The sequence below is a fragment of the Salvia splendens genome, chromosome 10 (assembly GCF_004379255.2).
Source record: "Salvia splendens isolate huo1 chromosome 10, SspV2, whole genome shotgun sequence".
Lineage (NCBI taxonomy): Eukaryota > Viridiplantae > Streptophyta > Magnoliopsida > Lamiales > Lamiaceae > Salvia > Salvia splendens.
Window position 1 is genome coordinate 9,580,568 of NC_056041.1, and position 127,550 is coordinate 9,708,117.

The window sequence follows — 127,550 nt, forward strand, 5'->3', positions numbered from 1 at the left end:
GTAGTGATGTTAATTCCTCTGCTATTGTCTCTTTAACATAGTTTAAGATTGATTGATTGTTGGATTGCTATCGAATTAGAATTGTTCAGAGGATAATTTGATAGTGGATTAAGTAGGTGACTATAGTAGATGATCTTTTATTCCCGCGCTTCCGCAGGAATTTAATATCATTGAAAATTAATTCATGGAACAAGTGTTCAGCTGACTGTGAATTATACGTCGCAAACATGTTCAGTGCACGCGATTAGGTTGATGTTTTAATCCCTTCGTATGTTTCATTGTTAAAGGTGTAGAATAATACAAGCCTCGTGAGCAACTTGGAGTGACATCTTTCTCCATTTTCGTACCTTAGTTTGTAAATTTAGTTTATTAATTTTGTCAATTCTTGTTAAATAACCTACGCCTCCCTGTGGTTCGACACTCGAAGTACTACAGTCGACTCTGTACTCTTGCAGATAGATTGTAATATTAGAGCTATTTTATTAAACTTGTGTGTTAATAATCCATTAATATAAAAGCTCGAAAATTACACATCAAGCACAATTAATTTAAAATTCAATTAAACAAAAACATTTCAATAATACTAAAATTCATTAAAAAAACCTAAATATTGTTGATAGTATTCTTGTTCTTCGCGCTCCGCTTCCGCCATAATATGGGTGAAATCCATTTGAGGTTTTGAGTGAGGGATGAATGTGTTGATAGTTTGTATGAGAATTATGAATGAGAGATTAATGAGAGATGATTTGATGTGATAAATGGATGATGAATGTGTGTATTTATAGATGATTTTGGGGGGAAAAATTCAAAAAAATTCAAAAAAAAAACGGGAAAAACGGCCATATTTTTGGGATTTGGAAAATATTTTTTTTTATTTTTTTATCATTTTATATAATTAAAAATTGAATTTTAAAACAAAAAAAACAATTCAAATGCAACGGCTATGCCGTTGCCCAATCGTAAGCCGCCACGTCGCCTGCTCGCTGGCACGGCACGAGCGCAGCGGCGGCGGTATGCGTCCTCGCCGCTGGCACGGACGGACGCAGGGCCGCCGTCCACCGTTGTGGATGCTCTAATAAAACATAGTTATAAATCTTAATCCAGTCAAAATTGATTTAAATTGCGTTGACCGTTACATTTTAACCATTCCGTCAATTTAGGACTAAATGTGGTCCGATTTCAAATATGAGGGACCGAATAATTCAAAAGATAATGTTTTGGACCAAAAAAAAAACGCTAAATGTTAGGGACCATTTTGGGACTTTAGTCTTTTTTTTATAAAAAGGAAAGAATGTATAGACAATTTGCAAACTCGTATAAAGCGCGGTATGAGTTTATTAATTTACAGATACTTAAGTTATTTGTTATCCAAGTGCCAAACATTAGTTTCATTACAATTAGCACCATCGTCAAGTGATTATGTTGTATTGATATCCAAAGACCGATTCGTTTGAAGTATTTCCTTTACATAATAAGTCTGAAATCGAATGAATGTTTCAATTGTCATTTCATATGTATACCGTACACGTTCGTCATTCTTCCCTGCTTCTAATTCCTCTTCTTCGTCATGAGTTTAAGGGCAAAAAATTAGAGTTCAAGATAAGGTCATCTTACTTCAAGGAAAGTCAGGTTAGTATCCCATAGAAAAAAAATGCTATTTCAAAATTTTTTTATTTAAAAATAGGATTTTCTTTGTTTATATTCACAATGACTCAAACTCCAACCTATTGGATGGCGTCTTACCAAATATGCTACATTTAATCATCAAGAATGCTATTTCACTTTAAGAGTGTAAATATTTCATTAGAATAATCAAATTTTGAAATGACAACGTAGAACTTCACAGCCATATCAACTGAGAAAGTATAATAGATGCCGAAGGTGATGCTGACGACGGGGTGGGTAAACTTCCCATATTACTCATTCCATTCTTCATTTTTTTATATCCTCCACAAATAAATAGCCATAATTTTATGATAATTATTTATGCAAAGAATGCACAAAGTCTAGCTCTTGGAAATCAATAACATTCAAATACAATGCTTTCGGCCTCTTTCTCAATCTCAACCAATGTAATTCTATATGATACAAATGGCTTTACAACTTCTCAACTTAAAAACCTTTGGTTTTAAATTCCTAAGGCCAACACAAACTACCAATATATATGTATACGAAAATCTGTAGATACACAAAAAAAGGTAAAAAAAGAAAACAAATGTATTTTGGGAGAACATACATATCTAATAGCATACCGATTAGGCATCTGATTCAGGAGGATGATTGCCATTGGCTAACGAAGGTTGTCCAATTTCTTTCCTAGATGCCTCCCACAGTTGATGTTCAATTCCCAACTTCCTCAGCTCTATTAGACCTCTTTCAACTGCAGTTCCACAAATATTAAATCTGTAAACATATTACATTGATAATGTGACCTTGCACAATTAATTTCAGACTGTTTTACTTCACCAAACTTCATAAAGGAAGAAAGGACATGGATAGCAGTCATTGAAAAAAGCCTTCCATAAAAATGAGCATTTTCCTTTTGCAATAGAGCTTCAGAGAACATGATCGATATATGTAATAACTTGACATTATATAAGTACAATTATGAAGATGCATTGCAAGATTTTAAGGAAAAAAGTTGAGGGAAAAGTGACAATATTTTCAAAATCATATCTGGAAGGTTGTAAATTTACCAGCAAGGTTTAATTGCAGACATACGTACAAGAGGTTTTTTTCAAGATGCAGCAATAAAGGTACAAGGGTGAAGATGTGAATGAGGCCCTTCAGTTAAAAAAAAACTCCTTATACTTAATGAAATACTTAGAATATATTTACCATTTCAGTTAAAAAGGTACTAGTACTTATATACAGAGGAAAAATCATTTTGGGTGAAAGAAATTTTTTAACAGATAAACAACATAGCAACAAAGACAGACATGGAAGCTGCCTGTCACGGTCATCTATATGTAATCTAATTTCATGACATACTACGGCATAAAAATAGGTCGCAAAATGGTTAATTACACTAACACGCAAGGACAAACATGATAAAAGATTAAACTATGATTACCGTCAACAGCATCATGTGATGTTGGGGTTTTCCCACTCCGACTTATCCATAACTGAAGTCTCTCTTCCGCAATATCCTCCTCAACATCATGCACTTTTGCCCTTCTCCAGAAATATGTAAGCCAAGCCTAAACAGACAACAACGTCAGACAAGATCACTAGACACACAAACCGATACCGTGCATCAGTTGATGTTTTTATCACTATTAGTTATCTCTTATTTCCTTAACTATTTAGTTATGCAGGATTAAGTAATTTAGGGTTAAAATAAAGAATAGAGCAGGCTTTTGTGAGGGTTTCAAGTTTTAAGTTTTTAAATATTTATTAGTGAGTTAAGTTTAGGATCATTGTGAGTATTATTCCAAGACAACATCCACTCTAGGCCTCGCTGAGTGGAGTTTGGGACACCATCTTGGTGTAGGGTCTATCAAAAGGAGGTTTTGCTCTGTTTTCCTGTTGATTATTTATAAATCTTTATGTTCTTTGTCCTTTATTTATCTCTATCACCTTTACTCTAATGCACACAAGTACACATTCAAATATAATATATATATATATATATATATATAGAGAGAGAGAGAGAGAGAGATGAGTTAACTAATGTGGCTGCGCATGTATGAATTCAAAATGTGGTTGAACTCAAAAATACATATATGGATCCAAAAGTGCATAAATGCATTAACTCACAAATACATTACTATAAATAAGTATACATCGTATTAATAAAAGATGTATGATTATATGTATAATAATGCATTGTTTTATACAGAAAAATGCATGGGTACTTCGGTACTCCTGGAGGATTGGGATTTAGGATCTACCTGATCCTATCTCTACATATACAGGAAAGAGATCAAGTGAGAATGCTATATGTAGGTGAGAAATGAGAATCATTTTCAGCCCTTTGATGACAAAGGTCTATGGTGCATGCAATGCAGCACCTTGGTTTGAATCCAGGAGGGGTGAAAATTGAAAATTTTATAATTATTTATCTTGTTCATCTCATTGTTCATTGATTTTATGTACTAGTTCGTTATTCTCATTTATCACGAAAAAAACAATTTTCACTAGATCCCTACCCTACACACAGAGCAAACATTGCCACATTACCTCTATGTATAGCATCCATAGAACTATAAAAATCCTCTATCATTGTCATTTTACATATATGTACCCATTATGCATAGCCAAAATAGAACCATTCATTGTTCGACTCTCCCACAACTTATTAATTATATAGTACTAATATATTTACTTTGTAAAATATATCATGAAAGATATTTTAAACAATTTTAATGAATTTGGCACATTGCAATTTTGCAAAGACAGGAATATCTCAGTTAATCAAACAGTCCTTTTCGTGTTCAACAGATCTAAAAGGCCAAAACACCCCAGTGACCAATCTTGTACTTCCCAGGAGTTCCTAACATTGTGATCAACCCCCCACCCCAATAAGTCAACAAACCTTTTCTCTGACAGTCCTCTGCCCAACCAAAAACTACACACTGACCACATAGCATAGTCCCACAAGGCCAAGCAATGTTAGATCAGTACCAGTTACTTGAGATGCTATTTTTAACAGCCAAGGAACAATGAATGAGAATGGGGAACATGGCATATTTGGAGTATTTATAATGATCTAGTAGTGTGTGGCATATCAAATAAAAGGGCAAATTCTATTTAGCAAATTGCAAAACTACTTAAGAAAATATAAGGGATTGTAGAGGAAGTGGGAAAATTGTGCATTAAAGATTGATTGATGAATGATCTACTGGTGTGTCATGTGACATAAACGTACAATTTTGACTCTGGGTTAATAAGATTACTTTTTTATAAAACGACCTGAAAAAGAATATGGTATGATTAATTTGGACAGTTGATCTCTTATAAACAAGAGCAGAATAAGTTACAACTTTCTTATCCGATATTCAACTCTATCCTCATGAAAAAAGTCATTCCTCTACATACAGATTATTCCAGTTTCCTCAACCAGTAACGGTAACAAATAAAATGAGATGGAAAAAAATAACAGACCTCTTTGAAAAGAACATCATCGCATTCCTCTTCACTCAACTCTGGAGAAAAATATGTAGGCATTTAGATTTTGGGTAAATAATAATTTAAACTTTAAGGAAAATAACATGTCAGATGAAATCTATAACATATGCTGGCAAAAAGCAAAAAAAAGAGTATTACTTAATGTCAACTTCACTTTGCATCAAGTATATCTAAACAGTAGTAGAAAGAGAATAACTCTTAAGTGCCAAAAATAATTAGCTGGAATAAGTTACATGTCCAATACTTGGAAACTAAAGGCAGACATCACTTTAGATCAAGACCTTGTCCAAGAATGAAATAAGTTAACAGAAGTACGATAGTCCTACAAATCATAGCAAGGTGGATACAACAAGCAAGTTTCTTACCGAATGCTTCCATGTACTTGGGATCACCAGATGATTTAGGATCTGTAGGCGGAGAAAAGACTGTGTTACAACTTACAAGCAAACTAATAAGTTTCAAAAATATATGTAACTTTCTGCAGACTACATGCATGACAGTTATGGGCTACAGGGAGACTAAAATTCGGGGCAATACCTGAGAGAGATTGGCGAACTAAGGCCGATTGTCTTTTCTGCGCCATAATCAGCACAACAGCATCCTCAACCTTCAAATAAGACGAATGAATGAGAAATGGAAAAAACCAAATAGTGAGATCCTCACCACAGATGGGCAATATTCATTATGCTTAAGTTGGAAAACAAAGCATTTGAGAGAGAATATATACAAAACGATAAAACGAACTGTATAAGAAAGATACTTAAACCAAATTCCTGAGAATAAAAAATCAAAATTAGAGAACCTTTAATGAGGCTAATTCCCTTAGACCCATCTCAACAGAAAGCATGCTCTCTATATTTCCTTCCCCAGTTAGATCATTCAAATCTCGAGCAAGTTTGCTTCGATCTGAATCATCCCCACCTGCTCAAATGTCAACAAATGGAAGCTTGCTTAGTTGCAGATGACAAGACCACATGAAACTCCTGACTAACAATTACTCCCTCCGTCCCCCATTATGTATCCCAGTTTTCCATTTTGGTCCGTCCCATATTAATTGTCCCACTTCATTTTTACCACTTTTGACAGTGGACCCTACATTCCACTAACTCATTCTCACTCACATTTTATTATAAAACTAATATATAAAGGTAGGACCCACATTCCACTAGCTTTTTCAATCCACTTTCTATTGTATTTCTTAAAACCCGTGCCGGGTCAAAGTGGGACACACATTGGGGGACGAAGGGAGTATAACATATTGAGTGTTATCATGTAGAAGTTCAACCATCCCAAGAATCCTCTTTCGCCTTCTGTCCAGCCGATATAACAACCTCAAAGGGCAGAGGAGCTAGAGATGACCAGTGCTCATACTTGGTAACAGCTATATCTGCACATATACCTGTAGTGGAAAGAAGTAAAGAAAGAAACCTAAATCAGCTCTTTTATAATGAAAAGTATGAAACCAATAAAATAATGAAATGCTTTCCAGATGCAATTTTGACCTAGAAAAATATGTGGCTATTATAACCACATAAAAGAGAAATTTGTACTCCCTTGTCCACGGAAAATAGTCATTTGTGGACGGCGCGAGTTTAGGTAAAGTAGGAGAGGGAGAGAGAGAAAAGGTGGATAAAGTAGGAGAAAGAGAGAGGGTGTTGAGAAAGTTTCCATAAATAGAAATGATATTAATTTTGGTGGACAGAAACCAAGTGGAAAAATTAGACTATTTTCTGTAATTGGAGTATCATTATGTAGTTCCTAGGCCGGATCTGGATAATGTAATATGCAACATCTAGCTTGTAGCATTATAATTTGTCATCCCCTCCCCTGCACCCATGGAACAAATGATAATTCAGTAATATTACCATAATTTGAAGCTAAACCCCAATAACGAGCAAGCCAACATCTCTTCAGAACAACTTCTTCCTGGAAACAAACACCCAAAAGCAAAATAATGTAAGTTAAGACTCATTAGACAGATTCTGAGATTGTCATTAATTCAAAGTTAATTGAAAGGACAACCATCTCCTCATGTGTCAAAATCATCCTTTGTGTCATTGTTTTGAGAGCATCTGCTTCAGATTCAGCTTCATGGAGCTGTTCTACAGCAGCTGCAGTCTCGTCTTTCACATTCTGGTCAAGTATTTATAATGAACATTATCAGAATGCAAACTTATGAAAAATAGAAGGCCAAAGAAACACATAACTACATAAATACCTCAAGTTCGGCCCGGAGACCTGCAAGCTCTCCATCTCTTACATCTTTTGTCTGTTTTGCTGCTTTCAAAGCAGCCTGCAGTGAAATCATAATGAGAAAGCCATTTGGTTTACCATATCAGTATAAATATATTGACATATAAATACAGATTTTTGTATGTACGCATACCTCTCTTTTTTGAAGAGCTGCTTCCTTCCTGAAAGTGATTTAAGTCATCAGGAACAACCCTAAATAGCTTGAGATAAAGCTACATAATAGAAACTTACCGGCTCAATAGTTTAGCTTCCAAGGATACACCTTCCCCCAGGGAAGCTACCTAAAAGTTTTTGTTCAGAAAGTCAAAAAAGTACTGAAAAACACGGATTTGAGATGAAGACTAGCTAAAGAACTCGGTATAATGACCAAAAATGGTGCCAGCAGAAATGGGCACATTACTCATCGAGCAAAAACAGTAAATTACAAAAATGACCAAAAATAAAGAGTTGAACTAAACGGCTAAGGATTACTGCACCCCAAATAACAAGGCTGGTTTAATAGTTTCTGTAATTAAAAGCCAGAGTCAATGAAATTGGAACCAGGAGGCATTGAATAAGGGCAAGGAGCAGGGTTATTTTCATTTCTATGTTCTGAAATACCAAACACCAATACTGAGTTTAAAGCTATGTCTTCGGAAAAGGGATTTAGAGTGTAACACTAACCTGTTTCTCTAACTCTCTGGCTCTAGCCTCTGCTTCTTCACGCTTTTCATCCGCGTGACGAAGCTGTTGAAAGAATTAGACATAATGCCAGACAAGAGAAATTGTTAGTAGACCTCCTTTCAATATCTCTCTTTCGCTATTCATGTTTTCTTTTTGCTTTCCTTTTTTCCATTTACTTCCATATATAGGAGCAGCTAGAAAAACTCACCTTATCTAAGATCACTTCATTCTCCTCTTGCAACATATCAAGCTGCACATCAAATTCATGTAAGATAACCATATAGTATACCATATTACCATGGGACTTTTGCAGTTAATATACAGTACAACCACTGACCAGAAAGCTTAACAGTGTGCAGCAGATAGATTTGGGTTTACTTTATAACCAATCAGCAATATTAGTATAACATTAGGCAGATATTATGAAAGACATACTTCATCACGAAGTGCAGAAGCCTCTAGCTGATTTTCAGAACCTTTCAGGTCACGGCCTATATCAGGTACAAATCTGCGTTGTTAGCCACCAAAGAAGAATCATTCAACTATCAGCCATTCAACAAGAACATTACCCCAAAAAACGTGACAATAGACTAAAGTAACTAGCTAAAACATAATGCTGAGAAAGCACGGAGAGAAAGAGAAAAAAAGGTTCGAAATATATAGCATCAGGGAAAAGAACTATCGGAACTATCTGTCCTGGTAACAATGAGACATTGGGCTGCAGCTTGCTCAGCTCTCGCTCTTATAATAGAAACTTAACTTTGTTAGTTGAAAGAGCTACATACAAGAATTCAGGGTGGGCAGGCAACAGTTAAAAGAAATAAAAAAGTATTGGGACACCCTTAGCTATCCATGGATGAAAACATAAATACATGTAATGGTGAATTGATGTATCCAAGGGATCAGTACCAGCACTAACTCCAATTTAGTAGAACCAAACCAAGGATCAAATGCAACAATTGGACTTAAATGAGTAATAAAAGAAAATATATTATGTTATGAAACAATTGAAAAATTGTTTCACCTGCTTTGTCGTTCCACCCATTTAAAATCACACTGACAACAAAAACCAGAACTTCAAACTAAAAATAAGTCAAAAACCGCAGCTGACAAGATTTTTCTCCTAAGTCATTAGATAAAGTTTCATTATTTCTCATCTTAATACAGAAAAACAAAAATACAGCACCAGTTATCATCTAGTTTGGTATTATGATGTGAATTCAACATTCAAAAACTTTGGCAAAATATTCTAATAGGCCTTTAATAAGAGTTAAACTATGATTACAACAAAAAGGGCAAACAGATTAAACGCAATAACCTTTAAACCACCAACTTTTTGTTTTTAGACGAAATAAGGGCAGTGCACAAAAATTTAATGTGGCTTAACTCAGTAATTAGATATACATAACTTCTCACATCATTGTTCTCCATCAGCAGCATTAGTTATCAGCTTAAATTATTGCATTTAGTAACAACATAAAGAGTCTGATGATAAACAGAAATTTCGTAAAAGGAATAGCTTACCTCTTTTCTCTTAACCTGCTACTAGGGGGTTCAATTGGAGGTATGGCAACTGGAGTTTTCAAAGAGGATCTACTTGGTGGTGCCACTGTATTTGTTCCTGTACGGACAGACATTGAAGATCTTCCAGCTGATGTCGAACGAACAGGAGGATTGATGTCCATAAAATTCCGACCTAACTACAGACAAGACAATCCAAATTTTAATATATCCATGAGTGAGAACAAAATAGTGCCCCTTAACCACTCTCAAACCCCACCCCCTTTCATTTAACTGAACATGCTGACCTAAATGTACAAAAACTACAAGTGCTATTACTGGAAATTCAGCCTCCAAAGATATCACAGTATTGCAGATTGTATTTGAGATACATAACAGCAATGTTAGAACAATAAATGAATAAATAACTGTTGCCCAAGTACAATTGTACAAAGAGTGCTGACAGAAGTCCACCCTCACTGTTGGATCAAAACTGCAACAAGATTCATATTGGTCCTAGGTAACAAAGTTCCACAAGTCAAAAGCTATAGCTGAGTAGCATAATTGATTAGCTGCATGCTGCCTGCATGATGTCATCCAATCCAGCTCCACTATGTGCAAAAGTAGTTATTTCATTGTCCCGCTATTTTCCACCAAGAGAGGGAAAGAAGAAAAGGAAATTGTGGGGATGCAAGAAAGTTCTGATTAAATATAGGAAAATGCATTAATAGATCCTTATACTTTCATATTTTTATAATTGGGTCCTAAAACTTTGGTTTTGTTATTTCCAATATGGAGGAATTGAGCCCTCAAACATCATTTACTCAAATTGACTCCCCATGCTTTGACTTCCTCAGATGACCACCCACAAAGATGACCCAATTATACCACCATTACAATATTTAAGAACCGGGTTCAAAAAAACATATTTCAAGGACCAAACTATAACACAATCAAATTTAAGAAGTAAATTGAAGCAAGTGAAAGTCCAAGGGATCAATTATAAAATACATGAAAGTCCAAGGACCTAGTTATATGTTCCTTCTATGATTTTTCCAAGGAAATTCTTTGGGTAACTATGCTCCAACACACTTCTGCAAAAAAAAGGTAAATATAGGAAATATAGCAGTTCAATGAACATGACTGAACTCTAGCCAGGCAAAGGACTGTCAGGAACACATCTTCTAGAACTTTTATGCCTCCAAGATATGTAAACATGATATTTAAATAATTTTATCGGTTTCCATTGCAAATGGTATTCTGAATAGCTTGGCTGGCTTCATTAAATTTACATCCACCATTCCAAGAGAATCAGTTAACATAAATCATGGTAAAATCTGGTCCCTGCTGGTTTCGTGATTAGCTATAAATCACCCTAATCTAAATCTACTATTTCTTCTCCAAATTACAGATAATCCCGTAATCATTAGAAAAGGCAGGTCTTATTTTATCAAGCCATTGTCAGTGAACGACAACTCAACCAATCCCTATGTCATTGCAATGTGTAGCAGAAATTAAACGACTCCAAATTGCTCTAACTAGATGTACATCATAACAAAATTTAAGCCCCGCAGAGGTAGCACGATGTCTCACATTAAAACATGGGAATCAATTTTAATTTTAGATCGAGATGGACAGAGAGTATTACGATTAACAAATCAACCAAGTGCTAAAAATCAATTAAACCCAAATTAACTCAAAGGACTTAACACTGTGAAAGAGAAATCCAATCTCACCGAAGGCGACGGAGATCTATTAGGCCTGGTAAGCGAAATTCCGGAGAAGCCGCCGCCATTACTCCCACTGTCACTCCGATTAACACCAATATTACTGGAAGCCGACATCGGCGCCGGTGGAGCAGCAAAGCGGAAGCCGAGGTCATCGTCTTCGTCATCATCGTCATCATTGGGGGTCTTGGACGCCATGACGAGCGCCAGGCGCTGCGCCGCGGCCTTTGCGGCGACGTTCTGAGTCCGCTTGATGGTGGACATCCCGGCGGCGGAAGGGGGGAGCCTGGAGCGGGGGTGAGCCGGAGAGCCGACAGGCGAGGAGGAACCGGTGCTGCTGGATCCGCCGCTCCACTGGCGGGCGTAGACCGGACTCTCGGTCCTCTTCCGATTCATTACAAATTTGGACTGTATGTATAGGTGCGTGTTTTGTGGGGGCAGCTAGATTTGAGGGAAATGGAATTTATGTTGAAGAATGAAGATGGCAAAGGCGAGGGGAAATAGGAAATAGGAATTGGATTTGGAGAAATTGGGTGGAAATTTGATATACTGTATACCGACTTCAATGATCGCCAGAAATGAAAATTTATTGGCATAAAAATGATTAAATGTTCTGCTAGTCTAATTTCTTAGTTCTGGGCAACACGAGTGTTCGATTCCCGGCAACGGTGATTTTATAATTTTTTTGTTTTCCTTTTGCAAAACACTTTTCTTCACATATGTTTAATCGTTTTTCGATCTTTCAATTTACATTTCCTTTGTTTTTCCAAAATCAAATTGAAAGGGCGATCATATGTAAGTGATAGCAACATCAATAATCCTCCATCAAGATGAGTGATCAATTGTTAACTCACTCTCTAGTTGCTAACTACAACTAATTTAAGACCATCGGATTTTAGAAATTTAGTGGTCTAAAATTTATCACGTTTAATTTTCATTTTTATTAATTAAATCGAAAAAGATAAAAAAAAACTATCAAATTAGGATTTTGGATGAAAATGTCAATATATTGTTTTAAAAATATCAACACAATACTTTGAGAATGTCAACACATTGCTTATGTCAATACATTGCTTTAATAATGACATTCTACATGTATTATATTGACATATTTTATATACTACATTGACATTTTTTGTTGTACGAAAAAATTGAAAATTTTCAATTTTTTTCAAAATTTGACATCGGAACATATGCAAGTGAGATCTCGTTTTATGAAATTATCTTTAATTTAGTATATGTTGTGCGAAAAAATAATTTAAATCGAGAAAGTTATATGCATTTTAAAGTTATGTGATATTTTTCAAAAGTTAGTTACAACTAATTTGTTGTAAAATGACTTTAATATCATTATTGACATTTTTTATTGATTGTATTGACATTTCAGGGCTGATGATCTAGGCCATTGATTTGAATATATAAGGGTCATTATTTAATTGTAGTTAGCAATTAAGTATTGAGTTAGCAATATAACACTCCCCCATCAATATAGTAACTAGTATTAACACCCATGATATGCACGGGCAAAACGATTTTCGAAATAGAAGTTGAATAATAAGGAAAATAAGATAAAACTAAAGAGAATAACAATGATGGTTATTCTCATAGAATAAAATAAACCCGAATGAGTAGTAACACTATCACAATTATAAGACACTGAACGGATACCCCAACTTCAACTACACAAAGAAAAATTATACTCTCTCCGTCTCAACTAAGTTGGTACAAAACTTTTGGGCACATAGATTAATAAATTGTGTTGAATAGATTAAATGAAAGTAATTATAAGTTGGTATAAAACTTTTGGGCACAAAGAAATCACGATTTAGGAAGAAATTAAGAAATTTGCACGACTATTATAAAAATGCGAAAACAATAGAAACTCCTGTCAACTACTACAATTTATAATTATAATGGTAGAGAGTTACGATAATAATGATCCAAAAAAAGTTGAACTTCTGGGCCAAACAATATCATCATATTAAAAACAGCATAATTAAATTCTTCGGGAAAGCCCACACAAAAAACAAATGAAACCCAAATATTTCCATTTATCTGAAACTGGCCCAATACATAAACTGATTTTTTTAAAGGCCCAATTTTGAAAAAAAAGGAAGGAGCTCAAACGATATTCATTAAACTTACTGACTTAACAATAACAAACTACACTTAATCAACATTATGATTTAATAACATAATTTAACGAAAATATAAATAGCAATTTTCATTCTCAGCACCGACATTACAAACCCTAGAAGATCATCCTCCTCGCCAACTTCGCAGCAAACCGCGACAAACGTCACCGACGACGGCGAAAAAACTCCACCTCAACAGCAAATTGGCGACGAACACATCTACTCATTGCCCGTTCGAGGGAAAAATCGTGGGAAATTCCATAACCATCACCAAATCGACAAAACCCTAAATCGCTCTCCACCTTTTACGCCTCAACCATTAAAATCGGAGAAACAAAAGCCGTTTATGGAGTTATTTTCCTCCACTTCCGCGAACTTCAGCGCCTCAAACACAGAATCAGCGACGAAACCTAAATCATCCGAATCTCACTGCTTGACCAGAATCGGAGAAATCGAAGCCGTGGAAGCCGTCTACAGCGTTATTTTCCTCCACTGCTGCTAACCCTGAACCCTAACTTAACAGCCTCAAACACTGATTCAGCGACGTAAGCACAAATCCTAAGTATCTAATCGCCTGCACCGATGAACACGGACAAGCAGAAGACGCAAAGGGAGACGAAATCCTATCCATCACCAGAAAAAGGTAGAAAGTTCTTCCTTTGAGTATCAATATATTTGTTCATAACATGTTTCAAATTTTGACTAATTAAGGTAGAGCAGATCTGTTTCTAACAGAGCTAAACTTTTTACTTTATTTGGGACTGAATAAATTGAATCTCTAGTCTATTCACATCTGAAACACTGACCTATTCATGGTTTGCAGGCGATAAAATGGCAAGTTTGTTGAACAAAATTGTAAGCCTAAATCTATGCCCTAAACTACATTCATATTTATATAAATTCATATATATGTTAAACACCTTTACTAAAATATATCTGATAATGGCAGGAAAACAAAAGGAAGAAGCATTTACAAAAATATAGCAGGTATATTACTTACGTGAACTCAAAAGTATGTATTGACACTTAGTTTAAAACTCTTCAGAATTGCAGATTGTTTTCCACGTGTTAGTTACCGTCTTACATTCTGCTTTGTATGAACTTGGGCTCTGTTATGTTAGCTTAAGTAAGTATACAGCAAGTATACTTATTCTTGAAATGATTAGCTACCCACCAAGTGCCCTCACCGCCTTTAGTGAACCCGTGCGCCCACTAACATTGAGTGATTGTGAACTGGAAAATGCTCTTGCGGGGTTCTCGTGACTGATAGGGATAATCTCTATCACATGCATGTTTAGTAAAAAGATCAGGTTAAGTATACTCAGATTGAACACGCTTTTGTCTAACAAATGAAGCTGACAGTAAAAGTACACTAAAAATTTCTTAATATGTAAAGCATACTCTGTAAACCTAAGAGAAAAGAGATTAAAAATATCCAAACCGTCCTGTAAAAACATTTAATAAAACTGGTATAATGAACCACTATAAAAAAAAACTTAAATAGAATATAAAAAAAAACATAACAATAAATCATAAGTCATAAGCTTAAAAGCTCAATAATAAGCTAAAAATATGATCCCAAATAACAAAACTTAAACATTGTCATAACTTCAAAACACAAGCCAAATATCTTTATGAGGATCTACTCTCCACCATTCACTTTCTGCCTTTTAAGAGCCTCAAAATCAATGTCATCTTCACATGCATCAAACACAATATCCAAGCATCTCTTCACAGTGCCTTCCTCAATCCATTTAGAATTATTGTCATTCTCTATACTGGACAAGTTTGGTGTTTGAAAGCTTTTCTGAGTGACTTGTAACGTAAAAAAATTAATAATAGAATAAAACAAATAGAATAATAATAATAATTGAAATAAATACCTCAGCAAGATCATCTCCAAACAATAGACTAGACAGCTTCACCTGAGAACTAATAGGTTCTGAAACAAAACCTTCAGGGATATATTTTTCAACAATTTCAGGAGTTTTTCAGACTTTATTCACAGTAAATGGATAGCTAACTTGATAATCAAAATGATCATTTAGTTGGACTTTAAACGGAAAATTCTGTCAACAAAGCATGTCCTCTATCCTCCTAGGAATGAAATCAGTTAAATGAATCTGCAACAAAAATAAAAGATACTATAAGATATATACAAATTATAAACACTATAGCTTTGTTTCTTATTATATATACCTCATCTGCATTAACAATGTCTTCAACTTTCAAATCCAATAGCTGAATAGCCTCTCTATCCCAAAGCAGAAGTGAAACATTGCTAGTGTCATCAAAAATATTTAGAACAAATTTGTACCTACAAAAGATTCAATTTTAAAAAATTAAAAAATGCTATAACTCTGATTAATCAAACTAATCAAACCACTATAACAATAATAAAATGAAATACCTCCTTTTGGCATAACCAAAAATCTTCTTACAACGCACATAATAATACTTCCCAAGGGCAACTTGTTCAAGCTTCTTCACACAAATCTTGCGGGACTCATAAAACCATTGACCATAGTGACATTCCACATAAATAACCCTTCCAAACACCCAATATGAACCACTCTGTGAATAATAATAAGACACAAACTAAGTTGAGATTTTAATCAGTTAAGTAACAACAACAAAGGAAAGGTAAAATTATATAAAAAAAATATTCACTACCTCAGGACACAAGACATCCTCCAGACTCTTCAGTTGCAGGTCATCAAACTCACTATTTATATTCTTTCCAACTTCACCTAATGACACCATACTCATGAAAGTTGGATCCCCAAATATCCTAAAACAATAAATTAAATATAAGAATGTTAAAATTAATGACATTATATTATTACAATACGTTTAAAAAATTCAATAACATTGTTATCATACCTGCTTCTAAACTGCTTAACCTCACTTATATCAGCATTGATAAAACTTGGGAGGAATTAAAATGTGTAGACACACGCATCTCACTTAAAAAATACAGTTATTGAAATAATGATTAAAAAAACTTACAGAAATTAAAACAAATTAAAAACTAATAGAAAAAAAACTAAAAACAAACAGAAAAATAAATATTAGTTAAACATATTACCTCTAAACATATTTGGCCGGCAAAATTGAACAATTATTATAGGCAATGTTCCTTTACTTTTCTCCAACTGTTGAAGATAAGAATCAATGTTTGCATCCCAAATTGTGCAAAAGATCATGTTATGACTGCAATAAAAGGGAAAAAAGATTAATAAAATCAGAAACCTTGATTCTTAATTTTCAACATTGTTTTCAAACTTACTTTCTCATCTTCAATTTCAACCTCTATAAGTCTATATTTAGGCTGACATAAAACTCTCCCAGGTGCAACAATCACTCCTATTACATCAACAAAATTGAAAAATGAATATCTACAAAAATATAAAGTAACAAAATACCTAAAAATATGTAAACATAATACTCCCTCCGTCCCATGTTACTTGCACTATTGCTTTTGGGCTCGTCACAAACTTCTTACGCTATTTATAGTTTAAGTTAGAATTAATGCATTTAATTAATATGTTAGTTTAAGTTAAAAGCTCATTTATTAAGTGATGTCTCGTTACTCTTAAAATTCTAATTTAATTAAACTAAAAAATCAATCCCAAATTTACGGCATAAAATGAAAAGTGCGAGGAACATGGGACGGAGGGAGTACCAAAAAATGTTTCTTCAACAGCTCTGTCAAGCCTTGCTATCTCATCAAAATTCTTAAATGCAAACATAAAATACTTGAATTTAGAATCTGTGACTTCAAACATTTCAGTTTTGGCAACCATGGTGAGCCTAAATTGGTGATTGGTAGTCTTGTTCTTGAGATTGTTTGGTCTCACAAGAAAATTCCTAATGCAAAATAACCCTCCTTCCCTTAGTTTAGCAGCAATATTCTGGCATGAATACCCTGGAAATGATGCTTGAATTCTGGTGCCCTATTCACAAAAATGACCATAATTTAGAGAATGAAAATATATATGTTAAAATAAATGAAAGTAATCAATATTCTGTTTTTCTTATATTTTTTTTATCTCCATTATAAGTCTGATATTTATTATAAATTCATTTTCAGATTGTGAAGAAGTCAGAAAACATACCACGCGATCATGGAAGACAGCTTCCAAGGTCTTATCATTCTTATCTCCATAATTGTTCTCATAAAGCCGGACACAACGGACCTTGATGACAGAGGTAGGCACTTTAGGCAGAAGATTATTAACCAAGGTAATTAAATGTGCCATTCTTCGGTAGAACTTTCTGCAGTAAAAAGAGATATTGAAAAATTACAGCTTTACTATTCCAGTCAATGAATTCACCAACATTTTTTTGCAGTAATCATCTTAAAAAATTTCAAAAATAATGGAAGCCAAGGTACACATATTGCATGGAAAACTAGAATAAGAGGTCTGTATATACATTCTACATAGGCTCAAATGCATGAAATATAGAAAAACTAATGAATCTTCATTCTAAATTTTAAATGCAGGGAGAAAAAGAAAAACTCAAACGCAGGAGCAGTGCAAGGTATCAAGAATAACACAAATGCAGATATTCAAGGTAAGAACACTTCGTTAGTTGTTCACAGAGTGTTCATATTCAAAACATGATATAAGAGAAATGAAATGATTAAGAAAAGAGAGAACATTCAGAAAAGAATAGATAAATATGGTATAGGAAAATAAAGATCATGGAGAATATGAATATCAATTAGGGAAGAAGAAGGAAACTGAACTACTTTTGTGTGGATTTTGCTTTCTGATTTCGGTTGAGATGAAGTAACTGAGTGTTTGGAGAGGGGCATTTATTTATAGAGCTCTCTTCTTCAGTATGCTGTTTAGAAACAATGCAAGTTCCCCATTAAAACATCATCATGAGACACCTTTCACATAATACTCAAAAATAAATATTAGAAAACAAAATAAGATAATAAAAAACACTGAAAATACTCATACAATTAGACTACTAGTTAGTACTATTTACTAACTAATATAAACATTAATATAATAAAAAATTTCTAAATTATATATATCATATATATGCACGAATATATAAGTTAATAGTAATAATTTTACTAAACTATTAAAAAAATAGCATGTCCAAAATTCGGCCCACTAAATTTTAAAAGCTTCCATTAATATAGCTTAAGTTAGTGCCCATTAAATTTATGCATTTATTAACTTATTCTTGTGATATTAATATGAGACTAAATAAGTTTAAAAACTAATCTAAACCCTAATTTATAACAGCTGCCTCTCTTACTCTCCAGTCAGCAGATAAAGGAGAGAGAAGAAGATAGACAACCGCCTCTAACTCCTCACTCTACCATCATTACTCAAAAAGCATCAGGGTGATAGTAGGCGTGGCTTCCCTACAACCTACTCTACTGCATCAGCAACATATCAACATGTGGACATAAATAAATCAAGGTACGAAATACTCTATATATGCTCTAATGAGTGCAGATTAATTAATATACCTAGATTTCTATCATCTATTTCCTGATTTTTCAAGCGATAGTTCTCATAAACTTGGTACCAATGCTCTAATTTATATCTATATTTTTCAAAATTTTATTTAATTAGTTAGTATATGATACTTTAAAAATTAGCCATTTTATCAAAGGTTTGAAATTTTATGTAATGGGTACACATTAATTACTACATCTGCTATCATTTTCTATCATATATGTATTTATTTTATATAACCTATTTCAGCAAAGTAAGCATAATATACAAACAATCAAAACTGCTTTGAAGATGTTAATCTTTGGTGGTTAGCATATCATATTTATAATGATTCACACATTCTGCAATTATTTGTACAGAATAAAAATTATATAATTATTTTTTCACATTTCTAAACTTGAAATTCTTTTAAATTTAAAGCAGCTAGATTTCAATTAATTACTACCCTCTTTCTCCATTTTCTTTAGAGAAATGAATTTTTTAAGGTTTAGTATGGTGCCCACTTTCTGCCATTTTCTGGATCTGAATATTATTTTCACACATCTTGACTATATATCGATTTTTTTTTCAGGGACAAAAGGATGTAAATAATGGATCACAAATAGTATTATTTCAAAACTGCATTATTATATTTAATTTTCCTTAAAAACATGAATTTTATAGATATTTTTAAGTTGATAATCATGAAACGTTTTAAATATGCATTTAACATGTGAAATACATATTTCTTTTTCAGAGAATGCATTGGAAACTGAGGAGTGAATCAGACAGCTATGGAAGAATGGAATAATTATATATAATTATATATATATATATATATATATATATATATATATATATATATATATATATGAGAGCGTTATTCTCCTATTCATCCCTTAGATCTTTTATTCTTCTTAATATGGGCAGTTAGATCTCATTCATCAACGGTCCAGGTGATCTACATTATTACACTATAATGATGCATTATTAGTCGATGTGCATTATTCAACTGAAAATCTGTATTATTACACTATAATGGTGCATTATTAGTCGGTGTGTATTATTCAACTGAAAATCTGCATTATTAAATGACACGTGACACCAATGTAACCGTCGGATGACAAAAAAGTGCCCTAAGATTAGATGATCTAATTGGCAATAATTAATCAAAAACACGAAAGGTTATAATTAAGCAATTTTAAGTCATATTATAATATTTGGGTTTAATGTCATGCTAAGATTATTTTCAGTCATGCTTTGTTAGCATGGCCTAAAAATTAACTTACTATGACCTAAAAGTGTCATACGTATGATATTGTTCTGCGTTTCTGTATTTAAATTTAATTTTGCATATATCAAAACCCTATATATATCATTTCCCCATATATATATATATATATATATATAGTAATAGAATAGTAATATTTTTTTATAAAACCTATGCAAATCTAACAGAAATAGGCTGCAACCCTACACAGAATTATCGATGCATACAAAATTAATCACATATAAGATCTAAATTAAACAAACTGACTTTTACCGTAAGATAATAAAAATGAAGTTAAGATACTGGTCAAATTTTATGACGTTTCCCGCCCAAATGTTGGCCCCCACTTCTGTAAATTTTCCAAACAGGTCTCCTTTATATGAGTATAGATTAATGTAGTGCTAGTATTATATAGGTGTACATAACTATAATTTGAAATTGTAGTGCAGTTGGCATTATTGTAGCATTAGAAACAATAGGTGCTTAGTGTGATGGCAACATCATTATATCTAAGTTTCACAGTTTTTATATCTTAATGTACACTTATATGAAGTCTATTATATTTCTTATTATTTCTTTTGAATTTATACCATAATTTTATGTTTATTTCTCCGCTTTATATATCTTTAATTATTGTCACTTACTCCGTATTATATAATTTATTATCTTTTACTATTAATTATCTTATGTCTTTTGAATTTACACCATAATTTATGTATAATTGTCTTTACTCAACAATCATTTTATTTTACAGTCGGTGCTACATTAGAGCATCCACAGTGGGACGGATGTCCTAGCGGACATCCCGACGGACTTCCCAAAAACACCTCCTGCTACGTCATAAGGACATTCCACTGCACTGTCACGTCATAAGGACATCTCACTGCACAATGACGGACATCCCGACGAACATCCCACAATAATAAAAATTCACAAATTCACCAAATTAAACAATTTACGGAATTAAATAAAAATAATAAAAAAGTACATTTCATTAAATAAAAAAATTAAAAAAAAATACATTTCAACAAAAAAAAAGTCTAAACAAATTACATTCTAAATATCAACGACGACCTCTCCGCGTCCATATCTATTCAATAATATCGTTCTGGAGTCGAATATGGGCTTGTCGTTGGCGCATGTCGGCAAATGCACGGACTCGATCGACCTCTTTATGGGGTATCCCCATACGTACATTGGCGGTGGCCACGTCGTGGCTTGGACCGGCAGCATCAACATCATCATTGGCCCAATCAGTCATTGCTGGACCTTCATCTTCGACAATCATGTAGTGCATGATAATACATTCATACATGATATCAGCGATGCTGTCAATATACCACAGCCGTGATGGACCATTCACTGCAGCCCATCAAGCCTGGAGCACACCAAATACCCGCTTCACATCCTTGCGTGTTGCCTCCTGACGACCCGCAAAATAGACTTTCTTTTCTTATGTGGGGCATCTGATCGTCTTCACAAAGACGGGCAACATGGGTATATCCCATCCGCCAAATAATAGCCCATGTTGTGCTGGTTGCCGTTAGCGACAAAACTGACGGTCGGACCAACACCCATATACTGGTCATTGAAAAGGGGCGATGACTGGAGGACATTGATGTCGTTGTTCGACCCGGCTACTCCAAAATACGCATGCCAAATCCACAGCCGGTAGTCAGCTACCGCTTCAAGGATCATCGTGGGATTCTTGCCCTCGAAACCGATAGTGTACAACCCTTTTCAGGCGGCGGGACAGTTCTTCCACTCCCAATGCATATAATCTATACTGCCCAACATTCCCGGAAACCCGTGCTGACTCCCGTGCATAGCCATCAGAGCCTGGCAATCTTCGGGGGTAGGCTTCCGAAGATACCTATCCCCGAATATCTCCTTAACGCCCTCACAAAAATACTTCAGACAATCGCGGGCAGTCGTCTCGCCGATGTGGAGGTACTTATTGAACATGTCGGCCGCACCTTCGAGTTCAAGAATCAAGTGCAAGATCACACAAGTTTAATAAAAATAACTCTAATATTACAACGATACTGCAAGAATACATCGTCGAATGTAGTACTTCGAGTGTCGAACCACATGGAGGCGTTTGATTATTTAACAAGGATTGACAAGATTAATAAACTAAATTTAAGAGCTAAAGTACGAAAATGGAGAAACTCAAGAGATAAAGAACATTGCTCCCAACAACATTCGGATGAATCACTATTGTATTGATTCTATATTCAAGTTCATAAGCAATTGAGAACGATGATCAATTTTACACTCTAAAAGTATTGAACATACTTAAAGAATTATAGTACTAATGCTAGCTGAACACATAGCCAAAAGTACATACTCATTAGACTATTATTCCCGCGAAAGCGCAGTAAATATTAGACTAACTTCTCAAAGCCAACAAATATTATGGTTAGCTGAACACTTAACACATAATCATCTTCTCATCAAACTAAACTCCCACGAATGCGTAGTAAGTAATAATTCAACTTCAAAGACTTTTTTACATCAATATTCACTTATGCATTTATCTCTGAACAAGGTAAAATTCATAAGTTCTTCATCTATGTTATCATCCAATTTCCAAGTTGAAGAGACATTAGAAAGAGGCAAATAATATACTACATTAGATGCATCATAACATAGCATATATAAAATGCAAACCATAGACGAAAACCAAAGCAAATGATTAAATATAGAATCTCTACAATCAATTCATCCTACTAGTGTTATGAGCAATGAAGAAAAACTAGCCACACATGCTAAAGAAGAAAAACCGTAAGACTAATGGTGTTCTCCGATAGCCGGTGGTAGTCCGTCTCCGAGATGATGAAGATTGGATGCCGGATCCTCCCCCTTCTTCTCTCTTCTTTTCTCCAATTTCGTCTCCCAAAATCGTCACCCCTTTCTTCCTCCTCTTCTCCCTTCTTATGCATCCAAACTGCCGAGAAACTGCAAGTTTGCAGTTACAAATGCACTACCCGGCCGGGTGGAATTTTACAACCGAAAAATCACCCGGCCGGGTGCTAGAAATTCGACCCTTGCTGACTCTCGCTGCATCCTGAATCTCACCCGGCCGGGTGGAATTTTAACTCCACAAAATCACCCGGCCGGGTGACTGAAATTCTTCCCCGTCTGGACTCTTTATGTGTTCCGAATTACACCCGGCCGGGTGCTGGAGTGTCTACCCGGGCGGGTCAGCTGCTTTGCCGAGTGCAGCAGCAATTAGTGCCTCATTTCGGAGCATGGCGCGTCATTTCCGGTGGATTTCCGGCGGGTTTCTGTCCTCTACGCTGCTGCACACCAAGTGTTGTTTGAGTGAGCTCCAACCAGCTTTTTACATCCTAAATAATGATGAAAACACGATTTGATGAGTCGTAATTTATATATAAATGCCTAGTCTAAGGGGACAGGGTGATTCAAATTCTTCCCCGTCTGGACTCTTTATGTGTTCCGAATCACACCCGGCCGGGTGCTGGAGTGTCTACCTGGGCGGGTCAGCTGCTTTGCCGAGTGCAGCAGCAATTAGTGCCTCATTTCGGAGCATGGGGCGTCATTTCCGGTGGATTTCCGGCGGGTTTCTATCCTCTACGCTGCTGCACACCAAGTGTTGTTTGAGTGAGCTCCAACCAGCTTTTTACATCCTAAATAATGATGAAAACACGATTTGATGAGTCGTAATTTATATATAAATGCCTAGTCTAAGGGGATAAAATGTAGGACATATGCTTCGCATCACCACGCTTACTATTATTAGGGAGATGTGGTCGTGACACTATCTTCTTCTCAACTTACAATTCTCTCATCTTCCCAAATGGCGATTTGAAATTTCAGCGAAGAGCTTTGTAGAATAAAGGATAGAAAGATGATGGAATGATGTATTTTGTGTGTAAAAATAAAAGCAAGGTGGGCGGGTGCAATTTTTTCCAATAGTATTTTCCTAAAGTTGACGACTCGGCAATACAAAGCCAAAAAACAACAAATGAAATGGATAATGTAATTCGAAAACGATGTGAAGTAACATTAAAGAATGATTTGTATACTTACATATGAAAAATCTCTAAAACAAAATATAATAGATTACTCATGCAAAATTAGCAATTACATTCAAATTGAAAATAATTAAAACTAATACTACTAAAGTGATCACATTAAGTCTATCAAAATTAATTTATAAAATATATTTTAAATTAAATACTAATAGACATTACATCTTCAAATCAATAACCAATAAATTAAATACTAATAGACATTAGATCTTCAAATCAATAACCAGGATCATTCAACTACGAAATACAATGAACAAAAATGTCAATTAGGTATTTATTTTAGTTAACAACAAATTAGTTATGACTAACTTTTAAAAACTATCTCACAACTTTAAATACATATAACTATCTCAATTTAAATTATTTTTCATGCAACATATATCAAATTAAAGATAATTTATATGGATTTTAACGAGATCTTATTTGCATACCGTCCCAATGTCAAAATTTATAAAAATTATTGAATTTTTGTATTTTTCAAAAAGCCGTTTAATAGCAAAACAACTATCATAATATGCCAACATAATACGTATAAAATGTCAATGCGAAATTGTGTTGACATACTCAAGGCATGGTATTGATATGTTTATTATACTATATTGACAGTTAAATCTAAAACCCCAAATTTGATATTTCTTCTTATCTTTTTAAATTTAAATTGTAATAAAATGAAATTACACATGACAAAATAACAAATTTTAGACCACTAGATATCTAAATATCATATGGTCTCTAATTAGTTGCAGTTAGCAATTTAGGGAGAGTTAGCAATTGGTCACACCTCAATGGATACATATTGTATATATAAAATATTATATATTCCATATGGGATATAATCAATTGATAATTATTTGCTACTTGATAACTGATAACTATGTCAATACACCTTTTAGTAGATTTCAACACGAAGATATTCGTGTGCCAACAAACTACAGTTGACATACGCATCTCTTGTGTTGACATCTATATTTACATGCTAACATGAAGACATTGTATGTCAACAAAATTTAGTTGACATGTAAAACTCTTTGTGTTGATGACTATAGCATGCGTGTTGACATAGTCATCAGTTATCAATTTAAGATAGTTATCAACTTAACAGAACCATACTCCATATTATATATAGAAAGTCTAAAAATGTTACTATCATATTTCGGTATTTTAGACACATAGTATGAAACTTTAAAAATAAATTTCCATGAACTTTGAATTTGATATATAATATCACAAGTTTAAATAGTTATTTAATTTTTTCCACTAACGACAAAATCCAACTACATTAAAATGAGATGGATAACCATATCTGGCTTCTAGGGACTTTGTTATCACATCATTATCGTTTTTCTATCATTTTTTATTGGTAACCATATCTTATGCAATGTAATAACAAAAATGTAACCCGATTTTGTCGCGGGTAGAAAAAATTAAATAACTATTTAAGTTCGTGATATTAAATGCCAAGTAAAAAGTTTGTGGAAAAAAAAACAAATTTTCGAAAAATTTTGTGGCAATATCCCATTTCCAAATAAAGTAAATTTCATATTAGGAGAGATTAGTGTGAGTGTTAATCTGTTTCTATTTGTCTAATAAATATTGATTGGATATATTACATTAAATATATTATCACTAGTGATTTTTTTCTCTTCGACATAGAATGATTGTAAAATAAACACGATATTTGGAGTAGTAGTACATTTTATGGGTGCTTCTCAAATATCGATTCTCAAGGTGCCTATTTTATTATTTTCCAATTCCAATTTTTAATTTCAAAAGATTAAGTTAGTTAGAAAAAAATAAAAATCCCTCATTTTGAAGTAGTTTTAGGGAGTAAGTAGAGTAAAAACCAAAATTGGTCATGAACATATAGTCATTTTATGATTTTGGTCATAAACTTTATCTTTTGAATTTTTGCATCCTGAACATTTCAAATCGGATCACAATTGGTCCTCCGTTAACAGTTCTGTTAAAAACTAACGGTCAACGGGTTTAATCCCGATTTTGACCAAATTAAATTTTAAATTTTGATTTTTTAAAGTTTAGGACCAAAATCGTAATATGGTCATATGTTCAGGATCAATTTTGGCATTTACTCGAGAAAGTATAATAATCTTCTTATGAATTTGATCCCTAGCTCGTAAGCGCTGTTTGATTTTGGTATAATAATCTTCTTATGAATTTGAATTTGAATTTGATCCCTAGCTCGTAAGAGCATCCACAACCGTGCTCTTGCCAGCGGCACGATTGTGGGCCCGGGCGGTACTATTCATGCTTGCTCTCTGGCAAGAGCACAACACCCACAACTGTGCTCTTCCGCAAGGACGAGCACAATTAATTTAATATTCAATTAAACATAAACATTTCCATAATACTAAAATTCATTAAAAAACATAAATAATATTACAAATGACAAATAAAATAAAAAAAGACATAATTAAAATCCTAAAAATAAAAAATTACATAATTAAAATACTAAAAATTAAAAAAACCACTACTCGTTACCGAATTTCGCCCACATGTGTTTGATTAGGTCTTCTTGTAGCTGAATGTGGGTTCGGGTATCGCGCATTGTGTGCCTTGTCTCGATCCTCTGGCCAACCGTCGTATGCTCACCTCGGCGTGGGGGAGACCTCGCTGTTGAGCTTCCGGCTTCATCCTCGTCGTAGAAGCTAGCCGCCCTTGGCCCTTCGTCGGCTATAATCATGTTGTGTAAGATAATACACGTGAACATGACGTCGGCGATATTATTCACGTACCACAGCCGAGCCGGGGCCTTCACAATGTTAAATCGGGCTTGAAGGACCCCGAAGGCTCTTTCAACGTCTTTCCGCGCGGACTCTTGACGCTGCGCAAAAAGAACCCGCCTCGGGTCGTGCTGGTTGTGGAGCGTCTTCACAATTTGAGGTTTTGAATGAGGGATGAATGTGTTGATAGTTTGTATGAGAATTTTAAGAATGAGGGATGAATGGGAGATGAATTGATGTGATAAATGGATGATGAATGTGTGTATTTATAGATGATTTTGAGGGAAAAAAATAAAAAAAACTAAAAAAAATTCAGAAAAAACGGGAAAAAAACGGCCATATTTTTGGGATTTGGAATTTTTTTTTATAATCATTTTATATAATTTAAAAATGATTTTTAAAATAAAAAAAAATAATTCAAAGGCAACGGCTATGCCGTTGGCCAATCATAAGCAGCCACGTCACCTGCTCGCTGGCACGGCGCGAGCGCAGCGGCGGCATTCCTCGTCCTCGCCGCTGGCACGGACGGCGGCCTTCACTCCCACCACCGTTGTGGATGCTCTAAGTGCTGTTTGATTTTGTTCCTTTTCCGTTGCAAAATAAGTGCTGCTTTGAGTACTGTTGTCCGTTACAGGAGATTTATAACTTAGTTTATATGCATAATGCTATGAACATATATTCGACTCCATAACCTCAAATGCCGCACTAATCGATGATGTGTGTGAGCCGAGGACTCAACTATTGACTACACAGACTCCAAACTCGATCATATTGCAGAAGATGAAGCGTCTAGTCTCTCTAGCGCCACCGTAACTGCCCTACCCCGCCGCCATATTACGTTGCTGATGGCTCAAACTAGTTCACATGCCGCCACCACCATCGGAAGCCGTGTGTTCCGCCGCTTATTTTGTCCCCTTTTATTTTGCGCTGCTCCTTGAGGTCCATTGCGAATTTATTTCAGGCGAGGCGAGTTTTGTTTAGAGGTATATGGTTTTTAATTAGATGCACCAACATGTAGCAAGCCCTAGTGAAGATTGTCCATTGTTATTGTTGCTATTTAATTTTACGATTGAGAAGATTGCCGTTTATCCTGAGTGTAACCTAGACAATGTTTTCTACAATGCAGACAATTAGCTTCATATACGTCGGGGGAGCAAACAATTGCGTTCAGTCAGTATTAACGAGCAAAAGCATGTAATTGCTCGCAAAATGGCAGCTCTTCTGGACTTGATACATCGATAGTCTGACTGACAATTGATTTAAGTAAGATATCTAACGAAATGTTGCATATGAGTACACATGGAAAATGTATTTAGTCAATTTATTCCAGAGAAAGGCTTTTAGTGTCGGATGGTATGCGAAATTCTCTAGATATGGCATGAAACTCTCAAAGCTGCATTTTTTCTTTTCAATTTCTAATTTAAATACATCAAATCACGAAACTCCAGATGCTGACTCCATAGAAATGAGCAAAATTTTCCATCTCGGGAGTTTTTTAGTTATATATATGTATATTCACATTTCTGCCGTGCTTTGTTGAGAGGCGGCTCTGCTTACAGTTCATACTATTGTTAGATCAATATAGAGCTCGTCTGGTTTAGCCCACTGTTTAATTAAGATTCAATAATCTATATATTTGCTTTCTCACAGATAATCTGCAGCGATCCTATGGATCAGCTGAAGATAGTTGTCCAATGTTGTGATACTGAAAATGAACTCACAAAAAAGAATCAGAAGGGACTTGTGTCACATGCTTGAGAATACTGTTTGGTCATGCATTTTCTCATCTCCTGGCTAAAATGGTATCACTTTACAGAATTTATTTTTCTGATCATGTTGTTAATATGAAACTGAATCTGTTGTCTGTATGGATTTAGGCAAGACGGAATAAGATAGACTGCATTGTAAGATATTGGAATATTGCCAAGTAGAGTTGGACTCTTGATTTTTTTTTTGAAATATACAGTTCGATTTGGTGCCCTCAAATAATATGCTTATCTTAATTTGATGTTCCGCCAAAATATTTGTTAAAGATGCTAGAGAGGGACGGGACCATAATAGGAAATGAAAACTTGACTGGGGGCTGGATTCCTACGAAATTTCCTGTCTAAGCATATGGTACAGCAAGCAGAAGATATACTGGACCAAGAAAATGCTAGAGAATTTTAAATTTTGCTGATTAGTATAACACTATGTTCAGATCTACCCAAGGCAGGATCAGAACACATACATGTAAAATAGAGAGAGACAATAGATCAGCTTGATATGAGTATGAAGTTGTTTAAAATAAAGGGGAAAAGTGAAAAACATGAAGACACAAAATATTCGAATTGTATTAAATACACTATCTATGTTAATTGAATTAATAAGGAAAAAGTTTGAATGTATGGAGTAGTTTGGAAAGTAATCTGAAGAAATTAATGATATGAAGAAAATTTTGTTTTGAATTAGGAAATGAAAATGAGAGCAAGTAAAAACAAACAATGCTGACAAATTATCATGGTAGAAAATTAATGCAATCACAAAGGAGTAACAGCAAGTAATATCTGGTTACTGCAATCACATAAATATTTTTGAGAATACCTTATACTATCAAATTCCAGATGTATACCAATTGGTGAACTTTTCGTTACAGCTAAAAATGTGTTATAGCGCACTCTGCATTATGCAATAAATACTTTGACATTGCTCAATTGTAAAATCTTCTCACTGGATTTTACTCACCAAAGTAAATATATCAATTCAAACAAATGGTTTTGAGTCTCTCTCTTATTTATGGCGTTTTTCCACAATTTTTTTTCAACAACTTTTGTTAATGATGCTGATGTAAATGATTCTTGCTGTGCTGTTGATGCATGCTTTTCATTTTGCACAATTCAACATCTTGATTCACTTCTGTCCCTTATAAAGCACCTTTCCCCACATCATCTGCATTTTGGTCACTTTTCTTGAATTTTCTACTTCTAAGAGATAGGTGCTTCATTCTTTCAGCAAAAACATGAGTGATGCTGGTGCCTCAGATGCATCAATTGTTGAGCAGTTGAAGAAATCCCTCATGGAGTATGGGAGTGAGCTTCTTAAACCCTATGATTGTACAGAAGTGCTTACCGAAAGACTTGATGTAAGCTATAATTTCCCTCTATCAGAGTTTTTTTCTGTTCATATGTTCTTGAATTGAAGCAAATAAAGTAAGTATACATTCATTATAAGATGCTTAATTCTGCATCTAAATCTATTTGTTCATTTTGTTTGTTAAAACTCGATATCATTCTTACATCTAGGCTAACAATCATTTCCTGGATCTGCTATGTTGTAATTTTTTATTTGATTTCCTGTCAGAAATTGGAGCATCTTTTATCAGGTACGCCTCAAAAGTATAAGAAACTGTTGGAGACTTTTCTTCAACCGTGTAAAGAAGCTCTAATTACCAGAGATCTCATAGGACATTCTGAATTGGATGTAAGAGTTTCAGTGGCCTCTTGTATTAGTCAGATCATAAGAATAACAGCACCTGACGAACCTTATGGGGAAGTCGATATGAAGGTAATTTGTTTTTCTCAAGTTCTCATCGTCTTGTTTACTTTTCCCTTCCCCCAGTTTTGATGATTAATTGATAAACCTTTTTAATTAATTGCAGGAGTTTTTCAATATAGCTAACAGTGCTTTTGGGAGGTTTCCTTGCATGTATGGGCGAGCATATTCAAAAGCCGTGTCCATCCTTCATACTATGTCCTTCAGCGAGTCATGTCTCATGATGCTGGACCTCGAGTTGCATGACTCCATTCTTCACATGTTTCACCTATTCCTAGGTGGAATCAGGTAAGAGAGCCAGCCTGTTATGGTGATTGTCATCTGGTTGCTTGATAATCATTTTCTTGGTATTTCTCTACCATGAATGTGACTACTCCTGGATATAAATATTCTGTTGGTAGCAGCACCATTATACCTTTTGTTTACCTTACAAATGTTCTAATTCCTATAGAATATTAATTTTGTTGTGAAATTATAGGTTTGTATTACATTATGGAGTAGAATAGAAAACTTTCCAGAACTTCATGGTGAAACTATCTAGACATTATTCCATGGACAACAGAAGGAGTTTCAAAACTCAATGAAATGACCCTATAAAACAGCTTCTCATTTACTTAGTTCTTCGATAAAAGTTCTTCTTCACTATGAGCTTTTGAATAAAAATCGGAGATTTTACTCTATCTAAATGGTCAGATGAAACAACAGATTTCTAAATTCTGTTTTTTGGGTATTTGACTTGGTAGCCAGTACTGAATAAATATTTGTTTCTTACTTCGAGTGAACTCACTCAACTCGACTTGAACAACCTTAAGCTCTTACAATCTGTACCATTTATTTTAGGTTCTGGTAGTTGTGATTTGTGAACAAATGCATCTTATTTACCTGCAGCAAATGTAGTTTATAATCTGGTGTAAGTCTAGTGTAGTTTTAACTTTGACAAGTTGACACTTCAGGAGCATACATTGGTAAAAGTGGAAAATGTAGCACAATTAAGATGCTATAGACAGTGTCTGGCCAGAGTCCAAACTCTTATCCTTTCTTGTTTTTATACTCTTCTTAATGCATATACCAGATCAGTTATCCTGTCTAAATCCTTTTATTTACATGTACTGGTGGTGACTCTTAAGTATGGCTCTATTTGGTCTTTGGATTTCACCTGACAATGAATCAGAGGACCTCTTAGTACGAAAGATAAATAAACTAAAAGTTGATGCTTATCCAAAGACATCTAGTGGGAGTAATCTATAATTTATGCTTCCCTCAAGGAAAATCTATATTTTATGGTGATTATTTTGTCTTGTATTTGCCTATCATATATGTTAGGTTTAATTTTAGTACCTCATCCAAACTTCATTAGTTCTTATACTTTGCTATATGAATTTCATAATTTTCATTAATACTTCTCCATCTGAGATCCCAAAAGTTGTACATGGCCATCTGATAGTATATTTTAAAAATATTTTTGGAAATTTATTAGTATGTGACAAATCCTCGAGTTGAGAATTCGTTCAATGAGTAATTTCGCCAGAATCCCAGAAGATTGATTAGACAACAGTGAATTAGAGGATATTAGATGAAAGACAGAGATAGAAAAGTAGAGTAAAATGATTCAGTATGTAGATAAAATTCTGACCCTTCATCTTATGGATCTATCTTGCTAAAATATTGACTAATTGCCACCCATTCCTTGTTGTACACCTGGCACGGCTAACTGCTGGCCTTATTTCATGCGACTCTTCTCTATTCATGCTTGTATGTGCGTATAATAATTATGAAGAAGCTCCTGTTCCTGCACTTTCTTAAAAAAATGTTCTTACAATTTACATTTGCAAATGTTCTTGAACATTTTGGAATATAAGATTCCTAGCAAAAATTTCAAATTCACCTGGCTAAGTGTAAAGAAAAAAAAGTAGGGGGTAAAGCGAAAAACCTCTCAAATATTGGATTTTGTATTATAATCACCCATTTCTACCACTGATATCTTTTGTTTGCTTACTTTAGAACCGAACATCCTTATGAAGTCTTCATAAATATGGAGAAAATTATGACGACGGTCATTCATAACAACGTGGACTATGACGAGTTCTCATTGGTGCTTGTTAAGACCCTTCTTAATAATTTGAGGAAGGAGAATCAGGTAATTCTATCTTATTTTGTAAGTTTCTATGATTAGCATGCCATATTACTGTCTCCCGCTCTTATTCTTTTTGGTTCAGATTGTTGCACCAGTTTCTTTCAAGCTGGCGGGGAACACATTGAAGAATTGCTCTGCTGACCTCAAAACATATCTTCCAGAAGCAGTAGAAAGTTTGGATGCTCCTATTGAGGATTATGCTGAAGTAGTTGTATCACTTTTTCAGGATGCAACCCAAAAGCAAATCACGGTTTGTCTCACCAGTTTTACATTTTTTCCATAGTTTGACTTGAAGCAGATTAGTAGACAATGCCAAAGCTTAGCCATTGCTGTCATTTATGTGTGGTAAATAACATTCCATGCTTTCCCTTGCTGACTTACACTGAAGTTTTCTGTGAGCAAAGAAACCAGCTAGATTCTTTATGTAGCCACTCACCTACTTACAGCATGTATCTATGCCTGTTAATCTAGTCTGTGGAAGATATTCTGCCTCGTTTCTTTTATATCATGTACATAACTAACACTAGACACCAGAGACACATTGCTTTGTTGCGTGTAACCTGCCTCAGCCTAGTGTTTAATATCATTATCATGTCCAGCGATGCCTTTTAAAAGCTTGAGACTTGAAAATAGAGAAAGTTTGTTGCTTCTTTTCAATTATCAAATGCTTTCAGTAAACACAAAAGCTTTTTAAAAACATAATAGTTTTTGGACCAATACGCAGATACAATCTTGAGTAAAATATTGATTTTTAAAACGCAAGGCTGTAAGGAATGACGAGCACAACTTGAAAAGATAAGAAAATGGGAATAAGTAGTTGTGGGATGTCTATTCTTGTTGGTAGGATATTCATTTAGTACTATCATGTGCAATAGCTTTATCATGCTAGTGCATTACTTCTATAACTTGACTATAAGTGAAGACTAATATTTTTTCCATGATTCCATTCCCTGACATATCATTGACCAAGGATAGAGTTGATACATTTTTGTCATCTTCATTATCATTCCAATGAAAGGAAGGTTCTTTAACTCAATTTTTGTAGACAATTCCTAGTACGCGGGGCACTCCAATTACGTCATTCATGGTGCAGTATCCTGGTCTTTGGGATCTGTTATACAACATACACGTCTTAAACTAATGCTGTCCATGAAATGCATGGTTTAGTTTTATACCTACCTATCATACTGAGTTTAGCAATTATCAAATGTAGAGACATGACGTTGAGGAACTTTTCTCTATATTCATCAACTGGCCAAAAAACCTATATACATACAAAAGTCCTAACAGAACTTGGAAAGCACTAACTTGCTCTACAAGATATACCATATATAAAAATCTAATCCTATCAATTTCTAACTCCACCTCTTGGAGTTTTAGGGTTTGAGACTATGCACTTTATATATGGTGGGTATTGGTAGAGTTTTCTAATTATATTTTGTAAATTTTGCTATCGTATTCTTTTATGACAGTGAGGCTTGAACTAGTAACTAAATATGATAAATCTCATACTTGAACTGTTTGATTTTCTCAGAGCGAATATGCTGACATGCTTTTGCCAACATTTGTTTACTTTTGTAATTTCTTATGCAGGACTCAACAGATACTGTTGAAAATGTTTTTAGTCCCGGGGAAGCGGGATTAACAGTAGAAGTTGATTTATGTAATCAAATTGAGGGCAATGAAACTCAAAATTCCAAAAATGATGACAATAGCAATGAAAATCAAGGGATGATATCTCATTCTCTTGATGATCCTGATAAATTAGGCAAAGCAATGCACATGCCACAACAGAAACCAGAAGAGTTGCCTATTGGGAGAAAGAGAATTCGTAGACCAAGTTCTCTAAAAAACGCAGATGAAGGCTATGATCCTTTCTGGATGTTGGTTGATTGGAGGTCAATGAAATCAGGTGGTAAAAAAAATAAAAACACAAACTGTCCAGCAAAAACCAAAATGTCAAAGAATTTGTCACCCAAGCTGGCAGGCAAAAATATCAGCGGCTCCATTTCTCCAAAGCCTAGTAAAATGAAGAAAGAGACTAAAAGATATGAAGGAGTTTCACCGAATAAAACGTTAGAGCCTACTAGTGAAGGAGTGGCTGTGGCGTCGGAGGATGAGGATCAGACTAGAGGCAGCATTGTTAAGGTAATTGTTGATGGACCTTGATTTCGTTGCAATTAGTGGCCAAGAAAATTCTATTTTTTGGTCATTATGTTGTAAATATTGTGTCTCTTAATTGGATTCTACGCTTGGATCCTCAAGGGTTTTAATTCAAATTATTCGTTTGGTAGATCTCACACATTGTGATAAAAGAGAGTGCAGTCATCTTTTAGATAACTATCCATTATGTCCAACTTCTTAGCATTTGGTTTGTCAACCCTGCTAATAATTGTCGTGTAAAGGTTATATATAATACTGCTAGGAGACAACAGTGCTTGTATACCCAGGTAACCACAGTTCAATACGATTCAATCCTTTTTATTCATGTGGTAGTTATCTTCTCTCTAATTTCCTTGCTTATGATCCTTTTCTTGTTGGGTGTAATTGGTAACTTTTACCACTGACTTAAAAGCTAAAATCAACCTGCTAACATGATAGCATCCTGATGGAATACAGAGCCACTTTGGGAAAGGGCATGGGTCTTTGATAAAGGTATCTCCTGTGAAGAAAAGAAGAGAGACTATTCTTTCTGAAGACCTAAAAGAAGACATCGTGGTAGTCACTGAGATTTTTTTATATCCTAAGCACTTCACTCCTTGTTTATGACCAACCAGCTAACATGATAGCAGCCTGATGGAATACAGAGCCGTGCAGAGAAAGAGCAAGGGTCTTTGACAAAGGCATCTCCCGCGAAGAAATGTAGGAGAAAGGCTATTGTTTCTGATGACCTAAAAGAAGATATCATTGTAATCTCCGACTTTGTATAAATAAATACTAAGGACTTCACTCTATGATTATGACGTCTTTCTCTGTTTTTTAGTATTTAGCCTCTAACATGATATCATCCTGATGGAATACAGAGTCACTCTGAAAAAGAGCAAGGGTCTTTGATGAAGGTATCTCCTGTGAAGAAGAGTAGGAGAAAGGTTATTGTTTCTAAAGACCTAAAAGAAGATATCATGGTATTCACCAATCTTTTATAATTCTAAGCACTTTACACAATGATTATGGCATCTTTCTCTGTTTTTTTAGTATTTAGCAGCCAACATGATAGCATCCTGATGGAATGCAGGGCCACTCTGTAAAAGGGCAGGGGTCTTTGACGAACGCATCTCATGTGAAGAAAAGTAGGAGAAAGGCCATTGTTCCTGAAGGCCCAAAAGAAGATATTGCGGTAATCACCAACCGTTTATAAATCTAAGCACTTAACACAATGATTATGGCGTCTTTCTCTGTTGTTAGTATTTAACCGCTAAAATTACAGCATTCTGATGGAAAACAGAGCCACTCTGGAAAAGGGCAAGGGTCTTTGACAAAGCTGTCTCCTGTGAAGAAAAGTAGGAGAAAGCCTCATTTTTCTGAAGACCTAAAAGAAGATATTGTGGTAATCACCGACCCTGTGTAAATACTAAGCACTTTACTCAATGATTATGGTGTCTCTCTCTGATTGTTGGTATTTAACCGGTGACATGATAGCATCCTGATGGAATACAGAGCCTCTCTGAAAAAGGGCAAGAGTCTTTGAAGAAGGGATCTCCTGCGAAGAAACGAAGGAGAAAGACTGTTGTTTCTGTAGAGCCAAAAGACAATATCGAGGTAATCACCAACCTTTTATAAATACTAAGCACTTTACACAATGATTGCGACGTCTTTCTCTGTGTTGAAGTATCTAACTGCTAACCTGATGGCATTGTGATGGAATACAGAGCAGTTCTGAAAAAGGGCAATCGTCTTTGACGAAGATGTCTCCTGGGAAGAAAAATAGGAGAAAATCTAGTTTTTCAGTAGACCTAAAAGAAGATATTGCGGTAATCACCGACCTTATATAAATCCTAAGCATTTTACGCAATGATCATGGTGTTTATCTCCATTTTTAGTTTTAATCGCTAACTCTATGGTCTTGGGCAGACATTGCCTTCTCAATGTAGACCAATGTCTTCGCAAGCTAAATCCCGATCTGCTGAAGTGTGTAAAGAAAACCTAAAAGGAAGCATGCCACGTCCAGGGAAGAGGTCTGGCCTTGTTATCTGTTTTTTTATTTGATATTGTGGATCTCAGAAGTGATCTAGATATATCTTTTTTCTGTTATCAGTATGCATAAAAGTATTTTCCACTAGTCCAAAAACATGATTTTGGTTATATGTTTAAGGTGATTGTAGGAGTGAGATTCTGTTGGTTCAGTACAAACTATACCAAACCGTAAAGATTAAAAAATTCAACCCCTCCCCTCGCTCAGCCTATATAAAGAGATGAGTATATAAAATAAAATTAGTTTTTTCAATATGGTTAGGTTTATTGAGATTTGAGACTATAAACAAGAATGGGATTAAGAACCAAAATTTTGGATAAAGAGTCAAGTTTGTTCTGGCTAGTCAATCAAATGTGTTCACCCCTAGTTGGTTGTGGTTTTTCTTTTTATTATATGTAATGTACAGTTGTAGAGACTTTCCAAACACTAAATTGGAGCCATTTTCACTAAAATCGTTGTTGTACTTGTTAAAATTGTTGCTCTGTAGTATAATCTATGTGATCCGCTTTGGAAGTAATACTAGTTCTCTCTGAGTTTTTCTATGCTTCTCAATACCTATGTGGAAGCTATCTTAGGAATCTTGCATTTAATAATGGTTCAGATATCAATTTCTCAAATCTTTGGCTTAGTGTGTCGGGGAGCTAATTATTTCTGGTCAGCGGAAAAGGCGGGGAAGGACCGCTTAACGAATTTAGTTGTTCACACTTCGCATGACTTGAAACTTGACCTAATTAGTGACAGTTAGCTGTTCCCACAACTTGAGCAAGGAATTCCTGACAGTTAGGGTTATAGAATTATTTGAATATTTATTTGTTAGTACTAGGGTTGCTTATATTTAAAACCTTTCATTTTCTCACTAATTGGAGTACAGCTGCTGGTAGATGGCAGTTATTATTATAGTATTAAAAGTCTTTATTAAGTACAACTGGTGTAAGTATTTAGATTTTAATAACTATTAATACCTGCATAACATAATTTTTCAGCAATTAATATAAGCATAATTTCTTTTTATTTGAACTGTTGCGCCTCATATGTGGGGGTGCCCCCCCGCTGCCCAGGGTTTTCATCTAATCCCCTAGGTGCGCCCCACGCTCCTAACAACACCTTGACTCCATCTATTCATTCTTTAATTCATTTACTTTCCATATCCCTTGATCATCTCAATATCTCTCTCCATCATCTCTAACCGTTTAACAACGATCACCTACTAGTGATTCCCGTGAGAGAACACCTTTAGGAGAGTCAACACGTCCTTCTTTCCCCGATTGAGAAAGTCTTTGAAGAAAGAAGCTCGGGTCCTACCGCTACACTTAACACTTGACGCTTCCTACATGAAGGAAAGAAACTAAGGAGCCACATCAACGAAAAAGATGCGTCTAAGATCAATGCTCCTACAGCTCCTTTGTCCCTTGCAAACAAAACTAAAAAAGAAAAATAGTAAGAAAAGGCTTCTTTTCGATAGTAGTTCCATGATAAATTATAGAAAATTTTGTGCGTTACGCATTCCTGTGCCCCTAACAACAGTAATAAGTGCTAACAAGTTGGCAACGATAAATTACTTTGAAGGGAGTTTTGCCCGAGGTTGAATTGATGCTAGGTATTACAACGATTTTCAGCCCCAAAAATCCAATAAATCCATAACCATGGATATTAAAATGTAAAACATCGAAGATAATTTTCCACCCAATTGTCAAGAACTTATTTCACCCAGTGTTATCAATCTCGTGTGGCGGCTTATGGCGGTTCGCCTAAAAACCGCAACAGGGATATGGCGTATTAGTATGGCGGATATGGCGGTCAATAATTAAATAAATAAAATAATACTTATTATTTATACATAATTCAAAAATTGGAAAATAACAAAATATAACATCTAAAACTCTTAAAACAATTAAAAAAGCATAAAATATAGCTCTAACATCCATGTTTCTTGCATAATGCCCCATTCCTAAATGCAGTACACACGCAATGTTGTCAAATGACGGATATGGCGGTGCTATGGCAGCGCCATGTTGCTATGGCATTTCCACCACAGAACGCCATGCCATAGTGCCATGGCGCCGCCATATCCGCTATTTGATAACATTGATTTCACCTTATGTGTTAACCCGATATGCCAAGCTTATTTTCCGCTTGGTACCCATTTGATTCAAATAACAATAACCAAAATATACTATAAAATTTAGGTCACGTTTGGAGGCAGTTGACCTAGGATTCTCATGAAGTCGGAAAATATTGTGAGGAAACAACGCCATCGTACCATGCAATAAATGCATTTTTGAGTATGTTACTTTGTTGACTAATAACACAAGTTTTTGCGATTTCTGTTTTACATTTGATCATACTTGGCTTGTCAGAGTAATAAAGAACTAATCCAAATACTCTATTAATTCTAAAAGAATTATAGCCGAATAGGAATGATAAAGCAATCAGAAAAGATTGTCTCTTTTGCCTAAGTGCAACAAGCGCCGTTCCAAATAAGAGAAATAGTTGCCACAAGCTTAGGATAATCATATTTAAATAGACATAGTAACACAATTATTTAAATATATGATCACATCTTCCAAATGCATTTAGGAATATAGTCGTAACAATAAGTTTGAGCAAGAGTATATTTACTTTTTTAACGAAAAAGATAAGTCTAGAAGAAATCCATTTAATGTTTAATCAAGTAAGCATGTTAGAGTAAAGGAGAACCAAACCGGATACTATTAATCCAAATGGGAATCTCTTCTCCATGGGTGCAACTAATGTCGCTCTAAATAATAGAAATCCTAGATGAGTATTTCCATGTGGATCATGATGCCTATCTATGAGATTGCGGGCTCCTATTATTTCCCATATGTGGTGCACAATATCTTGGAATGTCGCTGGTAGTTATATCAATTTCTAGAAAGTAAGGAATAGTGTGTATATCAATCACTTCACATACGTATTAACATTGAAGACAACTTTCCACACACTATTAATTTCCATTTGACAACATGTCTTTGACGAATATGTTCAGCTCATTTTGGCTCGACTTGAATAACGTCGTTCAAAATATTCTCTCAAAAGGCTAGTTGTGTTTGGAGATAATTGATCTATGATTCTAATGAAGTTGAAACATTTGATAGTAATGAATGCCATCGTACCAAGCAATAAAAGGAGCCAATGAGATGACCGTGTTTAAAAAGGATAGTTTCCTTGACCATTAGATAATCACAATTAAACAAGCATATATGCTCATATTCCGGATGTATTTAGGAATAGAAAATAGTACTAATAAGTTGGAGTATGCATATATTTACTTTGTTAACAGATAAGACAAGTTTCCACAAACTCCACTCTGCATGTAATCATGCTAGGCATATTAGAGCACGAGGGTGTTTGGCTATGCTTATTTTAAATAAGATGTTTCAAGAGCATATACAATAGTCTCAAACAGTTTATATGTTGTCAAAGTAAGCTTATAAGTTAGAGAGAGAATTGTGAGTTAGAGAGAGTCCTGATGAGAGAAAAAAATCAAGGGGATATGAAATTGGAAGGTTATATGTTGGGAATAGCAGACCATAGTAAGGGTATTTTGTAAATTAATTCTTAGTTTGCCATTATAATACCATGAAATAAATAAGGATGGGTTGATGAACCTATTGTTTTTTGAAGCTCATAAGCTGTTGTAGCTTTCACAACTCAGGAGCTTATTTGGCCACACACTCATCAAGAACTTATAAGTTCTAAACAACTTATAAGTTGTTTTAAGGAGCTTAATAACTCAGCCAAACACCCTCGAAACGATAATGGAGCTGATGTTTATTAGTCCATAAAGAATTTTAACTGAATAGGAATGATAACAAGCAATTTGAAAACCCTCTTCTGCCCAAGGGCAACAGGCCCCGTTCTAAATAAGAGAACCTTAGATACGAAAAGACTCCTTTTATTCTATTTACGCATATGAACCCGTGAAAGGAGCCCAAAGCCCACTCGTGCGGTGGCGGTGGCGGTGGCGGTGGCTTTAGTGTTTCTTGTCATCCTTGAAAATAAAATAAAGATTATCTCACTGTGATTTTTCTGTTAATTGATGATCATACCGGAACATTGAAAGAAATCTAAACTCATTTGTTTTCTCCAACTCGAATACAATGATACCTAATTTGCATCAAAGTGAGAAAGTTTAAGAGTAGTTTTTGGCCCCGACCACTTATGAACTGAATCTTTTACGGCTGGTAACTCTTTTTTTTAATCACGGTAATATTTCTGAATATCATGCTTTTTTTTGAGCTTACATGCATGTGTGGACAAAGTTGTTACATATGGAAACTGACCTCCTTTTAGGACCGTCCTTAATTTTTAACATGCATTAGTTCAGAGCTACCTGGCCGTTGCTACTCGTCCCCCCCCCTCTCGGCTTCTGTGCATGCAGTACTTACTGTCTTTTCAATTATAAGTTCCCAGAAAGGTCATGTAAAAACTTTTGTTTGAAATGTTATCGAACATTCTTGTGTCTTTTGATGTAAGGATGTTGAAAGGCTCAACTTTTTTTGGCGTGCAAAAAGAAAGTTCCAGATAAATGAAACCTAACTGGGTGGAATATTGGTCCCAAAAAATGTACTAATCTGGCTTGTTTTCATAAAAGCATCTCATAATGTAGCTGGGTTGTTGGAGCATACACATGATTTAAGTAATCTATTTACTATACTTGATAAGGGCACACAAAAGTAATGTGTGCATTCAATAGATGTTCGCGCACTTGCAATTTTTGTTGTATATCACATTAAATTCAACCTAAATTTTGTTTCATTTCCAAATTAAGAGCTGCAAGCGAAACTGTTGGTGGAGAGGTGATCGGATGCAGGGTAAAAGTTTGGTGGCCGCTTGATCAAAAGTAAGTATTCATAGTTATAGCCATTCAGCACCGGAAGCTAGAAGCTCTAGACTGTGTCCTTACACTGTTAAGATTTTTTTCTGTTTGTAGGTTTTACAAAGGCAAAATCATGGATTTTTATGACTTAAACAAAACCCACAAGGTAAGATTTTTTCTTGTGACATGCACGTGGTCCCCCTTACCATACTTGCAAAAGAACTTATTTCAATTGACTAGCTTCTTGATCCAGATATGCATAAAATTTAATTAGATCTTGAATTGTGATTATTCTCTTCATGTTCTTATTCTGCCCATTTCGTGGTTTTATTTAGGTCACTTATGATGATGGTGAAACTGAAATATTAGACCTAACAAGTGAACGCTGGGAGCTGCTACGAGACATCAATTTGTCTGCTGATGTTAGTTTTGTGTTCATTTTCTTGTGATTTATACATATATATACCCATATAATGATGTGTGTTTGCACATTTAACAGGAGGAGCCAAAGATTGGTGCAGAGTCTGCAGACCCTAGTCCTAAAGCACAATAAGCTTCTCTTTCAATCATATGGCCTTAATGTTTTGGTATGGTTTCTTAGCACTAAACCCATTGGGTCTAAATAGTATTGGAGTGGTCATGTCTGATGCATAAATAGACATTAAAATAGTTTTTAATCTAGTATGTCTTGGATTGAATTCATGTTAATGCGTTATAGCTGAGACCAAAAAAAAAATAGTATGCGGAACAGATCTACTCACATATATATTACGTATATCTATCTAGACACCCGCGTCTAATCCAATCTAAGAAGGACAATATTTATATCCGTGCAACTGGCATAATATTACTTGAGCTATGTGATTTGCTACGAATCATATTTCCTATACTTGAAAATTTATTTGGACCCAGATGTATTAATTATAGTGTGTGAAATATAGGCAAAGGGATACTTAGATAACATATGAAATTATGAACCAGCACCATTTACCAGTAATTTGATCCAATGTTAGATTTGTCATTAGTTAAATAAGCCAGGTACTAATTTTTTGTTTGGGTGAAAGTCAGGATATTTTTGACAATGACCATAAAGGTCGTTTGAGAATACGATATTCGTTTAATATTTTGTAACGTGTAAGATTACAATTCGTTTAATATTTCAACTTATTGTGTTCAGTATGCTACGTATGATCCAAAATGGAAATTTGTGAGTTAGCCGTTGCAAAGTCTATAGATGAGTCCAAATATTGCCATCATAAATATTGAACTAACGATTCCATTATTGTTCACTGTGAAGATTTACCTTAAAAAATTCGCGATATTATTTGATTCTGGCACTGATTTTATATCAACTTTTGCAGGTTATTGCAGTGTCCTGCTATCCGGGCGTTTAATGTGAAGATTTCCTTACAACCAAGGCGTGCTTACGTCGGATTCTGGCTTCGTTTCTGAAATAATTTTGCAAAATTTGCTACAGTCTGTGATATACAGTTTAAGCATTTGCTGTTTGGACGTTCGATATTTCTTCAGCATCTTCAGTGACTTTCCTCTAAGACTTGTGGTTTGGTTTACAGTTCTTGTACCCAATGAACTAACATTGTGAAAGATACCTCTAATGTGCTCTAATTCTTGGCATTTGAAAATTTTAGTTAGCTTATATAATGTTGGTGCTTACTTAGAGATTCAATCAGTTTGAAAATCTAAATCTGTAGAAAATATAACCTATATTATATATATACATCCATCCCTATATATGAGATCAAGTATTGTGGGGATAAGACAAGTAACCAACATTCGAGTAGCCCACCGATGTCATATCTCGAGTTCTTTAACACCATTCCATTGTGTTCTTGTTTGAGTTGTGTACCAATGCCCACATAAAATATCTCCATTGTTTTTTTGTCTGAATGGGTCCTTATACGAGTGATCATCCACACATTGGCTTGATAAAGTGGATGTGATTTAACTTTTTAATTTTATCAGCATGATGGTACGTGCTCGCCACATAAAACTAAATAAATCTTATCAATTTTAAAGAATTATTGATAGTAGATTATGAAATAATCCTTACATAAAACCTACATTTCAAATCGGTAAATTGTTTATAAATATAATCAATTTTTCTTCGAAGACACTTTTACGATGATACTAAAACTAGATAAATAATTAAATAAATATATAACATGATACTATTGTCTTAACTTTAATATATATATGAGAGTATAATAGGCTGAGGCAAATTAAATTTTATAAAAAGCATCTTTTTAATAAGTATAGATACAGATGATGCAACATCTCTTTTCTGTACTTAAACCGCAAGAAAATAAGAAATATAAACAGCGTACGCAATACTAAAAATGGTTAAATCTGCTTAATCGTATTTAAAACATGGGTTAACACACTTTGACTATATTGGGCATTGTTTCCTTAATCTAGTTATTGTTAGAACTTAGAATTGTGATTAAAAAATAGTTAATTCAGTTTTCAGCGTTTGATATCCTCATCCTCATCTTGGTTGAGCTGTAGGAGACTAGGATTCTCCAATCCACGTCAGATAAATGTTGCCCCCATCAAGATATTTTTTGATGGAAACATTAGAGCATCTCCAATAAGTTAGGACGTCAAATAGCCCTCAAATAGCCTTTACACTGCCACATCATCAGCACTACAATTCTCCTGCCACATCAACTTGCCACATCAACTGGACATCAAATAGCCCTCACATAGCCTTCACACTACCTATCCACATCACTAATAACAATTATATAATTTAATTTACACTCGTATCAACATACGGAATTTAATTTACGAGACAAATACGGAAAATTCGAATAATAATATTAAAATTTAAAAAGTACATTAATTTTTTTAAAAAAAAGTACAATAATTAAAAAAATTACATTTAAAAAATTACATAAATTTGCATAAAAACTAACGCCTTGCAATCCTCCGCGCCCACAACTCTTCAACTAAATCCTTTTGCAGTCGAATATGAGCCTCCGTCTGACGCATGTCGGCATGTGCTTGGAGGAGGGCTTCTTCATCGTGCGGTACCCCACCTCGTACGTTGGCGGTGGTGACGCCGTGGCTTGGACCTGCTTCATTATCGTCGGTGGCCCAATCAGTCAGTTGTACACCTTCATCTTCGACGATCATGTTGTGCATGATAATACAGGCGTACATTATATCAACAATGCAGTCGACATGCCACAAACGCGTTGGTCCCTTAACTGCAGCCCATCGAGCTTGAAGCACACCAAATGGGCGCTCCACGTCCTTTCGCGCCGACTCCTGCCGCGTCGCAAAGTAGGCCTTCTTCGGATCTGATGCGCACCGGATCGTCTTCACAAAGACGGGCCACCTAGGGTATATCCCATCCGCCAAGTAGTAGCCCATATCATGCTGGTTGCCGTTGGCGACAAAACTGATGGCCGGACCGACGCCCTGGCACTGCTCGTTGAAAAGGGGCGACGAGTTGAGGACGTTTAGGTCGTTGTTCGAACCGGCTATCCCAAAATACGCATGTCAAATCCACAACCGGTAATCAGCCACGGCCTCGAGGATCATCGTGGGATTTTTTCCCTTGTAGCCGGTCGTGTAAAACCCCTTCCATGCAGCGGGACAGTTCTTCCATTCCCAATGCATACAATCTATGCTGCCTAGCATTCCCGGGAACCCGTGCTGATCCCCGTGCATCCGCAGCAGATTCCGGCAATCTTCGGGGGTAGGCTTTCGGAGATACTGATCACCGAATACTTCGATCACGCCCTGGCAGAAATACTTCATACATTCGATGGCAGTCGTCTCACCGATGTGGAGGTATTCGTCCCACATGTCTGCCGCAGTGCACTTTTGAATAGGGGTGTGGCCGGGTCTGCCAGCCGCATCGTGCCTGAAGCGGAAATACAGATATCTCTGCTCCAATGCGTTAACAATACGCATAAATAAGTCCCGCCTCATCCTAAAACGACGCCTGAAATGGTTGGCGTCAAAACGCGGCTCCTCTGCGAAGTAATCTGTGAACAGGCGCTGATGTGCAGCTTCATGATCACGATGCACCACTTGTCGACGGTGGACAACTGGTCGTGGGCGAGGTGCCGCCGGCTGCATATAACTCTGCATCCATCGATCAACCTCACGGCTCGTATAGGCATCTAGCTCTTCGTTCATCATACGCTCGTACTCATCCGCATCCCCACCACTACCACCGGCATTACTCATTTCTTAAATTGATCTTGAACAGAAAGTAAGGTAGAGAGAATACTCGTTAAAACAAGTGGTGCAAATGAAAATGAGGTTCAACGCGCGTATATATAGTGTTTTCGAAAAAAAAAATTTTTTTTTTTAAATCCGACGCCGGTTTGGCGCCGATCCGGGACGCACAATGGCGCCCGTGAGGATCGGCGTCGGAACTGGCGTCAGCGCGGGAATCGGCATGGCGACGCCGATTTTGACGCCGATTTCGCCGACGCCGGTTCCAATGGTTCGGCGTCAAACCGGCGTCGGCGAAAAATCGGCGTCGCGGTGGTGACGCCGGTTATTGGAGATGCTCTTATTATTCCATTATTATTATTACACGCCCAACCTGACTATACAGTCCACTATCGTCTTCATCATAAACATCCCATTCGAAAGCGACGTAGCCGCGTTTATGCATAAGATAAAACCAACAAAGCCTAACTATATACCGTTTATTTAATTATTACTCGTTTCTTATAATAAAATAATAATATAATATTTCCTCACACGGATCAAACTGAAAATTGCTTACCAATCATTTATTCTTTTTTGCTTTTTTCTATCTTTATATAAACGGATGGAGATGGAATAGCCTATTCAATCCATTTTCATCTCCCCAATTTCACAAAAACAAACCAAATTTCTGGGTAAAAGCTCTTCAATTTCCTCGATTTTTTCCTGAAAAAGAGTTGTTTATTTTTATTCTTTCGATTATGACTCTCCAAATTAAGAAACTGGCGACTTCTCCTTCTCGATCAGGCAGACATCTGCAGCGTTATAATCAGGGATTTCGTCTAGTTGTTGGGTATGTATTTCCTTCCTATTTATAATGAGAAATTTCCTCACAGTTACCCCTGATTTTCAATGTTGATTTCGTTGTAATCCCTTCATCTTCTGACGATTGCGAAATTGGTGCAGATGCATACCTTACAGAATAAAACAGAGCAACAAAATCGAAGGGAGTTTAATTGAGGATTTGGAGGTGCTTTTGATAAGCTCCCAGAAGAGTTCTAGCATGATGTTCCCTAAGGTAACATCATCAAATCAATAATCGCCAAATCTCAATAACTATGAATTGAATTTCACTAATTCCTAACATTTTTTCAATTTGCGAATGATCAGGGCGGTTGGGAACTCGACGAGGAAATCGAATTGGCGGCTTTAAGAGAGACGTTGGAGGAAGCCGGTGTGATCGGATCCCTCGAGGTAGCTACAGCTATTCGCATCAATTATCATTAATTTCACTCAAATTTAGGTTTTTGTGTTAATAATTGTGTGTTTTGGCATTGCAGCATAAATTAGGGGAATGGATTTTCAAAAGCAAACGGCAAGAGAAGTCCCACGAGGCGTCGATGTACTCGTTGCTGGTGACGGAGGAACTCGACGTATGGCCGGAGAAAGATCTCCGCCAACGCGTTTGGGTATGCAACTCGCAACCAAACATGTGTGTTCATCATGATCTTACTTGTATTGAAAATTTGTTGCTGATTATGCAAATGTGTGTGTGTGTTTTTGTAGATGACAGTCGACAAAGCTAGACAAGTGTGCGCGCGGTCATGGATGAAGGAGGCGCTCGACGCCTTTGTATGCCAGAGAGGGCAAAAAGCAGAGGAGGCCCGAGCTCCGTCACCGTGTAGATTATTATAATGGGGAACCCTCATTTTTGAAAATAAGAGGAGCTAGGATGTTGAAGGTGGTGATTAGTAGTTAAGTTGGAATTGAATTTTAGTTAGCAAGGTGTAGGAATTGATTGGGGGCTCAATTCTTTAATTCTTTGATATGTTTAGTTTAGAGAGGTTGGGTTGTTGCATTACATTGCATTTAATTTCGACGTAAGTTGAAGTTGTTCTGAAGCTTCGTTGGAAGCTTGTTTGTTGCACTGCACGCCAATACTGAATGAGTAAACGCTTCTTACCCATTTTCAACGCCGCGTTGTGATTTTATGATCTATCAGGTGGAAGATGTTGCTAAACAAATTTATAAATAAATATATGTATGTATGTCTGAAAATTTGATAATTATATGACACAGAGAATTCTTATTTGTACAAAACTACAAATGCTACTTTGAACTTGGAAATGAAGAATAAATGATTGTCTTTTGGAATTTAAGCTGAAAATTAAATACGTGAAATATAGTCCACTTTTTATAGGCCCATAATATGGAGACAACGGCAGCTCAGACTATCAACTGTTTCTGGGCCTAAAATTTCCTAGGCTGAAAGAATTGGGCTAATTTAAAATATTATATTGGCATTTAAATGAATTTTTAATTGGGCCGAAGACTTAACTTGGCTTTGTATGTTAGAATTGATCTCTAAAGTTTGGTGTGGCTAATAGTATGTTTTTATGGAATGATTAATTTTGATTAGGCTACAATGAAGTGCACCGTAGTTAGTAAGTTGATTTTCCTCTATTCATTAGGTTGAGGGTTTAAATGATTACGGGAGTAAATAAGGATCCATTATATGTTGATACCCTTAAAAAAATTGTGCTAAAAACAAATAATTTGAAATTTAGATATCAATTATATGATTAATAATCTATTCAACGTAGTTGAACATTAAATTGGAAAGTATATATGCTAAAATTAACTTTCAAAATCATACACTATTTTTTCTATATATTAAAGTCGGCCAAAGGGTATTGTTGATGAAGATATTGTGAGAGAGTTTATTGTATAATCGGGTGGGTGATGCTTTTGATCCTAAATAACACAAGTATAGAAAAGTGTGTTCTTAGGGCCTTGATCTTTGAAATTTTCGCATATGCTATCGTAGATCATAGTTTCTTCATGTGTTGAAAAACATATTCTCGCATCCATTAGTAGTAGCTAGTAAGATCACTATACGATATTCGGTCCTCTCAAGCATGTATATAAGAAGCTAGCTCAGCGTTGTCCACGCACTCAGTACTATTCCAATGACCACCATGTCATATATTTATAACCCATCTGCACATAACAAAATACTAGTACAAAATAGTTCAAAACAAACGCAAATTCAAAGGCGAAGCCCGATCGGTCATAGATGAGAACGACAGCGGTTCGTGTGAGATACCATGTATTACAATACCTTGAAATTAATTGTGTCTTTGTGTAAAATGTGTCTTAACCCTGAAATTTTTTATCGTGATAAATGTAATTATACTATTTCAAAAATTATAAATCACAATTATAATATGTTTTGATTAAAAAATAAACTCTATCATAAAAATCATCTACCGTGTCCAACTATCTCCACTCTCCTCAAGAACATACATCAGATTTTCAAAAATTCGCCTAACCACAACATTCGTTCTTCAGAATATACAACGTTTGGTGTGATTTGATTGAGATGTTTCAACTATGTAGGTTAACCAAAGCGCTTGGTAGTATATGATATACTTCTATAATGCTACCTAGTACTCCCTTCGTCCCACTTAAGATAACACGTTTTCCTTTTTAGTTTTTCCCAATTAAGATGACACATTTCTTTTTTTGGGAACTTTCTATCTCTATTAATACACTCAACCACTTTTTATCACTCCAATTAAAATACTATTCATCTTTCTTTCTCTCTTTATTTTAATACCTATGCCCACATTTTCTCTCTCCAATTAAATACTTTAACCAATAACTCATAAAATTCAATGCCGGCCAAGAAATGTGTCATATCAGCCGGGACTGAGGGAGTATAAGGGCACCCGCAATGGGGGGCCCGATGGCACGCCCTATGGCGTCCATCGTCCTTGGGCGCGGACGATGCCCCCATTGTGGGTGCCCGCCATCGTCCGTCCCCTTCGTCCGCGGCCGATCCATAGGGCGCCCTATGTCGCGGACGATGGCCTATCGTCCGCGCCATTGTGGGATCGGCGGACGACGACGCGGACGATAGGCCATCGTCCGCGCCATCGGGCGCCCCATTGCGGGATCGGAGGACGATGGTCGCGGACGATGGCACGCATTTTCAATTTTTTGTATAAATACCCATACCCCACCTTCATTACTAACGTTTCATTTCACGATTTCACTCTCGAAACTCGAATTTTTATTATTACTACGAAATAGATTCAAGTCCCAAGAGTCCGATGTTTGGGGAGGCTCGTTGGCCGGGTACAGAACCGGATGAATATCGACCGTTCGACGACAATACGCAGTACGATCCCGAATTCAGCACGGAATCATACGGTTTGGATGACATTGAGCCGTCTCCAAACCGACCCGTCGCCCCTTCTGCCCCCGCCAAAAAGAAGCGGGCCCGGCACCGCGCGCAGAAGTTGCCACCTCTGAGAAATTGTGAAGAGTACGCCCCCAGCCGTACGAACTACCAGCCGGATGAATCCCTCATATTGGAGAGGTGTTGGGTAGACATATCGGAGGACCCGATATTCGCGAACAATCAGAGGCAGCAGGTGTACTGGGAGCGCATCGCCAAGCGCTACAAATCGGCGAAGCCGCCGAGCGCGTACAAGCGGCAACGGGAGCAGCTACGCAAGCACAGGGACCAGTTGAAGAAGCAAATCAACCTGTTCTTTTCGGAGTACGAGAAGTGCGCGAGGGGAGCGACGTGCGCTCCAAAGCGCTGTTATCGTACCAGTCCCTGTACGGCGAGTTTAGGCACGAGGCCATCTGGGCGCTCTTGAGGGATAAGCAGAAGTTCCAAGGCGGGATTCTGCACACCGGGGCGTCAAAGAGGACGAAGAACACTGAAGTTGGTGGTTATACGAGCGGTGAAAGCGGAACTCGTCCGGTGGACCTCAACCGGCCGTACGAGGACATTGAGAGTTCCGGCACGCCGATGTCCTCCCTGCGTCCCATAGGCGTCAAGGCTGCGAAGGCCAAGGGGAAGGCGGTGGCGACATCATCCTCGACCGCCGCCGACCCATCGCCGATCGAGGTCCCGCTCCCGACCCCCGCACCCGTCGACCGCCACGTACGAGAAGTTGGCAACAGCCTCGATGGCGAGGACGTTGTTGCATACGCACAAAATGCTCAAGAAGTGTACGGACCTCGCCGAAGCCGAATATCTCCGGGGGTTGATCGATGAGCTGCGCCGGAAGTTGGAAATTGCGTAGATTTTAGCCAACTCAAAACGTGTAACTTATGTTTAATGAATGCAATCTTCGCCGGTTTTTAGTTAATCATTGTGTTTTTTAATTTAGTTTGCATTACATTTTTTAAAACATTTACATTAATTAACAAAATAATAATATAACATTTAAATTAATACTAACATATAGGGCGCGCCTTAGGGCGCCCTATTGCAGGTGGGGGTAGGAGGATAAAACTGATGACGTGGCGCGCCATAGGGCGCCCCATTGCTAATGACCTATGACGTGGGGTGTCCATAAATAAAAATATCCTAGAGTACTTTAGAATGATAGGAGTAGATGCATAGGCAGGGACTAATTTGTAATTTTGGAATGAGGTGAAGTGAGATACAGTATATACAGATAGATAGAGAATATGGGGAACTGACCAAAGTTAGACCCTTGACGTGTACGTATATATGCAGTTGTATTTATGCATGCAAAAAAATAAAAAAATTTACTGTATCCATAAAATCATATAATGAGTGTTGTTTTGTTGGCTTGTGGGGATGTTTTTTCTTTCTTCGGTCCATTTGCTGGTTTCAACTTTGAACCCAACCCCAACCCCAATCCCAACCCCAACCCCAATCCCAACCCCAACCCCAACCCCAACCCCAACCCCACCACACCCTTCCCTTCTCTCTCAATTTATTACTAATACTGATTGATTCCTGAGACTCAAAGCTTTTAAAAAGAAAGACAAGGGTTGCAAGAAAAAGCTTAAAGCTGCCGAGAGAGAGAAGGCTGGAAATCTCACCAAAAGAAGTCCCCTTTTTCATCATGTTTCCCTCATATCACCCACGGTTGTAGCTCTCTATATTCTCAATTTGTTCTACCTTCTTTCAACCCTCAATTTTCAATCCATCATCTCCGATGTTGAATAGCCCCACCACCAGCAGACGAAAACGCCGACCCGCCGGCACTCCAGGTATATATTTATATGATAGTAACTAATAACAAGGGCAGTTAGAATTTGAAATAGGAATAAAATTTGATGGAGTAATATTGTTGGATAATTTAGATCCCGATGCGGAAGTGGTTTCCCTATCTCCGAAAACCCTGCTGGAGTCGGATCGGTACGTGTGCGAGATCTGCAACCAGGGGTTCCAGCGAGACCAGAATCTACAGATGCACCGGAGGCGGCACAAGGTGCCGTGGAAGCTGCTGAAGAGGGAGACGCCGGTGGCTCGGAAGCGGGTGTTCGTGTGCCCGGAGTCGAGCTGCCTCCACCACGACCCCTGCCACGCACTCGGCGATCTCGTCGGGATCAAAAAGCACTTCCGCCGCAAGCACAGCAACCAGAAGCAGTGGGTCTGCGACAAATGCAACAAAGGCTACGCAGTTCAGTCCGACTACAAAGCCCACCTCAAGACCTGTGGGACCCGCGGCCATTCCTGTGACTGTGGCCGTGTCTTCTCTAGGTACGACTACGCCCCAATCCCATACATTTATTATACACATACTTTTCTTCCCCTCTTCTTCCTTTGATTATTATTTGTGTACGTCACATAACAATAATAATACTCATTTATTCTGAAACAAAAAACCAAGTGAGTATGTTTGTCCGGTACTTTCATTTAACATTCACATTGTATTCAGTGCAAGAATGTTTTATGTAGTTTTTGTTGCATAATTGTTTTATTGATTTCATTTTATAGAGAGAAGATATTGTGTGTGTGTGTGTGTGTGTCAAATCATTTTCCCAACAAATTTGCAGGATAAAAGCATATTAATAGACTAGGTTTGATTATTCAGTGTTGTCAGTCCTTTGTATTAATAATTTGTAAATGCAGCTAGGGCCCTTTGGGGTTGGCTTCCCAAACTCCAAGGATTTTATATTAGATCTTGAATTATCATTCATATTATAATTCGAAACATTCTATGCATGGGAGTGTAGTTACCTGACTAATAATTAAATGTGACTATACAAACTGCACCATGACTCAAATTTAAAGCTAATTCCATATGAAAACATATCTAATCTAACATAGATCGCACTATATATAGAATTAATTTGTTTTAAATCATTTTCAAGTCAGCCATCTTCATAAAATTATAGTACTCCATTGTTTAATGTGAAAATTGTTTCTTGGTTTTGTCAGGGTAGAGAGTTTCATCGAGCATCAAGACGCTTGCAGCATGGGGCGGCTCCGATCGGATTGCCACCCGCTGCACGCAGCAGCTGCAGCTGCAACTGCAACCGCTGCCTGCTTATCGAGAACGGCGTCAAGCCCTTCCAGCGACACCAATTTAAGCGCCGGGCCATGGGCAGGCGGCTATTCTAACGTTGCAGCACCAACAGATTCAATATTCATGGCTAATGCCGGCCCCACAAGGCACAGATCCCGGCCGCCCAATCTCGAGCTGCAGCTCCTCACAAAAGCCAGCAGCAGCAGCCTGGGCTTCTCCGGAAACTCAACCAACCTCGACTCCACTCAGCTGCAGCTCTCGATCGGGTCGTCGGAGATCGGAGACAAAGCTGAGAACGTCGCCGCGGCCGGCAGCCGGTACTCGCCTATGTGGAGCAGCAGCACGAGCGTGGCGGCGGCGACGGTGAGGGAGGAGGCGGAGGAGCAGCTGCGGGCGGCCATGGCGGAGAGGGCGTACGCGGAGGAGGCGCGGCAGCCGGCGAAGCGGCAGCGGGAGCTGGCGGAGCAGGAATTCGCCAACGCCAAGAGGATCCGGCAGCAGGCGGCGGCGGAGCTCGAGAAGGCGCAGGCGCTCAAAGAGCAGGCCGCGCAGCAACTCAGCGCCACCATTTTGCAGATCACGTGCCACTCCTGCAAGCACAGATTCCACCCTGGGGCCGCCGAAACCTCTGCTTCCGCCGCAAACTCGATTAGGCGCGGTTACATATCGGCTGCGTTGAGGGAATGGGAAGTCAAGAAAAACTGATCATAAAAAAAAATTTAAAAAAAAAAGTTTGACTTGTATTACGAATGTTTGTTTATTTCGAGTTTAATTAGTTTTTAATACTATTAAAATGATGGACTTGGACTCTTTTGACATAACATTTGTGTAGGTATATTTAGTGGAAGAAATATTTCAGTGGAGTGTTGTGATATTAAAAAAAAGAAGGGTAGGTGGGGATGTCAGATGGTTAATGAAGTTGGTATTGTATCAAATTTGGTATTTATTTCATTTATTTCGTAGCTGCTTTTTTCAGGAAGCTTTTTCTGCTATTTTGTATTTTATGAGAGCTTTTTTATTTCTGTTATTAATGTTTTTTTCCAAGAGGCTGAGTTCTCTGTTATCTGACTATTTCCGTATAGAAAAAGGTATAAGGCGCATCAATGGCATTTCATCAGAGCATGTTCCTTTTCCTAACGTGATTAATGTGCTTCCACCTTATGTTTGGCTTTCAAATGAAGAATACTAATTCAAATACTAATTCAAAAAAAAAAAGTTGTGGAAAATAATTAAATGAAGACTAAAGCCCATTTTTGGTCCTTAACATATTGCGATTTTACGATTTTGATCCAAACATTATCTTTTGAATTATTCGGTCTCTCACAAATAAAAACGGGTCACATTTGGTCCGAATTTGACGTAAGTGTTAAAATTTAACAGTCAATGGATTTTAATTACATTTTGATCGGATTAAGAGTTAATATTAGAATTTTAATTTTTTTCAAAAAAATGAGGAAAATGCAGCGGGAAATTGATCTCAAATCGTCGCGGATTTGTTCGCTGAGGGAAAGTTCGAAAGAAATTAACTGGAATAATAGGTTATTGGAGAAGACGATTAGCGCTGCCGGAAATTTCTCAGTTCTTGAAACGGTGTCGTTCCATAGTTTAAGCATTACTGATTTCGTCGTTGTGCTTACGCGTTGAGATCTGTGAGGCATTTTACCAAACAGTTGATCCGCGAAATGGAATCCGCCAGCTGGAATATCGACGCCGCTTCCAACGCGATTCACGATGGTGTTAAATTCAACAGAAAGGACCACAAAGGCTTAGTGTTCGAATCGTTTGTTTGCAGAGAGATTTTCAGCGGCTTCAACGATCCTATCTTTGGAATAGAGAAAATTGATTATTCAGAGAAGCAGCGGCGCCGGATTTTCTTCTTCGAGGAGTTCACGAAATTGAGGTCAGTCTCTGTGAGTAATTTCATCAAACATAACCCGAGCTCTTTATTCAGATTTTTTTTGAAATCGAAGTATCTTAACTTCATACATCCAAAGATGGAATTCTTGTTTTTTTGGCAATTTAAACCAGAGGAAGATGGTGAACGGCGGGGATTTGCCGGAAATGGAGTTCTTCAAGATGTTTGCTGAAATGTCGAGAAGAGTTTGGTTACTTCATTGTTTGGCATGCGAAAGAGAATTGAAAAATTAGGTCTAGGGTGGGGTGGCGCATTTTTAAAAGAAATACAAGATGTTCTTTTAAAAAATATCGAATAAAATCTTCATTTTTTTAAAAAAATTAAAATTTTAATATTAACTCTTAATCCGGTCAAAATGTAACTAAAATCCTTTGACTGTTAAATTTTAACAGTTCCGTCAAATTCAGACCAAATGTAACCCATTTTTATTTGTGAGATACCGAATAATTCAAAAGATAATGTTTTGGATCAAAATCGTAAAATCATAAGTGCATTAGCAATGGGGCGCCCTAAGGCGCGCCACGTCAGCAGTTTTATCCTCCTACCTCCCCACCTGCAGTGGCGCGCCCTAAGGCGCGCCCTAAGGTGCGCCCTATGGCGCGCCACATCATCATTTTATTGTTTTGTTTAATTAATTTAACTGTTTTCAAATAACAAGTAACGAGTAAATAAAAAACGGTCTAAATAACAAACGGCGAAGTTTTAATAAAAAAAATTACATCATTGAACTAATTAAAAAAAAACTAAGTCGGACCAATTCCCAACTTCCGACGCAGCTCATCGAGTAACGCCCAGAGATATTCGGCTTCGTCGGGGTCGGTACACTTCTTGAGGGCCATGTGCGTCTGCAACATCGTCCTTGCCATCGACGTTGTTGCTAACGACTCAAACGCGGTGGCCGTTTGGGTCAAGAGCTCTACCGGGACCGGAGCTTGGGTTGCAGTGGTCGACGATGAGGTCGCGGTCGCCTTCCCCTTGGCCTTCGCAGCCTTGACGCCGGGAGGACACCGGAAGGACACTGGTGTGCCGGAACTCCCTTCATCCACGTACGTCCGGTTGAGGTCAACCGGGTGACTGCCGCTGCTCGTGTAGTCACCAACTTCGGTGACCTTCGTCCTCTTCAGCGCACCAGTGTGCAGAATTCCACCTTGGAACTTCTGCTTCTCCCTCAAGAGCGCCCAGATGGCCCCCTGCTTGAAATCGCCGAACATCGACCGGTACGACAACATCGCTTTAGTGCGCACGTCGCTCGCGCTCTCGCCGCTCACCTGTGACCGCGTGAACTTCTCGAACTCCGCCGCGTACAAGTTCACTTGCTTCTTGACTTGATCCCAGTGCTTGCGGAGTTGCTCACGCTTGTGCTTGTACGCGGTCGGCGGCTTGATCGAATTATAGAGGTCCGCGATGCGTTTCCAGTACGCGATCTGTCGCTGGTTGTTCGCGAATATCAGATCTTCCGATATATCTACCCAACACCGGGCCAAAGTGAGAGTTTCGTCGTCGTTGTAGTTCGTACGGCCGGGGGCGTACTCATCGCAATCACCGGGAGGCGGCAACTTCTGCGCCCACTGCCGGTTCTGCTTCTTTCTGGCTGGAGCGGAAGCGGTCGCGGCGGGGTCGGGATCGGCCGCTGCGGTTGGGCGTTGCGGAGACGGCTCCATGTCAGACAACCCATACGATTCCGTACTGAAATCGGGATCGTAATGGGTGTTGGTGTCGAACGAACGATAATCGCCGGGTTCTGTACCCGGCCAGTGCGCCCCTGCGCTAAACGTAGGACTATTGGGGCTTGAATCCATTTCGTAGTAATTATGTAAATGTAAGTTTCGAAAATGAAATCGCGTGAAATGAAATATTACAAATGAAAGGTATTTATAAAAAAACGAAACCGCGTGCCATCGTCCGCGGTCGATCGTCCGCGACCTCCACAATGGGGCGGACGATGGCGCGGACGATGGCCATCGTCCGCGCTATCCTCCGCGACCGAAGTATAAGGCGTGACTATCGTCCGCGTCCTATGACGCGCACCCAAAATGGGTGCGGACGATGGATGGCGCGGACGATGCGCGCCATCGGGCGTGCCATCGTCCGCCCATTGCGGATGCTCTAATATGTTAAGGACCAAAATGGGTATTTAGTCTTGAATGAAAGGAGTAAATGATAATTTTAGTTGTCAATTACTCCAAGACACAATTCAATTAAAAAAAGAACTAAAACCCAAAATTTGTAATCAATGTTACTAACAGAAAAGAAGAGAGAGAGTGTGTTGCAGGTAGTAGTACTCCATTAGATTTAGTGTTTGGACTATTAGAAGATCTATGTTGGGTGAGGTGGTCAGAGAAATGGAGGTGAGCCCGACCCCGTCGCTATTCCCCCCCGGCCAGACCAAGCATTAAATAAAATAATTGTATGACAAGTGTATAATGTATAGGGAGTAGTAATGAGGGTAAAAAAGGGATGATATATCCAAGCCAAGGGAAGGCAACAATGTTAGGCCATCCACAACGCTGTCTCTATACCGTCTCTTAAACCGTCTCTTAACTACTATTTGAGCACTATTTGAGGGCCCCACTGTCCTTTTTTCCTCCCTCTCTTAACTAAGAGACGGAACCTGCAACGCTCCGTCTCTTAACCGTCTCTATACCGTCTCTTAATTACTATTCATTCAATTTAATTTATAATTTTTTTTAAAACCCAATTCAATTTAAACAAACACACTTTATTAAAATTAAAACAATATTACAACTTAACATTAAAAAAACGAAGACATAATTAAAATTCTAAAAAAATAAAAATGACATAATTTAATCTTCTCCGCCAAAGTTTTCCCAAATGTGCTCAATTAGATCCTCTTGGAGTACATTTCTGCAGCGTCGTGTGGCTGGGACGACCGACCGCGTCGAACCCTTCTCGGAAGAACTCCTCCCTGGCCGCCAAAATATTCGCTATGTGGAGAAATAGCGGTTTCCGCATGCGGAAACGGCGACGGAAATAGGTATCTCCCCAAATCGGGTTATCGCAGAAGTAGTCGCGTACTAACCGTGCGGCGGCTTCCTCCCGGTTCCGATTGATGTACTTCCGGGAGCGTCGTGGGGGTGGTGCGGCTTCCTCCGCCTCTCGTCGTCGATCTTCTTCGAGTGATTGTTCCATTAATTGGCGCATTTGCTCAAAAGGATCCATTTGTTTGAGTTGATTGAAGATGGAAATTGGAGTGATAGAGAGGATTTGAGAGGAATAGATGTGTGTTTGTGTTTGAAATGAGTATGAAATAGAATTATTTATAGAGTAAAAAAATAAAAAATTTAAAAAATGAAAATAAATATTTAACGGTAATATTACCGTTTGAAAAAAAAAAAATTTTTTTATTAAAAATCGATTTTTTTTTTAAAAAATGAATTATTGCGTCATCAGTGACGACGCCCACTCGCGGGCCAGCGAGTGGGCGTCACGCACGCATGGGGGACGTGCCACGTGTCCCTGGCGCGTGGCGAGACATCTCGTCTCGTGTCTCGCCGAGACGAGCTACGCGACGAGACGGTCGCGAGCTGGAGACGAGATGGGCGCTGCAATGCGTCTCGCGGGGGTCTCGTCTCTCCGAGACGAGACGCGAGCCCGGCGCGAGACGCGTTGTGGATGGTCTTAGGATAGAGTGTTATGAATAATTGAAAAAGGGTCAGAAAATAGAGTCCTTTTGAGGTGCAGGGATTCTGAAACCATATAAATGTTAATGAAAGACACCATGTTTTTCAGTGCCACAGTTGTAATGGACTCGTCGCTCTCACCCCATTTCAAATTTTTACTCTCTCTCTTTACCCTCTCTCAGAATCAGTGGCTTTCCATTTATGAAGAGACCATTGCTCCGATATCACCTTCCCTTTTCTCTCTCTACCTCTCTCCTTTGTCTCTGTGTCTTATGTCTCTTTGCTGTTTCTCTACCCTCTAAGAGAGAGATTGGAGAGTTTGTTTTGTTTTGAAGCAGATAAACTCTATTTGGGATATACACTGAGACGCACACAGATGAGAGTCTCTTTGTAATGAATAAATATTTTGTGGTCCATGTACAATAAAAATATTAATGTTCCAAACATATATATGTATCAAGTGTGTCCAATAAATTATAAGAAAAAAAAAAGATAATATGTATGAATCACTAAATTTTTATTTGAATATATAATTAATTTTAAAGACTGATAATACTCAGACGTGACTTATTTATTTGATAAAGATGAAGTAATAACTTTTATTTTAATTATAAGAGTGAATTACGCAAATGGTCCATGAACTTTAAAAATATCGTAGATAGTCCCTGAACTAAGGGATAATAACATTTTTAATATTTTTTCACTTTTCTTCTGGAATAGATAATGAGGTATGTTTATTAATCGTTGTAAATTAATTAGGAAGTGATCTATAACTATTTTACAGCATTATTTTTGAATTTGGATTCTCTATTTTAAGTAGGTAGGTCATGTGTGTCAATAATCATCCAAGTTAAATGTTGAAAGAGAATCTAGAAGATTTACAAGTAAGATTAAATTCATTGACGCCAATCTTTCTATCTGTAATAAAATACAGATTTGTACGAACATTTTATTTAAAAATTAAATATTTTTAAATTTAAAAGGTGGAAAAATTCACATAAGTAGCTGCTTAAATTGAGAATAACAATAATGAATTAATACCTGTCTATTAATTGATGTCAATCTTTTTATATGTAATAAAATTTAGATTCATACTAACAGTTTATTTAAATATTAATAAAATTTTAATGTGGAAGAATTCCTTGCTTGCTTAAAAAATTCTAGATGGAGGTATTAATTCATTATTGTTATTCTCAATCCAAGCAAGGAATTCTTCCAAGTTAAAACTTTAATATTTTATTAATATTAAATTTTTTTTAATGAGCTTGAAGAGTTTTGGTCGCCATTTATGCCCATGACCAAATTTGTGTGGGCCTTGTTTCCACATAATTACTCGTACTGGAGTAGTAGTATTATTTTATTCATAGTGATTGATAACATTGTTAAGCAATTCCAATAAACCAAGTCTCAGAAAATATCATTACAATCAATATCAAATGATATATTACTGGTTAAGAAACAAAAAATTACTCGTATAAATTTGTTGGTTGGCTGCTCCACCATCATCAGAATTGGATTCACATTAACTTTTTAGATTTATGGATAAAAATACCCTCCAAGTTTTTGGGGTATTTTTGATATAAAATTAGAAGAAAAGTGAAAAAATATAAAAAATGTGATTATCCCTTAGTTCAGAGACTATTTACAATATTTTTAAAGTTCAGGGATCATTGGCGTACAAAAGTCATAGTTCAAGGACCATTTGCATAGTTCACTCTAATTATAAATATGATTTAAATAATAAAAAAAAAACTTAATGGGAAATGGGTTGGGAGTTGGGACACAGAAATGTCGACAAGCACTTGAACATAATAAATTTTGATATAATTGATGCTCGATAATAAATTTTGATATAATTGATGCTCGATAAAATGTTATCAATTTGAGTTATGAAACAAAATCTTTCAATAGATACAAGCACAGTAGAAAGGTACATGCAAATAGTATTAGCATATATTTCTGGCACGTAGATGGATGACGCTATAAAAGAATTAATTAATCAAGACAATACTCAAATTGTGCGGGGTTGGCATGAAATATAAGAGCATCATTAACCCGACCCGGTTTCAGGCTTCAAGTCCCCTCTACGTCATCATTTCTTTACAGTTGCGGCTCAGGCCCCAACTGCTCTAACCCTGTAGGCCACAACTCGAGCCGCAACTAATAAATGACACTATTCACAACTTCGACCTATTTTACGTGTAAAAATTGAAAACGTTGAACAATTATAACACGAGAAATTCATTCTTAATTCAAAAATAATAAATTATAAACTAAAAAACTAAAAATTATTATATAAAAAAATGCAAAAAAAATTAAAATTAGAAAATTGATGTCGCCCCTCTCCCTCTCCCTCTTCTTCCTCTCCCCCTCCCTCTTCTTCCTCTTCCGAACTGTAAAAATTCAGAAATTGGTGAACAGTAGCGACCCGAATCCCCTCCAACCGGAAGCTCCATCGCCCGCCAGGCCGGACCCCGGGACCGGCCTGAACCGGAACTCCGTCGCCTCCAACGCGTGTCTCAGGCCGGGACTCGCGATTTGCGGTCCGGCCCCTTGCGTTAACGATGCCCTAAAGATCCATCAAAATGAGGCGTCAAAAATTTATGATACGAAATTAATTCAAGCTTTGGGGTCGAACGATTTTTAAATTGGCCAAGGAGTAAGTAAAATATCTGAAATCGATTGTGTGAATCTAATTAATTGAAAAAATAATTATAGTTTGAATTGGATTTATTTTATTTCAGATTTTTTAACTTGATTTGAATTGGGATTTTTGAAATAAAAAATCCAATATTTCAGTTATATTTATATACTCTTATTATCTATAAATATTTATTATATACTTTTATTCAATTGTTTTTCACTACAAATACAATTATTTTATACTCCCTCTGTCCCACAACAGATTTTACCCTTGTGGGAAGACACGAGATTTTAGGAGGTTTTGTTTAGTGTTAAGTGGAGAGAGAAAATACAATTTTTATATTAATGTGAGAGGGAATTTTTTCCAAAAATGGCAATGTGACATCTTTTATAGGACAAACTAAAAAGGAAAATGTGGCATCTATTATGAGACTGGGAGAAGTATATTCTTGATTCTCACTATATAACGTCTTTAATTAAACTAATTACTCCTACATGTACAATCTCCGACTTCTCTCATTGCGTGTATACTAGCAAGGTGAGGGTAACTTTACGAATACGGAAATGCTATGTGGCCACATTATGGCTGGCCATAATAGGATATTTTGGTCAATATACATAACAAACAATTAATAAATTAATAAGTCTATTTATTGTTCATGTGTCTTTACAAAATAACCCTTTACTAATAAAATTAATGGAGTATTAAATTTTTCAATAGAGTTTGAGTAATGGGAATTGGTGTCTGGGGAATGGATCCGAGGAGGCGAGGAATGGTTGGAGTGGGGATTTGGCGGTATAAGTTTAACCATTAGTTAGCCTAATTTATTTATTTTAAGGCACTTTCACAGTACCGTTTAAAATTGAAATAATTTATAAATTATGTTATAATATTTGTATAAATTAGATTTTTAGTATTATCAATTGTTTTAATATACTCATTTCATTTCAATCTAAGTGAACCATTTTTCCTTTTAAAATGTCTCACTGTAAATGAAACATTTCTAAAAATAGAAATATCACTCTATCTACTTTTTCTCGCTCTTTTACTTTATTCTCACCACTTAATTTACAAACAACATTACATCAAATTTAGTGCCAAAATAGAAATGCTCAACTTAGAATGGGACGAATGGAGTATATGCTTGATCTGTCTCATGCTATTTGCACTTTTCATTTTAGGATTGAATAATTTATGTAACTAAATTAGTATTTTAAGTGTAATAGGAGAACACTAAATAATGAAACAATTAAATACTAGTATAATTATTACTTAAAATTGAAATAATACAAATAGTTTGAGACGAGCTGAAATAGAAAAGTGCGAGTAGAATGGACGGAGGTAATATAATATAGTATCTTATGGATTGATATACTATTTATTTATATAGTGTTTACGTGTGTATACTAGTAATTCGTATGAAAATTATAGTATAATTGAGTGTTATATTATTATTATTATTATTATTTTAATGTATTTAAATTTTTGTTTTTATATGTCAATTAGATATTAATCAAAATTTGCTCTTAAATTTAAGAACAATTGAAATTAACACTAAAATCCACATCTGAATTAGTATTATTTGAGACCCCAAAGAAGTTGAATAATCTAATTACTACTATTATTATAACCGCATAAATGACACGACTTTAAGTTTTCAACATATTACTAGTATCATTATCGTTTTATAAATAATTGAATTCTAAACTATAATCTTCAATATATTACATATATTGGAGATTCAATTGTATATAATATTGTATTAATTGAGTTTGTTTATGACAATAAAGATTTTGTTGTTTTGTAGGAGCTTATTGTATCATTGAATCTTTTGGAGATTCAATTGTATATAATATTGTATTAATTGAGTTTGTTTATGACAATAAAGATTTTGTTGTTTTGTAGGAGCTTATTGTATCATTGAATCTTTAAATGACAATTCATTTGATACAATTGACTACTATCTTGTGTAATGTTAGTCACACCTTTCTTGTTTGGCTCTTCCTAAACTACTAATACTGTTTAGATTTCAAGTAAGAATTATGGTATTTAATTAATATATTAGAGTTAATTAAGTATTTTATTATTAAATATCCTTTTATTATACTTAAAATTAAAATACTAATTTAATTACACTTATTACTCCATCTTTAATTTATGACTCAAAAAGAAAAGTGTAAGTAGTACAAGACGGACTACGGAGGGAGTATTTATTTTCAAATAAATTTTAATTTTTTTAAATAACAATTTATATATTACTATGGTTTTGAACTTAAGAATTTGATTTCCAATTATCTTAAAAGTTGTCCGACATAAATTAAGAGTGTGCACTAGCAATAATTTACGCAAGGTATAATTACTTATGTTTTCTATATATAGAAATTTTGATTGATTTTATTTTAAAGTTTTTAATTAAGTATCTCAAATGATTTTCAACTAAGTGTTCAAATTCAGTATAATTGAACAACTGAGAGTTCTTATTAATTTTTAAATTTAATATAAAAATAAAAATATTCCTAATTGATCTTATATTCAATTAATAATTTAATTAATTTCGATTTGATTGAATTATTGTGGATTTCAATGGATTTTTATTATGAATTGCACAATAGTTTGTGTCTTTTTTATGAACCATTCAAGATTTCAATTAATCTCCAACCATCAATTTTATATTTTATGTAATCAGAATATATTTTCTATATATACTTTTAATATTGGAACAATCTTTTCTCAAAAAGTTTGAATTAGTATGTAAATAATTGTATAGTATAACGTTTACATTTATTTTATTTATAAGTTATTTAAATATTAATGTTAAATATAATATACTTTAAATTATTTCATTTGTATGTGAATCTATATATATAATCAACAATAATAAAATTAATGATATCATAAAGATATACATATATTCTGATTTAAAAGTAGTTATAGATATTAAACAATTAAATTCTAAAATATGAAATAATAAATTAAAGTTTAAAAAAAAACTGAGTGGATATCTGACATAAGAAACGAAAATGAACTGCATATTCAAAGTTCCAAGATGATTTGATGACTTAGTCTTTTATGTCTATTTATTTCAGGACAAAGTGTAAATTAGTCTTAGATAATTGTTACTTTTAAGATGAACTAAATCCAAGTAAATAAACATTAAATGTAACAATATTTTATTTTTATGGCCAGCCACATTATGGCCATTTAACGCTACTTTTATGAATATGTTCCTATTTCTCTACGCCTATGAGTGTGTCCCTCTACTAGCATATGACTTCTGCTATTGGCTGTTTTCATTTCTACGATTGAGTCTTATCGGTTGCCTTGTTGAAATCCTGCTCCTTATCTATCGATACTAATAAATTGGGATATGAACTTTCAATCTCCAAGAAAACAGCCCAATCGCTGCCCAAAAGTGTAACTGCAAATGCAATGTCCTATTTTTGACTTAACACTTTAGGGACCACAATCTTTATATTTTTTTTTATGACTATCACTTTATGAAATGTTATTATTACCAAGCGTCGCGTCTTCTATAATGACTTCAACTTGCCGACGGGTGTGATTTTAAAGCTCCATCAACTAAACAAAAACATGCCATCATAACTCATCAACAATTCACACTATTATTTCTTGAATTGTCCTCTACATATAATTTATATCTTATCAACTCAATTTATGTACATTATCAAAATATAGATATATGTCGCCGTTAAATTCATTACATCATCGACTTTCTAATTTGGTAAATTAATTTCTATACCTTGTCGTGCATTAAAAACGTCTAAAATAAATTCGTATGTTTTTAATGAAAAAAATTGACAAGGCCATATATACCCATTTTGTGTACGACTCCCTCCGTTCCTAAAAAATAGACAATATTTAAAGTGTCATAGGTTTTAATACACAATTGGTAAAGTAAAAGAGAGATGAAAAAATAAAGTGATTATAGTATTGTTAGTGGAAAATAAGACTCATCTCATTAGAGAGAAAAGTTTCCTTAAATAGAATTGGTCTATTTTTAAGTGACATCCTAAAATGACAAATATAATCTATTTTTAAGGGATGAAGAGAATAGTATTTATGCATCAGCTGCCATTTTTGGAGAAATTGAGAAGATTTATGTCAAAAGTTACTCCACATAAATTCAGATGATCGATCTTAAATTGCAGGAAGAACATATTTTACGACAAGGTATATGCAATTAATTGAGATTCGTACATCATAATTGTGATACATAAATTAATCTACAAAATTATTGTCTGAGCTCTATTATTGTAGATAGAGATATTGAGTTTAATCCTGTCGTGCATTTTTTTAGATAAGAATCCCCTTTTATTTTCCGGGCACTAAATATATGATCAATAATGTCAATACACTGAAAAAGTATCCTTTATTTGAATTCCATCTTAACATGAATTTTGAACTATCACAAGCTCAAAAAATTTAAATACGACCACGTCCTAAAAGTATAATTAAAACAATATACATTTCTGTCAATCTTCGTGAATACGTATAAATGAGTAAAGGAGAGAAACGTATTGGGCTTATAATTTAATTAGTCGTTGGGCCATAAAATTATAATATATACTCTTAATAATAGTATATTTTTCTATTTTGGCCCGAATCTTAAAATATTGGTTCATTTCCATTTTTAATAATTTTTTTTCTAATAAAATACGCTCCATTCTCTATTAAAAATACTTTAAAAATTTTTTCCTCTCACTAAATTTTTACTAATTTTATATTAAAATTTATTTCATTTTTCTCTTTTAATTATCTCTCTCCAATTTTATTTATTTTATATTAAATTAAATTCGTGCCATTTAGTGATAAGACTATTAGAGCATCCGCAGCGGTGAGTAGGACGACGTCCGTCCGTCCGTGCCAGCGGCACGACACCGCTGTCCGCCGCTGGAGCGGCGCTGCTCGATTCATCGAGCACGTCTGTGCCATCGAGTAGAGTACGTGGCAGCCTTCCATTGGCCAACGGCATAGCCGTTGGCAATTTGACTTTTTTTAAAAAAATTAGATTTTAATTAAAAAATCCGATTAAAAATAAAAAAATATTTTCCAACTTCCCAAAAAATTATATCCGTTTTCTATCCACTTTTAATTTATTTTCCCCAAAAATACACATTTTCATCTATAAATACTCACACTTCCACACCCAAAAATTCACACCACACTACACAATTCTCATATAAATTTTCTCATTTCTATTCTCAATTCTCAATCTTTCTTTCACTCGTACAACAAAACAATGCCCGGCTCCGGCAATCACCCCTCCGGCTTCCACGGTTGGAACCCCGGTTGGTTCGGTTCACAACAATTTTCTAGTCCGGAAACGGAATATTCGGCCCCTCCTCAAACCCAAGGTTCGCAAGTTACGGGTGGCTACTGGCCTTACCCGATCGACGACCGAGATGCCCCCAAAGGGCAATACGGGTGGACAGCCGAGCCATCCGTGCCTAGAGCGAGAGAGAGCGGCCCCTCTCAAACTCCTCCTCTTCCTACTCGTGGTGTCAACATCCCGTACACTCTGGGGGAGATGGAGCAATTATTCAAAGCATTATTATCAATCTTCGAAGATCCGGAGGTTGGCTCTAACCAATCCGGTGACCATTATTGGTGGCGCTTCTGTCGCCGGTACAATCAAAATCGGCCGGCTGGAACAATCGAGCGCAATGAGAGTATGGTGCGCAATGCCAGATACAGAGCCAACGAAGAAATCCAAAAGTTTCAGGGGTGTTGCCTCCAGGAAGAGCGGTCGGCGGGGAGCGTCCGAAGTGAGGTCGACATCATCAGTGCCGCGTTGGCGACCTACCAATCCATCAACTACAAGCCGTTCAAGTACCTCAACATTTGGCAGGAGACGCGGTCGCATCCGAAGTATAGGGGAGGCGTATCATCCTCCTCTAGCCCCTCCTCCAAACGGTAGAGGTCGGTATCCCTATCCGACGCCGGCTCCGAAGATGTGGCTGGCCAACTTGCCGGAGCTAACTTGGGTAGCCCCGACTCCGGCCCGAGCGGTTCCCAACGACGGTCGCAAGGAAGGAAGAAGGCGGCTACCAACAGGCGTCGCGCCGCGACTCCATCCGCTCCTGCTCCCTATGTGCCACCTCAGCCCTCCACCAACTCATTGTGGAGGATTTTGGCCCAACTCAATTTGGCCGATAGGTCAAATATGACCCCCGAGCAACTTCGATAGCATGTGGCAATGATACGGGGTCCTCAAAGAACATTGGGGGTAGAGCCATATGAATAGTCTTCCACGGGGGTATTTTTAGGCTTAATTATGTATTTTTTATTTTTTAGGAGTTTAATTATGTAATTTTTAATTTTTAGGATTTTAATTATATAATTTTTAATTTTTATGATTTTAATTATGTAATTTTTTTTATAATTTGTAATATTATTTCGGGTAATTTTAATGTATTTTAATTTTGTGGAAATATTTTTATTTAAATTGAATAATAGAATGGTTGGACCCTTTTGCTTGTTCTTGAGGAAGAACACGAATGTGGGTGTTGTGCTCTTGCCTAAGAGCAGAGAGTAAAAGTGGGGTTGGGCCCACATCCGTGCTCATTGGCAAGAGCACTAAAGTGGATGCTTTTAGTAATGGAACGAAATACTAGTATATGTGTACACACAAAATGTTCTATGCTAATAGGCCAGTGGTGGATGGAGCTGTTTGATTGATTTCAATTGGCTTATAACATTATTTTGTTTAGTTTTTTTTTTCGAGTTCTTTTTTATCCCAACAACTTTCGTTTTTCTTTATTTTTATACGCTATTTCACTTCAGTTCAGAGTCTTTTTTGCTGTTTTTATTATAGTTTAGCTCACCGAACCAACCGACTCGATCAAATCGTGTTTTTATTCTATTCTTATGATTTCAAGTAATTGACTTAGATAAACATAAGTTTTAGTTGCAATCCAAGTGGAGACGATCTTCAAATATATTTTACTTTAGAGGGAATATCTTTTTTATCCACGAACTCTGCCAAAGTATCATTTTAAGTCCGTGAATTTAAAAAAATATCATATGATATCCGTCAACTATGAGTTAATATCATTCGAAGTATTTTTGTTACTATTTTCAAGTTTTTATGGACGAAAATACCCTCAATACGTTGAAGGGTATATATTTTTAGTAAACTTATCACATTCTCATATTTTTTTATAAATATCTTTACTATATATTTTTGACGAATTTTCTAAATATAATTTGGCCTTAAAAATTATCACTTAATTTTGTGACATGCTAGAAAAGTTACTTCAAATTTTTATAATTAAAGAATTTTAATTTTTTTTTGAGGTATGGATACTCGTAAATAATAAGGTCACGGTCAATATTGACATTAATTTTTACGAGTATTCATATCTTAAAAATATTTTGAAATTATATAATTATAAAAAGTTGAAGAATGAACTTTTTTTTACATGTCACAAAATTAAGTGATGTTGAAGGTTAAATTATATTTAGAAAATGCATCAAAAATATATAATAAAGATATTTATAAAAAAAATATGAGAATGTGATAAGTTGACTAAAAATATATACCTTCAGGGTATTGAGGGTATTTTTGTCCATAAAAACTTGGAAATAGTAAAAAAGTACTTCGAATAATATTAACTCATAATTGACGGATCTCAAATGATATTTTTAAAGTTCACGAACCTAAAATAATACTTTGACAAAGTTCGTAGGAAAAAAAAAGCGGTTCCCTTTTTAATTTATTAGTTGTTGAAACTACAACATCTGTATTAACATCAACTTTATCGCAACGAGTTTGTGATTTAATTATGTGGAATTGTATTCTCTCGCTCTCTTGAAACATTGTTTATTTGTTCTATTTAGTCTATTCGCCCGAATATTGTCCACTCCACTATTTTTTATAACTACTCCACACACTTGATATTTACAAACAAACAAAATATATCACAAAATATGGATTCTTTTTTCTACTCATCTATACATTCAGATTTATCTAACATTTAATAAAATATGTGACTGAACGAATTGAACAATAAGGGACATATCAATCGACAATACTACTCAAATAATCATTATTTTTTTAATCTGTTAACAGAAATAATAGGATATGTACACATTCTTCATCCATCCATTATCTATGTGGGACAATTTTATTTTTCGATCCGTCCAAAAAAATTGTCACATCCATTTATAATAGTAATATGTATGTACTTCATTTTTTATGTTACTTTATCCCATTATTTACAAAGTATTCCACTTTTCGGCCCACCACAAATTAAATATGCTCACAAAATATTTCACCAATTAAATGAAACCCTTATTTCACTTACAACATCTTTTACCAACCAAATTACTAAATTCGTTATGATAAAAAAAAATTGCAAATAGTTTGTGGATGGATCAAGTATACACTATCCAAATCTGTAAGTTGAGAGGTTAGACTACGTGAGAAGAACCCCAGAATGAGTATAATTGCACGTTTAGGTTCCTTTTGGGAAAGAAGCTTTTTCCATCTTTTAGATTTGATGCTAATTTGACTTTTGGGCTTTTCCCCAAACACCTCTTTTTGGATTTAAAGGTGCCACTCCCCACCCACATGGTCTGTTTCTTTCTCCACTCCTATTTTCATCTCAATTTATAGCTTCATTTGCTCTAAAAGTTACAAGCTTTATTCAAAAAGCAAATACTATGTCGGATTGATTCATATCGATAACTTACCACTGATGATGATCATGATTCTCTCTATATTTCAAAACTAATGATATCTCAGATGATTTAATCTCAATTAATCAAGTAGGGAGGGTTGTTATATTGCCCTTTTCCAAATCCCCCCAAATTAGGGTAATTAGGGTTTAGATTGAAGTTTGTGATTAGAAGAGTGAGGCAATAATTAAAGGTAGGGAAAGAAATTGATAGATAGATTCAAACCAATCTCGTTCATGGAGTAATGATTAGGGTTTGTTGGGGGGGGGGGGTATGATTTCCATCTAAATAAGATAAAAAACAGTGACCACATCTTCTCTTTTATTAGATCCTTCTTAGTAAAAGCAGATGTCATTCAATAAACTTTTTTGGTTACATATGAAAAATATATGAATACAGGTATCTTTTACCCACTGCATGTGTGTGACATGTTACCACCACCTCCTTTTTTATTACTTTTTGTTTGTTCTGATTCATCTTTTTAATTGGAAATTTCCATAGCCTTCATTAACTTAGGCACACAAACACCAGTCTTTAAATGAAACGAAAAAAAATAAAGGCTAAATTTCCAAAAGATAAAAGAAACCAGTTGTGTTTGAACTGTAGGTATTCTCTGTGTGTTTTCAAGTCTTGTTTTTTGTCATGGAGTTGCTTTGTCTTTCATATGAAGTGAGGCACATGGAGACGAGAAATAGGTCCCCATCCAAGAAAAATTGATTGATTGGAAACCAATGGAAACAGAGAGGAAAAATAATTAGTACTTTTTCACTTGAAAAGAAAATAATGATCATTATTATAATAGTACAAAGAACGATGGAAAGAAGAGAGCAAAAAAAAGTGGAGTAGCCCATGCTCACTTTCCACGACAGTCGACAATTAATAAAGTGTTCGTATAAATTGATGTATAATATGCAAATTTGACCTCCAATTGATTATATACCAAAATTTTGATATTTTGCTTTATTTTTTTGGTTGAATAAGTGCAAGTATATATACCGATAACTTGATACTTACCACCCCAAATAGGATCATATTTTTATAAATATTTGATAAATATTGTAGGATCACGTATAGAAACTGATACTCTAACTGTTCGTAGTAGGGGTGGCGAAACGGGTTACCCGCGGGTACCCGCATCCGACAAGTCGGGTACCCGTACCCGATTTCAGCCAAATTTGTATATTGCTAATACTAATAATATCAGGTATTATCGGGACTAACGGGTATACCCGTACCCGCAAAACTCTAAAACATACTACCCGATCCCTCCCCGTTTCCCGTTATCGTCGGGTAGCGGGTATCGGGTCGAAATTGGAATAACCCATTACCCGCTACCCATTTTGCCAGCCCTAGTTTGTAGGGTCACGTTTAGTTTAGTTTTTTGAACTATCACTTATTTTATGGGTGTATTCACTTGTTACATATATGAAATCATCATCGAGATGATAAATTATTATAAAAGAATTAAAAAAAGTCGAGCCCAATTGGCGTATATTATGTGAAATCAAAAGGTTATGGTTAGGGCTTTTAACTTAGCCAATAGCAATTATGATTGGAATGACTTGTAACTGAGATCAACAATCCGATAAAATTGGTCCGAACTCAAGTGAATTGGTTTGCATTCAGTTCGTAAATAATTTAAAAATAATTTTAAGAACTAAAAATTTCCAATAATATATATATTCATCGTATTGAAGGGAGCGATTGAAAAATGAAATCTTCGAGTGGAATGATGAAAATGAAACGAGTAGCTTTTGGTTGGAAGTGACAAAGTTAAACCTATACCACATCATAGATGGTCTCTTACATGTCTCTTTCTATGCATTTGACTTTTAAACCAATTGATTATAGCAACTTTTTCTGGCATATTTAGATTTTTTAAAAATATTAGAGTACATGGCCATTTAATTTAGAAATTGAACAATGGTCTGATTTTGTTTCAATTTAATACTCAAATGTGTCCAATTACAATAAGCATAAATCTAAGTATTACAATTTAATCAAACAAGCTCAAAATTTTCAAGATCATTGGCCATAATTTTTGGCCCTCTTGATCCACATCCATTGGGAGTGTTCACAAATCTCTTAATTTTATTAAGCTACTTGAATTTTAGAATCTCGTCAGTCGAGTTTAAGCACAAACTTATGAATCAATAAAGGTTCGGCCCAATTAATATAATTAACAAGAGCCCAACTTAATTTCTTTTATAATAGGCCCAATTCACTCGATTCAATTCCATCATCTTTATATTATCAAGAGCTTTACTTATTTTGTTTAATGAGTGGGCCCAAATTTTGAACTTTATATAGGCCCATTATTACTTAAGAAAATTAAGGGTGTTTTGCCCAACTACTAATATAAAACCATTGATATAAATGTGTTTGATTCATCATTATTATGCAAGCACTGAATTTACAAATCTTTTTATTGAAACTAAAAGCAATTTCTCCCTTCTCCTTTTTGAATTTTTTTGTAACGACAAAAATAATTATTTTACAGTTTAATCTACAAATTAAATAATAGTAGTACTATAGGTTGCCGATCCCTTATTTTAATTTGTGTATTGAATATCCTTCTAGATTGCTTATAATAGTTTTTACTTAGGAAAGCTACCTAATACGACTGTGAAACATAAAAAAAGCAGGTCCATTAGTCGGGAAAAAGATGAGAAAATGACAAGGCAGTATAAATAAATAATAATAGAGCAATTAATTTAAGGAGAAGAAGCTAGCACAATTACTCCACACTGAAGACGGCCGCAAAAGGCCACCCTCTTTGTTAGCCGGCTTTCCTCAAACTCTCATCACTTTCTCTAACTCTACCTTTCTTCCCCTTCTCATTGGAAGACTTGCCTCCTCCCTCCATATATATATACACACACACACACCATCTCTCTATCTCTTCTTAAATTAGTGAGTTTACAAAGCCACAAAGGTATTACTAGTTGTGAGTCTATGGGGAGATCTTCTAAGCCAAAAAAAACTATTAGTGTTAACAAAAACGATGATTGTACCAAAAACAATATCGTTAAGAGTACGACGACGAGGACGAGAAAGCGCATCACGAGGGAGTCTCCGCAGCAACGTAGCTCCCTCCACAAGGGTGTCACAAGGTATTTTTATTATTTTTATTTTTTTTACATGATATTTTTTGTATGTCAATCACTACTATATCTCCTTTACTATTTTGGGATGAATATATAAAAATTAATTTCATCTCAGGCACCGTTGGACGGGACGGTATGAAGCTCATTTGTGGGACAAAAATTGCTGGAATGAATCCCAAAACAAGAAAGGAAGACAAGGTCAGTAGCCTTCATATTATTTTTTAGAAAATTTTAATTTCAGTTTTTGGGGTTTGAGAAAATAATCTGATTTTACTCTTTTTTATTGTGGCTTCCCTCCTTCAATTTTTGGTGGATGTCAATGGTGGTTGTGGTGGGATCATACTAAAACGCAGTATATCTTGGTAAGTACAATTACCATAACAAGTACTAGTATTTCTTATTAGGATCTTCCATCTCTTTCACCGAATCGAAACATATACTTTCGTATATTAATAGGGCAAATTGCCGAATAAATTACGAAAAACTGATCAAATTTTGGTTAGTTACACACTTTTAAACTTGAAAAATAAATCATGAAAGTTGAAATTTCCTCAACTATCCCATTCTTTCTTTTAATTGGCGAATGCGCATTGATGTGACAGTCGATTTCGAACTTAATTAGATGTTGTCGTTTTGCCCAATGTTGTTTTATCCACGTGTCTTAAACCAGTTGTCACATCAACGCGTAATTCGCAAGATAAAGGAACGATAAGATAGTTGAGAAATTTTCATCTTTCGTGATTTATTTATCAAAATTTGAAAAGTGTGGGATGAACCAGAATTTCACCACCTTTAGTGATTTATTAAAATTTTTGCCCTAATTAATAATACATCGCAAGTTGGACATGGATGTGATAGATAAAGAAATAAAACAATTAACGATCACTTTCCTTTTTTGTGATGAGTAATATGAAACGAAATGTTTTCTTTTGTTGGATTTGATTAGCATTGGCTTTGTTCAATGGATCTATCTGATTTTTTTCCGGTAATTAAATAAATAAATAAATAGAATAAAATAAAACAATTTTGGCACTTTGAAATGGTTTTAGGGGCCTACGATGACGAAGAAGCAGCTGCACATGCTTATGACTTGGCTGCATTGAAGTATTGGGGACAAGATACAGTGCTTAATTTTCGAGTATGATTTTATATTTTTTTCATTTTAAAAAATCGACATGAAAGCCGTGATTATTTTTAATTTTACTTGAAAGAACTAGTGAAAAACAAATGAATGAATCATTTAATTTCCCCTTACTTAATCAGGTCTCAACCTATGAAAAAGAACTCAAAGAAATGGAAGGTCAATCCAAGGAAGAGTACATTGGTTCACTAAGAAGGTAGGTATATATAATCAGTTTATGAATTTTTGGTATAAATTGTTTAAGAAACCACTTTGTTTATTTTGTAGTATTATCATAATAGTTGAATCTTGTTATTTCAACACACACATAATATATGTCCATAAATACTTGAATCTTGGTTAAGGGATTTTTCAAGCGTTTTGGCTTGTTTCTAAATAACAATAATGAATACTCAAATATTGACACAATTATTTAATTATTTACGGAAAAGGTTATGCAAATTAACGTCATTAATTTCTTCGTTTCATTTTTCTTCAAATAAAATTGCAGGAAAAGCAGTGGGTTTTCTCGTGGCGTATCAAAATATCGAGGCGTCGCAAGGTAAGCTTTAATTGTTACATTTAAGAACATTAATTTTTTTTGAAACAAGAAAGAGACTATAATTAAATCAACGAGACCGTACAAAACATTGTGGCGGAATTATAACATGGCAAGAAGAGTTTACGTTTCACAATTGATAAAATAGATGATTAATATTATTATTGTCATTAGAATTTCTCCAAATGAATACAAAGCTCAAAATTCCAATTCATCTAACCAAATAAAGTTTAAATTACACTTTCTTTATGTATCTTCGCTAATTCTTAAAACCTGTTGAAAATACAAGCTCAACATAAAAAGGGAAAAAATCATTTTAATTAAGCTGCCAACTACAAAAGATTGCTGCATTTCAGTGGTCCCGTGAATCATGATAATTTACACTATATATATAGCATGGACTTTGGTAATTATCACAGTAGGGTTGCTACTTGTTTGAAAGAAAAAAATAAAAGAAAGAGAAAAATATACTGTAGTAATCATTTTGAAATTTCTTGTCAACAATAATGATGATATCATTCACCCTATTTTCCATCCAACTCTTGGAAACCAAAGTTGGTCCAAATTAATTGCCCCTATATATTTTCGAAACTTGTTATGATCAATGGAGTTTAGTTCACCATCTCTTATTCTCTTTTAAAATATTGTTCGCTCAATATTGTCATCCAATAAATATGAAAATTTGAAATCAACACCATCTGAAATTTTCGATGCTAATTTTGAAACATTATTGAATACATGCCGTTTATGAGCAGACATCATCACAATGGAAGATGGGAAGCTCGAATTGGAAGGGTCTTAGGCAATAAATATCTCTACCTTGGGACTTTCGGTAACTTCGTATATTCATAAATTATATTTCTTCATGAGTTATTTTGATTTCAAATCTTCGTGATTTTCTGGATTATATATTTGCCTTCTATATAATTAAATTAATGATCATATCGAAAATATAGCATGACGCCATGACCAATTGTTTATTTTCTAGATTTATATAAATAAGTCCAAACACCCTAAGACAGAAAAGCATACGCCCTGATAAATGTGAATTAGTTGGGAAATTTGACTTACAATAATGAAACAAAAATGTTGCTTACCAACATAAACGACCATAAATAAATAAATATCGCAGTCACATCATTAATTACAAATTAAATATATCAACCTTCTATCCATAGGCATATGTCGTTTCATGACACTCTTAATAGTGACAAATATGTAGGTTAAATTAGTTATATGAGCATATGAAAGTGAGATATTCCATGTCATCAGTATTTTTCTATAATAGTACTCCTATATAACTACTCAAAATAAAATTAAAAGAAGAAATCATATAGTATAGCAAGGTGGTGAAATTAATTTTTGTAAGAGCCAGCAAATGTAGTTGGCAGCTAGCAAGATAGTTATTCTAATTATATCCCACACTCAATTGCATGCTAACTATATATAGGTCTGCTATTTATACACTAGATGATTTCAATTATTAATTAACAACATAATTTCCGCTGCTTCCCACCGAATTTTCATGCAAATTGCACTACGAAATTTATTACTTGTATTTTTAAATCAACCACTTGAATTAATTTTCCATATATTTTAGTCTCTAAATAAAATATAATTGATTAATTTCCTACAGCTACACAAGAGGAAGCAGCGAGAGCGTATGACATGGCGGCAATCGAGTACCGTGGACTTAACGCCGTTACCAATTTTGACCTCAGCCGTTACATTAAGTGCCACCGGCCCCCAGATGACCCTAACGATAACGTTAAATCTAACTCCATGCAAAACCCTAATCAAGAACTAGAAGAGGGCAAATTGAGCGACCACCACCACCGCCACCGGAGCACGAGCCCTGTCGAAACCACCACAATGCCACCGCATTGTGGTGGCACCGGCACGCCCTCTTCGGCCTTAGGGCTTCTTCTACAATCTTCAAAGTTCAAAGAAATGGTGAAACAAACGACATCATTTAATGAACCATGTAGCCCTAGTGGACCGGATCCGGACCCTCCGAAGAGCAGCTTCCCCGACCATATTCAAACGTCGTTCGAGATCCAAGATTCGAGCACCTTTGCAAAGGAACATGGCATTGTCTTTGGAGAGTATGATTCGTTCGCGTCACCCATGTTTGAATGTGAGCTTGAAGCTTAAGGGCGGGAGATATAACCTTAGAGATGGAGAAGACATTTTTTTCATTTTGTTTTACTTTAATTTGTGAATATAAAAGGCCAAGAACAATTCATGGCAAGATACTAAATAGATTCAATGATTATCTGAAAATTTTGTAGCTCTAATCAATTGGATTTCGGTTGTGATCTCAATTTCAGAGATCGATAATCGGGTCGATTGGAGAATGACTATATTAATCAAGATCACGAAAGTTGATTCTTTTTACTATATATTTATCTATTCAAATTTAATTTATTCAATATTAGGATTGACAAATCCAAAATTAGGGTATATTTATTCTTTAACTTTAGTTTTTGGAATAAAAGGTACATATAATTCATAATATTATGATATAAACATTATTGTAATAATGGAATTTGGTGGTGGCACAGCAACAAAATGTGTGATGTTGGATTCCATCTTGATTAGGTGGGGTCTAACTGTCTACACTTACTTGTGGTCTTGGTGAATGAGACTTTATAATGTTTTCTTCAAATAACTAAACATGTATGAAACTCCCGTTAAATGTACTACCAAAGATTGCAAATCAATTATTTTGACATTGAAATGCAGTTATGATTTCACATTGATGAGATAGGAGAAAACTATTACTCCTTTGACAGTTAGAGCCATGGATGATGGGGGACCTCCCAAAGTTCCAACTAGCTAGATTATATTTTACAACTACTCATTACGAAAAACAAATGCTAAAACATATAGCATGAGCTCAAAAGTCCAAACATTGAACTAAGTGAATCAATATGTATGATGGACAACAATTAATAAATGGAGAATCAATTTGCATAATGGACAACAAATATAAGAACTTTCAATATTTTTAAATTTTTTGAAATTTGTACTTTTATTTTTTAATTGAGAAATTTACAAATTAATTTATTTTGATTGAAACTATCTATCATGAGAAAAATTAGAAAATCTCATAGTTCATATATATATATATATGTATATATATCAAATTTAAATAAGAAGAGAAAGTTCAGAGGAAATTTTAAAAAATATATCAAAAGTTTGTGATTTGTCACCTTTCAGGCTTTCACCACATAGATGGTAATATGCCGACAACTTTAATTTGATCGGAATTGTTTATAGGAGGATATATAAAAAAAAAAAACTCAATGGTCATAAATTTAGATTCAAAAACAAAAGATCCAAAAAATACCAGAAAATGTAGAAGTTCCTATAGTTAGAGGCAAATGACCCAAGTTCATATGCATCTAGTCTAAGTACAGTCTATTGTAGATAAATTTACGAGTTCAACTTATTGTTTGAATGTTGTTGATATTTCATTATCAGTGAAGGAACTGAATATTCCAATATATTCTTCTTTCTTCAATTCTAAATGTGCTGAAAAAAATGCATTCTAGTAGTACATCACAATTTTAGAATTTGTGCATCATATTCATATCCGAATGCCCAAAACTGATAATTTTCCAATGTCTAAGATTGTCTTAGTTTAAACAAACAGAATCTCTAGCTAAAATATTTTAAAAGCTACACTACAAATTACATTTAAAGAGTTACACATTTCATCCAGAACTTACAGCCGAAACTCGCATCAAAATGACCATATTCATCACCTAGTTGAAAATGGAGCTCAATGGCCAAAATCCGGATAATCTTGTGTTCTGAGGAAGAACAGCTTTGAAGATCGGTTAGTTGCGGTTATACAGTGCAGCAGAGTTTGGAATCCATGGACACCAAGCACATGCAGAAGGCTTGATAACCAGTCAAAGGATATCTGCATTACAAATAGGCACCACTTTCTTACTGCTCAATCCAAGTAGGCATCTTTATATGATATGAGAGTTTGGGGTTATGATCAACAATTCAATGAAGTAACTACCTGTAGTCCATCACATATTTAGATTTCCCCAGCCTTCCAAGCTGAAGGATAGTTTGCTTTCCTTGTTTCTATACTCCCAACAAAAACACAATAACTCGTACTGGATTTTTAATAGCTGAAACAAGATCAGGAAAAGGGAAGAATGCTGAAATCTTGAAGTTGAATTGAACTCTCACCTCCATAGTTAGTTGGAAGTTCTTAACAGAGCTCTGGATTTTGAGTCCTGCCCTTCCTCTGTCTCTGAAGTCTAACTCGTACTGTTTCGTGAACTAAGCATCATACGCAAAGAAGAAGACTTTATAAAGAAAGAAAAACAGTAATTGATGAACTGAATAAGTTCACATACAAGTACATTTCCATCAAAATGATACCTTATTGTACACAGGGACCTTAGAGAATAGGTGATGAACTCTATCTATGCTTGCCTCCCATTCTGTGGGCAATCCATTGATATGCTGTATCTATGAGGATATGATTTCTCGATTAGATAGTGCCAACAAGGCGATTCTCCGAGAGCATCGTGTAAGAACATGCCATGAAACAAGATGGGAAACACTACAATGTGATAAAGAATTCTTATCAATAAAAATTTAAAGCCAGAGAGCACAGCCCCATAAGTAAGCACTACCTGATTTGTATTCTTTAGCTGCATAGACTGATGTTTTGGTATCCATGCTTTCATGTTTCTATAATTGCCACTCCATGTTGATACAGTGGCCATAAACCTGTAAATCAATAATGTCAGCTATATGACCTCAAATTACATTACACAGAAATTATTAAAAAAAAAACAGATTAACATGAAGAAACTCAAAATAAGAATCAATGACTTACTTGACAGCAGCCAACAATTTGGGGGTTTTGGTTGAGGAGTTGGAGTAGTGCCCCTACAACACAAATCATCAAACAATCTCAGTTTCTGACCAAAGTAGTCGAATTCGGAATCTTAGTAAAGCTCATCAATTCCACTGACCTGATCCCATATATTGTACTTGGATCTGAGGATGTTAGAAGTGACTACCCCAATCAAGCTATCTTCTGATCGCCCCACAATGCCTCTTGCATTTTGAGCAACAATGAATTCCGACCTCCCTCTTCGCCTCCGGTGATGCGCCACTGCAAGTTTGCGGTTCTGCCTCCCCTTTCCTTCCTGAGGAGAGCATCAGAAACAAAAATAGTCACTCAAACCAAGAACCATCTTAACTGTGAATTGATCTTATTTTGCCTCTAATTGACATTCTTCATAGTGAATTCAGGACAAAACAATACTCTGAGCTAAAAATCTTATCTTTCTGATTATCTCTACAACAGGATATCGTGCAATAAAAAATAAATGCCTTCTTACATTGGTGTATAGAGTGTATAAAGTTCCACCATCAAATCCAACGGGAGATGATTCCTTCACTATAATGCAAGTACACCTCCCAACATCAACCGGCAAAGGCCTACACAACAAAGCTCTGCAAAGATACAAACCGCTCAAATTTGAAATTGAAATCAAACCAGAGTCCTATTAATTGATTCATTAAAGCCACAACCAACCTGTTAGGCAAAGTCGACCACGACGACACAGGCGCAGATTCTGAGTCAGAGTAGTCCCACACATTGGCGGTGTTCGATCTCCCTGAATCAATCGGTTCCCAAACCCTGAGCCCGACGTTCGATTCGGGCTCGTGCTTCTTGATGCATAGCTGAAGGGAAGAGGGCTTCAGCAAATTCTCTCTCATCTGGGATTTGGGAGTCGGGAATTCTTTCAAGACGGGAACTTTCTCTCTCTCTTTCTCTTTCTCATCAGCGGCGTGTTTCCGGCCATCGTTGATGTTGGGTGAAGAGTTCTCTTTGTCGTCGTTGGCGGCTACGTTGGGGTGTTTCTGGTCGATGAGGGGGTTGCGGTAGAGAGAAGTGTAGGAGGACTGGAGAGAGATGGAGGTTTTCATGCAACCGGCCATGGATTTGGAGAGAGATGCGTGTTTGTGGAAGTGATGGTTGGGTGTTTTTTGTCTCTTGTGCTTGATGCTAATACTAATAATGAGGCAACAACGGCTATTTGAATTTGAAATTTTGAATTTGGAAAGTGTGTTTTAGCGTGTGTTTCGCGTGATGACCAGAGGCAATTTTAAGGAGAATTCGGTTGGTGTGCAACGTGCATGCTTTACTTATTTGTTGTTTCTTCATAAATTTATGGTTACAATATTGCCAAAGAAAAATGAAACTCACTCACTTCCAAGATGCGATTATTTTTTTTGTAAGACTCAAAATGAAAAAAAAAATAAAACTATTTTTCGTAGACGAAGATCATTACCCTCAACTATCTCCTATTCAACCTTGGACCAAAAATGGAGTACTACCCTATTTCTCGAGGTTCTTTATAACCACCATTGTAATATGATTTTTTCTTCATCAGACTTCTTAGCACCGAGATAAGAGCAATCAAAGCTATTTTCATATGCTCTGAGCTGTTTACCTTCACACTTACTGCCCCATTTTCCGGCTATTCATATTGGCATTCACCGACATTCTTGTGCCATAGCTCACTCTGAAGTCCGACTGCACGTTTCCACCCAGCACGGTCTCTTTCCCGCAAGAGAGAATCGACAAGGATAGATTCACTTTCTCGTCTCTCACGGGATAGTCCTTCCCCCTCAAAGTGGCCTCAATGGTTCCACCATAAGCCACTTGCCCAGCACTTGCCATCACGCCAACGTTCATCTTCAAGTTCAGCCTCTTTTTGGTGAAGATGTTGTCTTCAATCTTGGCGACGTAGTAATACTTATCTCCAAAAGACATCACAGAGACACCACACTCAGCAATGTTGCAGTTGGAGCTCTTTAGCTTTGCGTTGCTTCGAAGTGTATAGATCAAATCCTTGCTGGCGGACTGGACATCGAGGCCTATGGCATAGATGGGCCCTCTAGGGTCTAAGAAAGCCATTGTTGATTCACATTACACGTTGAAGTCTTGTTTGTCCTTGCTCATCTGTCCTGCAACGCAGGTAATCACATTCTTATTCAGTTTAGAAGCTATCTCGAGGTTGATTCCATCAAAGCCTACATCATGGTCCCATCCATGAGGGTCCAGAACCGGCCTTGCCAGCAACTGGTCCCTTGTGAAAACACAGCGGAATCTATGCACGGGGGAATCTGAATCAAAACTCGGTGGAATAGCCATTTCTGGGAGCTCGAATGCCTCAGGAGTTCCTTGCTGTTCGTCGGGATTGTCATCAGACGTCACAACATCATCTTTCTGCTGTCTTCTGATGCATTCTTCTTTCAGCTGTTTCTTCATGTAAAGGGTCTCCCTGTAATCTAACTCATCAAGATAATCTTTTTTCTGAGAAGGGGTTAACTTCTGGAACTGAACTCCGGTTAGAATACGGATAGGAGGCAACTGATCATACTCATATTCATCCTCCATGTCAGAGAGAGAGAGTTCATCAATTATGCAAACTGCTCCATCGAAGCTCTTGAGACGATGTTTAAGTAAAGACGAGAGCAGATGAGGTAAAGAAGGCAATCGGTTATTACCAGAAGGTCCCAACTGTATGTTGTCTTCAAATTGCAAAAGAGCATTAACATCACCAAGTATTTTGGTGCATATGCACAATAACATGAACTGGGACATCCATGCCTGTCCATTAGGAAGAACCTTTTTCCCAGTGTTATCCACTTTGCAGTAAGGATGATTCTCCACCAAAATTACAGGATTTTCAAGCTTCGTATCCAATGTCGCCCTATGAATGTGGTGTTGTATCACTTGTTTGCAGTTACTGACGTATGAATCATAGCTTACAGGAAACCCATTTTGACCTTCTAGGAGTGCTGCAGAGGAATGAGTCATGACAATTTGGGTGCTGAACCAAATCGCAGGACCGAGAATTTCTGTGATGAGCTTCAGTAGCGGAAAATCACTATCACCCATGTGAATCACATCGAGGCGTTCAAAATACAAGATTACATCTGGGCGTGATCTACGAATAAACCGCTTCACAGAGTGGAGAATTTTCCGATTTTTAGTGTCAGAATTTGTTGAAGAATGCAAGAGACCAGGAGTGTCAATAAAAGATATCTTCACGCCATTTACATTTCCTACAATCTCACGAACTTGATCAGTTGCAGGCCGAAATGCATCCGTTGCTACCTTTGATTCACCGAGGATGGAATTTATAGTGGAACTCTTACCAACACCAGTTTTACCCAAAACAAGTATCTTAAGAGAGAAGTCCAGTTCTGGTAGACCTATTTCTTCATGCTCTGCAGCTATCATTCGAGCTCTATTTCTCGATATAAAACTTTTGCCACTGTGAGATTATCTACCGATGGGCCAAGCCGTCGAACAAGACGTAAAAATTTAATTCTCAGATCTTCAACTTTAGCAAACGGGTCTAAACTTTTCTTCTCCCCATTGCTGCTCAGATTAGATCCAGATGAACTTTCCATTTGCCATGGCAAATTATTCTGTTTCATCTGAATATCACTAGATGACTGAAGTGATTCAGTTGAAACCTGACGTGAAATGAAATTGGTATTGGTTTGAGTAAAACCTGATGCATGAAATAGTAACCAGCTGCTGTTAGACAACATCTCTATAAGCTAGTACAATCATATATAAAAAAATTATACAAAATGATTATATTTTAGCATCTGATCACCAGAATTCCTTATTGAAGGTCAACATTAGCCTAGTTGAAGAATAATACATGAAGGAGAAAAGTGCATCCTTTTGATTTGATTACAGAAGAAATATTGTATAACTAAAAATAAAAAGTTCCTAACGAAAAGCAAAAGGAAATTCACAAGTAATGTGTAGTTACTATCTATCACATGTGATACACACAACAAAGTGGAGATTATATAACGAAACAGCATGCAATACCTCGACTACCAAGATCTTCATCCTGAGAGTCCTGTGACAATTCATTCTGAGAGTCCTGGGACAAAAAACTTTCAGATGCTGACAGTGGTCTGATGGCACCTACTGACTTTGATATCACCTGAGAGAAAACCCAATCCTTAATGCTTGTCATGATGACTGCCTGTCATTACAAATGAGTTCTTTAGATAGAATACCATGAGAGATGAAACATTGCCAGATACAGTCAGTCAAAGACTCAAAAGTGGTGAAGCCAACCATAAATGAACAGAAACACATATTTTCAGAAAAGCTTGATCAACCAATTTCAAATAAACATTGAGCTCAAAGTGCCAAAGAATGTCAAGAGTTGATGTTATTTTTTTATTGAAGGAGACAAATCCAATAAAAGTTAAAATCATCAAATTTTGGCCTACTCGAAGCACCAAACACCATCTGTCTTAGTAGCAATCAATTGCATACTACACTGCTAACATATTAACATCTGGACCTCTTTACATCTGTGGTGTATACCACCCACACCTTATAGCTTCAACAACACCAATGAACCCATGGGCTTCTCAGAAATTGAACCTTTTAATGGCTATAACTTCATCCCCGAAGGAGGTTGACATAAAAACCAATCTAAACTGCAAGGGAGTACTACTATACTAGACTCTTTCTTCTAGAAGTAGAAAGTAGCCTCTTCAAATTTCCTAACCAGGTTTTAGATGGTACAGGCTAACCACCTGCCCAAGAGTTCATATATCACTTTAAGTTAGTCTAGTAGTACAACTAAAAATCTCAAAAATACAACTCTGCTTCACAATCACCTTAACAATCGAGGAGTCTCTGTTCAAACCTCCAACCATTGCCTCTACTAGATGTTCAGAAAATCAAACATCAGCAAAGCAAAAGGTTCTTTATGAAATTTTTCATTGAGCCAGAGGCCGAGGTCAATATTTGCTTCTAGTTAGTATTCTAGCTTATGTGTTGTCCAACTGCAGTTGAGTAAATAACTACTTCACGTAAATATGAGAGGACTGCTTCCTATTTTCTTCTTATCAAACACATTATTCTTAAAATTCTAAACAGTTCTTAGAGAAGCAAAGAGCTAGCTCAAATAAACAAGTTTGCCAAAATATCGAAACAACCCCAAACAACATAACTGTGAAAGTGTGTCCATGCAAACTACTGATTTGATCGAGTGGTGGAGCCTCTGCAGCTCAAAGAAGAGATCAAGAAATGAAGCTCGGCTTTGAGCTAGCCGAGAAAGGGAGTTCGGTTTTTGAGCCGAGAAGGGAGTTCGGTTTTGAGCCGAGAAGGGAGTTCGGTTTTGAGCCGAGTAGCGGTTATAACTAACTTTGGGAAATAGAGTTAGTTGGATTTTATTTCTTGATTGCATCTTGTATAAATAGCTCGATAGAGCTCAGTAGTGAAGTAGCAGAATTACACCATATACACACACACCCAGAGAGATTAATTCTCAAGATAGCGAGCGGTTGTGAGCGGTAGAGTGTGAGTGTGAGTTCATTGTAATTGTAAAGAGTTCATCAATAAGATTCCGGTCATCTTCTCCGTGGACGTAGGTGGTTTATCACCGAACCACGTTATATCGTTTGCGTGCTTTATTTTCTCGATTACGTGTGTGAGATCAGCGGCATCGCAACCCAACAGGTGGCGCCGTCTGTGGGAATTTCCCAAAGGAGTTCTTGATTGCTTTCTGGGATAGTTAGGGTCCAAGAATTCCGGTACTTGAGCTGATCTTGGCGATTGCCCACCGTCTGTTTGAGAAATGTCTACAGCTAAGTTTGAGGTGGAGAAGTTCACCGGGAAAAATGACTTTGGGCTGTGGAGGTTGAAGATAAAGGCCATCTTGATGCAGCAGGGCCTATGGAATATCTTGAAGAATGAGGTCGATGCCGAGAAAGAAGCGGAGGTCGATGAAAAAGAGAAAGGAAAGCTTCAGGATATGCAGTATAGAGCCTACAGCACCCTAATCTTGAATTTGTCAGATAGGGTTCTGAGGGAAGTCTCCAAAGAGGAGACAGCTGCGGGAGTATGGACAAAACTTGAGTCATTGTACATGACCAAGTCCACTACAAATCGTTTACACCTGAAGCAGAAGCTCCTTGCATTCAGATTCTCAGATGCGAGAGGAATTACAGAGCAACTTGAAGAATTTGGTAAGTGTGTAGATGATTTGGAAAATATCGATGAAATGATCAAGGATGAAGATAAAGCCTTGATGCTGCTGAATTCGCTTCCTAAGAGTTTTGAACACTTCAAGGATGCGGTGTTACTTGGAAGAGAGTCCAAGGTTACATATGAAGAAATTCATTCTGCTCTGAAAATGAAGGAATCGCAGAAGAATGATTATTCCACTTCTACTAGACAAAATGATCCAGTGGCTGAGATTCTTTTCTTGAAGAAGGGTCAGAACAAGAAAGTTTTCAACAAGAAGAAACAAAACAAAGATAAGGCTGAGGGAGAGAGGGAGACTAGAAGCTGCTACTATTGCAGAAAGCCGGGTCACTTGAAGAAGGCATGTTTTGCTTGGAAAAGGAAGCAAGAACAAGCGATCAATGCAGGTTCAAATACTGCAGATCTTGCTCAGGAAGTGGAGGCCAATGAGGCCTTGAATATACTCTCAGGGGCAAGAATTGAAGAATGTTGGATCATGGACTCGGGTTGCTCCTTTCATATATGCTCCCACAGATCCTGGTTTCAAAAGTTGACAGCACACACAGGATCAGTAATGTTGGGGAATGATCAGACATGTGATGTTAGAGGGATTGGAGAAATCAAGCTGAAGGTGAGTGATGGTAGTGTAAAAACTCTCACAGAAGTGAGGTTCATACCTCAGATCAAGAGAAACTTGATTTCTTTAGGGCTGCTGGAGTCCAAGGGCTACAGGTTTGAGTCCAGTAACGGAGTGCTCAGGGTGACAAAGGGTCCCAGAATAGTCATGGAGGCCAAAAGAAAGAATAGCCTGTATTACTTGGTGGGTGAAACCGTGATCAATGCAGCAAATGTTACTCAGTCAGAGAGCCTGGATCTGTGGCATGCTAGACTTGGGCATGTGGGGGAAAAAGGCATCAAGGAGCTTGCTAAGCTGGGTGTAATGAGGCTGGGGACATCAGAGAGGCTCAACAAATGTGAGTCTTGTATTCTTGGAAAGGCAAAAAGGCTACCATTCTCTGGTGGAAAGCACACTACAACAGCTCCCTTTGTATATGCTCACAGTGACTTATGGGGGCCTTCTCCAGCAGAATCCATAGGTGGAGGTAAGTATTTCATATCTATTATAGATGACTATTCAAGAAAGGTATGGGTTTACATCCTCAAAGAGAAGTCTCAAGCATTTGAGAGGTTTAGAGAATGGCATACTAGATATGAAAATGAGAGAGGGTCAGTGCTGAAGTACTTAAGAACTGATAATGGGATGGAGTTCTTATCTACTGAGTTTGATAGCTTCTGTAAAATGAAAGGGATAAGAAGGCATAGGACCGTGCCAAGGAACCCTCAACAGAACGGGCTGGCAGAGAGGATGAACAGGACGTTGCTAGAAAGAGTGAGATGCATGTTGTTCTACTCTGGAATGCAAAAGAAATTTTGGGCAGAGGCTGTTTCTACTGCAGCTGATCTGATTAACAAATGCCCCTCTTCATCAATTTCTAATGAGACTCCTGATCAGAGATGGTATGGAACTTTGGGAGACTACTCAGGCTTGAAGATTTTTGGGTGTGCGGCTTATGCACATATCAAGCAGAATAAGTTGGAACCAAGAGCAAGAAAATGTGTGATGTTGGGATACCAAGATGGAGTGAAGGGGTATAGGTTATGGAATATGGATGAAGGGGGTCAGAATATCATTGTGAGTAGAGATGTAGTGTTCGATGAAGGAGAAATGCCATTCAAGAAAAGTAGAGCACCCCCTGGTGGTGACAGTAGCTCTAGCATACAAGAGTTTGAGTTTGATGAGAAATCTGCTTGGTCTGATGCTGATGAGGATGTTGAAATCTCTGAACACCAAGAAGAAGGTGGAGCTTCCAGTTCTCAGTCAGATGAAAACACAAGAGGTGGAGATCCATCAAATCAAGGAAACAGAAGAAATCCAAGGAGGAATGCAGGCTTGCCCAGCAGGTTTTCAGATTATGATATGAGCTTCTTTGCTCTTTGTGTAGCAGAGGTGCTCATGTTCTCAGAGCCTTCAACCTATGAAGAAGCCATAAATTGCAAGGAAAGTCAGAAGTGGATCAGAGCCATGGAAGAAGAAATAGAGTCCTTGTTGAGAAATGGGACTTGGATTTTGGTGAATGACCCAGGGACTCAGAAACTCATAAGTTGCAAGTGGCTATTTAAGAAGAAGGTTGAAGTTGGGGAAGTTGAAAGCATACGTTTTAAGGCAAGGTTGGTAGCTAGAGGATTCACACAAGTAGAAGGTATTGACTACACTGAGGTGTTCTCTCCAGTGGTAAAACACACCTCCATTCGGATCTTATTGGCCTTGACAGCTCATTTTGATTGGGAGCTGCATCAACTCGATGTAAAAACAGCTTTTTTACATGGGGATCTAGAGGAGACGATCTATATGATGCAGCCTAAGGGTTTTGAAAGGCCTGGAGAAGAAAAGAAGGTTTGCTTACTTAAGAAAAGCCTATACGGGCTCAAGCAGAGCAGTAGGCAGTGGAACAAGAAGTTCCATGAGCAAATGGAGCTGATGGAGTTTGAGAGATCCAGCTTTGATAGCTGTGTATATGTCAAGAGAAGTGGAGATTTGATAATAGCCTACCTGTTACTGTATGTAGATGATATTCTACTAGCTGGATCAAGCTTGAGTGAATTGCAGATTGTAAAAGATGAGCTTAAACAAAAGTTTGAGATGAAGGATCTTGGGGAGGCAAAACGAATCCTAGGCATGGACATTGTCAGAAATAGGAAGAAGAAGGAACTGAGGCTTGTGCAAGCTGAGTACATCAAGAAAGTGATAAGGAAATATCAGGTGACAAATGCAAAGGCAGTCTCTACTCCATTAGCAGGTCATTTTAAGTTGAGCAAAGAACATGCGCCTAAAACCGATGAAATCAGAAGGGAAATGAGTGCGATACCATATGCGAATATAGTGGGAAGCATAATGTACTTGATGATATGTACAAGGCCGGATGTGGCTCATGCTATAAGCGTGGCTAGCAGGTACATGGCTGATCCGGGTAGAGAACACTAGATGGCTCTGAAATGGATCTTGAAATATTTGGGAGGATCTGTTATGATTGGTTTGAGATTTGGTGGAAAAGCATGGTCTGAGAAAGATGAGATTCTTGTAGGCTACTGTGATTCTGATTATGCGGCCAACTTGGATAATAGGAAGTCCCAAAGCGGCTACATATTCACTTTGTTTGGTACAGCCATTAGTTGGAAGTCGAATCTACAACCGGTGGTCGCATTGTCCACAACTGAGGCAGAATATATTGCACTAACAGAGGCCGCAAAGGAGGGAAAATGGCTACAAGGAATCTTACAAGATCTGGGGATAGAGCTGGGAGCAGTAATGATTAATTGTGACAGCAATTCAGCCATATGCTTAGCCAAGCACCAAATGTTCCATGAGAGATCTAAACATATCGATGTAAGGAGGCACTTCATCAGAGACGAAATTCAGAGTGGGAAGATCAATGTGGTGAAGGTTCCCACTGAAGAAAATGCCTCAGACATGTTAACCAAGTCACTGCCAACTTTGAAGTTCAAGCATTGCTTGAAGTTGGTGGAAATTGTGGAATGTTGAAGTATGGAACAGGATTGAGAAGGGAATCTAGATATTGATGGAGTTTTGCAAGGACAAGGTGGAGATTTGTGAAAGTGTGTCCATGCAAACTACTGATTTGATCGAGTGGTGGAGCCTCTGCAGCTCAAAGAAGAGATCAAGAAATGAAGCTCGGCTTTGAGCTAGCCGAGAAAGGGAGTTCGGTTTTTGAGCCGAGAAGGGAGTTCGGTTTTGAGCCGAGAAGGGAGTTCGGTTTTGAGCCGAGTAGCGGTTATAACTAACTTTGGGAAATAGAGTTAGTTGGATTTTATTTCTTGATTTCATCTTGTATAAATAGCTCGATAGAGCTCAGTAGTGAAGTAGCAGAATTACACCATATACACACACACCCAGAGAGATTAATTCTCAAGATAGCGAGCGGTTGTGAGCGGTAGAGTGTGAGTGTGAGTTCATTGTAATTGTAAAGAGTTCATCAATAAGATTCCGGTCATCTTCTCCGTGGACGTAGGTGGTTTATCACCGAACCACGTTATATCGTTTGCGTGCTTTATTTTCTCGATTACGTGTGTGAGATCAGCGGCATCACAACCCAACAATAACAATACTATCAGAATAAAATATTTTAAAACAACAACTGAACCAAAATCAACTAAGTAGAAAAAACCAGTGTACAAAGGTTGATGCTTCTTCAAAATTCAAATTCACCTTAATGCCTTATCGAAACGAGACTTGAGGCCTCCAATAAACGAAGATTCACAGATTCGAGAACCAAACACAAGTTGCCCAAATTCCACCTATCCCATTGCGAGGGAACCAAAAAACAATAATTGCAGAACACGAGAAAGATTACTCAAGTTACGAGATAGTAGAGAAAGATTTGGGGAAGAGCAGAGAAGGATGATGAAGTGTTGTATTCCAGCCATTAAAATCTTCCAATTCCCAACACTTGTCCTGCTGGTGCTCTTGGATTCTTAGGAGTCGTTTGGTTGTACTGATAGGCCTTGATAGGGCCGCCTATCGGAGGTATATCATGTGTTTAGTTGCCATGATACTACTATCTCTAAGCCCGAAAATTTACTAAAAGCCCACCTTGGCCCGGTGGACTATCCACAAATGTGTGAATACACTATACCACCCAAAAGCAGTGATATTGTACTGTTCTTATATGATAGTCAATATTGCCCTCTCTCCCCCTCTCCTGCAACTCTTCTCTCACCCCCAATTTTACTCACTTTTCTCTATCTTCGGCAAATCTTCAAAGCTCATTCTATTGAATGATTTTGGTGGTGTTTTTATTTTATTTTTGGAGTTGGGCTTCTCAGAGCTTGCAATTGAGATCGCCGTCGAGAAGTACGTTCGAAGGCTTAACGTCGGCGTGGGCGATGGCGGAGGCGAGCTGGAACGCGACGGCGGAGTGGCGGAATTGATCTTCTGCGTAGCCGAGGAGCTTCATGATGTTTGGGTGGCGGATGTGGAGCAGGATTTGGAGCTTCATCAATGGAGTTGTTGTTATAAAGGGAGATGCAGGGGCTTAAATTGACTAGTTCACTTCATATTCCTCTTATTTTTAATTTTTTTTTCATGGGAGTCCATAGTATAGTATACATTTTTTCTTTAATTTCAATTTTAATTTTTATATGTTTTAGTTGATTTTTTTACTATTAATCATTATGCAACTAATTAGAGGCATATAATTATTTTTAGAATTTTATTATCATTTTTAATAATTAAAAACTCGTAACTATTAGAGTTGATAAATTCAAAAATCAGAATGTTATTTCTTCAAAATCAATCTTTTTTTTCAAATTTTCAATGAAAAATTTAAGTTGTTCATCTTTTCTTGGAACATTTTAATTATGATTTGTATTAACCTCGCATTGTGTCTGGTACTTACAATATTGATTATCGTTAATAATTTTGTTGATACCATGATCATTAACACCCATTTACTTAACTTAATCATAAAATAGAGATACACATTTACATACAAATATATTTAGTAACAAGGGCATTTCTGTCATTTTACATCTTATCTATAAAACACTATCTTGTCAATCAAACAACATCATAAAAATACTATCAGACACTATCTCATTTTCGGCTCGAAAATGCTATCTTAAGATAACTATCTTGCTATTTTCTATCATGGCAATCAAACGAGCCCTTAGTCAAATACCTCAAATGACATCTATGCCCTTATCGATTTTGTTTTCGTCTATTTTCATGTGATTTTGTTTTCTTCTATTTTCATGTGATTTTGTTTTACTATAAGGACTTGTTCAATGTTTTTTATATGACTTGTCCTATATAAATATGGTTCAGAATTGATATTGTAGGGGCCCACCAAATTGGAGCACCGTTTCTCCGGTTCGGTGTTTTAGATATGGGTTGGAATTTACCACCAAAATAATAGCATTATTTTAAAGGTAATTATTAAAAGATGGAAGTGCCCCTAAAATTATGAAAATTTTGAAATTTCGCGGCTATAGCAAAATGAGCGCGGCATAGTGGGTGTGTTTAAATTTTTCGGTGTCTACAAATAAACCAGGCAGAAGGCGTGCAGTAGATAGACTCAATTTCGGAGGGCAATCAATCTAGGGTTTTGTCGAAATGCAGGTATGCCATTTACGCCTTTCCTTACTGAATACCCAGGTTAATTAGGTTAGGCGTTTCATGTGTTTTAAGAATCGAACTGTTTTTTTTTAAATCGAACTGGTTGTGGCCATAGTTTTGCTGTTACGGTATAGGGTATGCGGTTGGTTGAGTTCAGGGACTAACGACAATTTAGTTTGTAATGAAGATGCTGCTTTCATTTTGTTGAACTCATTTTATAGTGTTATGTGCACGTTTCATTCCATTGTGTCGGCGAAGCATTTGTCACCTATTTTGTTGATACAACTGATGTCTGATTTGTCATATTATTGTTTGGTTGTAGGGTGGGATGTCTGGGTCGAAGAGTAGTTTCATGGTTCATGACAGTGTAACTGCAAGCGAAGGTATTTGTTGTGCCTACCCAGTGGCTAAAATCCCTTTATTTATGGCCATGTACTCCAAAATTTGTGTTGTTCGGTTTTGCTTGATTTAGGTCTTCAGCACACACCTCGACAGAAGTTCCACAAGGGCGACCGCACTCGGAGAATGTGGCTTCAACGTGAGGAGAAGGTTTTGGCAACAAGCTTACTGGGCTTGGTTGCTACGAGATGGAAATCCGACAACAGATTTCGATCGGGGTATCTAAGCAAAATCGAGGATAGCCTTCGTCAAGAGTTCCCCACCACCGACTTGAAGGGAACCCCTCACATACAATCTAAGATTTCAGCATGGAAAAAGAGCTATGGACTCCTAAGATCAATCCTTTCGCGTATTGGAATTGGATTCAATGCTGATGGTGATCATAAGATTGATTGCACCGATGAACAGTGGGAGCAAATTGTTGTGGTGAGTAGCAGGATATATCTCAAGTTTTCGTTCATTTTGATATAATTGATTTCTTTTGTTTTGGATGATTAAATACATTTTTAAATGTATCTTTGTAGGCTGACAAAGCCGCAAAATTTATGCGAACCAAGTCGTGCCCGTATTGGGAGACATGGAAGTGTATCTTTGGCAAAGATAGAGCATCCGGACTGGGGGCAGAAGCACTTCATAAGGCAGCAGAGCGTACGCGCGCCCAGATGGCTGGAGGGAGTCAGGTTAACGAGAACGATTACCACCCCTCACTTTATGATATTTTTTTTGACACATCTCCAACGACTGAGCAAACGGCCGAGGTTAATGACACCGCGTCTAGGCAAAGTGATAAGCGCAAACGAGATATGAGTGATGCCCCTCTGATGGAGTACCTCGGTAACCTACATGCGGAAACAAATGCACGCCTGGAGATGATTTCCAAAAGGATTGGTTATGAGTTTGACCGTGGCAAAGCGAGGGAGGACGTGTTCGATAAGTTGTGCACAGTCGACAGCCTCAATCTGGCTCAGAAGTACGAGCTTTACAACATATTGGGAGACAAGCCACAATGTCTTGAGGTGTTCAATGGTATGCCACCAACATCTCGTCTTGGTTATCTGCTAAAGCTCATTGAGGACAAGTAGAAAAAAGAGCTGAACGACCACTATGGATCTTACTTATGGTACTTGGTATATCTAACTAGTTATTGATTTACATATTTAGGACATATGGTTGGAACTAAGTTTTTATTTACTATTTTGTTGCATCAAAGGGATGAATAGGCTGGAAATAAGCAGCCCCCTATGAGCGTAATTAGTTCCATTGTTTGTATGTCCATGGTTGTGTGAACTTTTTGTAATATGAATGCACCTTATGCTATTAATATTAATATTAAGCATTTTCGGCCTTACTTATAGCAATGAGTAATTAGTTCCATTGTTTTGTATCTCCATGGTGGTCCTAAACGTTTGTTCATCTTCTGATAATTTATTCGTTATGCAAGATTATTTGCGTAGTCTTGAGGTGTTGGACACTGTAATTGAACCTAGAAGCGATGGCCTTTGGGTGCTATGAGATAATGAGATAAGAGTCAGAGTCACAGGTAGCAGTTTTCTTAGTAGACTCTGCCATTGGAGCTATGTATTACAAGAAAGTATTTCTTTGCACGCTCAATTCCGGAAGGGACTTCAAAACATCCCAAAAACCAATCATGTTGCAACTGGGTAATTGTTTTTTTAGCCAGCAGATTTGTCCTCTTTCATATCCACATCGAGAGTCCGACAAGACTTATTCTTGTCTTCACTCTCCAACATGCTTGATGTGTAGTTTTCGGGTCTCAAATTCAGTTCACACAGTTAAACTTAATAACACACAAGTCTATAAATTAACTCCAAAATTACAACCTTTCTGCAAGAGTACAGATGTAGTTGTAGTAAAAATCACAATGAAAACCATAGGAAGCATGTTCTCTTTGAGAGGAATGGAGATTTAAAGATGTTTCGCCAGAATGTTGGCCGAAATTTCTTCCTTCTCTTCTTCCTCCTCTCTTTCTCTCTTTTTCCCCTCTCTCTTTTCGTCCAAGGAAATCTCAATATCCAAGAAATTGCTCCAGAAACCAACTTGGAAACTAAAATTCGGCAGTTTCAGAGAAAAACACCCGACCCGGGTGAAATGGTGCCAATCCGGGCGAAAATGGTGCCAGCCCGGGCGTTTCCACTGGAGCCGGGCGTTTTATTAGTCCAAAATGCCCGACCCAGGCGTTTTCGCCGGGTTCCCACTACTTCGCGCAACCTTCATCAAATGGCCATAACTTCTTCATCCGAGCTCCGATTGAGGCGTACAAGGTACCCACACGAAGCTATTTCAAAGAAGAAGATAACAGTGGTAAGATAAAATAATTTGGACATCATCTTGATAGGCAACAAACAGTTTGAATCTAACCCCAGATCCGATTTGTCTATGCCTTCACTCCACATGTACATCTATCAACTAATATATGATAATCAAACTTTAATGATTAATTGATAGATGATTTTAATATAAAAAATAGGAGAAATCTTGGAGTAGAATTAGCATTATTTGATTTACATCAATGCTCATAAGTGTAGATTCAGTCATTTGTATTGAACCTTCCGGTGAACTACCGATATGTTTTAATGCCAATACAAAGAAGCTCAACCTTGCACTAATAAGTAATAAGATGGTCATATTTCAAAGCCAAGAACCACCAACGTACGCTGCATTACATATCATACCATACTGATCTAGTTCCCAAAATACTTAGACAGTACCTAGCTACTAATATATATCCTTAGCATTGATGTTCTTAACTAGTTGAAGGAAGCAACAACAACCCAACATAGCAATGACTATGATGACAAAAACATGGAACGAACAAAAAACCATTACATACTACGGTTAGTCTTGCTGGCATTGCGTGTCCCTCATCACCGTTCGGACGTACTCATTTGCGAGTTTGGGGCAATCACCCAATAGGAGAGTTGGAGGCGCACGAACTAGTATGCGGGGACTTTGTCGACAGGCTGACATCTGCACTCCCAAATGTGGTCGTTTTGGGTAGGGATCGGCTCATTTGGACTTGAGGCTGCAGCTGACCTTGAGCAGCAACTTCAATGATGTATGATTCCTCAGTAGTTGACGACTCTTTGTCGGTCGGCATCTCATCCTCATCGAAGAGTTTCCGCTTGACGTTTGGCCTCCGGAATACTGCGGGAGAGTTAATGATAAGGGTGAAGTTCCCTTATCACGATAAAAGGCAGTCGCCGGAGCTTTGCCGGTCGATCAAACCAAGATTTAAGATTGCAAAAAGATAAAAAAAACGATAAAAGCTAAAAAGATAATTTCATATTTCTTAATTGGAATAGAAGAATACAATATCTCCTATTTATAAGACTATAATGACTTAGGGAATAAGAAATAAAGATACTACGAATATATGGAAAGATATGTTAATTCAATACTAAACTAAATAAGAGAGATTTGAGGATATTCTTGAGATATTCACGTATCAACTCCCCCACGGTTGAAATTCACCTTGTCCTCAAGGTGGGAACTACCCCACGGTTGAAATTCACCTTGTCCTCAAGGTGGGAACCACGACACACTGATGAACATTGCGAACAGAAGTTTTGGCGGGGCCTCCCCTCCTGGATCAAACGATCCCGGTCGCTGCGTTGGAACAATTGCAGCATCATTCGACAGTTGCTTCATACGAGCAACTATGAATACTGCGGACTCGCGAGCTTCTACTTCTGTTGGATGAGGCGAATCCAACTCCACCTTGATGAAATTGTCAATTAACACAATCCCATTTTCAATATCGACAAACAAGGCATTACAATCAACTATCAACTGATACTCTGGATCATCTTCCAAAACAATTCCAAGAGTGGAGTTCTCAGACCCATTTTCCAATGCATCTTCAACTTTCTGCATGATGTCAGTAAATCGCTGAGTTTTTTGTAGTTTCGACACACTGTCAAGATCCTCATAGTTAAGTGCTTCTATATCCGCTAAATCACCATCTATATCTTCTTCCATGTGCTCAGCATCGTCGTTATCTGCTTCCAGAAGATCATCTTCGTTATCAGACAATTCATCACCAACCACCACCGGCACGCGCGATCTCCAATTGACTGCATCAGACCCGTCGAAGCACGGGGGCGTCATCGTCGCGTAACGTGGTCTGTCTGATCGATAATGGTCGTAACGGGGTGGTTCGGAGTAACCCCCACCGTCGTAGAGTGCCCAAGGGCTGTCCCACGCCGTCGATTGTCGCCCAGCGTGAATTTCATGGCTATGGTCGGGATTATCCCACGCGGTCCTATCCCTTGCCCAATCAGAATAGGGCGGCTTCGGATCGGGCCTCGGATCAGGCCTTGTCGGTGGCGGTGGCTGATCCTGACGTCGCTGACCAAAACGGTGTATATTAGAATAGGGTTCCACTTCTCGCCGGCCCCAATCATACTCCGACGCCGGCACGTGTCTCCCGCCCCGATTGTCCCATCTATGTGCGGGATTGTCCCATGCAGTGGGGCTTCTCCCTCGAAAACCATCGTTGACTGCCCCGAAACGGTCACACTGCTTCGTCTCTGAGTTTGGAGGAAGGAATCTGCTCCGAGATGGCCCGGTGAACCCTTTTTGTGTCTGGTTCGACCGAAAGCCATCGTTGCCAGGCCCGTAAGCATCCCACGGCATCTCCTTCGAGTGCGGCGCATTGTAATTGCTCCGAACCTGTGCGCCATCAAACCCTAGATGTGGGTGAGACGCAACCGCTGACGCCGCTGACATGATCGGTCTATTTCTTGCTGAATCGCCACGCCACCGCTGCCAATCATCAAAAGGAGGGTCTGGGTCTGGGTCTGGCCATGGCGGAGGAAGCGCGACGTTATGCCGCCGCTCTGGGTCTGGCCATGGCGGAGGATGCGCGACGTTCTGCCGCCGCTCCATCGCGTCGAAGCGCGCCTCCACGCGTGCAAGCAACGCCAGCAGATGTTCGAACGCCATCGCCGTGGAGTCCAGCGATCCACTCGACGCCGTGAATTGCTCAAGGCCGCGTATGACTCCGGCGGAAGTCACAACTCCCGATTCCGTACGGCTCCCCATTCGATTCGACAAGGATAATCTGAGATCGTCAATGAAAGCGCCAGTTGATAAGGGTGAAGTTCCCTTATCACGATAAAAGGCAGTCGCCGGAGCTTTGCCGGTCGATCAAACCAAGATTTAAGATTGCAAAAAGATAAAAAAAACGATAAAAGCTAAAAAGATAATTTCATATTTCTTAATTGGAATAGAAGAATACAATATCTCCTATTTATAAGACTATAATGACTTAGGGAATAAGAAATAAAGATACTACGAATATATGGAAAGATATGTTAATTCAATACTAAACTAAATAAAAGAGATTTGAGGATATTCTTGAGATATTCACGTATCAGTTAACTTCCTCGTCGTCCTCCTCAAGATCAACAGGCATAGTGTCCTCCGACATTATTTTGGCGGTGTTATCTGATATGTCAATAACCTCCATTTCTCCCTCCACCTTAACGTCCTCCATCCCGAATAAACACAAAAGCGAGGAGTACATATGTTCATCGTGGTATTAGTAAGCTCCAACGAACTCGTTTTTCTGGCATATGGAACCTCAATTGTTATCAGATGAACAAGACAATGTTATATGTACAATATAAGAAGATGATTTGCTACAATTTTGAATGTAACGACAAATACCTTTATTATCTTATGCCATAAATCATCAGAAGCTCGGACATACTTGTTTTCCATGTCCCAATACGCACCATTGGTGTGGACAACAACCTTGAAGGTCTTGTAGCTTTTGTGTAGGTGCTTCACACGCTGGCTCAGCTCGGTCTCGGAGAAGAACACACTTTGCTTTTGCTCGAGCTGTCATTGAGGTGTGAGTAGGAACCAACTTGGAAAGTGTTTGAACGTCCACTTTGTATCTGACTTGAGGGACACGAGATACTTGACAAGGGTGTCGTCGCAATCGGCAGACCATTTTCCGACGTAGAAAAAAGCCGCTGGGACGGGTATGTTCAAATCCATGTAGGAGAAGTTGAGTGTTTCTGCTTATGTGGTTATGGTAAACAATAGCACTGGTATTATAGAGGGGAATGAGGTTTACGCTGCATTAAATATTTTGACAACTTTCTGCTAAGACTTTTGACAATTCAACGTTTTTGCACCTAAACTCTGCACAAATTGTTGTTATGCAAAAGGAAAATAGGAGTAGTATACGCATATATGCATCCTATTTCTGGGTGGAGGTTGTGACATTTAATGGTGTGTGCTAAAGCTTATTGATTTAGTGCAACCTGCTCAACTCATTAATCTCACCACACCAATCCAAGTCTTGTCGATAATAAATAAGCCATTCTCTCCAAACCAAATCCATGTAAAAAAGGCTAGATTCTTTTGTCCTTGTGATTTTGTGTATTAAATTTCGTTGATCTCACATATGGATTGAAGATTTGTTCTCTATTGTGTTGAATATATGGTCAGTATGGGGTTGTTTATAATAATCATAGCCACTTCAAAATATTAACTTACATAATTGTTATATGTCAGCTAAAAAGAGAGCCAAAAAACATACTAACGTTCAGTTCAGCGATAAACTAACATTACATAAACTTCCCAATCAAGATACACACTAAGACAAGCAGCAGACCAACCAGACAAAGCAACACATTAACCTTCATTTCGGTATTTGAGTTCGATGCACAACCATGCGCACGTGAACCCTTTGAGTAACAGTGATCCCTTACAGCTGTCGGTCTGCCCTCTCGGATGTGTTTGCCTGTTGCCTCTTTAGTATGCCACTTGTTGTCACTTCGGTATTCGTCATACCACTTGAATGACATGGGATGCTTGTCATTAGCGGGGCACTTTAAGTAGTACCTTCCCGCATTCAGTGCGTTCGGGCCGACACGCTGGAGCTCCATCTTGCCCGCACCACAGTAACATTCAGGTGTTTCACTACCTTGATACATCAAGCTGCAAGATGGTTTTAGAAATTAAAATGCATTCATAAAACAAGTTTGTTACAACTAGTCAAGCAAAGTAAAGATCAACATAATCCAAGTGAGACAGAGTACCAAAGAGGACATGTTCAATATATTGTATCGCACACACGCATAAACCTACTAAAACAAACAACATTTTCTAACAGTTATTCCACATATTTAGTTCTATGTCATCCCGCATCTAAGTCCATTCAACCGAAGGCTTCACATAGTCAATGTACTCCCGTGCAACATGTTCTTCTTCACTCATTAGAGGCGTGGGTTGTCCGTCGAACTCGAGCTCAATTGGGTCAGTTGCCATTTCCAAACAAATGAAGTTGTGCAGCAAAAAAGCATGCCATTATCAGCCGGATTTGTGTTTCGATTGGGTAGTATGAAGCACTTCGAAGAATCCCCCACCACATTTTCAGCATAGCAAAAGCACGTTCGATTACATTACGAGCCTTTGTGTGTCGCATGTTAAATAATTCCATGGGATTCTGAGGCGTATATGTACCCGGTCCCCATTCTTTCAGATGATAACGGACACCCCGATACGGCATTAGAAAACCATTGCTATTTGCATACCCATTATCACACAAGTAGTAACAACCTGCGATGCATCCACACCAACACCAATTGTTAAATAAAGTATACAATAGAACTGCATAGATGAGTATAGCACATAATAAACTGAGTTATGACCTTGGGGGACCTTGAAACCATTCTCTTGAGTTACAACGTCTTTTAGTACGCGTGAGTCTCCAGCTGAACCTTCCCATCTCGGCAATAAATACACGAACTGTATTTGGCGATCGCATACGGCTAGGGTATTTGTAGCAATGTACCCTTTTCGAGTGCGATACCTTGGCTTGTCCTCATAACTAACCAACACATCGATATGGGTCCCGTCCAAAGCACCAAGGCAACCCTGTAAAATTAGTATATGATTATAACAGAGATAATTGTTCCCATCTATGAAGCTGGAGGGACTAAAACTTTGCACTACCTGGAACCACTTTCATCTATTATCTGTGCAGTCGGCTGTCACCGGGGTGGGCTTTTTCAGGAGCACAGAATGTAAGCTCAAAACGGCACAAAGTACTTTCTGCATATAATATGATACGGTTGCACCTGATCGCCTGAACCTGAATTTGACTAACTGATTTTTATTATGGTGTGCTAGCACACCAAGGAATATTGCTACTTGTTCCTCTACGGGTAGGGACTTCCTTGTTATCAGTCCACCCTTTTGGGATATAATTCTACAAAGTTTACCAAAGGTATTTACGTCCATACGAAGACTAGCTACACAATCTACGTTTGAAAAATGAACTAGGCGATTTAGGTGTTTCATTTGATCTGGAATTTTTTTCAACAAACTGAACCGTCTGGCATGGTCCAAAATTCTCCTTTCACAAATCTGCTTCGTGCGCTCATGTACCTATGTACAAGTAGCTTGGTCTCTGATCGGTAAACTAGCATAATGTCTTCGAGCATCAACATCAAGCTCGCATACTTCGCAGTACTGGGCCTCGTCATGGTGTGTACATTTACACAAGAAAAACTATGCATTCATATCATACAAAGAATTCAGAGAGGCTGAAGATTACATTGCGATATACATCGTGGGACATTTAAGCATACCAATAAAACACAGCAAAATTCCATAACACATGGTAACCATGGATTTTCACACAGCTAACATTTGCATTTTTCACAAGCAGATATGGCTATTAGCTTCGTCAGGAGTAAGTACCTGTCAAATTCAACCTATCGACCGTCGTTTTACACCTCTCGTTGCTTCGTTGAATGGGTAGAAATAATTCACATGATTCAACGTTTCCACGCTTCAACCATACACACATCAGAAATAAATCGTCATCGACACCCCCAAGTTTTACCACCAAGTCGGAGCACGACATCTGGTCATATTTATACCACAACAAACGATTACCTGGTTTATATGTAGGTTGCCTCTTAATTAAACCCCGACGGAGCAGGTGGCCGAAAATCTCAACAAAAATTGGAAGAAGTTTTCTCCCTAGGGCTCCCACAGGGGAAAGGGGGAAACTGAAAAATGAGATCTAACAAGAGAGAGAAATGGAGGAAGTGAAAAAATGAGAGGGGTGATTCCGTAAAAGTGTCCTCAATTCTGGGCGTGCTTCCCGATGCGAGATCAAATCTTAGCGCCCTTGGAAGAATTGATTTATGGCAAAAACTGATAGGAACAGTGCGGGCCTCCATTTTCTGATCGGGCTCAATAGAAATTATACAAGAACACTGAATGGTCATAATTCGATAGAAATGAGCCCATTTCTCCCTATTTCTAAAACACTGAACACGCCCTAAAAATACCGTATTTATTGTTGGAATCATAATTTAGGAGTGGTAAGAATCAAGATTCTTTCCTCTTGATTTATAGAAACAATTATTTTGAGTTTTTCGACTATGAAAATTTATGTTAGACGCTTTTTTTTTAATAGATGAGTCATGAGTGTATATTAAAGTTCTAATTCTATAAAGAGCTCAAAATTTAATTGTGAATTCTTCAAAATGAGTATTTTTACATTAATTCAGTCCTTTTACATTGCATGTACATATATAAAAATAATACTCTAAAGAGTGGTTTTTATAAGAGGTCAGTTAGCAACACCTTTTTCAAAGTTCAGTTTGAAATTTAATTCACACAGAATTCTTGACACAAAATAATGGTCTTGTGACTCTCGTCTATAGGATTTGGTGTTAGAACTTAAACTATAATAATCATAGAATATCTCCAATCATTTACACTAAAATTAAATTTAAAATAAAAAATTTTATTCACTTATATATTTTACTCACAAAATTTGAAAAACTTAAAATGAAATTAAATTTGGAGTACTATTATAGCTATTTGCTTGCTTCATTTTGAATTTTAGAGTATCATCTCTTATGTGTAATAAAATTTCACTTAATGAAAAATTTAATGGTCACGTTACTCCTGTCTCTAGGTAGCACCGGAGCAGCACACTCTTATTTAATTAGGCTTAACATTATTGACTTTAAGATGTTTATTTAACCAAATAATTAGGTCTCTTGTTTATGATCAATTAGGAGTCTTGTCTGAGTTGTTGGAATTTTAGATGCTCTAATGGGTAGGTGGACGTCCTTGAACTGATCTTGAGGCAACGGCACATCAAATTAGTACCACTACTTATAGCAAATTTTAGTTGCCTTATGATAAAATTAATTTTAAATAATTCCTAATCAAATCGAATTTTGAATATTTTTAACTTTGAAGTCAATTCAAGCAGTTTTGATCTTTGATCTCTATTTAAACTTCTGATTAGTTATTGTACGATATTTCAGACTCCCTCAACAAATAAGCTCAACACAATTTTTTATACACAATTGATTAAGTAGGAAAGAAAATATGGAAAAAATAGATAAAGAATAAGAGAGAGGGAGACGAGAATGAAGAAATAACAGTATTCTTAAATGAGTTGTTCATAACCAACAGAAGAAACCTTGTAATAAGAGTATTGATTGAGCTTTTCTGTATAGCCACATCTAGTTAGTCAGATACTTTCCCACAATAGAATTGTCATTATGGGAAAACAAAAGAATCGAAACAGACCATTTATTTGTTTCTCTCCATGAACAACAAAATCTGATCGAAACCAAAAATGACATCAAGGCTTCCATGGAGACCCACAATCTCCAACCAAAATGCCCATCACGGCGTACCTGGTAACCCGAACTAACACCATCGCAGGACTTATTTGGATGCAGCCCTTAGCACCCTTATCCCGTTGCTTGAAAAAATCCATGCAGAGTGCACAGGCAGATTATATCAAGAGTGCAAGGAGACATTAGATTCTCACTAAACAGGCTCAAGCAGCACATGTACTTTCACTCACTCTGTAGTAAAGCATTTTCTGCACATAGAACATCATGTATCCTTGTGCAGCCCTGACTACGTCGTCATTTACTCGAGTTATCCAAGCGTCATCGCACTTGTACCATTGATTACCTAGTCTTAAATAAGTCACATAGTGACCAGCATCAAGTTTACCCGAGTGTGTAATCACAGCAAATAACTCAAACTGCGAAGAAAGTTCACTGGATGCCTCTTGTTCATCCCCATCATATGGGAAGATTCTGTTTCCGTACCTACTTCTGAGAATGGATGACGAGAGGTATGGTGCCATGTCCAGAGAAAAGGGAAACTGCAAATAGCGATCAACCTTTCTTGACATTTTACGGATTGGCGAATGCTCAAACCGCTTGATATGAAAGCAAGAAACCAGAGGGAGCTTTCTTATGGACATTTGTTTGAGCGATTCCTGCCTCACTTGACACTTCTGGCAGAAGAATTTCTGGTCAGACCCCAATCTCTCAGGTCTTGTGAAATGATCGAGGCACCCGACCAGTGTAGAAACACCGGAATTCAGTGAATTTGCCTCGTTGTGAAGAGAATAGTTTGATTTTACAGATGCCATTTTTGTGGAACCGGCATGATTTGGTTCCAAGTCCAACGAGATATCTACACATGGATCATATGTCGTGGATGTGAAACCACAAGATGTGCACATGACATCAGATCTAAGGATGCCAGAAAATACACGGTGGGCAATACAACAATCTCCACTGCCTAGATAGCAGAACACATGTCAGAAATATCATCAGAGCAATCATGCATTCATCACGGTTAAAAATGCAAGCCTATGAACTACAAAGGCATGTGAAGGTCACAAGCAGTAACCAAGCATGCTAGTAGGTTCCACATTCGATGTAAACAATATATGATCATGGCACAAAGGGTAAATTACAGGAAGTGCTAAATTTCAAGATTTCATCATCTGATAGAGAACAAATTCTAAAAAACTCTAAGCTCTGGAAAATTCTAAGCAATATAACGATTTCGAATTAAAGAACTTTTCCAACATTAATTTAATTCGCCTTTGGAACTGAGGCTATAAGTTCTTAGATGACTGAACTCTACGAGGTATGGCATCTACTGAACAAATGGTTGTTTAAAAACTAAATTAACTCATTTTCGAACTGCAAAGGATATATAAGTCCGACCTTAATTATAGCTAGAAAATGGACCCACAATGGAATAAAACTCTATCTATTCCTATAAACTTAAACCAACTAAATATCTTCCAAAAGCTAGGGCAGTGTGTTTAACTAAGAAAGGTACAACAAGAATCTTGGGCTACAACAAAATGTCTTAAGTGTTTGGACTGAAAAGGTTCAATTGGCATGTCTAATAGAACCCTTAGCATTTTTCTGGTGTGTAGATTCTTATAACAGCAGAAGCTAAAGCAGCAAATTAAGTAGTGCCGAGCAAGGACCCTATGACGAAAGGCAAGTGCACCAAAGAAAGTGAGACTTACAGGAGAGAAGCAGATGGCAAGCTCGCAGTTTGGAATGGCTCTAAATCTGACAGCACTTGCATATCAATGCCTAGGGCAACTGGAAAACCTAGACATGTATCCTGCATTTAGAAACTGATGTTACTCAATCTGAAAGTAGTTCGGGTTGCCTAGAGATACTAATGTATGAGAAAGTAGGATGCTGAGAGGAACTCAAGAACTGCCTAACATATAATTCAATTAACTCATTCATTCATCAAGATCACAGTCGTTGCATATCCAAACAAAAATATATAAACTGAAAGAAAAATGCACCGAAAACAATGTAAGATAAATCCAAGATTTTAGTTATGTTTTATTCTGTTCAAGCAAAATTTTACGGACATGCATCATCACCTCTCAATAGTCAAGACTTCACATGATTCACGGTAGCATCTTATTTTATTCAGGTCAGGTGAAGGTCTTACCTTGACTGTGGGGCTTGCGCACATCCTTCTGCATCTTTTCATGAATGGTGTCAAGCATAGAAATGAGAAATTCATGAGCATCCTGTTGTTCATAACTCGCAAGGTTTGAAGCATGCTGCCACCAACTGTATCACAAAACACAGCTGGCATGAGCATGTGAATAAAATCTAGCCTATCCGCTCAAATATGTGAGCTAAACAAGGACAGACACTCCAATTTAGCAATAAAGATACTAAAGAAATTGCAGCAACCAATAAAGATCTCAACTTGTAACAACATCACCTACAAGAATCACTTCTTTCACAGCCGAATGACCAATATATAACAAAAGACATAAACTTGTGTGCATCCAGACCCATTATGATTTTTTAATTCCTAGTTAAAGTTTAATTAGAGCGAATGCCTCTAACAAAAATAACACTCTTAACCCTAAAGCAGACCTGTGCAAGAATTTTGCTGGGCTATACGGCATCCGATACCCGGAGAAGGCGGCGGAGAAGATGGCGTCCAAATCACACGCTAGACACAGCTGCAAATTCTTATTGTTGCCTTTAGCTACATCACTCTTGCGCGTGACGATGGTTCTGTTTTCTCTCTCGCAGTAGTACCGATTGTGCTTATCACTCAGGAAATAGTTCCTCAGCGGCGGCGTATGGAGTAACGCCTGCAAAACGGAGTTCATGAAACAAGTATTCCCCAGATTGCTTAGTCCCCTCAGCCCCCACGGCAACACAGCGCCCCCTTCGATTCGACTCGGCGGCAGAGGGCTCGACTTCTCCGCGATCAACGCCAGCTCATTAAGATCGGGCGCCCAGGGTTTGTAATCCACACGCCTGCGCTTCCGAACGCTCTCCGTCGGGGGAAGGGGCCCACCTCCGACGGCGGCGGTCGCTACCGCGGCGTCGAAGTCGCGGTCGTAGACCTGGTCCCTGCAGGCGAAGCAGAAGAGCTCGGCCCGGCCGACGTCGACCACCACGTGGTGCGAGGCGTCCGCGGCGTGCGGCGGGGCATGCTCGCCGCACCCGGCGGCGGCGCACGACACGCAGGCGTAGAGGCGGGGCGGGGCGCGGCCGCAGACGTCGCACCTGACGGGGGCGGAGATGGAGGCGCGGCCGGGGAGGCGGAGGCGGATGCAGGCGCGGAATTTGAGGAAGGGGTCGGGGCCGAGGCGGGATCGGAGGTCGGACAAATGGCGGCATGAATAGCTAGGGTTTGGGGCGGCGGCGGGGGAATCCCTGAAAGCGGTAATCGGCATGGTGGATTCGGGCGGGTGTTGCGTGTCCTCTGAAATGGAGGTGAGGCGTTCCAACGACGACATTGAGGGCGGAGGGAGAGTTGAGTGGAGGAATCGAAGCTCAAGGGAATGGCATGAAGTAGGAAATGGAGGAATGGGGAGTGTGGGATGGGTGAATCAGCGAGTAGTGATTCAGATCTGTGGGAGCATTAAAGTTAGAGTGAATCGCAGTGAAATTAGGGCGTTGATGTTGTAATCAGGAGTTGCAGAGTGTGGGCGGGCCGCGGGGGTGTGGTGGTGCGGGTAGGTAGCTCGTCGAATTAGTTATTAGGCTAAGGAATTTGGATGACGTTTCCTTTGTTAAATATGACTACAATTTCACACAAAGGTAGGACATCCGCCCCATCCTCAGTGGTGCGGATGTCCCAAAAACACCTCCTGCCACATCATATGGACTTCCCACTGCGGATGCCACATCATACCAACATCTCACTGCTCAATGACGGACATCCCCAAGGACATCCCGACGGACTTCCCATATTAAAAAAAATTCACAAATTCACCATTTTAACAATTTACGGAATTAAGCAATTTACAAAAGTAAATTTCGACATAAATATGGAGAAAATGAGAGAGAGAAACTTGTTAAAACAAGTGGTGCGATTGAAATGAAGTGCAACGTGACGTATTTATAGAATTAAAAAAAAAATTAATGCAAAAATCGGAAATTCCGCGCCTACGTCCGTGGGAGTCAACGCAATGGCGGACGTCCCGACGGATGTCGGCAAAAAGGCGCGGACATGCGGTGTCTGTATCGGACGTCCGTATCCATTGAACAGTCTGCCATTGCGGATGCTCGGTGAAAGTCATATTAAATAAATAAATTTATATCAAGATGATGTGTTTGAATTTACTTGCTAATTATTCAATATAAATTGTTACATTCAGGGTGAGTTCACTATGTAATAATTAGGTAATTCTTGGTCCAATTAGGGGAATTATATTGTTCACCTTCTACTAATTAATTGTTGGGAGCTTTATAATTGGAGATGGGTCTTTATTGTTCATGGCAATTGAGAAAGAATTGAAATTTTGTCTTATGGGTAAGATTTGTTTGTACATTGAAAAGTGCTCCAAGAAATGGACTTGGTTTTACATATATGCCCTACCTTTCTACCTTTCCGGGGATAAATTTGTTAATCTATAATTCTATTAGGTCAAACTCAACATTTTGGGTTACTATTGGCTCTTATTTGAATTCAAAATCTTGTATAGGAGTACTACTAAACAATGAGGCCTATAATTATATATGTGTCTAATTATGCCATAAATCTTGAAAGATTTTAATCTTAAAAATTTTAGATTTGGAATTCTTCTAAAGTGAACACACCCTTAGGTTGGTACAGAGTAAATAATTACTTATTTTATGTTACTCCCTCCGAATAATAGATGACATAAGATTTTAGTAGATGCTATTTTATGTGTTAGATTGAAAGAAAAAATAATATATTTATATTAGTGTGAGAGAGAACGTTTTTCAAAATATGAAATATGACATATTTTGTGGGACAAATCAAAAAGAAAATTGTATCATCTATTATTGGACGGAGAAAATACAATGAGTATAAGTAAAGTAGAAGTTGATTAACCTGATCTTGCTATAATCATATTTCACTTTTACTATAAATAGTAAAAAGGTCTCACATCCCACTAATTTATTTCACTCACATTTTTATTATAAAATTAATATAAAAAATAAACCTTATTTATTTTATTCACATTTTATTATAAAATTAATATAAAAATAAACCTTATATTTCAATAATATTGTATACAGTATTTTTAAAAATTCATTCGTTAATAATCGTGATTTGATCTATTCCATTGAGATAAAAATAAATACTACTACTATTAAAGCAGTACTCCATCTTTTCCATAATAATGGATGCGTTTCTTTTCGGCACGGATATTAAGAAAATTTGTATTAGGTGAGTTAAGTAAAGGGAGAATAAAATAGAAAATAAAAAAATAGAGGGATGAAGAGAGAAAAAAGTAAGAAAGAGTAAAGTAGGTGTAAAAAAATGTGTTAGTAAAAGAGAAATGACTCTATTACTATGGAACTTGGCAAAATTACTCTATTACTAACCGAGGGAGTAGTATAAATTACCGCGTTGCTTTTCTTCACCAAATTTCTGATCTACAGCCGATTTAGCATTGTAGATGCTCTAATAATTCTCTTCTCAATTCCGTCCGACGCCGCCTCCCTCGCCGACCGCCTTCTATCGCTTCTCGCCGCCGTTGCCGAGTATGCCCTTATCTCTTTAGTACTATTACTCTATAGCTTGGCACAAAAGGAATCTATTGAGACCTACAATTGCTCTTATACTCTGAAATCTTTTGTTTTTTCAGTTAAATCTTTCATAATTATGGAATTGGATTTAAATCTGAGAACTGAGATGATGAATGATTGATCACTACACCGTGCCTAAATGTGGAAGAACGATTATCACATGATCAGCAATAAACTAAAAATGTGGAAGATATTTTTGCGCAAGTGTGTGGAAAATGCGATAGACTTTCTTGCTTTTTGACATGTATGGATATAGATTGTAAAAATCAATTGAACGTCAATTTCCTTTATGAAAAACGTTTGGTTTAAAAGTACAGGGTATAAACCATGGTGCGAACATCTTGTAGCTCATTGTAAGCTGATGATTCTTAGTTTAGTGAATAATATTGATGATAATAATTGTATAACTGCAGAGTATTGCTTTGGCAGACATTGGGTTTTGTGATACGGGGTACAAGAATTATACACATTGGATAACATGGTGAGAATCATGTATTTTCTTTGCTGTTTGTGTTTTTGCTTGGTTTTCCATTAAAGTGTATGCTATTTGACGCCTAATTAAGCTCAGATAAAACATTTATTCTTGTTTCTTAGTAATTTTATTGCAGCAATTTACAGAGGACCCCTTATTTTCTGTTTCCTTGAAAGTCTGATTACTTTAAGCTGTAACCAGCTCCAGTCATCTGTTGCCTTTTAACAACTGGTAAATATATTTCAAAGTTTTGTAATCCACGTACATAGATCTATATTTGTATCAGGTAAACAGAAGGAATCTCCTGGATTGAGTGACATGACACTTAACCATAGAGTGATCCAGAATTATATGATCAGGAGAAAAACTTATGCTTCTTTATAGAACTCATTCTCTGTTGTGTTCCTTAGAATTCTTCTCAAAGGTGTTGATTCTATTTTGGAAGAAAGTTGATGGGAACTATCTGATTTTCACCTGTTGATGAAATGTATAATCATCTCTGCTAGTTATTTGGTCTGGCTAATGTTGTTTTGGAGATGATATTGCTTTCTATTTCATTATATTCATTTGTGTGGCATGGAGATTATAGAAGCCCCACTGTTCGCTCACGCTTTCCTCTAGGCTTTTAGTGTATGAAACTGTGAATAACCACTGGAGTAACAAATTACGCACTCAAATGCAATGAAAAAGAGAACTGAGGGAGTTCATAATCTAAAATGTTTTTTTATAAGTATACTGTTTTCTAGATATATGAAGTTGCTACTGCAAATGGTTTTCTTTCTTTGAAGGAAATCTTCCTTTTCTGCTTACTATCTTTCTCATCTTCTTGTTCGATACCATTGGTAAATTTTATTTTATGTGTGGCACTTTGGGGGTGGAAATGATATTGCAGGTATACCACTCCAGTTTCGTTGACGTTGAAGACATTTCTAAAGCATGTGGTTGCCCTCTACTTCCCCTAAAAAGCCACATTAAAGGACCAGCTCCAGTCTCAGAACAAGGTCAGGATCACTCTTATTGCTGAAAATAGTCAAACTGAACGTATTATAATCAACTGTATTTTGTGTTGTGCGCAGATAGCACTGATATTGTGGATGAGGCGATTACATTCTTTCGTGCCAATGTCTTTTTCAGAAACTTTGACATTAAGAGTCCAGCTGATAAGCTTCTTATCTACTTAACATTCTACATAAATCTTGCTCTGAAGAGGCTAGAAGGCTGCCGGACATTGGCTGAAGGAACTAAAGCAATTATCAATCTTGGACTGGAAAAGGTCCCTGTGCCCGGGGAGCATGGATTCCCATTTCCAGGACTATTTTCACAGCCACAGTCTGAAGAAGAAGCAGGTAAAATAATGTCATGCAGCACAAGGCATATCATGTGAATCTTGTTTATTAGGCCAGATTTAGAGATACTATCTTACTGCTCTCTTTCCTTCCTTTTAGTATTCCTTATGCCGTCTTCAAAGAAATCTTCTAATCATATCTGATAATACTGTGTCTGAACTTCTATTATTATATAGTTTGGTTTGTAATGCTGCGTCTGATCTTCATCCTTATACTCCATCTAAGATTGAAAAGGGAGGTTTTGGTCTCACAAGATGTTACTTATCTTTAAAAATACCCTATGAACAAATGTTGAATATTGAGGACTTAGACCATGAGATGTTAGAGTTTAATTTTGGTGAATACTGGCACGTTGCATGCCATACATTTATTTTCCTTACTATGTGCCTTTTTCATTTTTTGGAATTGTATGACACGTGAGTGCAGAGCTCTTCAGAAATTACTTGAAGCAGATACGCGAAGAAACAAGTGGAAGATTATTGAGTGTGGCGTATCGATCCAATGGAACTCCGAACAAATGGTGGTTGGCATTTGCCAAAAGGAAGTTCATGAATATCATCACACCATGAACAGAGACAACTACCGCACAGCAGACTCAACTAGTAACAATCCATGTGTTTCTAGGTGGAGTTACATGGCCTGTTTTCCATGTGATCATGTGTTGGTTTCTTTAATGAATTATTATTTTTAGATAGTAAAAATGTAGCTTTAGCCATACACAAATAAAGGAGAGCCATGTAGAAACCTGTTGAGATAAGATAAATTGCAGACTTTCTTAAAGTTCATTGTGATTGATTGCCAACATAATTGATCTTCTCTCCTTGGTCTTCTTTATGAGTTTGTTTAATTTTTTTCATATGATGATCTTTTGGTTTGAGACATGGAAAATTGTGTGGCTTCGCTGCGACGATCACTGCTTTTGCAGCGGTCACTGCTGCCCCAACTTCCGCAATGCAGCTGCCGAGCCTTGCCCCACACCACTTTTGCGGCTCTGTAAGTTTATGGCGTAGTTGACCCGTATAACTTTTTAATGATATTTTATCCTACCGACTACTAGTCTTGCTTCAATCAATAATCACGTTGCAGACTATGATGGCATAATTTGTTAGAAATTTTCTCTCTCATTATACTATTGCAATTGCTTTAAATCAACTTTTCCAAAATATCTATGGTCCCAATCACGAATCTTAAACATTGCCAACCTGAATTGATGCCATTTGAGAACACTGCTGTATTTGCTTGTACTTATAATCTTTTTATCATAGTAGTACTGTAATTGTTTGGGGAAGAAAATGGTTTGCTGAGTTGGGATGTAGGGTATTACTACTAAAAGGCTACGGACAGCGCCCATTCATGCTAAATGTGAACATTCATGTTCATTTCTGTATAGTCAATGATTGTGTCGTTATCTAATTATTCAATCTAGTGGAACAAGTTAGTTTATAACTTCTTTCACATGTCTTCAAGAAAACCTTTTTCTCAACAAGTTGTAGTGTTTATAACTGAAGGCATTCCATAAGGAAGTAAAATCAAACAACTTTTGAAGCACAAACTTGGCAAATCAAAGTAGAATAAATCACTTCACATCAACTATAATTCACATCAAGTACAATTTCTAGATGTCAAGACTATCCTAAAAAGAATACAATACCAAACAACATTTCAACCCCAACTAACGTTCTTTCTTTCTTCTCTTAATTTTGGGTATATATTGTACAAAGAATACTATAATTTCTTATGCTACACCTAAATGGACTTGGTCAATATAACCTCGTGCCAGAGATGGAAACCTGGGAACACACCTGCACACTATATCAAGCTTGAGAACGACGATGTCAGCATGTATGGGGCGTTGGATATAGGGCTGCGCTCGCAAGCCAGCTCGTGGATGTCTCTAACAATGTCGAACACTGCATTTGGCTGCGCGAGCCTCAGTGCGTTCTCAGACATTTTCATGAGCTCGTCTTTCTTTGTGCTGAACCATTCTGCCACAATCCTCGCTGTTTCCTTGGGCTTCCTAGTGAACACGCCCGCCCCATTGTCAACTACATACGGAACATTTCCTTTCTCCTGTTGTCATGTGAAGTGAAGTTAGATGAGTTAGGGGAAGTTAAAATTAAAGAGAGTAAGATTTCATTTAACCTACCTGTCCGGGAATGTAGTCGTTTAGAACGATGGGAAGGCCTCGAATCAATGCCTCTGCAATGGTGCCCGGTCCGGCCTATATAACGTGGTAAATTTCTCATTAATAATGAGGCGATGAAAGGGGTGTACTAGAATCATGATATGAAATAAAGTTACACACTTTAGTGATAATGCAGTCACAAGCACCCATCCATTTCTGCATCTGCTTCTCAAATCCTCTAACCTACATTGCAGTATATCTTCGGATAAGTTTTTTTTGTCGAAACTTTACTAACCTTAGATTCTTGAAGAAGAGATTCAGTTACCTTGACTGGAATTTTCCATTCGGTAGACTGTAAGGTGGCGGCTAGTTCTTGATTGCGGCCACAGATGATTATGAGCTGCCCTATTGGCCTCTCATGTTCTTTATCGAACAGTGACTCTCCAAGAGCAAGTGCCGTCTTCTTCACAGGGCCCATCCCCTCTCCGCCTCCCATCAACAAGACGGCTGGCAGCAGCGGATCCATCTCAAGCTCGACTCTCAAATCATCCTACATCGAAGAAGAGTTCAAGAAAAAGGAAATGAAACAAGAGTTGATCAACATAACCCTATGACTGGAAAATTCTGGGGAGGGTCTAGTCCACTCTAAAAATGTTAGGACTTGACTGCAAGAGGTTCGTAGATTGGGTCGAATGTGCAACAATGTCCGAGGTTTGGAATTTAATCAGCTGATAATCTCATGTAAAACCACTACCTTTGATAGAATTGCTCTGCAGAAGGAAGGCCTAATGGGCAAGCCGTATACGCGAGTTTGAGATTGGTCTAGGCCATCTAGCAACGCCCTCTTTGCTACAGCCTCCGAGGGGCAGTACAGTCGGTCCACTAATGGATGAAACCTTAAAGAATATCCCATATCAGTAATACAATCGTTGAATCCTCGACTCCAATAAATGAAATGAGGTCCTTACCATGTACGGTGGCAAGTGCTGAGGTCAGTAATAACAGTTACAAAGATGACCTTTTTCTGCAGGCCTTGCCATTTGAGCACCCATAAAGGGATGTGCTGCATGAGCGGGTGAACGCTTATAATGATATCGGGTTTGTACTCCATTAGGCCTGCCTCTACCTCCCTTGCAAACCACAAAACATAAATTTATCAAGAAACTGCAAATGAAAATGGATAGAAACTACATAGCTAAGTGTGGTCATCAAATCAATTTCAGGAACAGTCAACCAACTTAAGGGCATGATGAGTGGACTGATCTAAATTCGAGACTGAAAGATAAAGAGGGATTAATAGGGCAGAGCCATTCGTTCGTACTTGGCATAGAAGGCAGCAATAGCTGCAATATAGACGGAGTGTATCCATCTCGGAGAAGTTCCATGGAATGCGAATTTCCAAAGCTGGACGTGTTTGACCATGAACTTGTACTGCCCCTCCATATCATTTAGTGGCCACCCAGTATACTCCTTCCACACATCTTTCACGTATATCTGCACATGAATCATTCAAATGAATAACATTAAAAAAATCATCCATTTTTGGCTTTGACAATGAACTCATATTAGCTGGCTTTCACACCACATACAAAAAGGTCTTTTAAGATTATGAAATTCAGCATGCTCAAGCCACGAAACGGAAAAACAAAGATTATCACGACGCATCACTATATGATAAATCGACCAGCATCACAATCAAGACAAGAACCATCCATGAGTTCTGAAACCTCTTCTTTCTTGGCATAGAATTTCATGAACCATAGCAAACTAACGAGATTCACACAGCTCAAAAGTGAATCTATCTAGTTCATCATAGAAACCCGAAATGACTAAAGGTGGAATCTTTAGGAAAAGAATCGGATAAAGATTGTTAGAAATGGCCATATATGAACATAATTTCTCACCTACAAACATATATGAACAAGAAAGATGAAAAAGCTAGAAAAAACAGAATTTGGCTGGGAAAAAAAGGCGAACTCTGTACTCATCGCTGAATTCGAGCTGGAAGGCGTCCCTGATGGACTCGGCGGAGGCACGGTGGCCGCCGCCGGTATCGCTCATGAGAATGAGGGCATTCTTGGTCCTCTCGGCGCCAATCTGCTCGAGCTCCATGTTTACATCTTCTTCATCATCTTTTGCGGTGTGTTTGAGCCTTTTGTATTTGGTGGCTCCCCCAAATCCGTACACCCCAACTTTTTCGAAAACCTTGTTTATGGCATTCGAATCCTTCGTTGAATCCGCCTTCACCATCATATCTATATATACAAGATATATATAGATATGGAGATTTTTCTATGTATATACAATTTTTTTTTCTCAGAGGACAACAATTTTTTCCTACAAGCCAAGAAAATATCAAACAGTTAATTTGAGAGCAAATTGTTTTCTTTCCAGCGGAAAATTGGTGGGAGAAGCGGAGGATGAAAGTGGCATTTTATTTCTTTAATCTATTTTTTGAAAAGGACAAGCTTGAAGCAACAAACTACATCTGGAAATCGGAAAAAATCTCAAAGATTGGATTTTTACTGCAAGAAACAAAAAAGGGACAGCGATACGTGCATTGAAATTCTTGCTCCTGCGATTTCCTATCTTAAATCAAATGAAATCGAGAAACACAGAAAGAATTGATTGCAGAGAGAGACAGGCAAGCAATTGGAGGGTGGGGAGTATGAGATGGCAAAGAGTTAGGAAAATTCATAATTATGTCAATTAATAAATACGAGTACATAGTATGTAATTGATTAGTATTGTATATAAAATAGAGTTAATAGTCATTTAATTTATTAAGTTTCATTAAATTATGATCCGTCGCATGAAGTTTAAAATTGAAATATTAATAATGAAGTTTCAAGTTTTAGTAATTGTCTCGTCTATATACAAAATGACATCTTTAATACAAAGGGGACAATTGAAAAAAAATGATATTTCATGATTTAAAAATTCAATTTAAATTATAGGGCATGAACAAAACTTGATCAAATTTCATAATTTGAATGTCTATTAGACCTATAAAATATTAAAAATGGATAAAATGAAAAATGTCATAGTTTTACTTTTAAATATGGACATTTGGTGAAGAAAAAAGCAAAAACAAAATAAAGAACTTAGCAAAATGAAAGAAGAATATAATTAAACTCGGAACAAATATTCCTTTGAGGATTAAAATATTTCACTAATATTTGCGATTAATTTTTTTTTTCTCAAATTACGTTGAACAAATTGTCTTAAATTAGCTACAAGACTTAGGTTCACCTCAATATATTTTCTATTTTCTCCAACGCATTCGATACGCAACTCAATGTTTCTTCATAATCAATATATAGATAAAGGTTTCAAGTTAACTAATGTGTGCAATTTTATGCAACTAATTCTGGGCATGATGAATTGAAGTTATGGTTGCAAAGAATCTTACGGCAGCTTACTTAGCATATGATATGTATCTCCATATGCAAAGAAATTTCCTTTTAAGTGTATTGCTTACATAATGGATTCCTAAAAAAAGATATAGTACTTATTAATGATGGCGTATTTGGAATGTGGAGTAATATGTATATTTAAGAAAAAGAACTCTACTAATATTAATAATTCATAACGCCCATTTGGGCTTATAATTAGCCATAAAAACAAGTCACATGTTTGCAAGATTCATGGTGTATTAATGGGGCATTTGCCCCTCCTCAACGATGTATATTAATGCTATTTTTATTCAAATTTACAAATTTACTTCTAAGTCTCTTTTAAATGCCCTTCTCAATACTTAAAAATTTGTTTATAATGCCCCTTCTCACATTAATTCCTGGCTCCGCCTTAGTCAATCATTTCTCTAAAACAATTGATAAACACAAATTAAGCTAGTTTAGCTATATGGTTAGTTAATTTATTAACTACAATAGTTTGACGTAGCAGCCACATAGGTATTTTAGTCATAGAACTCAGTTACAAATCAACAAAATCTAACCACGTTATTTTCCCAAATTCTTACTGTGTAGATCGACAGATTTGAAGAAAATAAGTTGGCTGTTCCATAATTTCATTTCTAAAACTTGTCATTATAACACGAGTTTAAAAATATCAATTTTATCTCCACTTTTAATTTGTTGATTTATAATTTCATCAATTTTTAAAATAACACATTGAGCAAACTTTTCGAGGAAATGAAAATCAATATTTGTAATAGCCAAAACACATCTTTAAGTCCTTCTACTTTGATTGTTTATTTCAATAGGTCCTTATACAATTTTTTCGTTTTAGTAAGTCCGTATACTTTTATATTCGATATATTTCAATCCTTATTTGATGGAACCGTTAATTTTCCCGTTATAAAATAATGCATCATATATTAATTGTTTGAATATATTCCACCTAATATCCTAGTTGGAAAATATGAACATAACATAAATATTTTTAAAAAAGATAAAAACAAAAACAAAAAATTAAAGAATTCCAAATCGTTAAAAGGAATTTGTTGTTTGATTATTTGAAGTTCGAATATTAATTTATAGTATTTGGTTCATTATTTGAAGTTCGAATATTTAAATAATTAACATATGATGGAATATATTTAAAAAATTAACATATGATGTGTTATTTTATAACGGAAAAGTTAACGGTTCCGTTAAATAATGATTGGAATATGTCAAATATAAAAGTATAAGGACTTACTAAAATAAAAAAATTGTATAAGGAACTATTAAAATAAATAATCAAAGTACAAGGACATGTGTTTTGCCTTTATAAGAATTTTTAGTTAGGTGTTTCAACCCTAAAATGAGTATAAAATAAATTAATTAAAATATTCAATTGATTTAATTAGTTTAAATAATTAAATACTAAAAAGAAAGAAGAAAAATAAGAGAAAATAAAAAAGAGCAAGCATAAACTAAGGAGAAAAAAGAAAGGAGAAAGGAAGATAAAATACTAAAAAGAAAAAAGAAAATGAAGAAAAAAAGAAATAAGAAAGGAAGAAAAAAGAAATCACATATTTGGTACTTATTAATTGAAATTTCCAAAACTATCCCTCGTAAAAAAAACACATATTTGGTACCTAGGGCTATTTTTGTCACATGGTACCAAAAATGATATAAAATAAAGATCATGTACCATTTTTGTACGAAAGTGAAAGATTAGGTGTAGTTGACTATTTTAAATAAAAGAAAGTGAGACTACTAAAGGAAGTACACTTACCACCTACTCAGTATTCACATAGTTTGCTTAGGAAATCCAATCCATAAAATTGTAGCCACATCTGTGGATGGAACTCATTGAAGAGTTAACAGAATCCAAACAAAGGTCACTACTACAATTGAATACGAAGGAATAGATCTTTGGAGTACATGCATGTGGATGTGGATGTGGCTTTCCAAGATTTTAAGTTGGGGAAACGACTTCTATGGCGTCTTCGTACTTTGGGTCAAGGGTTGATGCTCGGAATCCCACTCCTCATCATGCTTCACTTGGATCATGAATTTGCTGCAAATTATACTTATACTTATATACCTCTAAAACAAGTTATCAACATCGATCCTAACGTTACCAACACTCCACCAAATGAAAATCTTACGCTCACCTAATTAAACCAATTGAATATAAATACAGTATCATTTTTATTTTCTCTCATTTTCACATTGCATTTTCTCTCATTCAATCACCAATATATTTCGCATAATTCAATCTGCATCAACTAATATTATACAAATTTCAACCATACCCATAATATCGTCAACTTAAATATATATATTAAATTTAGGGTGTGAAACTAAGTTGAACAGCTGTTGTAAACGATATGGTGCATGTAAATACAGAGGTAGTATATGCCAAATTATTGGATACGATAAGTCATATGTGTATAATATGACATCTAAAGTATGGGCTAGGTAGTTGCCATTAATCAACCTATCCTATCCACTCCACTATATATCTTCCTTACTCTCCCTTTCATATCATTTCCCATTCACCTCACAACACACTTAGGAGAGAAAGGAAAAAGAAACAGATTTTTCGTGTTATGATTGTACAGTAGTGATCGTGATGGAGCACGACGATGAAAACCAAGAAACCCCTTGTTTCCTTCCCGTTATTGCACGATTGGATCGCCTCGATCGCTTGGTAAACTCCCCCCCCCCCCCCTTCTCTTTTTACATCTAATTTGGATGTTTTGAACAATTTATCAAAGAGTTTTGAAAAAACTTATGCAGATTCAGCTTTTGGCAGAGAAGCATAGCTTCTCAAAGGGTGGTGTTTGTGCAATCGAAAGCAAAAATGAGTGCAAGACTCTGTCCTCGGCTCTACAGGAAGTCCATCACAAGGGAACGCTTATGGAGAGACTCGCCCTCCTTGAGAAACGGGTACTAGAGGTCCGTTCATGATAAATATGCAATGGTGAAACAAAATACGAAACTGAAATAGTAAGATAACACGAGGACATCCTGTACTTACATGTGTAACTTGTCTCTGCAGTTGAGTCTGGAGATTGTCAAAGGGAACAACACTTCGAGATCCAGCTCTTCAACAGTGCAAGGTACAGAAATGATTGGTAAGAATGGGAGTGGAGACACAATCAATAAACAACAACAGGAAGAGGATCACTCCACAATCCAAGCACAAGTAAGGTTCTTTACCAGCTTTAGTGATAGTTCATATGCATGCCTACCAAAGTTTATTTTCATTTCCACGCTCAACTTTTGTAGGAAAAAGCTTCTCCTGCAGATGGAGTTGTGAAAGAGAAAACAGCTTCACACAGAAGCAGAAGACAGAAAACAAAATCACAGAAGAAGTGGCAATGGCTGTTCAGACACACATGTTGACCTTTTACATTCTGCAATAATACATGCACTTCGTATACTTGTGAGTGTATGTCAAAATTCACCAACAATGCTTGGAAGGAAAGAAACCAAATATTGACAATAAGTGCAGCTTTTATAAACCTCTCTGTTGAGTACACAAAAACTACAAAGTACGAACTTAAAGAAGCAACAGCAAATTACAGCTGATCATTACATATCTACTTCCATCAGATTCATAGACAACATAAAGCCGTACCCAAAAACTAAAGATCACGACTTTGTTAGAGACTATATCGAAAGGTTGCAAACCCATGTTGCATTAGCACTAGAGGGACCTGATAAAAAAGCGACTAATATACATATGGTCTGTTAGCTATATTAAGCCCAGCCGAATTCGAATCTCAGAGGCTGATTTCCTATGCGTCAAATCATAATACCTTTAGCACAACTTCTATTCTATTTAGACAACAGATGATGTCTGACTTACACACAGCGGACATGGCGGGTCCTGGCTATCTACGTGGCTTGTCTTCTGTTCCAGGCACTCCGCGTGATAGACATGGCCGCAAACTAGAACTGCCACAACAGAGAGATTCGTAGATGCAGAATTCTCAAAAATGAAGGGGTGCTTCCTTAGACGCTTCTGGCATATCCGGCATTCCATCTTCCTTACATCTCCAGATATTGAATTATCACCAAATGAACTTGACCTTATCCTCTCAGGTTTTTGAAATATCCCGCCCCCTGAAATTCAACATGTAAAATGAGGAGACATGTTTCAGGTGAGACCAAAAAAACTGCAAGAACTTTGAAGGCTACTTATCTAATACTCTATACATGACAGTTTAGACTTCAGATTAACTCCAGAAATCAGATTTGTAGATGAGTAATATGTTATACCTCTATACTGGAAGGCCGAGAGATCTTTACTTTCTGGTTTGAAGGACAGCTTAGTATCATAGACAGGAGAACCTTTCCAATTAGAAGGAGATGCATCGGAATAGTTACTAGAGCTTCGTCTAGAATAATGGCGACCAAAGGGATGGCGAGAATGCCTCAGCAATATTCTATGGCTGGAGCCATGATTCTGATGAAGAGGTGATTCATGACCTGGTGATCTCTTAAGAGAACTACCTGGAGCATCCATTAATGGCGCCTGTGATGCACTGCTTTCAACTTGGTCAAAAGGTATCTGGTACATCATTATGTTTTAAAATTTTAAATGCACAAATGAGAGAGGGGGGGAGAGGGGTAAACCAAAACTGACGATGATGGACTAACCTGTTTGGACTGAAGATCCCCTCGAGATGCATGTGGTATGATGTCTGAAATTGACAGCTGATAGTTAGTGACTCTTTAAAAAAAACTTAATGTCATTGGAAACCACAAATATTATTTGACCGAGCCAGCATAAAGTGGAGGTGATTGAAAGGCAGAACAAGATAAAATGACACAAGCTTCTTGATAACCACCTACTGCATGCGGAACAATGAAAATTGCAACTGCCTAGCGACAAAATTTGTTCTTTTCCATGAAGTGTGGAAAACACATACAAATGAAGATGGCTATTGACAAAATTCTGGATCATCATCAATAAGAAAATCTGGATGTAGAACTTGAATACAGGTTTTGCTAACAAAATCTGGATCAAAATCAACTCAAAACGACCATAGCTAAGTTTGTAGAAAGCTGGTTTCACAAAGGCCATAGCTAAGTTCTGACATCTACCTCCATGCCTGTTATAATGCACACATGATTAAACCAGGCTTAAAGATATTGGAATTACAAAAGCAAATTGGCAGTCATCTTCATCCACATTATGTCATACCAAATGTGGTATGCCGGGCTTTCCAATTCTAGGATACAGATTAACCAAAAATGATATAGCAAGCAACGAGAAGTCTCCACTTCAGAAATTTCATGGTTCATGGTTAAGTAGATGGAATGCTAAAGATGCAATATTATAAAATCTCTCAAGTAAAATCAAACTTAAAATCTAAAGCCATGTAAATTGTAGGGTAAAAGATCAGAAAAGGCTATATGGATGTATGATATTTGTGAGAAAACAAGACCATTCAAGTCATGGATGGGACACTCTCAAAATATAAAATCACTCATCTAAGTTCAGGTAAAAATCAGATATTGGTGATGTCATGTCCAGAAGATATGAAAAGCTGATAATCTAGTAATCAACTGATGGGATAAACATAAGTTCATGGAAACTAAAGTCAAATTTACCCAAATTCCATAGTTCACATTCAAATTATAACTCACACAATGGGGGTGCTCACATGTGCCTGGTCTTTATAACAAAAACGTGCATGGTAAGAGAGTAGAGACTTATAGATTACCTCTAGTAGTCTAGTAGCAATTAGTAAAAAGCTTATAACTACTGATAATGACTACTTTCAAACCCAAAGCATCCACAAATAAATAATCACCCACTCTAAATTTTATCAGTCCATTCATGATGCATATAACTGACACTTATACAATGCTATACGATTCAATTTGCACCAGCACCTCGAAGTGCATTGGTATTATTTAATGGAATAAATCAAAAGGGCAAACTTGAGAGTCATCAAAGTACACAAAACATAAGAGAAGAGATCTCTTCTTCCTATAAAACATTCGACTCTAATCCGCCCCATGAACTGCTCCTACTGAATCATATCCCCAAAAGCATCGTCTCTACAATCTATATTTCACTAACGTTTCGCAAACATATTCTATCATCTTTAAAATTTATACAGCAAAGTCCTAAATTGACTCAATGACTATTAACAAAAAAACTTAATGCTACAAAACATATTAATAAACGCGAAGACAAAACTTGTAAAAAAGCCAATCAGCCAGCCTAATCACACACGCGACTCAACTACATACAGTCAAATTGGGTGAAAGCATAAAAGGAAGCGTAGCATCGTCTCATGCATCAACGGCGTCGATTTAAACCTACCGCTATCACTAAACAACTAAAATCAGCAAGTCAAAACTGTTCCTGGGAAAAAAAGGAACAAGTAAAATGGTGGATTATTTCATTTCTTAATCTCAAAATCAAGTATTAGCTTCAAAGGCTAAGCGCGGAAGATGATCATCCGATGATATAAAACAAATAGAACCCAAAACATCGATCATTGATCATGCAAATTCCAACATCGAAAACAAAAAAGATGGAGTTTTGCACTTGAAATCAGGCATGAAAAGCATTTACCTGGATGTGCCGGTGCTTTATTTTTATCAGCCCTTCTTTTTCTTTTCCCCATTATGCAATTTCCAAAAACAAGAGTAGCAATATAGTAGTAGTAATAAAATAAATGTGAGCAAAGATTGGGAGGCAGAAAAGGTAGAGGTTTTGGGATGATTGATGGTTTAAGGGAAAATGGGGGTGAAAGGTGCCGCGAAGATAGAGCAGCGAGAAGCGGAGATGCCAATCAACAAAATCTAGCAAAGGGTAAAACGAGAGAGAGAGGATACGGTCATTTGGGGATTTCTTTTCATTTCTCTGCTTTTTGTTTATAACCGCTGATATTTCTAAGGTCAAATCTAATTACTTGTAGTATTATAACTTCTCGGTTTCATTTCTATTTTTATGCTTATAAAGCATTTAAAAAAAATTATTATAAAAGAATCTTGCATTATACTTGAAGGAGTTGGTATATTTACAATTATTTATAATTAGGGTGGTGTTCGATTTACAAGATTATATCCGTATTAAATTTGTAATGTGTTTTGTTCATGAGATTCATTCGTACAACTCAATCCTAGATGTATAATTATTGGATAATTAATCATAGGTACGTACCCTTATGACTAAAATAATCTCACAACTCAATCTTAAATTATATCTTGATATTATTTTAGAGTAAAGGCCAAAATTGGTCCTGAACATATAGCCATTTTACGATTTTGGTCATAAACATTATCTTTTGGATTTTTTGGTCCTGCACATATGGAAAGCGAACACTACTATATAACAAGAGAATCTTGGCTATTTGAGGAATATCGGAACTAAAAGAGTAAGCTTTTACCATTGATTTTGGTGATCCAAAAATCATATTCCATAAAACTTTCAGTTTTCATAATAGTAGTAAAACTTTTTTATAATCATATAGAGTTTAATATTATCACAGTTTTTATAGCAATTTTATACAGTACTAAACATCACTTATCAATTTTATAACAATATTTCCAACGTATATTAGTGATATCATAAAATTTCACTACAATTCTAGAGTCGTGTTATGACTGTTTAAGGAGAAAATCGATTTTTTTTTTCTCAAAAATTAAGTTGTACGCGATAACATTAGTATTTAACTCTATTTTATAAACATAATTATCTAAAAATGATTAAATGGAGTATCTTTTGTTCAATAAACATTTATCTTCAAAAAGAGGCTTATTTAACTCCATGACCCCAATGTAGATCAGTGACGTATTTTAATAAATCATTACCTTCACGTATTTCTAGAGCCTATATGAGTACTATTATTTTTGGCTCTAATTTAGTTAAACAAAGTCGCTCCTTATTTCACATATAATGTCTAATTTAGTAACTGACTTTAGGCTTACCTGTTCAATCTACTCAATTTCCACGTCGTTTTTAATGGAGTAGTACTAAATTAAAGTATATTATCTTATCGGTAGCAATTGACTCCCCCATCATCTTAAGTTCACGATGATATTTGTCAATTTAGGGGTATTCGGTTTGTAAGATTTATCCCGAACTAAATATGTAATGTATTTAGTTCATGAGATTTAATCTCATAATTCAATCCTAGATGGATAATCATGGGATAATAAGTCATAACTAACCTCCAATGATTAAAATAATCTCACAACTCAATCCTAAATTGTATTTTGATATCATTTTATCTAGGAAACGGACCACCACCTCAGTTGTTCAATTTACTCAAATTTTACATCGTTTTTATTTTTTTACATTCGCATTTCTCTTTTACTATATAGCACTTTCTAATCATAAGTATGTGACAATTAGCGTTTCAGTGATACACTCTTATGTCAGAGGACTAATTCTTATTACTCCTTAGTAGTAGATGGTAATTAACTCTTGAATAGCAGTATTTATTAGACTTGATAAATTATGCGAAACATTAAAAGACTTGCAGTAATGTATACTTATTACTAGTAGAATGCAAATAGGTACATGGAATACTAACTACATCATGCACACAATATATACATTTGATCTAGACTTCACATCCATTCTGATTTCTGCATATGTCAAATTCATCTTGTCGAAACGGAGACGTTTTGTGATAGTATTTTGTTTGCCGTATGGAAAAAAAATTTAAATTAAAACTTTGTACACTTACAAAATAGTACTTAATAAATTTAAGGGAAATTGGTCTAAAAAACTATAAACTTTACCTAAAATTTGGTATTTCCCACGAACTATGAAATTGGTATATAATATCACAAACTTTGCATTGTGTTTGGTGTTTCCCACAGCATGTCTATTACTATATTGACTAACTTACGAGGTTTTTTTTATCATACTTGACACAATTAAATCAACGTGGTTTTCAACGTCACATTTTATCCTACATGTTATGAACTTAAAAAGTAATTCAAAATATCATAAAATGTATAACGGTTGCTTACGTAGATTAAGATTTTGATGGATATATCTTATAGTGAGTTTGGAAAATACCAAACAAAATACAAAGTTTGTGATATTATATATTAATTTCAAAGTTCATGAAAAATACCAAATTTTAAGCAAAGTTCATGGTTCTAGAAACCAATATCCCTAAATTTAATCATCATTTTACAATAATTAATCATTTCCATATTTGCCCATAACCAGAGAAGCCGTGTTATATATAGGTGCTAAGAGCATGCACAACGGCGGCCGTCCCGGCGGACGTCCAACCGGCGTGCCGGACGTCCGCGCGGGAGAGTGGGCAGGGTAGGGAATCGAGCTCGATCTGGAAGAAGTTTTCATCTGGCGAAGCCAAAAGAAGAGAGAAGTTAAGAGCATCCACAGTGGGACGGTGTCCCGCTGGACATCCCGACGGACTTCCCAAAAATACCTCCTATCACGTCATATGGACATCCCACTGCACAATGGCGGACATCCCAAGGACATCCACAATAATAAAAATTCACAAATTCACCAAATTAAACAATTTACGAAATTAAAATTTCGACACGAATACGGACGGAGAAAGTGCAATGATAATTTCATTAAATAAAAAAAATACATTTCAACAAAAAAAAAGTCTAAGCAAATTACATTCTAAATATCGACGACGACCCCTCCGCGTCCATATCTCTTCAATAATATCGTTCTGGAGTCGAATATGGGCTTGTCGTTGGCGCATGTCGGCAAATGCACGGACTCGATCGACCTCTTCATGGGGTATCCCTATACATACATTGGCGGTGGCCACGCCGTAGCTTGGACCGGCAACATCAACATCATCATTGGCCCAATCAGTCAGTGCTGGACCTTCATCTTTGACAATCATGTTGTGCATAATAATACATGCGTATATGATATCAGCGATGCTGCCAATATACCACAACCGTGATGGACCTTTCACTGCCGCCCATCGAGCCTGGAGCACACCAAATGCCCGCTCCACATCCTTGCACACTGCCTCCTGACGACCTGCAAAATAGACCTTCTTTTCTTATGTGGGGCATCTGATCGTCTTCACAAAGACGGGCCACATATGGTATATCTCATCCGTCAAATAATAGCCCATGTTGTGCTGGTTGTCGTTGGTGACGAAACTGACGGCCGGACCAACACCGATACACTGGTCGTTGAAAAGGGGCGATGACTGGAGGACTAGATGTCGTTGTTCGACCCGGCTACTCTAAAATACTCATGCCAAATCTACAGCCGGTAGTCAGCTACCGCTTCAAAGATCATCGTGGGATTCTTGCCCTTGAAACCGTAGTGTACACCCCTTTCCAGGCGGCGGGGCAGTTCTTCCACTCCCAATGCATACAATCTATGATGCCCAACATTCCCGGAAACCCGTGATGATTCTCGTGCATATCCATCAGAGCCTGACAATCTTCAGGGGTAGGCTTCCGAAGATACCTATCCCTGAATATCTCCCTAACGCCCTCACAAAAATACTTCAGACAATCGCGGGCAGTCGTCTCGCCGATGTGGAGGTACTCATCGAACATGTCGGCCGCACCTCCGTATGCCAGCTGCCTGATTGCGGCAATGCACTTCTGTATGGGCGTGTGGCCGGGTTTACCAACCGCATCCTCTCTCATCCTGAAATACTCGTATCGACGCTCTAAAGCTCCCACGATACACAGAAATAGCGGACGATGCATCCTAAAATGTTGCCGGAACATGTTCTCCCCAAACCGCGGCTCCGGAGCGAAGTAGTCCTCATACAACCGACGGTGTGCAGCGATGTGGTCCCAGGGTACTATAGTTCGACGATGGATGGGTCGAGGTACCGCCGGCTGCTGCTGCTGCTGCTGCTGCTGCAAGGACGCTTGTATCGCGCGATTTATCTCCCTGGACGTAACGGCCCGCAACTGTTCTCTAATTTGGCGACGTATGTCATCAGAAATTAAACGACTACCACTAACACTAACCATTCTGGATATATAAAAGAAACGTATAGAGAGAGATAACTCGTTAAAACAAGTGGTGCGAATGAAATGAAGTTCAACGAGCCGTATATATAGAGTTTTTTTAAAATGAAAATTCAGGACGTCCGCCGGGAACCTGCAATGGCGGACGTCACGACGGACGTCGTTGGAATGCCGCGAAACTCCGGTGTCCGCAACGGACGTCCGTATACGTCCCTCCCATGCCTAATGGCTGACAGCCGGCGCTGTGGATGCTATAAGGCCATCCACAATAGGAATAGCCCAGCAATAGCCCAGCCATAGCCTAGCCACTGCCACATCATCAGCACTAAAAATCCTACTGCCACATCAT

General features: G+C 37.0%; 11 protein-coding genes, 1 long non-coding RNA gene and 1 pseudogene across 29 annotated transcripts; 6 read left to right on the forward strand and 7 right to left on the reverse strand.

Moving 5' to 3' along the window:
• Positions 1–1,996: 1,996 nt before the first annotated feature.
• LOC121752032 (coiled-coil domain-containing protein SCD2-like) lies at positions 1,997–11,847 on the reverse strand. Of its 2 annotated transcripts, none has more exons than XM_042146905.1 (17): positions 11,283–11,847; positions 9,571–9,746; positions 8,482–8,554; positions 8,255–8,296; positions 8,047–8,109; positions 7,615–7,664; positions 7,517–7,544; positions 7,349–7,423; positions 7,153–7,263; positions 6,996–7,056; positions 6,416–6,529; positions 5,933–6,051; positions 5,668–5,737; positions 5,496–5,537; positions 5,107–5,147; positions 3,074–3,200; positions 1,997–2,380 (listed from the first exon to the last, which is right to left on the reverse strand). In XM_042146905.1, exons 1-17 carry the CDS (start codon positions 11,667–11,669, stop codon positions 2,256–2,258), a joined length of 1,704 nt encoding a protein of 567 aa, XP_042002839.1. In that variant the 5' UTR covers positions 11,670–11,847; the 3' UTR covers positions 1,997–2,255. The 2 variants fall into 2 exon arrangements, with proteins under 2 accessions (XP_042002839.1, XP_042002840.1); XM_042146906.1 differs by having other exon boundaries at positions 9,571–9,742; positions 11,283–11,419.
• A 1,649-nt stretch (positions 11,848–13,496) lies between these two features.
• Positions 13,497–19,689, forward strand: LOC121750264. Of its 2 annotated transcripts, none has more exons than XR_006039840.1 (8): positions 13,497–14,051; positions 14,232–14,263; positions 14,358–14,395; positions 17,502–17,653; positions 17,762–17,833; positions 17,916–17,986; positions 18,676–18,855; positions 19,631–19,689. It is a non-coding gene; the product is annotated as an uncharacterized LOC121750264 (long non-coding RNA). The 2 variants fall into 2 exon arrangements; XR_006039839.1 differs by having other exon boundaries at positions 13,499–14,051; positions 18,696–18,855.
• On the reverse strand, positions 14,410–17,485 carry LOC121750263. 4 transcript variants are annotated; one of them, XM_042144772.1, is made up of 4 exons: positions 16,292–17,485; positions 16,082–16,199; positions 15,819–15,982; positions 14,410–15,725 (listed from the first exon to the last, which is right to left on the reverse strand). In XM_042144772.1, exons 2-4 carry the CDS (start codon positions 16,175–16,177, stop codon positions 15,518–15,520), a joined length of 468 nt encoding a protein of 155 aa, XP_042000706.1. In that variant the 5' UTR covers positions 16,178–16,199; positions 16,292–17,485; the 3' UTR covers positions 14,410–15,517. The 4 variants fall into 4 exon arrangements, 3 of the variants coding, with proteins under 3 accessions (XP_042000706.1, XP_042000705.1, XP_042000704.1); XM_042144771.1 differs by having other exon boundaries at positions 14,410–15,531; positions 15,608–15,725; positions 16,082–17,484; XR_006039838.1 differs by having other exon boundaries at positions 14,410–16,199; positions 16,292–16,374; positions 16,497–17,483.
• Positions 19,690–27,611: 7,922 nt separating the features above from the next.
• On the forward strand, positions 27,612–43,296 carry LOC121752401. Of its 10 annotated transcripts, XM_042147461.1 has the most exons (23): positions 27,612–27,925; positions 28,069–28,205; positions 28,593–28,744; positions 29,934–30,063; positions 30,282–30,303; positions 30,385–30,485; positions 30,580–30,761; positions 32,475–32,610; positions 32,690–32,857; positions 34,201–34,755; positions 35,227–35,325; positions 35,400–35,516; positions 35,631–35,732; positions 35,843–35,944; positions 36,035–36,154; positions 36,247–36,366; positions 36,477–36,578; positions 36,679–36,782; positions 41,592–41,663; positions 41,754–41,805; positions 41,975–42,061; positions 42,139–42,226; positions 43,001–43,296. In XM_042147461.1, the coding sequence occupies exons 3-22, from the start codon at positions 28,716–28,718 to the stop codon at positions 42,190–42,192; spliced, it is 2,454 nt and encodes an 817-aa protein (XP_042003395.1). In that variant the 5' UTR covers positions 27,612–27,925; positions 28,069–28,205; positions 28,593–28,715; the 3' UTR covers positions 42,193–42,226; positions 43,001–43,296. The 10 variants fall into 10 exon arrangements, with proteins under 10 accessions (XP_042003395.1, XP_042003386.1, XP_042003391.1 ...); XM_042147452.1 differs by having other exon boundaries at positions 30,282–30,485; XM_042147457.1 differs by having other exon boundaries at positions 30,282–30,485; positions 36,265–36,366.
• Positions 43,297–46,461: 3,165 nt separating this feature from the next.
• On the forward strand, positions 46,462–47,803 carry LOC121753220 (nudix hydrolase 17, mitochondrial-like). Its single transcript, XM_042148432.1, has 5 exons — positions 46,462–46,683; positions 46,797–46,908; positions 47,001–47,084; positions 47,171–47,299; positions 47,397–47,803. Exons 1-5 carry the CDS (start codon positions 46,592–46,594, stop codon positions 47,523–47,525), a joined length of 546 nt encoding a protein of 181 aa, XP_042004366.1. The 5' UTR covers positions 46,462–46,591; the 3' UTR covers positions 47,526–47,803.
• A 3,763-nt stretch (positions 47,804–51,566) lies between these two features.
• LOC121752918 (zinc finger protein SHOOT GRAVITROPISM 5-like) lies at positions 51,567–54,136 on the forward strand. The gene is made up of 3 exons (XM_042148019.1): positions 51,567–51,875; positions 51,969–52,368; positions 53,050–54,136. Exons 1-3 carry the CDS (start codon positions 51,821–51,823, stop codon positions 53,840–53,842), a joined length of 1,248 nt encoding a protein of 415 aa, XP_042003953.1. The 5' UTR covers positions 51,567–51,820; the 3' UTR covers positions 53,843–54,136.
• An 18,637-nt stretch (positions 54,137–72,773) lies between these two features.
• On the forward strand, positions 72,774–77,223 carry LOC121751032 (AP2-like ethylene-responsive transcription factor At1g16060). Its single transcript, XM_042145734.1, has 8 exons — positions 72,774–73,150; positions 73,260–73,342; positions 73,498–73,506; positions 74,194–74,282; positions 74,408–74,481; positions 74,776–74,826; positions 75,579–75,655; positions 76,460–77,223. Exons 1-8 carry the CDS (start codon positions 72,993–72,995, stop codon positions 76,975–76,977), a joined length of 1,059 nt encoding a protein of 352 aa, XP_042001668.1. The 5' UTR covers positions 72,774–72,992; the 3' UTR covers positions 76,978–77,223.
• Positions 77,224–78,393: 1,170 nt separating this feature from the next.
• On the reverse strand, positions 78,394–80,888 carry LOC121750510 (tubby-like protein 8). Of its 2 annotated transcripts, none has more exons than XM_042145059.1 (9): positions 80,402–80,888; positions 80,205–80,319; positions 79,833–80,009; positions 79,694–79,746; positions 79,488–79,584; positions 79,231–79,320; positions 79,036–79,128; positions 78,860–78,927; positions 78,394–78,754 (listed from the first exon to the last, which is right to left on the reverse strand). In XM_042145059.1, the coding sequence occupies exons 1-9, from the start codon at positions 80,806–80,808 to the stop codon at positions 78,679–78,681; spliced, it is 1,176 nt and encodes a 391-aa protein (XP_042000993.1). In that variant the 5' UTR covers positions 80,809–80,888; the 3' UTR covers positions 78,394–78,678. The 2 variants fall into 2 exon arrangements, with proteins under 2 accessions (XP_042000993.1, XP_042000991.1); XM_042145057.1 differs by having other exon boundaries at positions 78,860–78,959; positions 80,402–80,882.
• A 273-nt stretch (positions 80,889–81,161) lies between these two features.
• Positions 81,162–83,882, reverse strand: LOC121751509 (annotated as a pseudogene).
• Positions 83,883–102,923: 19,041 nt separating this feature from the next.
• LOC121752119 (ubiquitin C-terminal hydrolase 22-like) lies at positions 102,924–106,866 on the reverse strand. The gene is made up of 3 exons (XM_042147022.1): positions 105,737–106,866; positions 105,297–105,421; positions 102,924–104,102 (listed from the first exon to the last, which is right to left on the reverse strand). The coding sequence occupies exons 1-3, from the start codon at positions 106,612–106,614 to the stop codon at positions 103,342–103,344; spliced, it is 1,764 nt and encodes a 587-aa protein (XP_042002956.1). The 5' UTR covers positions 106,615–106,866; the 3' UTR covers positions 102,924–103,341.
• A 1,839-nt stretch (positions 106,867–108,705) lies between these two features.
• On the forward strand, positions 108,706–111,527 carry LOC121752122 (actin-related protein 2/3 complex subunit 3). Its single transcript, XM_042147023.1, has 5 exons — positions 108,706–108,835; positions 109,294–109,361; positions 110,245–110,353; positions 110,429–110,698; positions 111,125–111,527. Exons 2-5 carry the CDS (start codon positions 109,359–109,361, stop codon positions 111,265–111,267), a joined length of 525 nt encoding a protein of 174 aa, XP_042002957.1. The 5' UTR covers positions 108,706–108,835; positions 109,294–109,358; the 3' UTR covers positions 111,268–111,527.
• Positions 111,528–112,251: 724 nt separating this feature from the next.
• Positions 112,252–115,512, reverse strand: LOC121752090 (monogalactosyldiacylglycerol synthase 2, chloroplastic-like). Its single transcript, XM_042146972.1, has 8 exons — positions 114,801–115,512; positions 114,145–114,317; positions 113,792–113,953; positions 113,578–113,719; positions 113,149–113,373; positions 113,004–113,066; positions 112,845–112,919; positions 112,252–112,768 (listed from the first exon to the last, which is right to left on the reverse strand). Exons 1-8 carry the CDS (start codon positions 115,074–115,076, stop codon positions 112,508–112,510), a joined length of 1,377 nt encoding a protein of 458 aa, XP_042002906.1. The 5' UTR covers positions 115,077–115,512; the 3' UTR covers positions 112,252–112,507.
• Positions 115,513–119,719: 4,207 nt separating this feature from the next.
• On the reverse strand, positions 119,720–123,111 carry LOC121752092. 3 transcript variants are annotated; one of them, XM_042146974.1, is made up of 4 exons: positions 122,820–123,111; positions 120,887–120,930; positions 120,506–120,761; positions 119,720–120,349 (listed from the first exon to the last, which is right to left on the reverse strand). In XM_042146974.1, the coding sequence occupies exons 1-4, from the start codon at positions 122,869–122,871 to the stop codon at positions 120,066–120,068; spliced, it is 636 nt and encodes a 211-aa protein (XP_042002908.1). In that variant the 5' UTR covers positions 122,872–123,111; the 3' UTR covers positions 119,720–120,065. The 3 variants fall into 3 exon arrangements, with proteins under 3 accessions (XP_042002908.1, XP_042002909.1, XP_042002907.1); XM_042146975.1 differs by having other exon boundaries at positions 120,506–120,771; XM_042146973.1 differs by having other exon boundaries at positions 120,506–120,797; positions 122,820–123,110.
• Positions 123,112–127,550: the final 4,439 nt, after the last annotated feature.

Excerpts from the sequence above, each read along its gene's own strand:
- LOC121752092 (XM_042146973.1), bottom strand. The coding sequence starts at position 122,871 with ATGGGGAAAAGAAAAAGAAGGGCTGATAAAAATAAAGCACCGGCACAT. Across the intron at positions 120,931-122,819 it reads TAAAGCACCGGCACATCCAG|ACATCATACCACATGCATCT; the intron begins GTAAATGCTTTT and ends TGTCAATTTCAG. Across the intron at positions 120,350-120,505 it reads CTCGGCCTTCCAGTATAGAG|GGGGCGGGATATTTCAAAAA; the intron begins GTATAACATATT and ends GTTGAATTTCAG.
- LOC121752401 (XM_042147452.1), top strand. The coding sequence starts at position 28,716 with ATGCATTTTCTCATCTCCTGGCTAAAATG. Across the intron at positions 30,064-30,281 it reads TGCTTACCGAAAGACTTGAT|AAATTGGAGCATCTTTTATC; the intron begins GTAAGCTATAAT and ends ATTTCCTGTCAG. Across the intron at positions 35,326-35,399 it reads ACCTAAAAGAAGACATCGTG|CCTGATGGAATACAGAGCCG; the intron begins GTAGTCACTGAG and ends ACATGATAGCAG.
- LOC121752119 (XM_042147022.1), bottom strand. The coding sequence starts at position 106,614 with ATGTCGTCGTTGGAACGCCTCACCTCCATTTCAGAGGACACGCAACAC. Across the intron at positions 105,422-105,736 it reads CCAGCAAAATTCTTGCACAG|TTGGTGGCAGCATGCTTCAA; the intron begins GTCTGCTTTAGG and ends TTTGTGATACAG. Across the intron at positions 104,103-105,296 it reads GCGCAAGCCCCACAGTCAAG|GCAGTGGAGATTGTTGTATT; the intron begins GTAAGACCTTCA and ends TCTGCTATCTAG.
- LOC121752918 (XM_042148019.1), top strand. The coding sequence starts at position 51,821 with ATGTTGAATAGCCCCACCACCAGCAGACGAAAACGCCGACCCGCCGGC. Across the intron at positions 51,876-51,968 it reads CCGACCCGCCGGCACTCCAG|ATCCCGATGCGGAAGTGGTT; the intron begins GTATATATTTAT and ends TGGATAATTTAG. Across the intron at positions 52,369-53,049 it reads TGTGGCCGTGTCTTCTCTAG|GGTAGAGAGTTTCATCGAGC; the intron begins GTACGACTACGC and ends TGGTTTTGTCAG.
- LOC121750510 (XM_042145059.1), bottom strand. The coding sequence starts at position 80,808 with ATGGCCGGTTGCATGAAAACCTCCATCTCTCTCCAGTCCTCCTACACT. Across the intron at positions 80,320-80,401 it reads TGGTCGACTTTGCCTAACAG|AGCTTTGTTGTGTAGGCCTT; the intron begins GTTGGTTGTGGC and ends GTATCTTTGCAG. Across the intron at positions 79,585-79,693 it reads AAATTGTTGGCTGCTGTCAA|GTTTATGGCCACTGTATCAA; the intron begins GTAAGTCATTGA and ends ATTGATTTACAG.
- LOC121751032 (XM_042145734.1), top strand. The coding sequence starts at position 72,993 with ATGGGGAGATCTTCTAAGCCAAAAAAAACTATTAGTGTTAACAAAAAC. Across the intron at positions 73,151-73,259 it reads CTCCACAAGGGTGTCACAAG|GCACCGTTGGACGGGACGGT; the intron begins GTATTTTTATTA and ends ATTTCATCTCAG. Across the intron at positions 74,283-74,407 it reads ATACAGTGCTTAATTTTCGA|GTCTCAACCTATGAAAAAGA; the intron begins GTATGATTTTAT and ends TTACTTAATCAG.
- LOC121752032 (XM_042146905.1), bottom strand. The coding sequence starts at position 11,669 with ATGAATCGGAAGAGGACCGAGAGTCCGGTCTACGCCCGCCAGTGGAGC. Across the intron at positions 6,052-6,415 it reads GAAAGAGGATTCTTGGGATG|GTGGGGATGATTCAGATCGA; the intron begins GTTGAACTTCTA and ends ACATTTGAGCAG. Across the intron at positions 5,148-5,495 it reads CAAGTACATGGAAGCATTCG|AGTTGAGTGAAGAGGAATGC; the intron begins GTAAGAAACTTG and ends ATTTTTCTCCAG.
- LOC121752090 (XM_042146972.1), bottom strand. The coding sequence starts at position 115,076 with ATGATGGTGAAGGCGGATTCAACGAAGGATTCGAATGCCATAAACAAG. Across the intron at positions 113,954-114,144 it reads ATTGCTGCCTTCTATGCCAA|GGAGGTAGAGGCAGGCCTAA; the intron begins GTACGAACGAAT and ends GTGGTTTGCAAG. Across the intron at positions 112,769-112,844 it reads ACGACTACATTCCCGGACAG|GAGAAAGGAAATGTTCCGTA; the intron begins GTAGGTTAAATG and ends ACATGACAACAG.
- LOC121753220 (XM_042148432.1), top strand. The coding sequence starts at position 46,592 with ATGACTCTCCAAATTAAGAAACTGGCGACTTCTCCTTCTCGATCAGGC. Across the intron at positions 47,085-47,170 it reads GTGTGATCGGATCCCTCGAG|CATAAATTAGGGGAATGGAT; the intron begins GTAGCTACAGCT and ends TTGGCATTGCAG. Across the intron at positions 47,300-47,396 it reads ATCTCCGCCAACGCGTTTGG|ATGACAGTCGACAAAGCTAG; the intron begins GTATGCAACTCG and ends GTGTTTTTGTAG.
- LOC121752122 (XM_042147023.1), top strand. Across the intron at positions 110,354-110,428 it reads AGCTCCAGTCTCAGAACAAG|ATAGCACTGATATTGTGGAT; the intron begins GTCAGGATCACT and ends TGTTGTGCGCAG. Across the intron at positions 110,699-111,124 it reads ACAGTCTGAAGAAGAAGCAG|AGCTCTTCAGAAATTACTTG; the intron begins GTAAAATAATGT and ends ACGTGAGTGCAG.
- LOC121750263 (XM_042144770.1), bottom strand. The coding sequence starts at position 16,243 with ATGTCATTAATTTTAACATTCTTATATTTAATTTATTGTTTTAGGATA. Across the intron at positions 15,983-16,081 it reads AGGATGTCTTGTGTCCTGAG|AGTGGTTCATATTGGGTGTT; the intron begins GTAGTGAATATT and ends TATTATTCACAG. Across the intron at positions 15,726-15,818 it reads TTTGGTTATGCCAAAAGGAG|GTACAAATTTGTTCTAAATA; the intron begins GTATTTCATTTT and ends AATCTTTTGTAG.